This window comes from Salvia miltiorrhiza, chromosome 1 (genome assembly GCF_028751815.1).
Source record: "Salvia miltiorrhiza cultivar Shanhuang (shh) chromosome 1, IMPLAD_Smil_shh, whole genome shotgun sequence".
Classification (NCBI taxonomy): Eukaryota; Viridiplantae; Streptophyta; class Magnoliopsida; order Lamiales; family Lamiaceae; genus Salvia; species Salvia miltiorrhiza.
In genome coordinates, this window is record NC_080387.1 from 21,767,390 (window position 1) to 21,873,400 (window position 106,011).

The 106,011-nt window shown below is 36.8% G+C and overlaps 2 protein-coding genes and 3 long non-coding RNA genes across 7 annotated transcripts; 4 read left to right on the plus strand and 1 right to left on the minus strand.

Moving 5' to 3' along the window:
• Positions 1–5,132: 5,132 nt before the first annotated feature.
• Positions 5,133–73,050, plus strand: LOC131006994 (uncharacterized). Of its 3 annotated transcripts, none has more exons than XR_009095850.1 (2): positions 5,133–5,329; positions 72,774–73,050. It is a non-coding gene; the product is annotated as an uncharacterized LOC131006994 (long non-coding RNA). The 3 variants fall into 3 exon arrangements; XR_009095852.1 differs by lacking the exon at positions 72,774–73,050 and adding an exon at positions 5,947–6,209; XR_009095851.1 differs by lacking the exon at positions 5,133–5,329 and adding an exon at positions 69,979–70,247.
• LOC131006993 (ABC transporter G family member 8-like) lies at positions 59,892–62,004 on the plus strand. The gene has a single exon (XM_057934143.1). The coding sequence runs from the start codon at positions 60,168–60,170 to the stop codon at positions 61,920–61,922; it is 1,755 nt and encodes a 584-aa protein (XP_057790126.1). The 5' UTR covers positions 59,892–60,167; the 3' UTR covers positions 61,923–62,004.
• Positions 73,051–79,881: 6,831 nt separating the features above from the next.
• On the plus strand, positions 79,882–82,799 carry LOC131006995 (uncharacterized). The gene is made up of 2 exons (XR_009095853.1): positions 79,882–80,002; positions 82,529–82,799. It is a non-coding gene; the product is annotated as an uncharacterized LOC131006995 (long non-coding RNA).
• A 1,659-nt stretch (positions 82,800–84,458) lies between these two features.
• Positions 84,459–93,681, plus strand: LOC131006996 (noroxomaritidine synthase-like). Its single transcript, XM_057934144.1, has 3 exons — positions 84,459–84,685; positions 89,104–89,924; positions 93,233–93,681. Exons 1-3 carry the CDS (start codon positions 84,459–84,461, stop codon positions 93,679–93,681), a joined length of 1,497 nt encoding a protein of 498 aa, XP_057790127.1.
• Positions 87,267–88,241, minus strand: LOC131006997 (uncharacterized). Its single transcript, XR_009095854.1, has 2 exons — positions 87,961–88,241; positions 87,267–87,501 (listed from the first exon to the last, which is right to left on the minus strand). It is a non-coding gene; the product is annotated as an uncharacterized LOC131006997 (long non-coding RNA).
• Positions 93,682–106,011: the final 12,330 nt, after the last annotated feature.

The window sequence follows — 106,011 nt, forward strand, 5'->3', positions numbered from 1 at the left end:
AATAAATTTGCCCGCTGGTAAGGGATGCATCTATCCATGTCAGGTCGATTGTGCATCATTAAGTCGGTTGTTCAAAGTTCGCTTACTCATTAGATGATGGTTTACCGGTGGCCTCGATCTTTTATCAAGGATCTGGACACTAAGTGCAGGAACTTTCTCTGGACAAGTGACACTCAAAGCCATGCTTCTTGCACTGTCAGTTGGGATCACATTTGTGCTTTTCGAGATGAAGGTGGGCTTGGAATTCATTCGTTTGACATAATGAACAAGAACTTTCTCATGAAGCTCGCGTGGAAAGTTATAAGGGGCACCGAATTCGGCTATGATTTGATTCATGATCGATACCTTACTACACATAGCCGCATTCGCTTCTGTACTGCCACTTCTTCTATATGGCCTAGCATTCGAGATGAAATTGAGGATATTGTTGATCATACTTACAATCACGTCAGCTCTGGTCACTTGACCATTTTTTGGTTAGATGATTGGCTTGGCTACACGATTGCTGACAAGTGTGGCGTTTCTCACTATTTACGACTTTCGTAATCGGTGCTAAATTATTATTTTGATGGTGTTTGGCATTTAACCCAAGATTTTATCAACAATTATCCTGAGATCATGTGTGATATTTTACTTGCGCCTATTGGGGACGAGACGGACATCAGGTACTGGAAGCCGGCTCTTCATGGTGAGGTGACGGCTAAACTGGCTGCCAATTATCACGGTCATAGACATCCAAAAGCGCTTTGGGGTAAATGGTTTTGGGAGCCCTAAACTGTAACAGAAGACACAGTAATTCATCATGATTAGACCTTATCTAATTAGACGGTCGAAAGTAGGAAGACGATTCTGAATAATACACCAACAGATAATGGAACGTCTTGCAACAAGCGTATCTTTGATAATGTGACGTGGAATATCAAGCACATTCTACATACGATGCGCGTCACGTTTCTTGAGATTGAGGCGAACTTTAACAAGGTGGGTCATATTAATAACACGTGGAGTGATTATACTATTACTAGAGCTATTGGTATCTCGTCCAGGGCTGCCCCTCCTCCGGAGATCATTAATGTACATTGGTGGCCGCCCTCTTCTCATTGGATGAAAGTGAACACAGATGGTTCGGCTTTTGGTGCTCCTGGCAAGTTAGCTGCCGGCGGTGTGTTTCGTGATAAGTGGGCTTGGGTTCGTGGCTATTTCCATGTGAAAGGTGATATTTGTTATGCTTTTGAGGCCGAGCTTCTTGCTGTTATTTATGCCATTCAAATTGCTCACCGACGTGGCTGGTTGTATCTTTGACTCGAATCGGATTCGACCTACATTGTTAACATCTTGTCGGCCCGTTCATGCAACGTTCCTTGGAGGTTTGTTGTTGCTTGGCGTAAAATCTTTACTCTCCTCTCGGATTTCCACTTGCAAATTACCCATATCTTTCGAGAAGGTAATAAAGTTGCTGATATCATGGAAAATGATAGCCGTGAAGAAGGTTGGTGGCCCCATGAAATTGATGTTATTAGAAATGTTGTGCGCTCGGATATGGCGATTCATAGTCATTTGCGATTCAAGCGTTAGAAGGGGTGTCGTGTGCTGGCAAATCTCGGCGTTTTGGAGCTTCGTGATGTTTGGTATAGCATGTGGGGGTTCTGTATTTTTCTTTATTGTTTAATGCTTGTGTTAATTTGGGACATTTCGTCGAGCAGATGGAGGGTTTGGGCTGGCAGCTGGCGTGGTTGGTGTTGTCGTCAGCGGGCCTGGAGAGTCACGGTGCTCACTTATTGTAACACCCCGTTTCCCCGAGCTAAATTTAGAATAATTTTGAACTTAGAAAGTAAGATGATTTGCGCCGGATAAAGAAAATGAATTTATTTTAATTCCAACAAAAATGATTTACAAAAAACTTTTGTATATTTAGTTGTTAAGTTTATATGCATTGCATATTTATTTAATTTAGCATTCAAGCATTTTTCACGAGCTTTTAATTAGCAAACCCTGAAGAATTTCTACAGTTTCGATAATTTTATCCTGAGGAATTTTATATGTCAAATCCACACTCAACTCACTTGCACTCATCTCTCCCATCAGCCACCCTACACCTATTCAAGCTGCCCAAAATTCAGGCTTTATGCCATGCTTGGCAGAGGCAATCAAATGCCCCAAACTTCTCTGCCAATTCAACTACTCCCAATTCAATCAAGACCTTTCTTCACCACTCCACACAACTCATTTCGTGAAAGGGAGCTGAAACAGAGAGCAACCATTCCCCTCACCAATCCAGCAGCAACACACCTCAAATGTCAGCAAACTCAAACCAAAAACTCTTGAAGACCACACGAAGCTTTCAGCTTGAGGGCTTTCCCCACTAAACATTCAAAGGTTTCATCTTTTAATTCCTGCTTATTTTCATTTCACAGTTTGATTAAGAATCACACACATACTTTCATCTCATAATTTCGGTGCATATGCATACACTATCATACATATATACAAAGCATGACTGTTGTTAAAAGAAAAGAAGAGTAGAAAATGTTTTGAAGCATGTTGATAAAAATGGAGTCTTGAGTCATTTTGGCTTTTGTGGAGTAATTGCTGTTTTCCGGTATGTGTCGAGTCGGTGGTGGAGGCTGGCTGAGGAGGATGAGAGAGAATCGAGGGAGGCAGCGGTGGCTCATCTGCTGCTGTCCGTCCGGTGGTGGTGGTGGTTCGCCACCGTCACAGAGAGAGAGAGATGGGTTGGGGCGGTGGTTGAGTTTTCACAGAGGGAGGCCAGGGCGCCGCGGCCCTGCCGCTGTTGTCCGGCCATGGACGGAGGAAGAGCAGAGTAGAGAGGGAGGGAGCGGCGATCTCGCCGTCTCCAAGGAGGAAGACGACTCGGACGGAGTGAGGTGTGGGTTTCAATTTTGAGAGAGAGAGCCGAAGGAAAATCGGCGGCAGCCTGCTTCATCTGCTGCTGTCGGCCGGAGATCTGAGGGAGAGGCGGCGAGGCAAGGGCCTTGTCGTCGCTCTGAGCCGGGTTTGGGTAGAAATAAAGGCGGTGTCCTTCATCGACTAGAGGCGTGATCGCCGGAGACCGATAGAGAAGGAGATCGGAGAAAGTTTCGAGGGAGATAAGAGACGGCGGTGGCTGTCGTTGCAGTCGTTGAAAAAGGGTGAAGTGAGTTGGAGCCCGTCGCCGCTTGCTCCGGCGAGCTCCAGCGGCCGTGAGTTCGAGCTGTCGAGAGGGAGACGAGCAGTGAGGGACAGTGAGAGACTGATGATGTGTGTGTGTGCGTGACTGATGGAGATAGGAAGGAGAAAAGGGTTTGGGTGTTGGGCTAAGTTTGAGTTTTTGTGTTGGGCCGATTTTGTTTAATTTTTTTTTATCAGTTGGGCCTTTACCTTATTAAATCAGTTGGGCTAATTGGTTGATTTTCAGTTGGGCCCTTATTTAAATATCCTTTGGGTCAGTTTTATTTTAAAACTTTGGGCTGTCTTGATTAATTAAATTAATTGGGCTGCCCTATTTTAATTAATTGAACTATTAATTAGTTTAATTAAGGGTTAATTACGCGAAAAATCATGAAGTTTGGGCCGATTTCCAACTTTTCCATGAACTTCAATTTTTACCTTCAATTCCCTGAACTTAATCGTCTGAACAATTTTTCCTTAACTTTTTCCTCCGGTGAAGCTCCGGGCTGACATGGCAATTTGTAGGCTATACGAGCTGATATGGCGCTTACGTGGACCAAAAATTGCCACATGGAAAATAATATATAAAAAAAACAAAAAAAGCAATTCTCTCTCATCTCTCTCGTCTCTCTCTCGTCTCTCCTCTGGTCCCTCTCTGTGTTCCCTCGTCTCTCTCTCGGTTCACGCCAGAACCCACCCCTTCACCATTGAAAATCCGCTGCCACCGAAGCTCGCCGGAGCAACAACGACAGCCACTGATACCCCCGGTTCTCCCTTCTCTTTCTCGAAACCCACCTCCCCCTCACTTGCCCTCTGTCTCACCGAACCCGGCGAAAACAACCTCCACGCCGCCTCCGCCTTCCTCCTCCTTGGCGACAGCGAGGCGCCGCCGCCTCCCTCTATCTCTCTTCCTCCGATTGACAGCAACCCAACCGCCACCGGAGTCCTGCCTCCCTCTGCTCTCTCAACTCTCCCCTAATCTCTGCATACACCGGCGACAACCGCCCTAGATCCCCAAATAACTCTTCTCCCCTATTGAAATTTCGGCGACCACAGCGGCTCATCGCCGCCGTTGCGCCTCTCCCTCTTACTACGACCCAGATCTACAACATTGTCTCCCTCTACTCTCTCCATAATCCGGCGACAAACGGCGAGGTCGCCGCCAACAGCAACAACCACCGTCTTCCCCCAATCACCCACATCAAGAAGCGCAGCGTCCGCCGCTACCTTCGTCGGCCTGTTCCTCGGCGGCGCCAACCGGCTCCTGCCGATCACCGACTCTGAATTCCTGAAATTAGGGCTCAGAAAATCGGGCTCCCTCCAGCCATTACAGTCGCCACCTCCGATTCCAAGCCACAGTCCCCAGCCCCAGCCCCAATCCCCAGCCCGCATGCCTCGATTCCCCAGCCCCAATCCCCAGCCCGCATGCCCCAATCCCCAATCCCCACCTCCTATTAAGAGGCGGCGACCTTCGTCGGGAACTGAGGAGGTAGCGTCTGGGTTGAGAGAGAGACTAAACGACGTCGTTTTATCCCCAACTAAACGACGTCGTTTTATTAATTCTCCGGCAATTCCATATCATATTTCCGTCAACTGAAAAAGTGCCATGTCAGCTCTAATTTGGGGATTTAAGAAAAGTGTGGAAAAATTGAACAAGTGCTTAAATTCAGGGAATTGAAGGTAAAAATTGAAGTTCATGGAAAAGTTGGAAATCGGCCCAAACTTCATGAGTTTTAACGTAATTACCCCTTTAATTAATTTATTCAAAGACTAGTTTCCATAATAATATTAAATTATTATTATGTGCATATTTTAAGTAATTACTTATTATATGCTAAGCATGACATGAAATTGCACTTTTACTTGCAATAAAAGTATTTAATTGGTTTTATTTATAATTCCAATTACAAAAGAAAGATGAGTAAGAATATTGTTGGTGTTCTTAACTCAAGAGAAATGTTTTCAATTATTTTATTCATTAAATTTTGAAAACCCGGCTAAGTGAATCATAGAATATTAAGCACTACACCATGACTTAAGATTAGTTTCATGAGACCTATTAAGGATAGAATTTCTTGTAGGCTTTGTGGACCAAAGGGATTAGCACTGCTTTCCCAAGATGAGTTTATGTGATTATGATCTTCAGGCTTTGCCTATCCAGGTTGGCTTACTTTCCAAATGTATAAATTATGATTGAGTTATTAAGCTCTAAATGTTTCAATGAAATGCAAATTATTTATTCAATGAAATGCAAACTGTTTATCCAATAAAATGTTTATGTGCACTCTGCTCTGTTTAAGGCTCGCCACAACGAATCAATTGAGGTTCTCTTATGGCCTAACACGTTATTTGAGAATTGTGTACACTCATTAGCTGACTCGGTGGGTTGATCTCCACCGGGCACTAACTAAGAGGCGTTATAAGGGTGCTTGCTGGATGTGTTCCGAAGCATGTAATGTAAGGGCCTGCCTGAGTAGCGTCCCGAGGTCAAAGTAAACTTATCTGGGTTACGCCCTCAGTTCAAGTAAATGGGAGAAATGGATCCGTCGGTGGCTAAAAGGTACGGGATCACAGCGAGTAACAGAAAGGGAGTGTGACATGTGCGCACAAATGAAAAATGTTTTAACATGCTTAGAAGTTCTTTCAATTTAAAACCTTCTAAGTTATGTCAAGTATGATTGGATAAACTGTCTTTACGAAAATATGAAATGTTTATGAAAATGCATGCCCACTGAGTACATTAGTACTTAGCCCAAAAATACTTTCAAATGTTTTCAGGTTGGCTGGCCGGTGCTGACGGGACTGAGATGAGGCTAGGGTTCAAATTCTATATAGACTTCCGCTGTAGTAATAACTCTTATACATCTTTTGTTTTCTTAACTTAAGATGACTTCATGTCGAGCTTCAATTTAAAATTTCTAGTTTTATGTTAATGAACGTCGGTTGTCAGAAACATGAAACAAAACTTGTGATCCAAAGGGGCCTAGCCCGACTTGTTATCTTATTATTCGGGTTTTAACAAGGTTGTTCCTTGTTTATTTTTATGAATTATTCACACCTCGATTATATTTATTCCTTCAAGAATTGGGGTGTGACACTTATGGTTGGAGTTGTCGCGCTCATTCTTTGACTTTGAGGACTGGTTTCATGTCTATGTTGTTAGAAGACAATGATATTCAGCCTGCTATTCACTTCGAGGTACGCCTTGGCTTCAACATTTTATCGAACGCTTGGTGCGCTCAGGCTTTTAACAAGTTTGGTTATGTTGAGCAGCTATGAGGGTGTTGGGTGATGCTTTATGCATCTTATCAGAGGTCTCCCTTGGAGCTGTGTTTGGACTCACGAGGTGTTAGCGTTGGTGTTGGTTCAGTGGAACTTTTCTCATCTTGCGTTCTTTGAGATAGAAGGCTCCTGCCGGGTGGTTTTTGGGGCGTCTCTCCAGTCTTTTTTACAGCCTTTGGGTGAGCTCGAGGTTAGGGTTGGAGAGGTTGAGCCTCGTTTGTGGATCCGCAATGGAGATTTATCTCTGGAGTCTTCATTGGCGTTGATTTTTTCGGACATCAAGTATTGGTCAGTGATGCGCTATGTCCGGCTCTCTATTGAGCTTGTTTCTTCCTTGGCTTTGTGTTATGTTTTTTGCTAGATTTGGGAGTTACATTGGTTTCCTACTTGTTTAGTTTGCATTCGCATGGTGTTGTTCGAGTCTTGTTCTTTGGGCTTGTTTCTTGGGTACGGGGGCTGCTGAATTTTCTTGGGAGCGATGGTTAGGCCGGAGCTTCCGAAGATTATTCACTCCCTTGTTGTCTGTTTGTTTTTCTTTCCGTTTCTAGACGAGTACTCTTTTTCCTTTTTAAGGGTTTTTTCCTTTGGGTTTTTCTTAAGAATGTTTTAATGAGGCTCGGCCCTTAGTCTACTTCTATGTGCTTTCACGGGTTTAGGTTCTTTTTTCTTTTTCTTTTTTATACATATATATATATATATATATATATATATATATAGTGAAAATAGCTCATGTTTTACACAATATATACCTAAACACATTTGAAAATGTGGATCCATGTCTTTAATGGATGAATTTATAGTCTAGTGCTCGAATCTTATAGATAACGATTTTTATTTTATTTTTTTGTTTAATTATTTTTTGCAACGAATCGATAATATTTCATACCGATCGAATTCATTGTGAACTTATTTTACATAAGTTCCAAACAAAAAGTAATTTTTTCTTACCCGTGCATGTTACTTTTTACATATTTGAAGTTGATAAATCTATGTGCCAATATTCATTTTGTAGGTAGCCTATGAATAAAATGTTCTAGTAGAAAAATCAAATAAATGTCGTAGATTTAGTAGTTTTACAACAAACAAATTTATAAATTAATGTATTATAGGCCTGAAATAATTCATAGTTTTACACAATCTCCCTCTTCATTCCATCTAAATTAAAATATCAAAATCAATTGGTTTAATTAAAATAATAGATATAGTATTATACATCTCAATCCTTTTTTTGTCAGTGATTATGTGAGGTAATATTTTCATTTTAAACATTACAATAAAACAGCCAAAACTAAATTCATTTCTTTTCTGTAGAAAATAAAAATGAGAATTCTTGGTAAAAAAACAACAAAGGAGTAAAAATAGGCAACAACAAAAAATCACTGGAAACCCACAAAATAATTGTTGTCTTTTATCAAATTCATTTATTTTTCAATCTCAATAACAAAATCACTTTTGCCAATAATAAAAATAATAAATAAATTTAAATAAAAAGATGAAATCTGTTGTGACATATGTAAGAAGAATTATATTACAAAAAATAATGTTGCACTACTACATGTACATGGCTCATCGAGCATCACATATTTTATTGGATGTGGAAAACAATGACTTCCAAGATATTTATAAACTACATATCATTTACCCATGAACTTGATACTTGCAACCGAGATACTGGGATCATCAATCAATCACATAAATAGCCTTTGTGCCAATATTTAATCATATATATGATAACATAGAGTAGATGCATGTATAAAAAAAAATTAAAGAGTAACATGTCTCTTTTCTACCGACATTATATGATATTACAATATTATTATGATAAATCTTGATAGGCAGCACATGATTATACCATAATATACCCCCAAGTTTAATAAGATGAATATTAGTATAAGTTTACTCACCCGTTGGCGTGGACAAGTGATTCGGTATTTTTTTCTTTTGAAAAATTGAATTAGTTGAATTGAGGGTGGATGAGATGGGCATATGGAAATAAAGATTTAGGGTGGATGAGAAATGAGGAAAAGAACATCTGATAGCGGTGATTGATGGCTGGAAGAATTAACAAAACAAGATTGAAGCATTGATGGAAATCGGACATTTGTAGAAAAACTCATAATTGTGTAACCAGAAAAACATTCTTTTAGAATATGCAAATCCAATGCCCTATATACTATAAGTATTCTGAATTTTTCTCAAATTATCGCTCAAAATTTTATTTAAAATTAATTTATGATTTGAAACTACCTTATATATCTATAATTGATATAGACTTTCCAAATTTTCATGTATCTTATATAAATGCACATTTATTTTAATGTAACGGTTAAATATATAAGAAAAATAATTGACTATATATATATATATATATATATATAATAAAAAATTGGTTAGAAACAATTATTTAAGTTATAATTATAGATTTCCATAAATGAAATAATTAAAAGAATAGAAATCTGAGGTTCCTATTTACGATGATTCGATTTCATTATTATATATCATATAAATTTTGTGCTTTAATAAAATTTAATATACACAATTAGGTAATTTTTGGTGCAGAGATTGAAAAGTTTAATGTCGATGGAATCGAATGAAAAGAAGTGAAAAAAAAAGAACAACAAAACAATTTTGATTGAATTAAATGGAAGATTTCAGAAAAGGGTTAATTGTAGTTTATGGTTCAAACTTTGGAGTTATTTGTAAATATGGCCCGAACTTTAAAAAATACAAAAAAATAGCCTAAATTTTGAAATTATTTGTAAAAATGGCCTGAACTTTGAAAAATACAAAAAAATAGCCTAAACTTTGAAATTGTTTTACAAATGACTACAAAGTTCATGTCATTTTTCTGTATTTTTTAAAGTCTGGGCCATTTTAACAAATGAATTCAAAGTTTAGGTTATTTTTTTATATTTTTTTTAAGTTCGGGCCATATTTACAAATGGCTCAAAAGTTTGGGCCATAAACTACAATTAACCCTTTCAGAAAATGTGGAATCAGAAGTTATTTAGCAAAGCTATAGTTGACGCAAGGGAATCATTTTCTTAAATAATGAACTATATTATAAAGAGTAAAATTTTGAAGTAGCCAAAATGAAGCATAAAACACAATTTATGGCCACACATTGAAAAAACACAAATTTTGGCCATTTTTATTGATTTAGACGTTTTTACCCTTAATGAGGCGGACCGGGTAGGATCAGACACGCGGGTCGCGTGCCGGGTCGGGTTAGGCACTTATGGCACTATTAGTGCCATAAGTGCCAAGATTTTACTTTTGTTTTATTTTGGATTTTCGTTGGCACTTATGGCACTATTAGTGCCATAAGTGCCAACGGAAATTCAAAATAAAACCAAGTAAAATAATCATTTTGGGCACTTATGGCACTAATAGTGCCATAAGTGCCATTCTTGCAGCACAAATACAAAAACAATAACATCATTTAAACTATAAATGGATAATCTAAACCCTAAATGGAACATCTAAACCTCAAATGGATAATCTAAACCCTAAATGGAATATCTAAACCCTAGGGGGAAGTGTGCACTTATGGCACTTATGGCACTAATAGTGCCATACGTGCAGCACACAGATCAGATCAGATCTGCCATGGCTGAAATCGAAGGAGGCGGAGCTGCACAGATCAGATCAGATCTGCCATGGCTGAAATCGAAAGAGGTGGAGATCAGATCTGCCGATGGAGGAGGCGGCGCAACGATCAGATCAGATCCACCGCCGCCGCCTCATCAGACCAGATCTGCCGCCGCCGCCTCATCCTCTACTCCGATGAATTCTGCCCAGGCGGCGCGCTGGAGAGAGAGAGAGGGAGATGAGAAAGAGAGAGGAGAGAGCGGCAGCCGCTGGAGAGAGAGAGAGAGAGAGAGAGAGAGAGAGAGAGAGAGAGAGAGAGAGGGAGGATCTCCTCCACCACCGCCGCGAGAGCTCCGACGAATTCTCCAAGCTCGGCGCTGCTGCCGCGCAGCCGCTGGAGAGAGAGAGGGAGATGAGAAAGAGAGAGGAGAGAGAGAGAAGGGTCGAATAGTCATGACATACAAAAAATGGCCAAAATTTATGTTTTTTCAAATGGTGGATAAAATTTGATGTTGTATGTTGAATAGGGTCATTCGCCCTATTGTTTCTATTATAAATATGAATCCTTAGTTGGGCTAAGATTTATATTACTCCCTCCGTCCACGAAAAACATGCCACTTTGCTTTCGGCACGGGTTTTAAGAAAATGTGAGTAAAGTTGGTAGTGGAGTAAGGGTCCCACTTTAAATGTGAGTGGAGTTGTGTGGACCCTACTACTAAAAATGGAAGTGGCATATTTTTTGTGGACGGACGAAAAAGGAAATTGTGGCATATTTTTGGTGGACGGAGGGAGTATTTCTTTGTTTGGCCCATGAAGCAAGTGATGACTAGGTTTTGTTTATTAAAAGGCTTCGACGTGCACTAGAGATGGGCGGCTGAAGCTTCTGGACTTGAGAGATTAGTTTAGGAAATTGGACATTACTTTGATATATGAGAGTTCGGCGGCAGTAGGGACACACACAGATTCTGGCGGCTGGATATTGGAGCTTGACGGCTGAACGAGAGCAGAGACTACGTTTGGAGTTTTTTCTATCATTATTTGATAGTTTGTACTTTTGTTTTGATTGGGAGATTTTGGTGACAAATTTTATTTAATTTAATTCTTTAGATTTTAAATTATGTTTTCATTTTTTAATTTTATTGTATTTTATTTCAATAGTATGAATAGTTAATTTTCTTGATCATCATAGGTTAATTCAGATTAGTGTCAATTAGTTCTTCCAATTCGTAATTGTTGGAATCGAGCTAATTAGTGACGTAGCTATAGTATCGGTAGTAGGGAATAAATTGGTAGACGAATTATTACTTACGTTGGCGTCTACCGCTAACTAGTGTGGATTTATTTGAACCGAGTCCGTTTTATTTTTGATTTATCACGTATTTGCTATTTTACTTATTTTTCTTAGTTTTTATTCAATATCTCTCATATTTAAGGTGTGGTGGTTATACCAAACTTGATCTCTAGAAAATTGAGTGCATTTACCCGTTCTCCATGGTTCGACCCTACTTAATGTTATACTCATTTAATTCTGGGTAAGATTGCAGGAATTATTTGGTGGTAGACGACGACCACCAGAAAAGAAAGTAATCCTTACAAATTGAAAGTGTAAAATCCGTTTCAAATGCATAAGAAATTGAAATAATTCATGAACAAATGTGTTTCCTCATATTCCTGCTTCATAAAAATGAAAGGAGTAATGTAGAATTTGAAAAGTTGGTTTTAAACTGTCAAAAACTTTTTTTGAAAGGCAAAATTTCGTCAGAGTTTGAATAGTAATCGTCTCAATTAGTCTGGTTGGTAGTGTGCCGCGGCTCACGTTGCACAACTTGTTAGATTTCTACACTCTCTTTTGAATCATTGTGAATTTACTTCAAGATCTCAAAACGTTTTAACGTCAAATTCACACCTATGGTGGATGGAGGGTGGTGAAGCATCACACCAACACTTAAACTAAACATTGGAAAAGATATCGGAGATCACCTGTGTTGTTAAGACGATTCCAGAAAACTTGTAAAACTTGTAAACTCAAGAACTTCAGAATACTTTTTGCTATTTCATTCAACTTAACTTGTGAAAAAGGTTACAAGGAGTATATATAGGAGATTACAAGGGCAAAGGGTACATCGGACTTTACAATATAATTCACGTACTCTGCATGCTATGGTACGAACGAGGGTCACTATCTGAAGAATATTCTCTAATAACTAACTTGCAGCTTTTATAGATGCTACGTGTTCCTTCGGGCAGCGCAGACTAGTATCATGCCCGCCTGCGCAGGCGTCATCTTTCTTTATCTTCTCCTGACTTGTGTTTGGAGCCCATAATGTGTCCTCCGGCTACTAGAAATATTGTATGGTAGTCTGCGCAGGCGATTCCTTGATGAGGCTAGATTACTTCGACTCCACGGCTGCGCAGGCGCTTCCTCGGTACAGCTTGATTACTTCTAATGTAGGACTGCACAGGCACTTCTTTGGTGTGGCTTGATTATTTGGCCCTAAGGTTGCGCAGGCGCTTTATTTCCATGACCTCCATGCCTTGGCTATTGACCCATGGTTACTATAGTCCTGCATTTGTTAGTTTAATCACATAAACTTACATATTTTCGTATGTTTTGCGCTGATGAGATCCTCACTCCTCATCAGAAGGAGTAGTAAATTTTAAAAGTAACAAAGTTTGTTTTCGATATTTTACAAGTTAAATATTTAAATTCAAACTCATATATCATAAATTTAATTATTCATATTTAATCTAACAAATTTATCTATAAAAAATAATAGTAAATAAATAAATAAATACATAAATAAAATTGGCAAGAGCGTACGGTGGTGGTCGACATCGGTAGGGCAGAGCGCCGGTAAGACTGAGATGAGAGGCTAAGAGAGAAAGAGAGACTTACCTGTTGGTCGAGGGTGGTGCGGCGGTGGTGGCGCAGTGGCTGGAAAAAAAGGGTGGCGGGTCATACGGGGTCAGAGAGAGAGAGACAAAAGGGAGGGAATGAGACTTACCTTTGGACGGCGGCGGCGATCGGCGAGCGGTGGCAATCAGTGAACAGATAGAGGTAGGCGGCGGAAATGTGCCCTAATTGCTGGTTCTGCCCGTTTTGAGTACCAAAATTACTGACGGCAGGTGCGTGCCGTTGGTATTATCCGACCCGTTCCAAGTATACCGACGGCGACGACGTTTGATTATTAAAATAATAATTCATAATAAATTTATATCCACCGACGTTGCCCGCCGTCGGTAAATGTGCTATATCCGACCCGCCATTCATGTCGTCGGTAAGTAGTCCGTGATTACTGATGGCAAACTTACCCTCGATAACTTCTCTCGGTATTTGGCGAGTTTTTTGTAGTGACTTCTCCATTTCAATTATATAAGTTTATTTTCATTTTTCAAATATCTTAAATGTATAGATTGGTTTTCATGATAGATAATATGTTTTTAGTTTATTTATTAATAAAATTCTTTTTAATTTTTTAATTGAGTTTGGCATTAATGAATTGTTAAAAAAGTAAGCATGGATATATTGAGATGGGTGGATTTTGAAAATAGCCACTTTGGAATAGTAAATTTAAAAATTGGCCACTAAGATAAAAAAATTTAAAAATTGGCCACACTTACCATTTTACCCTTACATTTAAAAAATTTAAAAATTATCTGCGCATTCACACCCAGTCGAATTCACAACCAACATTCATTTTAGTTGTGAATTTAAGTAGTCTTGAATTTGAGTTTAAAGTTTGAATTCATAACTAAAAATAGTGTTAGTCGTGAATTCAAGTTTTAAAATGTGAATTCACAACTAAAAAATGTTTTAGTCGTGAATTCAAGCTTCAAAATTCGAATTCACAACTACTTGAAGTCACAACTAACAATAGAGTTGGTCGTGAATTCGAGCTTTAATACTTGAATTCACAACTAAAAATAGCAATTTAGTTGTGAATTCATCAAATTGGTTGTGAATTCAAATTTAAAACTCGAATTCACAACCAAAATAATTAATTGTGAATTCGAGCTTTAAAACTCAAATTCACGACTACTTGAATTCATAACTAGCAATAGAGTTGGTCGTGAATTTGAGTTTTAATTCACAACTAACACACTAGCAATTCAGTTGTGAATTCACCAAATGAGTTGTGAATTCTAGTTTTAAAACTCGAATTCACAACCAACACTAACGATTTGGTTGTGAATTCATCGAAATGGCTGTGAGTTCTAGTTTTGATTGTGAATTCATAGATGTGAATTCAAGAACATTAAGTTATGAATTCATAGAATTGGTTGAAAATTCAAGAACACTAATCAATTATCCAATTTTTTTTCTCTTTCTATTGAATAAATCTCTCCAATAAAATTCACAAACCATCACTGAAAAAATAATAAGGCTGCGGTATCTTTGGTTGTAAATTTATCTTGGGAAAAGAAAGGATAAACAAAATTTCACCCTTTAAATCCTTCATTTCTTTTCCCACATTTCCTACTTGACCCTTACCCATTCCTCATTTACACTGCAAATGAGGGATAATATTATCACACTATTTTTGGAGGGATAATATTATCTCTCATTTGTAGTGTAAATGAGGAATGAGTAAGGGTCAAGTAGGAAATGTGGAAAAAGAAATGAAGAATTTAAAGGCTGAAATTTTATTTATCCTTCATTTTTTCATGATAAATTTACAACCAAAGAGAACGCACCCTAAAAAGAAATGGAGAAATGAGATGGCAAAATGGAAATTATATGAAGCTACATCAAAATGGACGGAGTCTCTCTCCCTCATAACTGTCTTTTCGCCAAACACCCACATAAATTCGAGCCATATTCCCCCTTTCATGCAAAATCACCGCCACCGTCACTGGAAGGCCGGCGAGCGGCCGCCGTTCCATGCATCATGTTCCATCTCTTCTCTCAATTTCTCACTCTTTCTTCAAATCTCTTGAAGGTCCACAAAAGTGAAAAGCGCTAAATTTCACTTTTTTTAAACTGTCGCGGCTATGCTCGAATCCGGCATGGATGAAGGTATTGCCGGTGGCTGATACGAAACTAATAGAGAATTTTGACTAATCTAGTTGTGAGAAGAGCAGATCTAAAACTTCAGTTGTCAAAAGTTTCTCGAAACTAGTTGTGAAAGGAGCATATCTAAAACTTTAGTGCTTGATTTGGCCGAAGCTAATAGAAAATTTGGATTCAATATTTTAATTGTGTTTTTGCATAATGTCAAAGTGGTTGTGGTTTCATTCAGAAGCCGTATTCTTGTTTTATGTTTTGAGTATTTTTTTTTTCATGTGATGTTGTTCAGCGATCTTTCTACAAGAAGGAAGAAGGGTAATTAAGAGTTTTTAAATAAAAACTGGTTAAATTTTAAATTTTTTATTTGTGTGAACAAATTTTAAATTTACTATAATAAAATGGGTAATTTCATATTTTATTTGTATATTTTCTTTTTCAATACTTTTTTTTTAAAAAAATTTGTTTCAACATTCACACTCAATCAACTTATGAAGAATTTAGCCCCTCCACCCCCCACTGAAGTAAAAAGTATTGGGTACAATCGGGTGTACTATATAATCGGATTGACCCGTACCTAGGTTTTAACTCCCATTCTAATTTGAACTTGTATTTTGATCCAAATCGTGTAAATGATATTATTCGGTTATACAAATGACATTACCTGCAATTGACATTATTCTGTTATACAAATGACACTGCGTATAAATGATACTATAACATTATAAATGATATTATGTATTATTGACACTATTCAGAAATATAAATGACATTTCCTATAATGACACTATAAGATTGAAAATGACGCTATAATATTTTAAAATGTTATAGTGTCATTTATATAATCGAATAATGTCAATTATATACAGTGTCATTTATATAATTAAATAGTATTATTTACATGATTTGAATCAGAATGTGTGTTCAAATTAGAATATGGATCAAGGTCTGAGTGCCGATTAACCCAATTGTACAGTATATCTGATTATACCCAATTTTTTGTGAAAAAGAATTATAAACACAGAAAAATAAACTACTCTATACGTTATGACTTCGATAAATCATGGAGCCCACCAAATTCGGTGCTGCCTCAGACTTAGGTGGCGAACCTCAAGACTGGCCATTATTAAATGAATCGGTCTTTTGATTTAAACTTTAATGTATTCTTTATGAAATGGACTTTCTTCTTTTTTAAAACAAATGAACAAAATCATGGAGTTGGCAAAATACGTAGGTAAATTAGAAATATACGAACTTTACTTATTTTTTAGTATTTAACATGAATTTTAAATTTTAATTATAAATATATAAATTTTATTTGCTTTTGGTATTTAACATGAACTTTAAAACATAGTTATAAATACATGAATTTTAAATTTATTCAATTTTTGATTCGTTTTTCATTTTTTTTTTCAAATTAAAACTGGCTTGAAATGCCTGAATCTTGACGTGGACAATTCGGCGCTAATATACGACAACATCGTTTTTAGAGGAAAATAATCCAAAATTCAAATATGAAAATGAATGATAAAAAATTGTCTACAGATTTCATAAATTCAGAAAAAGCCAATTTTGTCTTTAATTTTTTGAAAATTTCAGAAAGTCAAATTCAGAAATTCAAAATATAAGAAACTTGTCAAATCTACTTTAATTTGAAAAAAATATGAAAAACGAGTAAATAATTTAATAAGTTTAATGTTCATGTATTTATGACTATATTTTAACGTTCATGTTAAATACCTAAATTGAATAAAGTTCATATATTTATAAATAGAATTTAAAATCTGTGTCAAATACCAAAAACAGTAAAATTAATGTATTTATATACCAATTATCCAAATATGCACGAAGCAATCATAAAAACTCCTTAAATTTGGCATTTTTTTAATATAAAAAATTGAAATAAATTTGATTTTCTTTTTCATTCGACTAATTCAGCAAGAGATCGGCTGAAAGAAGTCAATTTTAACTTTTGCTTTCGGAAGGAACTTCTCAACTTTATTTAGCTTAAACGGGTATGAAAAATCATTTAAGTTACGAATTAATGCAATTATGTGCTGTTATCACCTACAAAAATTCCTTAAATTTGGCCTTTTTTAATACGCAAATGTAAAATAGAAAATACAATTTAATACTGTAAGTTTGTAACAATTATTCAGCTTTTTATAATGAAATGTTCCATTATAAATATCTTATTCTTTTTTGACTATATTCTCTCATTATATAATATTTAAACAATTTCCAACAGTTCACTTACCAAATTGCATTTCGTATTTCTTATGACTAATTCAGCAAGCAACGTCCATCGTTTTCTTTTAATCTTTGAACAAGTCTAAATTCGTAGTATTATATCAAGAAAATAATTATAAATCTGCCAGTTTTTCTCATCGTCTTTGACTTCGAGAATGAAAATTACACAAAACGAAAAAAACGGGATATGACTTAAGATCCATCAATGGGCCAAATTCGATCAACCACAATCGAATGGGTGGATTTCGTATGAACAAACAATTTCAATACTAGTTATCACAATTTTTTATGATTCATCATTTTCAACAAAGAAAATGTCAAAATCCTGAAATCAATCGAATAAGACTTCCAAAATATAGCAGATTCTTTTAATCCACAAATAAAATTACGCTAGAAATAATAATAAAAGATCCAACAAAATTTCATGTTAAAAAAAATAATCTGCTTAATTAATTGCTCAACAATCAAGCAATAGTATAAAGAATGAAGTCAGTAGTGTCAATCCGCGCGAAACCCTTCGATCCCATCGCAGACGACGCATCTCTGCCAGAGGCGGCGGCACCTCCGCCGTGGTGGTGGCCGGAATCTTCGTGGCCGGCGGGAGGGTGGTAGTACAAGCGGGCAGTTTGGGGGCAGTGAGAGTGAAATCTGCAAGCCATCCTCACGCCGGCATCCAATAGCTCCAAGTACTTCACCATCTCTCTTTCTCTCTCTAAGATTTTTGCCCTAATTTTTTCTCCCTCTGAAAATTTCAACGAGAAAGGTTGGAAGAAAAAGAAAGGGAAAGAATTGCGGAAAAGGGTGTGCGATTCTTGCAAATCAAAACACGTCCCAACCCATGAAATGTAGAAATCTTAGTGTTTGATTGAGAGAAATTTGGAGAGCGAATGGCGGTTTATATAATGGGTTTTGCTGAGCTCTTTCTTTGCCATTTCCTTACGCACCGGCCGAAAATTGAGGATCAAGGAATTTGCTCTCATACCCCTCTACTTTTTACTATTTTCCTTTTTTTTTCTTTATGTTTATTTGGAATAATTATTTGGATTCTTATTTTGTGCCACTTCGAGAAGGATATGTAATTGCTTATAATTTAAGCAATAATATTAGTATTATTTTGTAAATATTATTTTATTTGTAATAATATATTAAACCAATAACTATTTGAAATATGATAACATTAAACTATATGTTTAAATTATTTTCTCAATATTTAATTATACATCAATGGATAAATAAATCATTAGCTATAGATCTATTATATAAGTAAGAATATCACCAATTTTAAGTCATTACTTGATTAGAAAGATGCATGATATGGATCATAATATTTGCATAGGCCTATAAATAATATATGGATACTTTTTCATATTATTATTCAATATTTATACCTAATAATATGTTATGTTGCATAGGTACAGGGGTGCGGATGCGGGGGCGATACGATACGAGTACAGGGATACGGGTTTTTAAAAATTATATGGTGCGATTCGGCAATGATACATCTAATTATTAAAATTTTATGATATATAATACTTATAAAATATATACAATTTGAATTTTCTTAAATTAATTATATGTAATTTACATTTTATTTTACCCAAAAGTTAAGCATTTTCAATTATATAAGTTAATTGAGCAACAATATAACGATTCAAATATTATTAATCCAATATATAAGCATAACTGAAAATAAAATTATCAAAATAACCTTGTGTAGGTCTTTCGTGCACGAGATACGTGAATTTCGCCTATGGAATTTGCGAATTCAGTTTATTTTTATAAATTAATTTAAAAAATACGCCACGTGGCGAATCGGGTGCGAATCTGAGAGAATCGCACCCTAAAAGAATCTGATTCGCCGTACATGCGAATTTTTGAAGAATCCGTGCATCATAGATAATATGTATTAAAATAAGAACCTAATATTGAATGTAGCAACAATAAAAAGAATTGAGCATGAGGAAAAAAGTGAAGAGAAGAGAAAGAAATGTGCCGGAAAATAAATTTCTGTTATAAGTTAGAAGTTAGAACTGTGATTTTATATTATATATATAATATATTGATTTCGTAATTTTGATATAAAGTTAAGAAAATAAAATTGAATAGAGCAAGGGAAAACAAAACAAATTGATTCAAACTAAAATAGAAAAGAATATGTAGAAAATAAACAAAAATTAAGTAAAACCAAAAGATGAGAGATGACAAGCAAAATTAATAAAAGTGAGATTTTTATGTTTCTAACTTCTATAAATTCTTATTTTAAATTCATTTTTAATATATATATATATATATATATATATATATATATTAAAGCACTTTTTAACACTAATAATTTTTTTTTTTTTCTGAGAACGAAGAAGAGCTATATTAATTCAAATCGGAAAGAGCAATATTCGAAAGCCAAGTAGGGAAACCTGACTTCCAAATCATTACATCAGATAAAGACAAAGCTAGTCTAGCAAGTTCATGAGCGGCTCTATTAGCCTCCCTACGAACATGTAAAAAATCCAACACCACCGTCTCACGAGCATGAACGAAAGCCCCATGCAAATCGTCACATAAAGAATCAAATCCAACACTATTAAATTAAAAGCTCTTGTTATGATTTTTAGTTCGCTAATTCTTGGGTGCGACCGTCGCACAGGTGTGCGACGGGTCGACCCGGATCCAAACCCGCCCTCCTGACCCGGAACCCTGACCCGCGTGGGTTTGACCCATACTCCTAATTATTACATTTGTTTATAACAATTGTTACTTTTAATAAACATAATATATACATTTGTTCATATAAATGTATATTGATATGTATAATGTTTTATATTGAATGAAGGTAAATATTTATATTAATATAAGTATACATTTGTGCGATCAAATGTATATCTTATGCTTATTAAAAGTAAATTATACTCCTATTAGGGTTTAGTGTTCAGGCTTAGGGTTTAGTTTTCACCTATTAGGGTTTAGTGATTCTTATTTTGTGCCACTTCGAGAAGGATATGTAATTGCTTATAATTTAAGCAATAATATTAGTATTATTTTGTAAATATTATTTTATTTGTAATAATATATTAAACCAATAACTATTTGAAATATGATAACATTAAACTATATGTTTAAATTATTTTCTCAATATTTAATTATACATCAATGGATAAATAAATCATTAGCTATAGATCTATTATATAAGTAAGAATATCACCAATTTTAAGTCATTACTTGATTAGAAAGATGTATGATATGGATCATAATATTTGCATAGGCCTATAAATAATATATGGATACTTTTTCATATTATTATTCAATATTTATACCTAATAATATGTTATGTTGCATAGGTACAGGGGTGCGGATGCGGGGGCGATACGATACGAGTACAGGGATACGGGTTTTTAAAAATTATATGGTGCGATTCGGCAATGATACATCTAATTATTAAAATTTTATGATACATAATACTTATAAAATATATACAATTTAAATTTTCTTAAATTAATTATATGTAATTTACATTTTATTTTACCCAAAAGTTAAGCATTTTCAATTATATAAGTTAATTGAGCAACAATATAACGATTCAAATATTATTAATCCAATATATAAGCATAACTGAAAATAAAATTATCAAAATAACCTTGTGTAGGTCTTTCGTGCACGAGATACGTGAATTTCGCCTATGAAATTTGCGAATTCAGTTTATTTTTATAAATTAATTTAAAAGATACGCCACGTGGCGAATCGGGTGCGAATCTGAGAGAATCGCACCCTAAAAGAATCTGATTCGCCGTACATGCGAATTTTTGAAGAATCCGTGCATCATAGATAATATGTATTAAAATAAGAACCTAATATTGAATGTAGCAACAATAAAAAGAATTGAGCATGAGGAAAAAAGTGAAGAGAAGAGAAAGAAATGTGCCGGAAAATAAATTTCTGTTATAAGTTAGAAGTTAGAACTGTGATTTTATATTATATATATGATATATTGATTTCGTAATTTTGATATAAAGTTAAGAAAATAAAATTGAATAGAGCAAGGGAAAACAAAACAAATTGATTCAAACTAAAATAGAAAAGAATATGTAGAAAATAAACAAAAATTAAGTAAAACCAAAAGATGAGAGATGACAAGCAAAATTAATAAAAGAGAGATTTTTATGTTTCTAACTTCTATAAATTCTTATTTTAAATTCATTTTTAATATATATATATATATATATATATATATATATATATATATATTAAAGCACTTTTTAACACTATTAAATTTTTTTTTTTCTGAGAACGAAGAAGAGCTATATTAATTCAAATCGGAAAGAGCAATATTCGAAAGCCAAGTAGGGAAACCTGACTTCCAAATCATTACATCAGATAAAGACAAAGCTAGTCTAGCAAGTTCATGAGCGGCTCTATTAGCCTCCCTACGAACATGTAAAAAATCCAACACCACCGTCTCACGAGCATGAACGAAAGCCCCATGCAAATCGTCACATAAAGAATCAAATCCAACACTATTAAATTAAAAGCTCTTGTTATGATTTTTAGTTCGCTAATTCTTGGGTGCGACCGTCGCACAGGTGTGCGACGGGTCGACCCGGATCCAAACCCGCCCTCCTGACCCGGAACCCTGACCCGCGTGGGTTTGACCCATACTCCTAATTATTACATTTGTTTATAACAATTGTTACTTTTAATAAACATAATATATACATTTGTTCATATAAATGTATATTGATATGTATAATGTTTTATATTGAATGAAGGTAAATATTTATATTAATATAAGTATACATTTGTGCGATCAAATGTATATCTTATGCTTATTAAAAGTAAATTATACTCCTATTAGGGTTTAGTGTTCAGGCTTAGGGTTTAGTTTTCACCTATTAGGGTTTAGTGTTCACGCTTAGGGTTTAGTTTACAGGATTTAGGGTTTAGTTTATAGAATTTAGGGTTTAGAAAATATAATACTGTATATTAAATGAAGGAAAATACCTATATTTATATAAGTATACATTTGTTCGCACAAATGTATATTTCATGCTTACTAAAACTAATAATTATTATAAACAAATGTAATAATTTAGAATTTAGGATTTCGGGTCTGGAATGCGGGCCGGGTCGGGCGCGGGTCGGGGCGGACCCATCGCACACTGTGCGACGGTCGCACCCAAGACCAGCCCTTTTTAGTTTGATATGTATTTTATCATTAGTCAAATTACTCAATTTTTAGAAAGAAAAAATAGAAAAGGAAAAATAAATAAGAAAAGAGCAAAAAGCAAATAGAGCAAGGGTTGGAGATTTTAGTGGAAGATCTAGAACGTTAGTTAACACATAGAGAGAAGACTTAAACACAGTCAGCGAAAAATTAGGTATTCTTAGAGAGGAAAGGGCAAAAAAAAAAACTGAATTTGTGGTAGAAAAATTGAGCGGAACGATAATGCAGTTGAAAAATAAAAAATTAGTAGTAATTTTTTTTTACAAAATAGCAAAAAAAGTAAAATTAAAACTGTATTTTTATATTATATAGATTTAAGACTCACCATATATGATTTACTACGAAAATTATACTCTTCCGTCTCATTACAAATATCTCATTATTTTTTGGCACATAGATTAATAAATGAGTAGAAAGTAGATAAAGTGCGTTGGTGAAAATTATTTAAATGTTAGGTATAGAAATAGAATATATTGTTAAAAAAGAAATTAGACATTTGTAATGTAACATTCTATTATGGAAAGTGAGACATTTGTAACGGGACGGAGAGAGTATATGTTTATATTTTATTCTTCAGAAAAAGTATGATTTTAATTTCCAAGACTCTTTTAATTTTAAATAAATTTGTATGCCCACCTTATGATACTCCTTCTGTCCCAATTAGTTTGATCATTTTTTTTTTCAGTACGAGTTTTAAAAATTTAATTTTTAATGTGTTGAGTGTGGTAGGTCAAAAAGTAAAAACGTGAATAAAGAAAAAAAAAATACTGATTGGAACGAGAGAGTATTAGATTTCACGAATAATTTATGTATCTTGCAGTAGTTCCGTTTTGCAGTATGAAACTGAACAATTCCATCAAGAGTACGAATTCTTCTCGTGAGGTCAAGAATTAAAGGAGACAGAATTAAAATTACTAATTGTAATTCTAAAGGCATATTTTCCTGTCAAAACAGAAACGAAAAAGAGAAAAAAGAAAATTTTAGAAATACATAAAAATACAAGGGCTATCCTGCAATAACGACAAATCTTCCCACTAGGGTTAGCAGAATTGATTCAACGGATGCGTGCCAAAAGCCGCGTCAAGTTTCCGCAAGATTCTAAGCGTGGAATATTGTGCTCGAATTTGTTAATTTACTTTAATACCCTTCAATTTGCATAACTACTAACTTGACTTTGGAAAAGCAACTTCGTCAATTTTTTTTAGCGTTACATAGATTCGTCATCAATAGCTATATACTTGCCGCTTTCTAAATTTCGAGTACTTAATTTTATAATTAAAAGAAGGGTCAGAAGGGTTATTAGTGCCTAAATACGTTAATTTTGAGAATAGTTTGATTTTACACATTAATTTTAAAATGTGTAAAAATACATGAATTTTAATGTTTTAGAAATTTTATCACAAATTCAAATATTAGATATTCAAACTCTATAAAAATCTTATGATTTACAAATTTAGAGATGTTGTATACGATATCTTTTAGAGATGCCCTATATGATGTCACAAATTCAATCTTTGCTCAAATTAAAGCTGACGTGGTAAGTTGAAATATCGACGCGTATTAATCGGACGTTTTAAAAAATGACATCGTATAGGACATATTTAAAAGATATCGTATAAGACATCTCTAAATCCGTAAATCGTAAGATTTTTATGGAGTTTGAATATTTAATATTTAAATTTGTGATAAAATTGATACAACACTAAAGTTCATGTATTTTTTTTACACCTTTTAAAGTTCATGTGCAAAATCAAACTATCCTCAAAGTTGGTGTATTTAGGCGCCAATAACCCTTAAAAGAACCAAGTATTTTTTTAGACAAATATTAAATTAATCACTTTGCTTATATAAAAATTAATTCTAATCGTAAAAATAAAAATATAATAACGATAAACACCATTATCCAAAATCCCAGTCTAAAGTAGAACTGGTAAAATGAGCGGGTTGGGCCGGCCCGGCCGACCCGCCGGGCTTATGGGACTGAGCGAGTCAGGCCGGCTTGGCCTGGAATTCGACCGAGTTGCAATTTTTTAAACTTGTCCAAGCCTCATTCGGGCCACCTGGCGGTCGAGCCAAACCGAGCAATGATCATTTTTCTACTATTAAATCTTGTTTTTATTTTTACACAAATTTAAATAGATTAGAATCAATTCAAATAATAATTATAAACAAAATAAAAGGTACTCATCATGCTACAATCAACACTAACCAATTCGGTTGCAAAAAAAAAAAAAAAAATTGATTCGGTTACTGTAGTGGGTAAAATTTGTATAGCCTATTTTTATAAACATCTGCGGCCCAAATACCTAGCCCATTACGAGAACTGAATTAATCTCAATTAATTCAGCCCATGCATTAAGTCATCAGGGCCCATCGACTCAAACCTTAAAAAGGGCAACGACTTGGGGAGGAAGGCAAGAAGAGAGGGTGAACGTCAATCCCACGAATATCGGAACAACTAGGGTTTAAGGAGACGTGCCAACAAAATCCTAACCGTCAGACTACCACAGTATAAATAAACATCAACTAGGTCAATAGTCCATCTATTCATTCGTACTATCAGCAACTCCACTTACTCACGTTCTCTATTTTCTTCACGCACTTGCTCAATCTCTCCGCCTCCACGCTCTCACGTTCTGGATTGGGGTTGCTCTGATCAGTCAGACAGACCAGCCAGACAAACCAATCCGACCGATGAGATTCACTATCTCACCTTTACTCTACCGTTCAATTATCTTTACGATTACATGCGTTGTTTCTATCAATTCATTCGAATTGTTTGAATGACTTGAGCGTCGGAGGCCCTTCCATCCACACCCCACCGGTGCTCCTAAGAGGGCTCGAACGTGTTTGTGGTTTCAGGTTGCTAGTGCCCGTCGACCTGGACGTACTTGACGTCCTATTTCGTGATTGTTGGATCCATTCCCAACAATTTGGCGCCCACCATGGGGCCCTAGCAATCAAGCGAATCAACGCACTTTCCGTAGATCTCAATGAGCATCAATCATGTCTAATGGTCGTGACGGATCTGAAACTCGACACACCCCACTTGACTGCTCAGGCCGACCTAGCCGCCCAGATCGCCGCCCTGACTGAACAGATGAATCAAGAGCGAGAGAAATGCAAGAAGTTGGAAAAGGAGAACGACAACTTGTATGACCGTCTCGAAGCTATGGAGCCTATCGAGATCATCGAACCTTCCGGCTTCCGAGCCCAAGTGTCTTCCATGCAGCCTCTAAGAGAAACACTGATCACTCGCAAAGACGGATCCAACCATCTCATGACGGATCCGTCATCTTTGGTAAGAAATCGCAATGTGATTGGTAAACAGACTGACCCTGGTCGTGCGACTTTGAATGTAGGTATTATCATGACAACATCCGCGTTGGAGCAAGCACGAGAACTTGGTCAATTCAACCCGGACACCAGAGCCGCAGGAACACTCCGACAGGATAGAATAACCATAACCGGAGGACAACATGCTCGAACAATCTTCACCACCCCGGGCATAGCAATGAGCAATGCCGCTATTGGAGGCACGCAAGCTACCATACTGGGGCTCAATCAGACGGTCACGCCTACCCAAGTTAACCAACAGGCTGACGGACACCGTCCAAGGGAGTTCACCCAGGACCAGTTGTTTACCAATGAATTCACCCAACCAGCCACAACTGCCCGTATGCAATCAGAGATGAAGACTTGGCGAGAAAGTTGGCGGAAATAGAGGCCTTGATCCAGCGAATTCCTGGTGTCCCGGCACCCATCCACAAAAGTTCATAGAACTTCTACGCCGACTCACCATTCGTGGATGGAATTTCCCTAGTGAAAATGCCCATCAAGTTTAGCTTTTCGAGCATGCGAATGTTCGACGGCACGACGGATCCGACCGACCACATCGCTCAGTACAAGCAAAGGATGTTTACCGCCGCAATTTCTCATGAATTGAGGTAGGCCTGCATGTGTAAGAGGTTCGGTTCTAGTCTGACAGGATCGGCCCTCCAGTAGTACACTAACCTTCCAAATTATTCTATTTCAAGTTTAGCTCAACTAACAAATTTATTTGTGCAGCAATATCCTAGTAACAGAAAACTTGAAAAGATATCGGAGGATCTTTACATCGTGGTGCAACAGCGTGGTGAGTCTCTTCGAGACTATATTAGTCGATTCAACAAAAAGAAGGTGTCCATCACCAACTGCAACACCCAAACATCGGTCACCGCCTTCCGAAAGGGTCTCCTGCCCGACTTAGACCTCTACAAAGATCTTACCAAATACCCTTGTAGAACAATGGAGGACGTTCTTGCCAATGCAAGGGCACAAATCAAGTGGGAGGAAGATTAATACAGCCACCACCGATCTTCACCAAACAGAAACACTAGAAGAGACTCTAGGGTGGATAGGAAGACGAGTGACAGGCGGTCTGAGCCTTACCCACCTCCACGACAAGAATACAGAAGGAGACAATATGACCAACCTTACAAGACGCGACCACGTGAAAAGGCCAAGATACTAGAGTACAACTTATCTATCTCGCTAGCCGAGGCGGTCTTAGCTATCAAGAATCTAGGCAACAAAGTCAAATGGCCGGAAAAGATGAGGGCACCAGCCGACCGGATAGATAGATCCAAATGGTGCGAGTTCTATGCCGACCATGGACACCGAATAGAGGATTGCATTGCACTACGATTGGAAGTGGCACATTTACTCAAAGAATGTCACCTCACCGAGTTTCTAACAGATAAAGGCCAACACACCTTAAAGCAAGGAAGGGACAGACGAGATGAGCACAGAGAAGTCACCCCACCTAACCCACCAAACCATGAGAGAATAGTTAATGTAATTTCTGGCGGATCAGAAGTCAGCGGGATTACACACTCTGCTGCAAAGAGACATACCAGGCAAGCCAGGTCTAGCAGAACGGGATAAAATGTGACTGGTCAAGCCAGGGCAGACCAGCCAACCCAGACAATCAACTTTCAAACTACAAAATCTGACAAGCTTCTTAACCCTCATCATGATGCTTTAGTTATTTCTATTTATATTGCCAATTGTTTAACAAAACGGGTGTTTATCGATAACGGCAGCTCTGCCAATATCATGTTTATTAATTCTTTCATAGAGATGGGTTTGGACGAGTCCAACATAACTAGGAAGACTGCTGTCCTCATAGGCTTCAGCGGTGAGAGCAAGACAATCGTTGGAGAGATCGACCTTCCCGTCTATGCTGAAGTGGTCAATTTGTCAACGAGATTCTTGGTGATTGATGTCCCCTCCGCATTCAACGTCATCATCGATCGCCCATAGATCCACGACATGGAGGCAGTCCCTTCCACCTTTCATCAAGTGGCGAAGTTTCTGACCAAGTAGGGAGTCAAGGAGATTATGGGAGGACAAAAGGACTCCAGATCCTGCTACCAAACCACCATGAAGATAAAATAGGCTTTGTAGCAATTCCAGGAAGATGGTTTATCCAACCCCAAGACGGACCTGTTCGCTATTTTATTTAACACGCCGCAAGTGTACGGGTGCAATTGTGTACAGTAGCAAGCAAGGTCGTATTCCACAGAGACTGAATTAACCAATTCCTATCCTAAATTATTTTACTCTATCTGGACAAACGAAATTTAGAGTTTTAATTTTTGAAAATAAATTAAATAAATAAACACTAAAAAGAAAATAAATCAAACTATGAAAACGCGGAGTAACAGATAAGAGAAGATTTCCCAAGGTAAAGGTTTCAACGGATTATCCTAACTAACATGTTCAATTCAATTAATAAGATGATTCCTAAGGCAATCTCTAAACTAGTTCATACCCACTCCCGTGGCATACAAACCGTTGATTACATGCAAGGCTACCATCCCTGGATCACACTTCTAACATGTAACTCCTAAAAGTTCCTAGGATTAATGCTTTCACAATTATCAATTCCCTTTAGAATTAAAATAAATGTGTTCTATGTTCTTAGTTCAGGTAATAATCATCATCTCCCGATCTCAAATTAAAACCTATGATTATGCTAAATTGGTGATCAAGCAATAAAACAAACAATTATAACAAGAACATAAAAATGAATAACAATCTTATTAATTTAATCAAACAGTCAGAAATTCAAATCAAGTCTACTCCCTAAACCCTGGGAAAAAGAGATTCTAGCCACACATAGACATATGAACTAGAATACAAATCTCAATAAACAAATAAACATTCAACAAGAAAAACCGTAGTAAAATCGAGAATCTTCAGTCTTGCTCTTGCTCCGTTATCCGTCTCTCACAGCTCTCAGGAAAAGTAAAATATGATGAAAGACTGATAAAAGGTTCAGAGAATAAGTTCTTGGGAAGTATTTATATGCCCTAGGTCTTCTAGCTCTCAAAAATATCCAAAATCACTAAAAAATAGAATTTTTGGGCGGAAATACAGCGACTCGCGCGGCCGCATGGCTGGCCCGCATGACGAAACAGAACTCTTGACAGCTTTGCGCATCAATTTTGTTTTGGTTCGTTCTCCCTCTTCCAAACTCCAATTTACAATCCGTTTGCGCTCACGAACTCCTCTCGAGACGAACTACAACTTGTATTTCAGCCAATTCTTCCAAATTCTGCTTCATTATTTCTGAAAATTCGTTCAAACAACAAGAAAGTGACAAGTTCTTGACCATAAACCAATATAAGCTCAAATAAATCATCAAACACACAAAATCCTCATAACTAAACATCAAATATGACACACCAAGAGGTAAAAATGCATGTTTATCAGGACCAGTCACCACAACTAGAGCACCATGTGCAGCATGATCGACGAGACCAACCTGACAAACCCGACAATCGAAAGTGGTCTGCCAGCTTTTTTGAAGAAGAAGCTGTGGAGATAGACGAAGTCCAAATCAATATAGACTATCCAGATCACAAAGTTCGGATAGGGGCACAACTCGATCCCAAACTCAGAGAGAAGCTCATTTTATTTCTTACTGAGCATTATGATTGTTTTGCTTGGTCCCATGAGGACATGACAGGGATTGATCTGAATATTATTGTTCACAGCTTACAGGTAGACCCGAGTTACCCACCAAGAAAATAAACACGGAGAAAGTTTGCTCCCGAAAGAAATCAAGTCATCAACGAAGAAGTTACAAAGCTCTTGCTCAACAGACTTATCCGGGAGGCCCATTACCCTGAATGGCTTGCTAATGTGGTAGTAGTGAAGACGAAGAATGGTAAATGGCGGGTGTGCATCGACTTCACGGACCTCAACAAGGCATGCCCAAACGACTCATTCCTGCTATCGCACATCGACATGTTGGTAGATGCGACAGTAGGACATGAGCTACTAAGCTTCATAGATGCATACTCGGGATACCACCAAATTCGAGTGCACCCTGATGAAGAGGATAAGACAATATTCCTGACAAGCCTTGGACTTTATTGCTACATCTTCATGCCATTCGGGTTAAAAAATGCAGGGGCAACATACCAACGCCTAGTCAACAAGATGTTCAGGAGTTTAATTGGGCATACGATGTAGGTCTACATCGATGACATGCTCGTCAAGTCCATCTAGGCGAAGGATCATATTGATCATCTCAAACAAACATTCAACATCATAAGGGAGTACAATATGAAATTAAACCCTACTAAGTGTTCATTTGGTGTAACTACAGGAAAATTCCTAGGCTACATGGTGACACAGAGAGGCATAGAGGCCAACCCTGCTCAAATTGATTCGATCCAGAGGATCTCTTCACCGACGTGTGTGAAGGATGTCCAAAAGTTGACTGGGAGGATAACCGCACTTAGTCATTTTATATCAAAGTCATCCGAAATGTGCAACCCATTCTTCAACACCTTACGAAAATTCAAATCGTTCGAGTGGACAGAGGAGTGCGAATCCGCCCTACAGGAACTCAAGCGGTATCTAACCAGCCCACCTCTTCTAGCCAAACCAAAGGATCATGAAGCCTTGCTGGTCTACTTGGCTGTGTCCGATACAGCCGTGAGTGCGGTGTTGGTTAGGGAGGACGACGGAAATCAATCTCAATTTACTATGTGAGCAAGTCTCTTTTGGATGCAGAAACACGGTATAGCCAATTGGAGAAACTAGCTCTCGCTTTGGTACACGCTGCGAGAAAGCTACGCCCTTATATTCAGTGCCATCCGATCCAAGTTATAACCACCTATCCAGTCAAGGCCATTCTCCACAAACCAGAACTCTCAGGCCGACTGACCAAGTAGGCTGTGGAGTTAAGCAAGCATGACATAACATTCAAATCACGCACGGCTCTTAAGTCTCAGGTATTCGCAGATTTCTTAGTTGATTTTACTCTTAACCTTACCATGCAGGCCGACAAGGAACTCGGTTGCATGACCAAGCAACCCAACCAAGTCGGAGCTTGGAGACTATATGTAGATGGGTCCAATAGTATACGAGGAAGTAGACTAGGTCTTGTCCTCATTTCACCACTAGGCGATGTGGTAGAGCAGTCGATCCGCTGTGAGTTCAAAGCCACCAACAATGAAGCAGAGTCCGAAGTCATGCTAATCGAACTCGGATTGGCAAAGAAAATTGGAGTCAAGCGAATCAGCGTGTTCAGTGACTCTCAGCTAGTGGTCAACCAAATATAAGGCGCTTACCAAGCCAAGGATGCCAAGATGATTGCCTACCTAGGCAAAATCAAAGAACTTCAGTCTAGCTTCGAGGAGTTCACTATAACCTAAGTCCTAAGAGGAGACAACGGCCACTCAGATGCCCTCGCCAATCTTGGGTCATCTATCTAAGCCACAGAGCCCATGATAATCCCGATCATCTGCCTCAAATGGTCTTCTATTCAGAAGGATAAGGAGGACCAGGTGGTGGAGGTATCACCCGAACAAACATGGATGACCCCTATAGTGGAGTACTTGGAGCACGACAAGCGACCAGACGATAGGAATGAAGCTCGCCGACTTAGGGCTCAGGTTGCCCGATTCTCCATTATTCGAGGTAAGTTATACAAATATTTTTTTACTGATCCATACTTAAAATGCATTAACCCTGCAGAGGCAAGGTACGTCTTGTTCGAGTTGCATGAAGAAGAGTGTGGAAACCACTTAGGTGGGAGAAGCTTAGTCCACCGAGCTATAACCAACGGATATTATTGGCCTACCATAAAGGCTGACTCAGCCAGTTACGTCAAGAGATGCGACAAATGTTAACGGTTTGCTCAAATGTCGCACCTATCCCCAGAACCACTAACCGCCATTATATCACCATGGCCGATTCTCCAACACAAGTGTCACACCTATCCCCAGAACCACTAACGGTTTGCTCAAGTGTCGCACCTATCTTCCCTTTCCCAATTTTCTCAGATATCAGATTCATCTCAAACGTCCTCAACGATCCAATGAGTTCTTCAAGCTTCATATCACTGACATCTCTTGCTTCATCTATGGCATTGAGTTTGTAGTCAAATCTTTCAGGTAGAACACGCATCACTTTTCGGACAAGCTTCTCTTCTGGAATTCTCTCTCCAAGAGAGAAACTTTCATTAGCAAGGGCAAGAAGTTTGCCATGAAAAATGCTAATAGTCTCATTCTCGTCCATCTTTAGTTCTTCAAATCTGGTGGCTAATTGCTGAAGACGCTGTTTTTTAACTTTAGAATTGCCTTCATACATACTCATCAGTACATCCCACGCCTCTTTTGCATTAACATACATGGATATAAGAGCAAACACCTCTATGGTAACTGCATTCTGGATTGAATTTAGTGTTTTTTTATTAGCGTTGGAAGCAGCCAATTCAATCGTCGTCCACTTGTTCTTGGGCTTGGGTTTTTCTTTCTCATCACATGGGGCAGTCCATCCTTCTTCAATCGAGGTCTAGGCCTTCTCATCAACAGCCCGAATGAAGGACATCATTCGCATCTTCCAGTAGATATAGTTGCTTCCATCAAGTAGAGGTGTGATGCGTCTTCGACTTTTGGGCCATTTGGCCCTATTTTTTCTCTTTTGTTTGTGTCAGTTCAGGTTTTTTCGGGAAGAAACCAAGTCGTAATGGGAAAGCAGCCCAGTAGAGCGGAAATGAAGAAAATGTGGTCGGAATGGGCATTACCAGCCCAGATTGCAATGTCATGTTTACCAGCATGGAGCCTAGGCGCAGTACCTCTCAAGTTTAACTTGGAGTATGGGAACCTGAAGCAACCCACCTGGTATGGATCAAACTGAAAGAAGCAATCCGTCTGACCACTACCAGCAGAAGAAGCCAGCCATTGCCAGATTGTGCAGTGAATTACAAGGATGAGAAGGATGATCGTGGAGAGAAGGAAGAAGAAGGTAGAAGGATCCAGAAGGCGGAGGAGTTGACCTAATCTACTGCGGAAGGAAAGAATCAGTCGAATCTTCAATCAAATCATTCACAATGGAGCCAAAAAAGGAAAGAAGATCATGCTGAAGATTTGAAGATAGGCGCAACTAGGGTTAGCCCTCCACTAGACGGCAGTATATAAGGAGTAGCAGTCGCAACTTTTAGAAGCTCTTGGCCCGCTAAACTTTTTGCTTTTACAGAGTTTAGTACTTTTAATTCCTGCCGATTTGTGGCATCTAAACAATTTATATTTCAGTACTTTATTGCTTTCATTTTGATTCACGCAAGAAACAAGATCAAGGCACGTGGCCTTTGGTACTCTTTTATTAATTCAAGTATTTCCCTTTTGTTATATGTTGTGTTTACATCATATTGCGTTTATGTTTACTGCTATGTGTGAGTAGTCCTATTGGTGAGGTTTGAGGGGTGGAAATAATTGTTGTCAATATGTAAGCATTCGTGAGGCATTTGTTCTTTCGGATGAGTCTCGTGGTTCCAGACGGATCTGTGCCAAGCCATCGACAGTAGGGGCCTAATGGGTGATCTCCGTTCGGTAAAACGTTGTCCGTGTTAAGAAAAAGCCAGGGTATACCAGGGCGTGACAACTGGTATACCCACGACCGAGTAGTTGAGCAGCGTCAACAAAAGGCGTTGTAGATTCGGAAAGTGGGAAATGGATTGATGGGATACACTGTCCTTTCTCAGTTTTGGGCTTCTCTAGCGATTACCCATCAACTGTGACGAGGCATAAAGCAATGGTTGCCAAACGAGGAAATCAACTACTACGCCGTAGCATGTCTATGACTGGTCGACTAACTAGCCAGAAATGGTTGTGTCCAGGAGGCATGTGTCACTCAAAGTGCGGAGTTGGGGACCTCGGGAGAGAAGGTTGGTGAGGGTCATACTTGGTGAGTAACGGGTATGACTACTATCTAATGAGAAGTGAAGCACTGCCTTGTGACCGGGGAATGTGCGATCTTCGGACCAAGCGATTACAATGGACTTAACCATCCTAAGTGTGAAGTATAACCTCTTGAAACGCCCCAATGTCTTTGGGTCACGCATTGAGTTTATGTGGATCATGGACGGATCATCAGTATGCCTATGACCGAAATAAATATTGACAACAGTTATGACCTAACCGTAAACCTTACCCATTTATTATTATTGATCTTTGTTTAGTTTCTTGTGCAGAGTATACAGATTGATACTTGTGGCACCTCAGTTTATCGTTGGAGAATAAAGTGGTTCCTCACTCCCTGTGGGATTCGACCCTATACTTACTACTAAGACTTATTTCTAGTTGCGAGAAGTAAGAGCGTGTACTGTCCGTCTGGGGCATACACAGGTATTTTGATCGTAACGCACGACGGGTGCGTGTCAAGGTGGTTTCACAACGGATCCACCTTCTCTTTGCAACGCCATAAGCACACGAGCACAGCAGTGGAAAAAACAGGATAGATAAACCAGGGATCAACACCGATAGATTAGGTGTCCCTGCTCTGCTACCAATTGAAAAAGTACCTATCCAATGTTCATATGTCTCGTACACACACAAAGTCAGATCAAGCAGAGACACTTAATTAAAATCGTGCAGAAAATAAAGAACATAAGAACACCAACAATGGTTACCCAGTTCGGTGATAACACACCTACGTCTGGGGGGCCACGCCCAGTATAAACCGTTCACTAGTGATGATAAGATATACAAAGGACTTACACGCGAAGAACCAATCTCCCTAGCCTCTATATCTTCCCAAACCGTGACCTACGTGAACAAAACGAAAGCAAGATAGCAACTTACTCCCTAAGGCGTGATTGCTACTCAATCCACGCTTAACACCAACCAACAATATTACTCCAACAGGCTAGAGCAATCGAGAACTCAAAAGAACAAAGTAACCCACGACCCACGCTTACAAAAGAATAAGCAACGAACTAGAGCACGCTCAACACAAACTGTATGCTCTCCAATCTGCACGAAAATACTCTCACAATTAATCAGAGTGACAATAAATGCAGAAGCCGCCTCTAATCTTCATGAACTCAATTTATACGTAAACCCTTGAAGCGATGGATAAAGCCCATGGCCCGCCAGTCAGAGAAGCAAGGTGTAACACCCTAATCCAATTAAGGAGTTAAATAAAACTTTTAAATAAATATTTAATGCGGAAGTCTTTAAAAAATTTAAAATCAATTTTTAAAAATAAATATTATGGGGAAAACAATTTAAGGAAAAATAAATCCTTAAATGAAATAAACTTTTAAAACGATTTAAAAGAAATCAACCTTTTAATAATATATTCAAATACTACCTTTGATTTAAAATCGACAATCAACATCCTGTCCCAAAGCATGACATATAGATGTCATGAAAATATTTAACTATAATTAAAACTTTAAATATTTGAATCAACTATTTTCAAAATGACTTGAGGCGGCCATTCGACTTTCCACGCGTCTCCAGCTGCAATAACCTGAAATGTTAATAATGAGATGAGCATACAAAGTATACTCAGTGTGGGATATCATGCAATAATTGTCCAAGATAATAACACAGTAACACATACAGTCACTTCATATATATCCTCAATATTCGCACTGTGGCAACCCAAGGACTGTGAAGTCCTGGACCCTATTTACGGGCCCCTGGCGACATCCTCAAAATAAACCTCAAATCGCATTGTGGCAATCTAAGGACGGTGAAGTCCTGGACCCTATTTACGGGCCCTTTAGCGATATCCTCAAAATATACGTCATAACAAATATGGTAAACACATTATTAAAATGGACAATAAATAACCACGGCGTGTATTTAAAGAAATCTCACACCTGAAAATTTAACTTGAACGTCAACTTCAACTTGAATGCTAACTTGAGTAATTCAATTAAAATTCATATCCTAGTCGCGCCGCACTTAGTCAGATAAATTCAAATAATAAAACGTAAGGGCCTAAATGTGCTTAGAAATAATTTAAAACTTGAGAATTTCTTTTATAAAATCATTAAAATCCTTAGTCCAAAATAAATAAAGATATTTTCTTTTAAATATTTAGCTTTATTAGATTTAAAAACTAAGCTCAAATTAAAATCTTATCTCAGATCCAAAATTTAATTAAAAACTGAAGCCCAAAGATCTAGTTATATTAAAAGCAAACTTCAGCCCAGCCATAGAATTAAAGTTGAAACCCAAACTTAAAGCCCAATACCTTCCCTCTTCCTCTCTCTTGAAACACGCACAACACCCTCATTCCTTGCTTCTTCTTCTTCTTCTCCACCCTTTCTCTTTCAACCCCTCGCCCCCTCTCTTTGAATCCGACGCTGCCGCCGCCACCTCCGGCGAATCCGCCGTCGTCGTCTCATCTCTCGCCTCTAACCTCTCACCTCTCGGCCCTCCCTATCTCTCCTTCACAGAACACGCACACCAACACATGTCCAAACCCTTCTCCCTCTCTCTTCCTCCTCTCGCCTACACCGCCTACCACGCTCCGGCGGGCAGCCACGACGATTGCTGCCGTCACGCCTGCCGCCTCCTGCTCCAGCCCGGCGTCGCTCCTCATCTCCTCTCTCCCCTGTTCCCAAGGCTGGACAACGTCAGCGGTAGCGCTGCCGTGACAGCAGCGGCTTCGCCGACCACCATCATATAGCCGCTGCAACTCCTTATTTTCTTCTCCTAGCTTACCCCCTGGTTCAGCCCCTCAATTCCCAATCAATAAAAATGTTTTCTTTTCTGTAACATAGTCTTATTCTACTTCTTCTTGCTTCTAATTTGTTTTTAATTTCGATGAGTTTAAACAAATGAAATTGTTGAGGGCATCAGATTATGTATGGGCGTGTGTATTTTCTTTAACAGAAGTTTGGTGTTTGATTTGAGAATAAAAATGATCTGTGAGAGGCATATTGTTGGTGTTGTGGAATTGCTTGGAAAGATAATCAACGCAGCAAGAACAGAAAAGAAATGAACGCAAACGCAATTTACGTGGTTCGGATTTTTCAATCCTACATCCACGGAGAAGAAACAATCAACTCTATTTCACTATGAACACTCAAGAACTTTACAATTACAATTACAATTGAGAACTCTCAACACTAGAAGAAGTGTATAGCCTACAAATCTATCAAGATTGCTATAATTCCTCACTCTCAACTAGTTTTACAGTAATGGAAATACTTCAGCTAAATTAAACATTTAAACAAGAGAATACAACAACAGAGAAGGTTGAGTAATGGAAATACTTAAGCTAAATTAAATATTTAAACAAGAGAATACAACAACAGAGAAGGTTGAGCTGCGAACTGAATTTTTTGAATGAAGGAACAGATCCGTTGGATTTTTTTTAACTACTTTTATCAACCTTTAAAAGAACTCTCTTAACTCTTACTAATTGCTAACTGACCCCTCAGCTATAAACTAATTGTATGCAGATACTTTACTCACAATTCTCCACCTTATCTAATACAATTAGAATACACCGAGTTACCTGCATGTACCTGCATAGATTAGATAAACAACTTGCTCTCCTCAAGAGAGCTCATACCAATCAAAGAACAACACTTTTGGAACTTAGCAGTTGGTAAAGATTTAGTAAGCATATGTGAAGCATTATCATCAGTTGACACTTTCTCTATCACAACTTCACCTTTTTCAACTAAATCCCTAACAAAATGAAATCTAACATCTATATGTTTAGACCTCTCATGAAAAGATTGATGTTTAACAAGGTGAATGGCACTTTGATTATCACAAAGAATAGAGACTACATGTTGATTAACACCTAACTCAGATAGCATACCTCTCAGCCATATGCCTTCTTTCACTGCTTCTGTGACAGCCATGAATTCGGCTTCTGTGGTGGAAAGAGCTACCATAGATTGTAATGTAGATTTCCAGCTCACTGCCGTTCCATAAAGAGTAAATACATATCCAGATTGGGACTTCCTTGTATCTATACTTCCTGCATAATCAGAATCAGTAAAGCCAACTAGAGCTTGACTTAAATCAGTAGCTCCACCTTGAAATACAATTCCTTTATTCATAGTAGCTTTAAGGTATCTTAAAACTCCTTTTAATGCAAGCCAATGTGGTTTTCCTGGATTTGCCATAAATCTACTTACAAGACTAACAGCATGAGCCAAATCAGGCCGAGTACAAAGCATAGAATACATGATGCTTCCTACCACATTTGCATAAGAAATAACACTCATGTCTTTAAGCTCTTCACTAGTAACAGGACATTGACTACTAGACAACTTAACATGTTGAGCTATAGGGACCTGAGCAACTTTTGCTTCATTCATATTGAATTTTAACAATACTTTCTTCAAGTAATCAGTTTGACAAGCATAAGTTTCATATTTTTCCTATCTCTCTTTATATCCATACCAAGAATTCTTCTAGCAACCCCTAGATCTTTCATATCAAATTCAGCACTCAGTGATTGCTTTACTTTATCAATTTCAGTACTAGAACTACTAGCAATAAGCATATCATCAACATACAAGAGTAAGTAAACAACCACAGACTTAGCAACTTCTTTCAAGTATACACATCTATCATGCAATGTTCTCTTGAAACCTATACTTATCATGAATTCATCAAACCTTTTATTCCACTGTCTTGGACTCTATTTCAGTCCATATAAGGATTTTTTCAAGAGACATACCTGACCTTCACAGCCAGCTACCTCAAAACCCTCTGGTTGATTCATGTAAATAGTTTCCTCTAACTCACCATTTAGAAAAGCTGTTTTAACATCCATCTGTTGCAATTCTAAATCTAGGTGTGCAATTGGAGCAAGTATAAGTCTAATAGAACAGTGTTTAACAACAGGAGAAAAGATTTCATTAAAATCTATACCTTCTTGCTGAGAACAACCTCTAGCAACTAACCTGGCTTTATACTTGATGATCTCTGCACCATTATGAACCTCCACATTTTTCTTGTATAACCATCTACATGTTACACATTTCTAGTTCTTAGGTTTGTCCACCAAGATCCAAGTCTTATTTTTCAATAAAGACTCTATTTCCTCCTCCATAGCTTTGATCCATTGCTTGCTTTCAGAGCACTGAATTGCTTCTTTATAGGACTTAGGCTCTTTGTAATTTACCTCTTCAGCTACTAAGAAAGCAAAGCTAACTTGATCTGTTTCAGAGTATCTGGCTGGAGGTCTGGTAACTCTCCTAGCTCTGTCACAAGCTAGATGATAATCACTGAGATCCTCAGTATTATCCTTTTGTTGATCATCTTCCTCCTGTTTTATACCTGTCACTTCTGATACTCTAGACATTTCATCATTAATAGGTGTGTTATCACTAGTTTTATCAGTGTTTACTTCAACTCCTTTACTAGTATACTCAGTAGTAGATTGCTCTTTGAGAGGCATTATGTTTTCTTTAAACACTACATCTCTGCTGACTAGGAGTTTTCCCTTTCCAGATTCTATGCACCAGAGTCTGTACCCTTTAACCCCTGTTGGATAACCCACCATAACACATCTCATTGCTCGGGGTTCCAACTTATCCTGCCTAACATGCATATATGCTAAGCATCCAAATTTTCTCAAGTTTGAGTAATCAGCAGCCCTACCGGTCCACAGTTCTTCAGGAGTTTTAAAATCAATAGCACTAGAAGGGCATCTATTTATAAGATAAGCAGCAGTGGTGACTGCTTCTCCCCAAAATTTTGGTGGCAAACCTGAGCTAGAGAGCATACACCTAACTCTCTCAAGGAGAGTTCTATTCATTCTCTCTACAATCCCATTCTGTTAGGGATTTCCAGGTACTGATTTATGTCTTTTTATTCCCCTTTCTTTACAATATTCTTGAAATTTTTCAGAGGTGAATTCTAAGCCATTGTCAGTCCTTAAACATTTCAACTTACATCCCTTTTCATTCTCAACAGCACTACACCACTCAACAAATTTATCAAAGGCATCAGACTTGTGTTTTAAAATGTAAACCCAGACTTTCCTAGAGAAACCATCTATTAGAGACATGAAATATACTCCTCCACATATAGTGGTGGTTTTGGATGGGCCCCACAGATCACAATGAACATATTGAAGTGGTACAGATGAGACATGTTAACCAACAGGATATGGAAGTTTCTTGCTTTTACTTAATTCACATGCATCACAATTGTTTAGTGTTGCATCAGCAGATAAACTCAACATACCCTGTTTCTTTAGTTCAATTAATCATTTTTCACTAACATGCCCAAGTCTTTCATGCCACAATTCAATATCACAAGTGGAGGCAATTTTAGACTCACCAACAATAGTTTCAGCAACTAAATGATACAAAGTCTGTTTTCTGGTTCCTTTCAAAACAATTTTATCTTCTTTTAAGACATATATATCATTAACACATGATTTAAACTCATATATATCAAATTCCTTTTTAGACTAGGAATATATCTAACTTCGGTTAGGAGCCTTACAGAATTATCATGTAGCTTTAACTTGATTGCACCAATGCCTTTGACAGGGCAGACTTGGTTGTTTCCCAAAACTACAGATCCCAGGTCCTTCATTTGCAAATCAACAAACCAATTCAAGTTAGGACACATATGGAAGGAACACCCTGAATCTAATATCCAATTATTTTCAGTTTTAGAAGATGTGATGTTTAAAGCTTCAGCTTCTTGGAAATTTTCAGCAAGGTCTGCAGTGTCTGATGAGCCTTTTTGAGCTTGTTTTCTTTTCCAGCTGTAGCAGTCTTTCTTGATATGCCCTGGCTTCTTGCAATAGTGTCATTTCTTGTTTTCTTTCTCATCATCCTCCTTCTTCCCTGATCCTCCCTTCTTTTCTTTGAAAGGCTTCTTGAATTTTCCTTTGTTGGACTTTGCTTTGACATTAAGGCTTTCACTTGTGGTTTCTTGCCTGCCATCAGATGCCTTTTGCAGCTCCCTAGATTTCAAAGCATTCATGACTTCGTCAAGAGAGATAGCAGTCTCCCTACCATACAGCATGGCATCCCTCATGTTGTCATAGGATTTGGGCAGGGCACTAAGGAGCTGGATTGCCTTGTCTTCATCTTCTAGCTTTACATCAATATCAGCCAAATCATCAACGACTTTATTGAATTCATCCAGTTGATCAGATAGATTCTTCTCCTTTGAAACTCTAAAAGAGTACAGCCTCTTCTTCAAGAAGAGCAGATTTGCCAGAGACCTAGTCATGTAGAGGCTCTCCAGTTTAGCCCATACTGCAGTTGCAGTGTCTTCTTTTGACACCTCTCTCAGTACTTTATCTCCCAGATGCAGGATGATAGTGCTATGAGCCTTCTTTTGCATTTCAGCGAACTTCACCTTCCCATCTCCTTCTTTAGGTGCCTTCTCTTGGGTCAGAACATCATCTAGGCCCTGTTGAATGAGAACGACCCTCATCTTCATTCTGAAGGAATATTAAACTGAATTAACGTTCCGCTTTGCCCGATGATCATTTCTTGGTTATTATTAATTTATCATACAACGATTAATCCTAACATGCTCCTATGAATTTAACAGCTGCACGTTGGAGTTCAGAAATACCTGAAGAATTTAGAAGAATTCGCAGATTCGTATCTGAACAGACCAGTCAGCTTCAAGCCTTCGTTTGAAGCCTCAAACGTCCTTAAATCGTATTTCGCCCAGAAATACGACTTCTTCGTCTTCGAGAGAGCTTTCCGTGGCCGCCTGATTCGTCTGAATCGGAGTTCTGTGGAGGAAGTTATGGTCGTTTTACGGAGACTGCCAGAACTTGGTTTCCTGCGAAAATCTGACTCCAGCTCAGATCTTCTGAACTGTATCCCGCTCAGCTTTCACCGTTGGATGGACAACGATCTATGAAAGTCCCAAGAGAGAATGTTCCACACATTTTCCTGCGCCTCCCACAGCTCTCAAAACACTAATTTTTATCAGTCTGTTTTCCTGAGAGCCGACAGCTGTATTTAATTAAAATTAAATACGTGTGGGACGCTTGGAATCTGTAATAGGCGTTCCTTCTCTCCTTCTAGGGCTAGGAGACTTTGGGCCAGTCCAGGGACCAGATACAAGGAATAAAGATGGGCCTCAAATAAATTAATTTATCTATGGTCAGCCCAGACCATAATTAATTTATAAATATCAGTTCATTCCACTAGAGAACCGATACTGACTTACCCCTTTATTGCCGGTGATGAGTCGGGGGCTTGTATTTAGACTTATTAAATCTCCGTATTTAAAATATCCGACATCCATTAATTAATTAGAGCTCTGACAGCTTAAATTAATTAATCTCTTTATAAATCCTTAAGTAGTACCACTCAAACTTTATTATTGCGCCTGAACTTAATCAACCTGCAGGGTTTAGCGCAATAAACCATATTGAGCTCCTTAAGGGGATGTCATTATCCTATACCGGATACGGGTACTAATACAGATAATCAAATATCATATATTAACCGCTATCACCCAAGATACAGAGTACTCGAGTTAGTATATAACTTTCACCCATAGTAAGTCAAAGTGATATACGAATTAACATATATATCTGAATACTTATTAGTATTAAGATCTTATAAGTCACCGAGATCTTGATTCTTCACTTAAGTCAGATAGAAGAATACATCTCAACTGTGGTCCTATCAATACGTAATGACGTACCAGTATAGACAAGTAGCCAAGACAAACTACTTCCATCTATACTGCAGCCTAAACCAATAACTTGTCCTAGAGTTATTTCGGCTGTGATCATATTATATCTCTTAAGGTTATTCCAATTATATGGTCTTCTGTGATCTACAACACACCATATAATCTACTTATATAGAGATAAAGAACATACATATGCAATCATGAACACAATCAGATAGGAGATTAGATAGTGAACTTAGGAAACATTGTATACAAGCCTAAAACGTTCTTGCTTTCAGTATACAAATCCAACACATTCTCCACAGGGAGAAATCATTCTTCCCTGTGAATTTCTCGGTGTCGAATTTAGCAATCGACATTTGGTTGATCTCCAGTCTTGAGATTCAGCACGATGTAGCAGTGAAGAGATTGACGATTCCTCTACTGATCAAGAACTCCTCTGATTCAGATTTCCTCCGATTCAAATCTCAAACAGTTGGTGTGCGTCGATCTTCATATTCCCACAGACGGTGCCACTTGTTGTGGAATTGCTTGGAAAGATAATCAACGCAGCAAGAACAGAAAAGAAATGAACACAAACGCAATTTACGTGGTTCGGATTTTTCAATCCTACATCCACGGAGAAGAAACAATCAACTCTATTTCACTATGAACACTCAAGAACTTTACAATTACAATTGAGAACTCTCAACACTAGAAGAAGTGTATTGCCTACAAATCTATCAAGACTGCTATAATTCCTCACTCTCAACTAGTTTTACAGTAATGGAAATACTTAAGCAAAATGAAATATTTAAACAAGAGAATACAACAACAGAGAAGGTTGAGCTGCGAACTGAATTTTTTGAATGAAGGAACAGATCCGTTGGATTTGTTTTAACTACTTTTATCAACCTTTAAAAGAACTCTCTTAACCCTTACTAATTGCTAACTGACCCCTCAGCTATAAACTAATTGTATGCAGATACTTTACTCACAATTCTCCACCTTATCTAATACAATTAGAATACACCGAGTTACCTGCATGTACCTGCATAGATTAGATAAACAACTTGCTCTCCTCAAGAGAGCTCATACCAATCAAAGAACAACACTTTTGGAACTTAACAGTTGGTAAAGATTTAGTAAGCATATGTGAAGCATTATCATCAGTTGACACTTTCTCTATCACAACTTCACCTTTTTCAACTAAATCCCTAACAAAATGAAATCTAACATCTATATGTTTAGACCTCTCATGAAAAGATTGATGTTTAACAAGGTGAATGGCACTTTGATTATCACAAAGAATAGAGACTACCTGTTGATTAACACCTAACTCAGATAGCATACCTCTCAGCCATAGGCCTTCTGGACCCAGCGCTCGTGTCCAACGAAGCCAGCGCTCGCTGTGGCGCCGCGGCCGCTGGCTTCTTGGTTTGCGGTTTATGTTCATTTGCGTAAAAGATTCCTCTACTTCATTTAACAATTTCAGAGCTGAAATTTTGGAGTTATCTCAAACTCATTTATTGTGCCTCTATGCCACGCCAAGCGCAAATTAGGAAGTTGCGCCAACATTGACACGTGTATACCCCTATATTTATGAACATCAGTGATGTACACGCGTAGAAATGTGTGGGAATTTCTTTAGGGCAGACAAACCAGATTTTCTTCTCTCTCTCTATGGTCGCCGGAAAATGGAGAGATGCGGTGGTGGCCACGATTTAGGTGCCGGTGATCTGAGTTATGTTTCTGTTTTTTGTCAGAATTAATAAAAGATATAGTAATTGATTTGTATAAAATGCAAATCTGATTTTTCTGCAACATGATGGTTGGTCTTGAAGATGACTATGGAATTTTGTATCGTGTATATGCGGAGAAAGAATTCTTCAACCATCTCAATCTTCTCGTGAGATTTCAATCTTTTCTTCTTTAGAGGAATTTGACGTTGAATCTGTAGGTTTATGATTTAGGAAGTGAGAATGGGTTATAAATCATCACTTGCTTGTAAATCAATATCTTCTTGTGTAATTTTGCACAGTCAACTTAAGGGGGGGGGAAGAAAGAGGAGAGAGAAACGAAGAGGAGTGGAGGAGAGAGAAGCAGTGAAGAAGAAATTTCAAGAAGCCAGCTATCGCTGGGCTTCAGCGAGCGCTGGGCCTCAAGCGCTCGCGGGGCCTGTAGTTCTCGCGAGGTCTCCACGCCCGCTGACTTTGTGGATTTCAACTCCGAGAAAATCACGACAAATTCTTGCCAATTCATTAAAAATCTGACCAAGAATCCATTCAAAATCATGAAGAATCCGTGAGAATTCTATAGACTTTTAAAATCCACGGACTTTAAAAATCTAGATAAGTCTTGAACTAATACACCCACTTAAGTATTTAAACAAGAGAATACATCAACAGAGAAGGTTGAGCTGCGAGCTGAATTTTTTGAATGAAGGAACAGATCCGATGGATCTGTTTTAACCACTTTTATCAACCTTTAAAAGAACTCCCTTAACTTTTACTAATTGCTAACTGACCCCTCAGCTATAAACTAATTGTATGCAGATACTTTACTCACAGTTGGGTTTCTGCATAAGCTATGAATGAGGTAGCTTGTGTGATGAAATAAAAGTTTATTGAAACAATGAAATTACCGATTTATATTTTGTAGAGGAAATTAGGTTGATGTTCTGCAGAGGAAACTGTGAGCTGAATGACGAGATATTTTGCTGAGCAAATTTTCACAAATGAAATGGTTTATGTTGGAGAAGGAATTACATGGTGAATCACTTGATGAGAGACGTGGCTGAATTAGGAATAGGTGGCTGGAGTAGAACACTAAGACCATTTCCAATGGTACACCAAATCCCATTTTGGTGTACCAAAACCTCTCCAATGGTACACTAAACTCAAACCCATAATGGGTTTGGGGCCACCATTTGAATAGTATTACACTAAATTTGGTGTAACACTATTCACTACACTAAAACACTTTATAGAATTTTAAGAATTGCAAACTAACCCCTCTTCTTGCTAGATATTGTTTTGTTAATTTAGTAGGTTTAAATGATTAGAATGAAAGTTAATTTTTTTTTTGTTAATTTCGTAGGTTTATAAGAAAGGAATGAAAGTTATAATAATAATAATAATAATAATAATAATAATAATAATAATAATAATAATAATAATAATAATAATAATAATAATAATAATAATAATAATAATAATAATAATAATAATAATAATAATAATAATAATAATAATAATAATTTGGTTGAGAATAATTTAGTTGAAAATAGAGTTTTAATTTGCAACAATAAAATAGATTAGTTTTTAATTACATGACATATTAAAATGTATAATACTAGAATATTTAAAATAATATCAATAATATAAATACCACATCACATAAAAACAACATAATTAAAATTACACAACATAATTCGAAAATCAAGCAGACGCAAATAAATAAACTACACGAGAAATACGAAATTAATCTAATAATTCTAAATGGGCTACCCTTGTGCAAACAATTAAAGAGCCTCGTACTCAAAAATTGAAACATTTTGCAATGAAACAAGAAGCATGCAGAAAAGACGTAGAACGTGCATTTGGAGTTCTCCAAGCACGTTTTGCAATTGTAGCTGGATCAGTGCGTTATTGGGATAAAGAAGTACTACGTGCTATAATGACCACTTGTATAATATTGCATAACATGATAGTTGAAGATGAACATGACCTTACTACTCCAATTCAAGTTGCTAGAGATGCACCACTACCGGAGGTTGAGATGGCGACAGATGAAAATGCTCGATTTCAAGAATTTCTATCTCGCTATAGAGCCATAAGAAATAGAGATGCTCACTTCGACCTTCGGAATGAGTTAATTGAACATTTGTGGGAAGAATATACTAATTCTGTGTCTTGAATTTTATGTGGATGTTGGTTTATTTGTTGTATTTTATTTTCAAGTTATGCAATATTTAATTAATTTTATTTTAAAGTTTAGTTTTTTTTGTTGCTTATTTAATATAATAATAATAATAATAATAATAATAATAATAATAATAATAATAATAATAATAATAATAAAATTAATTTCCGTATAATATTTATTTTAATATGAAATTATTAATTAAAAAATTGGGGCAAATGTATAATTTAAAAGAAATACATAGGTATGATTGAAGAAGTATAAAAAGTAAGTGGAAAGATTCAAAAAATATTATTTTGGGTTTGAGTTTGGTGTAAATGGTTTGAGAAGAATTACTGTTGGATGTGACATATACTGTAAAATGGGTTTGGGTTTGGTGTAAATGGTTGGAGATGGTCTAACACGTAAACTCCCTCTTTAAAACATAACTAGTATACGTCCATTCGTGCGATACACGACGGGCATCGAAATCAAACGATAAATTTAAATAAATAAATAATTATAAATAATAAAAAAACTAAAATATAAAAAAATACAACATATGTTTCAAAAATATAATATAATAATTCAGATCAATTACTCAATAAAATCATGAATTTAAAAATATAAATTTTCAATTTATACAAAGTGCAATGATAATTATAATTATTAAATAAATTTAAAAATTATTCGATAATGAAAATTTGCATTATGCATAATATTATATAGAAACAATCCACCCAAATGGCCATAATGAAGAATGAAAATCAAATTTTGTCCACCATTTGAAAAAACACAAATTTTGGCCATTTTTATTGATTTGGACGCTTTTGCCCTTAATGAGGCGGACTGGGTAGGATCAGACACGCGGGTCGCGTGCCGGGTCGGGTTAGGCACTTATGGCACTATTAGTGCCATAAGTGCCAAGATGGCACTTATGGCACTAATAGTGCCATAAGTGCCATAAGTGCACACTTCCCCCTAGGGTTTAGATATTCCATTTAGGGTTTAGATTATTCATTTGGGGTTTAAATGTTCCATTTAGGGTTTAGATTATCCATTTAGGGTTTAGATGTTCCATTTAGGGTTTAAATGATGTTGTTGTTTCTGTATTTGTGCTGATGACCATTTTACTTAGTTTTATTTTGAATTTCGTTGGCACTTATGGCACTAATAGTGCCATAAGTGCCAAAATGACTATTTTACTTGGTTTTATTTTGGATTTTCGATGGCACTTATGGCACTATTAGTGCCATAAGTGCCATCTTGGCACTTATGGCACTAATAGTGCCATAAGTGCCTAACCCGACCCGGCACGCGACCCGCGTGTCTGACCCTACCCAGTCCGCCCAATTAAGGGCAAAAGCGTCCCAAAGCTATAAAAATGGCCAAAATTTGTGTTTTTTCAATGTGTGGCCATAAATTGTGTTTTATGCTTCATTTTGGCTACTTCAAAATTTTACTCTATTATATATTATTACACATCATAATAAATATTTTCATACACAAACATCAATAAAAAGTTGTAATTTTTAAATGAAGAGATAGAAAATAAAATATTTTATACTTTTCATAACTTATTCGTTTTAAATTCATTTTTGATGATTTTTATACTATATTGAATTTAAGATCCATATGATTATTTTTTCATGAATCAAATTTGATGATGTTTTAGAAAATAAATAAAATATAATAACATAAAAAGAAAAAAAGTGAAAAATTGGTGGAAAAAGAGAGAGAAAAAAAAAGAGAGGGAACACATGGAAGGGAAAAACTCCTCTTTTATTACTCCGTACTATATAGACTGTCAATTCTGAATCTAATATTAAATTTAATTAAGACATAATAATAACAAATATGTTAATATAAATAAATATAAAAATTCATACAAAATTTTAACAAATCTAAACAATATTGGAAATTCTTTTTTTAAGATTTAATTAATTAATTATCTATAAATTTATATTAATATAAATTACAACTTTTAAAATTTATTTTTAAGCTAAAGAGTTCTACAATGAACAAATATAAGTCTAATCTTTTTAGTTACAATAAATTGTTATAGCAAAAAAATAGAAATAGAAAATATTAAAAATGATGTCTAACAAAAATATAAAAAATAAAATAAAATAAATATTAGAAAAAGAGCGAAATAGGGAAAAAAGAAAAAAGAAAAAAAAATGAACGTGATATTCAAAGAAAGGAGGTAGGATAGATGAGAGAGAAAAAAAATTAATTTTGTGACTTTAAATTATAATAATTTATTTATTTTAAATTTACTTTTTATAATTTTTACACCAAATTAAAGATCTTATCATTATCTTTAATTTAACATCCATATCAAATATTTTTTTATAAATAAAAGTTCATGATTTCTAAAAAAGAATCAAAACAAAGTGAAAAGAGAATTTTTTGTAGAAAAAATTCACGCATGTATATATATATATATAGATTAACTAATAGATGTGTAATGAGTAAATTGTGGGATTGATTGTGGGAGAGAGAATATAGTTTTTTATGGGAAAGAGAAAAGATGGTGGTAAAATTTTACCGTTAAACTGCTGTTTTAAATTATATATAGATTTAATTATAAATGGGCTGGTAGGATCAAGTTGGGCATTTCAATTTATAAGGCCCAAAATTAAAACTATGAATATATTTTATTAAAAAATCTAACATATAGATATAATAGAAATAATACTTTATTCACTGATCACATTAAATGTAAGGCCCAAAATAATAAATTTATATAAATATTTATTTATAGTCTAAAATTGACTTAGATGCTTGAAAATATAAGACTGTATTTTCTAAGACATGATCTTCAAATTTATTTGTCTAACTAGGGACGCGATTAGATAGTTCATAAGTTTGACGTATAATAAAATTCTCCATGACTTCACATTTAAATACTTCAAAATAATTAAAAATCTAAAATAAATAATTTTGGATAAAAGATTTAATCTCAGGCTGTCACACAAGGGCCCAAGTAGGTTTACATTAGGCAGCTCATACTAGGGTTCAAAGAGACCCTATTAAAACGAACTCCCAAGCCAACAAAAGATCCGGTAGATATCTATCCATAAATATAACAAAGACAATCTCCACCAAAAACCCACAAGTAAAGGCTTTAGGAACTTGCAACTGTTAAAAGCAACTCAACAAGAAACAGATAGTGAAACTCCTTAAGACACTCCATTTGATCTACACAATGACAACTAAACTTAGAGTAAAGAAATACTCTAACAGTAAACATCCTAACCTGAGCATTGAACACATGATCTTTAGAGACTGTTCTCCATTGTAATAGTGTGTTCACTTAGTTGGATCAACTCCCCCCTCCCCCCCCCCTCTTAGTAACCTCTCACCAAGTTGTAAAGATGAAGTGAAGAAGTAAGGAGAATTAAACGAGTAAGCTTCAAGTGAAGTCTGAAAGTAGGCGAAATAATGGGATCGCAACCGTACAAATTGCCAAGAACGGTATTGCAACTGCATAAATTGCTGACAGACTGCAATTGTGGAAATTGCTAAATATAGGATTGTAATCGTGGAAATTGCTAAGTAACAGTATTCAAATGTGGAAATTGCTAAGTCAAGGTTAAGGGATTGCCCTGAGTGTCAGGGTCGTGGATGTAGGAGTTAGACATGGCCAAAAAAATAGGAACCGGGAACTGAACCGTGAAACCGAACCGTCCGGGACGGTTCTGGAACCGGAACCGTGTCATACGGTTCCGAACCGGAACCGAAACCGTGCTTGGCCGGTTCGGTTCTGGTTCTAATTTCTTCAAACCGCCGGTTCTCGGTTTCGAACCGGAACCGAACCGTGGAACCAGAAACCGTGCTAGAACCGGGCTGGAACCGTGAATCGATGGTTCCACGGTTAGAATCGGGAACCGTGGAACCGTCTGCAGAACCGTGAAACCGTCTGAGAACGCTTATAAGTAAGGAAGTATATAAGTATAACCACTTATTTACTTTATTATCAAATACATTTAAAATATTAATTTCTTAAATTTTATGTTAAAAAGAAGTTGATCAATTTAAGACGGAACGAAGGGAGTTTATATCAGTAGCTCCATAGTATTTATTATTTTGGGAACCGAGTTGTTTTGGTTACAAATGGAGGATCATGCGTGAGTTGTAAAAATATTTATGTCGTTAGTTGTTGATTAGTGGTATATAGGTTAATAGTTATCAGTTAATTGGTTTTAAAAAAAATAGTTATCCGTTAATTAATCCATAGTGGACTTTGATACTTTCGGGATACGTAGGCAACTCAATTATAACTTAAATGTTATAATTAAGCTCAAGTCCTATTTTCTTTATTTCTTTTTTTCCCCAATTACAAGTTGTAAACTAAGTTGCCTTAATTTTATTTTAGCATTCAAAAGTTGTACTCCCTCCATCCGCCAAGATTATGTCACAATTACTATATCGGGCGTCCGCCAAGATTATGTCACTTTCCTTTTAAGGCAATGGTCCCACCATCCTCTTTAATATTTTATCCTTACTAACACTCTTTATTTACAAAAAAACCCACCCAAAATTCAATCTCAACCACACATCTTATAAAGTGGTGGGACCCTTTCTCCACTACATCAAAATCATCACCAATTTTATTAAATCTCGTGCCCAACCAATTTGACATAATCTTGGCGGACGGAGGGAGTAATTTGTAAATTGTATTATAAGAGTTGTAAGGTGTAACTTCGAATTATAAGTTCAATTTAGAAAATAAAGTATATGAAATTTATATTTTCTTGTGTCTTTTATTTTATTAAAACAAATTTCATTAAATTTTACACAACAATACATATAAAACAATACAAATTGCATAAAAAAAAAAAAAAAACAAATGGACGGTTCTAACGGTTCGAACCGGAACCGCGGGTTCACGGTTCGGAACCGAAACCGTGAGGGTTATTTTCCGGTTCGGTTCCGGTTCCAGTTTTTGGAACCGAGAACCAGCGGTTTCGGTTCCGGTTCGAACCGGAAACCGAACCGTGGCCACCTCTAGGAGGAGTTGCTCCGAACCACGTTAAAATATTTGTGTGTTGCACTTAAGTTTTCTTTTATTGTCTTGTTGGTTCCATACTTAGACTTACTGTGGTCAAGCCAACAAGGGTTTAGTAAAAGAAAATTGATTATGGTTTTACAATTTGTATTTAAGTTCTATCTTACTTTATCTATCAAACCTTTCAGCAAGCATGCCTCATGCATCACAAATTGTGCAAGTATAAACTCTTTATTAAAACCACATCAGCTTGACTCAAGTCATAGATGTGACGATTACTCAATTTTTTTTTCATAAATATGAGTCTCATAGCACACCGAATTCTGCATGATATATTGGACAGAAAACTCATGTTTGTCTGCTAATAGCTTACTTGCGTGATGTATCAGTAAGACGACTATCAGTCAGAAGACATATCTTTAACTTGTTGACTCATTATCAGTAAGTTGATCAATACTTTAAGAAAATGAGCTGAAATAGAAATTTTATTAAAAAGGAAAAAAGATTGTATAGAGGCCAAACAAAATCAGGCGAAAACACCCGCAAGAAACCACGGGTAACAAACCAAGACTAAGAGAAAATATTTAGAGGGTCGTCCTCGTCCAACACATCTTCCCATCTTTTAGAAACCACAGCCGACATAGATCGAGCAACGTCGGAAGAAAAATGGATCACAAAATTTTGCAGAATCGCGCCTTTAGCTTGAGTATGTTGCACTTTATTGAAGAACTCCACCGACGCGAAGTGTCAAGAACTGTGCATGTGCCCTGCACGACACCAACAACACGGCTCTTACTCATATCTAAAGACATACCATTCTTGATTATACGCCAGAGCCGGCGCTTTATAGAGGAATCAAAAACCCTCCACTTCTTGGTAGCACCCTTCGGACGCCCATGGCCGCGAGTTATGGGGGGATCCTCCATCATCGCCTTTCCTAGCGTCACCATCAAAGCCAGATCTGGACTGCTACAGTGCGTCGGGGTGACATCAGGCACAGAGTCTGAATGATCAACCGCCGGAGGAGGCATCCCATCCGATGACTCATGCCGACTCGGTTCAGAAGCAGCCGACGATTGCGGGACCTGATGCAGAGTCGCCGCAGAAGAGGGAGACCTGGGTCGGGCATCAGGGACAGGCTGCCCTCTAGAACCCGTCGAATGTGGCTGCCGAGGTGAGAGGGACGCAGATGGGGAAGCTTGATGCTTAATCGGCCCCTTAGGCAAAGGTTGCGTGCCATGCCGCTCAGGAACAATATCCAAATCATCTCCCAGTGAAGGATCAACAATACTCAAATCATCTAAAACCGCGAAAGGATTTCAATGGGTGATATCATCATGAGCGTGGGTGTCCCTCTGCAACGGGAGAGAAACACGAGGTTGGGTATCCTTATCATGAGGAGCGTGAGTGCCCCCTCATTCGTGGTGTGGGCGGTGACAATCACCGCCTTATGTTGCCCAACCTGTCTCCAATTTGACTTCGGATTTCTGTTATCCAAAAACCCCTAGCTTTGCTCTGGGCCTGGCCCCGCGTTATCTTTGTCAGATTTAGATCACCATGCAATTGTTAGTAGCATGTTCAACAACATTGCAAGTATGACAAAAGTATGGGAGATCCTCATAACCAAATTTAATATAAAAAACACGGCCACCACATTGCACATCCATAAAATCAGGAATGGCACCAGAAACATCCATCTCAACCAAAACTCTAGGAAAATGACCAACAGAGGCATGCGCAGATAAACCATCAACAATAATAGGGGTACCAACTTGCCTAGGAATGCCGGAGAGCACCTCCGGGTGCCAATATTTATGAGGGAGATTGAATATACGAATTCAAACCTGGGATAGGGAGAAGGCAGCCCTGTATGGATCGAAATTAGGGACCCAAGCCTATAAGTGAAGGATACATGTTCGTAATCGCCACGTTGTTTTAGCAAAAGCAATCGCTAAATCCTCGGGCGAAGAGAATTTGAAGGTGAAGTACCCCTTCCCGAGGGGGATGATCTGCCAATTCAGGTTCGGCCGCCAAACAAGGTAGAGCTCAGCATGAAGATTAGCGGTGAATCTAGGATGATCCCATTTGTGAAGTATAATTCTCTCATGAAACGCGTGGTTGAACAATCGCACCTGCCGTTGATGGAAAGCTTCTGACACAAGGAGGCAGGGCTTGTCATTAATGATCGTCGGCTTGAAACTGTAAAATCGTGAGCTGAGACGTCTGCCGGACGGCCAGCCTTAGTCTTGACTGTATCGACGAAGAACTGTTTAACATTAGAATACTTCAGCGGAACTGGGATCTCTGGGAAAAGCATCCCGGTTTCATTGAGTCTTGGTGTCTCCAAGATTCTCAACCGGAAGCTCATGATCGGCACGGTGGCCAGCAAACATCATCTGGAAGGTCTTGATGAGAACCCTAACCGCACTAGGGTTGGCTGCAGTCGAAGCAGTCGGTTGCATGAACTTAAGCAGCGTCCGCCGAAGGGTGGCAGACGAGGTGGTGGCTGCGGCAACGGGACCAAGAACCCCAACTTGAGCGTCAAAAACCCTAGCAGCACTAGGGTTTACAGAATCTGAAGATGGCGGTTGCTGTATTGCAGCAGGAGAACCCTTCGATCCAAGGGCGACGGTCGGAGGGAGGGCGTCGACAGGGACGAGGGTAGCCCCAGCCGCCTGGTGTTGAAACGGCGGAGAGATTTCCGCGGAAACCCTAGTTTCAAGCGGCGGCGGCGCTGAAGCCCTAGAAGGAGAGAGTGGCGCTGCCAAAGCCGTTTCTGGGAAGAGGGCTGAGATGTCGTCGGCTATAAAGGGGCCGGTGACGGAGGCGGCGGCCATGCTAGACACCGACAGAGGGAGACTTGGTGTTTGAGAGTGACGACTGGAAGAATCAAAATTGCACGAAATAACGGGAAGATACGGAACAGTTGCCAACGCCGTTCCAGAGAATGCCATAGCCAGACAGCGGCGGTGAGATGTGGCCGACAAACTAGCAAGTTAGATGAAGGAGTCTAGAATCAAGAAAGAGAGAGCCATCTCCCGTCTCCACTATAAGAAAATGAGCAAACAACAAAAAGCTGCTAACTAGTGTATTTCCCCCTCACCATACACCAGTATATACTCGTCCGGGACAAACACAATTAATTATCATTATTAATACTACCTTTTAAGTGGGACCCTTTCGCTACTCACAATTACCTCAATTGTTTTTATTAAAATTTGTGACATTCTCTTTTATGACTATCTTTTGTGAGCGGAGGGAGTAAAAAATAATTATGTACTCTAATCGAATGAAATAAATCCTAATTAATAATCACAAAATTAAACTTGATGGAAAAATATAAAAGAGGTCTCAAAAAGAAAAAAAAAAGAAAAAAAGATGAAAAAATATGCAAGAAAACTAAAGAAAAAATAAATGTAGAATATAAAATGAAACTCCATTAATATGGTACACTGAATCTCAATTGCTTATCTGAACACTTTATTGTGGAGGAATTGCGACCCTACCAATGAATATATACATGTTATTTTCTTTTATGTCCCATTTTCAATTATGTTTATTTTCTTATATATCTTTTCTCTAATTTCAACTTTGTATGCTTTAATTTAATTTTTTTTTATTATCAAATAGGGTTTATTCCATCTAATTAAAAATTTTAATTTTCTGAAATAAAAGTTAAGTATAATTCATAGCATCACAATAAATTTTATTTTTATAAAAACTATTATTAAAATACTAATTATAAGAATCGGGCATAGTGGTACACATAAAATTGTGGGACACTGAATCTCATCCCATTATGTATATATATATATATAGGGGTGGGCTACCGTGAGAGCACATCTTAAAATAAGAAATAGGAGCAATTTTTAATGTATGAATTTTATGTAGAACACGCATGAATTCGCTGTATAAAGGTATGAATTGTGAAAAATAAATTTTTCCTACCTTTGAGATTCGAACTCAGGACCATAAATCCATCCAACAGGATTACGAATCAACTGTAGATTTTGATGATCTAAGGGCTAAAAATTATTCTTATTTTATATCCTAAGAAATGCTCTTATTTTAGCCCTTCCATATATATATATAGGGTTAGGTTTTATTGAGAAGCTCAAATGTGTTGAGAAGTTGAGAAGCAATCTAATAGATGAACATGTCAATTAGTTTTTATGAACACTAGTTTGATTTGAGGTTCGATCCTTGGCGGTGACGTATTTTTTAACAAATTAAATAGATTCGTATGTTCGTCAGTTATATTTGGTTCAAAGAATTTATTGATCTAGGGTCTAATTGACATGTTCATCAAAATGTACTAACATGTTCATCTATTAGATTGTTTTTCAACTTCTCAACACATGTTCATATATAGTATATGTTTAGAATCTATTACATATCAATAATTTTGATGAACATACCAATAATTTTATTGAATAAGCATTTTAGTTTGGGGTTCGAATCCTGTAGTGAGAGATTTTCAACAAATACGTCTTTGCAACAGATACGTCCGTTCATCAAAATTATTAAAATGTTCATCAAAATTTGGACACTGGATTTAGAATTGATCATATACTGTTAGATTATGTTAATTGAGTGGATGAGATTGTTTTTTCTTTCTAACAACATTTATATTTCTCCATTGAACATTTTCCTATATATATATATATATATATATAGGGGTGGGCTACCGTGAGAGCACATCTTAAAATAAGAAATAAGAGCAATTTTTAATGTATGAATTTTATGTAGAACATATATGAATTCGCTGTATAAAGGTATGAATTGTGAAAAATAAATTTTTGCTATCTATGGGATTCGAACTCAGGACCATAAATCCATCCAAGAGGATTACGAATCAACCGTAGATCTTGATGATCTAAGGGCTGAAAACGATTCTTATTTTATATCTTAAGAAATGCTCTTATTTTAGCCCTTCCCTATATATATATATATATATATATATATATATATATATATATATATATATATATATATATGAAACTATCCATTTTGCTATAGTAAAAATAAAAAATATTCAGTCACATAAAAAAATTTAAAAATTAGTCACTTTTTGTGCAAAAATACATATACACCTCTGCCATAAATTTGAATTTATGAGCTTGAAATTCTTATTCATGACTTCCCCTCAGATTTTACAAAACAAAATCTGATATCTCTTCTCTCTCTCTCACTCTCTCTCTCTCTCTCTCTATCTTCATGTGATCTATTTCTTTCCTCTATTCTCTATCTATCTCTCTTCCCTTCCTCTCTCTTCCTGCTCTACTATCTTATATCTTTCTTCACTATAAAAAATCAGCCGATTAGCGATGGAATTTTTCATCGCTAAAAATAAAAATTCCGTCGCTAAAAAAATTAACGATGATATAGTGATTGATTTTTTTTTAATATAAATTCAAGATTGCTAGTAAAAATAACGACGAAAAAATAGTCTGTTACTAGATCTAACGAAGGAACATTACAGCGCTAGGTAAGTTGTCGTCATTTGGTTGTGTATATTTAACTTCGGACAAGCGACGAAATTTTCTGTGGCTAACAGTGATGAAATTTATTCTGTCGCAGTTTAAAGGCAGACTAACGACGAAAATTTCTGTCGCTAGACACGTAGTTGTAGTTTGGTTGTGTATATTTCACTACGGAGTAGCAACAAAAATTATTATCGCTGATTTTATTCTGTTGCAATTTTAGTTCAAAATTTTTGTCGTTATTTTGTCGTTGAAAGAAATAGATTCTGTAAATATTTTTTTTCTTTTACTTATATAAAAGTATGTAACCTATTAACACAATATTAACCAACATACAACAAAATATAAACTACAAAGAGTCTAATATCACATTAATTAATAGAAATCTAACAAAAGACCATATGTTCAGTCTCCAACATAACAACAATATTTATAAAAAAAGTTAAAATCCAATTGTTCAAATTAGTTCCCTACCAATATCCAGAAACAACGGGAATCAAGAGCAAGATGGTGCATGTCTTCTATCTCTATCTAGCTTAGATAGAAGTCGCTCAAGAGCCTTCTATTAGGTTCGTAGCTGAGCCTGAATCTGCGCATGTGCCTCATCTCGCGCCCTCAGCTCAGCTCACATTCTCTCCTTGTTTTGTTGGCGCTCCTGTGTTGTGAATTCGAGTTTTAAAGCTTGAATTCACAACTAGAAAACTTTAAAACTCAAATTCACAACTGAATAACTAGTGTTGGTTATTAATTCAAGCTTTAAAACTTGAATTCATAACAAACACTATTGCTAGTTGTGAATTCAAATTTTAAAGTTTGAATTCACAACTAGAAATAGTTTTAGTCGTGAATTCGAGTTTTAAACCTTGAATTCACGACTAACATTATTTCTAGTTGTGAATTCAAGCTTTAAAACTTGAATCCACGACTAACACTATTTCTAGTTGTGAATTCAAGCTTTAACCTCGAATTCACAACCAACACTAGCTATTCAGTTGTGAATTTGGGTTCAGTGGATAATTTTTAAACTTTTTATGTGAAGGATAAAATGGCAAGTGTGGCCAATTTTTTAATTTTTTTTTATCTTAGTGGATAATTTTTAATTTTACTATTTCAAAGTGGTCATTTTTAAAGTCCACTAAAAAAAGTAAGGAATCACGAACAACTCAACCCCCACCGCCCTACCCTCCCCCTACCTTCAAATCCATTTTCCCCCAAATTTCCTTCTGTAATTACACTATTGGAGGTTATATACATTCTTCTCTTCGCTTCGTGCTCAAGCTCCTCCACCGCTGTCTTTTTCTCTCACTCTCTCACCACCACTGGAGGATTCTCCACCGAATTAGTTACATAATTCTTCACTGTTATTTTCGAAAATGGCATGATTAATTGCACCATAAAAAAAGATGGATATAAAAATTGATGATACAATTGGCTGGTGTCGACGGCGGTAGTGATGCAGGCAACGTGAGCTCAGTGTAGCAGAGGGGGGCGGGGGAATTGGATTGACAACGGTGAAGGATTAGGTGGTGGAGAGGCGACGTGAATTTTTCTTTTGTGGCGGGTAGGGATGTCAATCGGGCCAGCCCATCGAGTTTTCGGGCTAGCCCTATCGGGTTCCGAGTTAATCGCGTGCGGGCTAATCGGGTTGAAGATTTTTTCGGGTTGTAAATCTTCAACCCTAACCCTAAACATTCGGGTTTCGGGCTAGCCCATCGGGCTAATCAGGTTAAAGGCGTAAAAATAAAATTATCATTTGTATTTTATTATTCTCAATGATCTAATGTATAATGTATAAAATATGCATAGATATTAAAGATATAAATTATATAGCAAAGCATGAAATGCAAAAATATAAGATATTCAAGATTACATAACATATAAAATAAGTTCATAATAATAAAATGTTCAACTTGTTAAAAAATTAAAAATAAAATATTCAACAATAATTTAAAATTAAAGAAACAAAGCATCTCAAAAATAAATATAAAGTCTAAACATTTGACTAACAATCTTCTTCAATATTGATAATATTTGGTGCTTCAACTTGATTCCCCTATTTACACTAAATTATATAGCAACTAGCAAGCATGAAATGCAAAAATATAAAATATTGAAGAAGGAAAAAAATCAAGATTACATAATATATAAAATAAGTTGGTAACAATAAAATGTTCAACTTTGTTAAAGAAAAAACAATAAAATATTCAACAATAGTTTGAACTCATAAAATCAAAGCATCTCAAAAATACAGAAAAACGAAATTATGAGACTTTATAATATTTTATCATTTTTTAATTTTTATATCTAAATAATTTATGTTATGTATTCAGGTTTTCGGGCTAGCCCATCGGGTTCGCCGGGCCAACCCTATCGGGTGTCCGATTATTCGGTTACGGGTTAATCGGGTTGAAAATTTTTAACCCTAACCCTCTCGAATTAACGGGTTAATCGGACCAGTCCACGGGTTTCGGGCTGGATTGACATCCCTAGTGGCGGGGCAGGGGGAGGTGGAGGGGGAGGTGGAGGTGGAGGTAGAGGTGGAGGCGGAGAGGGTGGGGATTTGGGGCGGTTGAGGATTTTTTGAAACTTTTTGACTTTTTTTTTGAAATTTCAGTTTTTATAATTTAATAATTAATTATTTAAATTCTTTATAATTTTAAAAATGAAATAATAATAAATGATATTTTGGTATGAATGTTTATTATTAATATAGTATTATTTTTGTGGCTACAATTAACTTTTAATTAGTTAAGTAAAATAATTAATATTTTAATATTTGTCTTTTTTTTTTCTTTCAGATATCCTAATTATATTTTCTTTTAATTTTATTTTTCCTTTTATAATAATGTCATTAAGGATAAAGTAGTATATTTACATTAAAAAATGATTAGAATTAATATATTTTTATTTTTTGTGATTAATATTAACTTTTTGTTAAACAAAAATGGTTATTTAGAGATATTAACCATATAATATAAACCAACTATAATATAAACCAAGCTAATTAAATGGATTCTATATACTATAGATTCGAGGATTACAATTATTTTGTCGCACAAAGAGAAAGCTGAGAAGGGGGGCTGGTGGAGGCAGCCACCAGTCACTAGTATCTAAAAGCAAGGCATCCCCGTGACTGTACAGCTTTAATCATTAATCATAAATTCAAAAACAAGAAAAAATCATTCTAATTAATCACAACAAGACAAGCAATCACGGACTCAAGATCACTTTGCTGTTTGTTTCCTTGTCATTCTTCTCATTATGAATTGAGAAGTATAGCAAAGCACACTTTCACTGCCACCTTCACTCCCTTTGCCACTCCATGGAACCACCGCCGCCGCCGCCACTTTCCCATACAACCTACACCCTCACGGCCTCCACAATCTCCTACGCCAAACCCGCACCCACCTTCCTCTTCAAGCCCTGCAGCTCCACGCCACCCACAAACATCCTCAACAACGTCTCCCTCACCGCCCACCCCTCCGAAATCCTCGCCATCGTCGGCCCCAGCGGCGCCGGCAAATCCACCCTCCTAGACATCCTCGCCGCCCGAACGGCGGCCACGACCGGCGCCCTCCTCCTCAACTCCGCCCCCCTCAACCCCTCCGCCTACCGCAAGCTCTCCGCCTACGTCCCCCAGCACGACGCATGCCTCCCCCTCCTCACCGTCGCCGAGACCTTCGCCTTCTCCGCCGCCCTCCTCAACCCCAAAAGCGCCAACATCCCCGCCATCGTCTCCGCCCTCCTCGACGACCTCCGCCTCACGCACCTCGCGCAGGTCCGCCTCGCCCACGGCCTCTCCGGCGGCGAGCGCCGCCGCGTCTCGATCGGTCTCAGCCTACTCCACGACCCCGCCGTCCTCCTCCTCGACGAGCCCACCTCCGGCCTCGACAGCCGATCCGCCCTGAGCATAATGCAAACCCTGAGATCGGTGACCGAGACGCGCCGCCGCACCGTGGTCCTCTCGATCCACCAGCCAAGCTTCAAAATCCTCTCCACCATCGACAGAATCCTCCTCCTCGCACAAGGCAGCGTCGTCCACCACGGCACCCTCTCCTCCCTAGAAGACTTCCTCCTCTCCAACGGCTTCACAGTCCCCCCGCAGCTCAATCCCCTCGAATACGCCATGGAAATACTAAACCAGCTCCAATCTCCACCTCCACCTCCACCTCCTCCGCCGCCGCCGATTGAAAGCGGAATCGGCGATACGATGAGATCTAGATACAGAAGCTCTCGAATCCACGAGATCACACTCCTATACTTGCGATTCTGGAAAATAATTTACAGAACGAAGCAATTACTGGTAACCAACACGCTGCAAGCATTAGGAGTGGGAATCATTCTGGGCACAATCTACATAAACATTGGATTAGACAAATCAGGGATGGAGAAGAGATTCGGGCTGTTCGCCTTCACCCTGACATTCCTCCTCTCCTCGACGACGGAGACGCTCCCGATCTTCATCAACGAGCGCCCCATCCTCCTTCGAGAAGCTTCGAGCGGCGTGTACCGCCTCTCCTCTCACCTGATCGCCAACACCCTGGTGTTCCTCCCGTACCTCCTGGCCATCGCCGTCGTCTACTCCGTGTCCGTCTACTTCCTAGTAGGGCTGTGCATGACGTGGCAGGCGTTCACGTACTTCGTGGTCGTGATATGGTCGATCGTGCTCATGGCCAACTCCTTCGTGCTGTTTCTGAGCTCCGTGGCGCCAAATTTCATCGCCGGGACGTCGCTTCTGACGCTGCTGCTGGCCGGATTCTTCCTCTTCTCCGGCTACTTCATCTCGAGGGACAGGCTGCCCAAGTTCTGGCTCTTCATGCATTACATCTCCATGTACAAGTACGCCTTGGATGCGCTGCTTATCAACGAGTACTCGTGCCTGCTTTCCACGTGCCTCGTCTGGTACGACAAGGGGAGCAACGCCTGCATGATCAACGGCCGTGATTTCTTGGAGAGGAGAGGCCTGCATGAGCGCCAGCGCTGGACTAATGTTTATGTTATGATCGGATTCTTCCTGCTTTATCGCCTTCTCTGCTTCATGGTTCTCATCAGAAGGGTTTCCAGATCCAAGAAATGAATCTTCTTTTTTCTTTTCTTTTTTGCTGTTACATTTTTGTTGTTACGTGTTTGTCCAGAATAACAATAATTTGTTTTTTTTTTTTTTCTTTTTTTTTTACTGTATATGGGAAACATAATTTAACTGCACAGTCTGCACTAGCTAGCTAGTCGCATGCATGCATCGCTTGGTTAGTTGCAGAATTTATTTTAAATTTGCGCTACTAATTATCACAATTATTTCATGATCACGAAAAAAATTGTGTAGTTTTATATTTGGATAAGGTTTTACGCCAACTTTGGACGTAAGTTTGAGGGGTTTATCTAAGTCGCTATCGTTGAATTCATTAATGTTGAACGTGATAAGTCCAACTCACGAGGTATTTATAGATATACAAATGGAATATTATTAAACACAACAAATGTGTATCTTTCAATCGGGATATTATCAGATAGAATCCCATGTCCACAATTTAGGGGGTGTATTCGTTGTGGATTTCCACAGACTTTAAAAAGTTCATGGAATTTAAATTCCATGGAATTCACATAAATTCCAGACAACTTTCAAAGAATTCGTGGTTGGATTTCACCCCGATTTTCATTGATTTTCGAAGACTTTACGGGATAATTTTGGAATTAAATTCCATGAAACCAGCGCCCGCGGAGAACCAGCGCCCACTAGAAGAGACCCAGCGCCCGCGCAGACCCAACACCCGCTGGAAACCCAGCGATCGCTGAGTTCCAACGAGCGCTGGAAACCATATATGCTTGATTCGAAATTCCGGAGACAAAGATCTGCATTGCTCAAATTCTTTAATATGGTCGCATCCCCCAATGCAAAGATTTTTTATTAATTTAGGTGCTCGATTGAGATGAGAATAATTAGTCTGTACATTAAAATAGTTATTTGAATCTCTGCATGCAAGTCAAGTTTGTGGACTCTCCACGTGTTCTTCATCTTTGCATGCTAGGTACAAGTTTGTGGAGCTTGTTGTAGTTTTCCATAATCTTTGATCATTCATTAAACTTTTCTGATCAAGTCCCAGCGCCCGCTCAAATCCAGCGCTCGCTGGCTTCTCAACGATTGCTGAGTTCCAGCGCTCGCTGGCTTCTTGGCCGCGGGCGCTGAAACTCAGCGCTCGCTTAAAACTTCATGGATTTCAATTCTCGTGATTCTTGGTCGGATTTCGTCGTGTGTATTTTTTGGATGAAATCCATGAAAATCATTCCGGATTTTAAGTCAATGGAATAACGAATACACCTAGATTTGTATGAATTTTAAAAAGTCTGAAACGAATACATCCAAATTTATATGGACTTTTAAAAGTCTTGAACGAATACACCCAGATTTCTGCAGACTTTTAAAAGTCTTGAACGAATACACCCAGACTTTTAAAATCCACAGAAATCCATCAAATTTCAGAACCAATACACCCCCTAGTGTGTATCATTTTTAATTAATTTATCTATTTTATAATTATTTGTTATAAAAATAAAAAATATTATTATATTATAAAGGATTAATGGCCGGAAAATACACGAAGTTTCACCAAATTTGCATTTTGCACATAACCTTCAAAAATAGCCTCACAATACATGAACTATTGATTTAATTGCAAATTGCACACGGCGAAGTTCCGATTAAAATTCATTTTTTTTGACCGGCGATGACGTGGACAATATTTAATATTACATGGCATGACACATGGTTTTTTTTTTATACACTGGCACGACACATTGGCAAAACGACATCGTTTTGAATAGAAATTAAGTTGTCTTCTCTTTTGATAATTTGAAAAATTTCCTTAAAAAAGAAATTGAAGAACTCCTCCACCAACACTAAAAGAAAACCTTCCCAATTCTCGAATCTGGTCTTCCCTGGCACAAACCAACTGCCGCTTGTATCTCAAGCGGTGGCGCCGCCTCCCCATTTTCCCAAACCCTAGATCCCCAATTCCAGTCACCACTACTTCGATTCTCCCTCCCCTCTCCTCTGTCTCTCTCTATTTCTTGTTCATGGCCAGAGAGCAAGAAAGCCAAAGAGCTGGAATGATTAGCGTTGAACGTGATAAGTCCAACCCACCAGGTATTTATAGATATACAAAAAAAAAGATATACAAATGGAATATTATTAAACACAACAAATGTGTATCTTTCAATCGGGATATTATCAGATAGAATCTCATGTCCATAATTTAGTGTGTATCATTTTTAATTAATTTATCTATTTTATAATTATTTATTATAAAAATAAAAAATATTACTATATTATAAACTCTAATTAATATTTATTACTAAAAAATGAAATTTAAATAAATATATACTTTAACTTTAAATTAATTAACCCAAATAATCAATCATTAATTCAAATAAATAATCTCTTTGTCCCGCGAAGCTTGAGCATTATTCTTTTTCGAATTGTCCCACGAAGCTTGAGCACTTTCTTTATATGACAAAAGTTTTTCCCTTCATTCACCTTTTCAATTTTTCACCTATCACATTTAACACACAAAATACTAACTCCTTAAAACTCGTGCCGAAAAAAAATGTCTCAAACTTCGCAGGACGGAGGGAGTAAATAAAAATAATTATAAACCTTAATTGGATGAGTGAACCCTTGTTAATTATCTTTTAATTATATTAAAACATAACAAATTAAAATTGAAGTAAATATAATTAAAAACTATACAAATTAAGAGTGGTACACGGTGATACACATTAAATTGTGGGACAAAGGATCCCATGTGGGATACTAGAAGTTGGATTTGTGTGTAGATATATAAAAAGTATATATATAGAGAAATGATTCACTGAATGGCTAAATATGGTGATAAATGAGAATGAATTTGGGATTTGAGATATTCAAATTATATTCCTCATATTTATTCGAATTAATTATGTGAAATGACAATAACGAATAGCTAATATAAATGTACGACTAAGCTGCTTGTAATGTATGAGTAGTCATTCAAACCTGAGTTCGAATATTGGTGGGAACAAAAATTTTACCACATTAACAAAATACGGCTACTCTTACATTACAACCAGCTTATTTGTAGATTTATATTGAGTTATTTATTATTCTTATTTCTTATTGACAATATATATATATATATATATGGAGTGGGCTAAAATAAGAACAATTTTAAGTGTATAAAATAGGATAAATCATGTCCATTAGATTTTGGTTGATCTTGTGGCTTGAAATTTGCCTAATCAGAACATAATTCGTAACAAAAGAACTTTAGATTCATGCATAGAATATAATTCGTAACAAAAGTACTTTCAATTCGTAATAAGAAAAACGTACGAATTGCAAGGAAACAGTTACGAATTTTGGATCTCCATATAATTTGATTTGGGCCATTAATTTATTATGATCTAATGGACAAGATTTGTTCATATTTTATACACTTAAAAGTGTTTTCATGGTAGCCCACCCCCTATAAAATAAAAACATCTTCTAGAATATAAAATAAGAACTGTTTTTAGCCCTTAGATCATCAAGATTTACGGTCGATTCATAAATAACAAAAAATTTATTTTTCGCAATTCATACATTTACACAACGAATTCATACGTGTTCTACATAAAATTAATATATTTTAGCTAGTTCGTATTTTATATATTAAGAAGTGTTTATACTGTAGCCATATGTGTGTATATATATATATATATATATATATATATATATATATATATATATATATGGGGGGGGGGGGAATCCGGTGATAAAGGGGGGGAAAGTTTCATTTATTTCGAGTGTAATAATTTTATACGTCAAATATAGTGTTATCACATTCTCATAAATATGAGGCCCGATGATTTTCTGTTCTCTTGACTTGTATTCTTTTTTCTCCTTTTTTCCCATCAATAAAATTGTATTTTAATAACATTCTCATAATAAATGATTTTTTTTAATAATAAATGTAATTTTTATAATAACTATTTTTTATTAAAATTTGAATATAGGTGTTGCATTCATCCATCAAAATAATATATATATTTCAAATTTTTATAATCAAAGATTGAGAGTAATTCACAATAATTTATTATTCTCATTTAAACCCTGTCATGTATATGTATACTGTGGGCGATTTGGTTCGTGCTCTGCGTCGTCATTAATTAAATATCCTTAAAATCTAATCTGACGATATCACTACTCAACTCAGAATTGTGTATATCAGTATACCAACTCATGTTGTATGCTTGAGAACCCAAATATATATCACAAATTTTCTACATGGGTAGATATCAATTACTGTATATCACATTCCTCCACATGATCCGAACTGAACAACAAAGGCTCTCATCCACCAAAACTTCCACATGCGCATATCACGGATCTCTGTCTCTCTCTGGAACGGATGTCGTGGTTGTATGAATGAAAATGATTGTAGGAACATTGGGGCATGAGAGAGAAAGAGAGAAACAGTGGCTGAATGACTCAGAAATGTTGTTGTCTTTTTGTACAGAATCAGTGCTAATTGGTTCACGGGTTAATTTCGACTCCCACATGTGATGAGGTGGAATATGGCGTTGGCTTTGCTCCTTCAATTCCCGCTATATTTAATTCACAAATTTGCTCTGCCATTCCTAGTAATTTCGTAGCTGCGGCCTGCAGCAACTTAGTAGTATAAAATAAAATAAGAGTTGCTTTCGAGGCGAGTATATTTTCATGTACTCCCTCCGTCTCTCCGTCTTAATAATCTTGTCTCACTTTCCTTTTTGGTTTGTCTCAATAATTTTGTCTCACTTCTTTTTAAAAAAAATTTAAGACTTGATTAGTTAATTAAACATCATCCTAATTAACCCACTAAAACAAATCCACCCCTCATCCTACTCTCTCACCCTCTCTATTTCTCACACACACCATCACAGACGGGAAGAGAAGAATTAAGCCGCCGCCGTGGCTCCTCTGCTCCTCTTTCTGACGACGCCAGCGCCTCTCACCTGATACCACTTCCCCCACCTGTCACTCCTCTTGCGCCATAGCCGCCGCCCTCCCGCTTCCGCCCGTCGGCTGCCTCCCCTCCTCTCCTCTATTTTTTTTTTCAGAAATCAGGGCTCGCCGGAAATTAGGGCTTTTTTTTCTTCATCCCTCTCCTTTATTTCTCTCAACAATTAAAAGATTCTATTTTTTGATTTTTTGTTGTTGTTATTTAAGGATCTCTGTGTTTCTTGGTGTGTTTTATCTTTGGTGGGCTCGAACGAAGGGAAGAAGTAGATTGAAGATTTGAGGCTCGGCGGCGGCGGCGGCCTTCTGGTCGTGCGGTCGCCGAATTTCGGGCATGGGAGATTTGGGGTGTTAGGGCTCCAATTTAAGGCTACTCTTTTGCCGTTTAGAATTGGTGCAAGAGAGTGAGGGGTTTTCAGATTCGGCTAGAGAGATAGGGGTGATAGTGGCATCTAGCTGCTGTCGACTAGAGATTCAGAAAGAATCGGTGGCGCTCTCCGCCGTCGAAGGGAGAAAAGAGGGAGACGGGAGGCGATGTCTGGTTCGGTGGGATCATGCATCCGAGGTCGAGTCAGAGAGTGAGGGAGACAGAGGGTGAATGGTGAATGGTGGACGGATGGAGAGAGGCGGCGATGCGGCTGGTGGCCGTCCGACACCGGGGAAGGAGACGACACAAGTGTGGCTCCGCTTATTATTGCCGTCGCGGGGGTGATAAGGAAGAAACAAGGATAATTAAGCTATACTTAATTTCTTCTTAAAATATGGGGCCTTCTAGTTTACAACACTAATTTCACACTCCTTCTAGTTTATAAAATAGTGATCAGTTTGGAATTATATTTGGAATCAAAATCTTTTTAAAGCTTTGATTATTATTATTGTTGTTCATTTTTATTTAAATAAATATTATTTTTTTCTTTTATTTATATTTATATTTATTTTATTTTATTATTTTTTAAAATATAAATACTCCATTTATAATATATATATATATATATATATATATATTTATATATCGAATCGAATATTGTAATTCTCGAATCGTATTTGATAACTAAACGAATCAAAATAATAAAATATTTTTATTCGTATTCGAATCATAAAATTTCGTATCGAATATAAAAAATTCAAATCAAATATCGAATGAAATCAAAATTATTTGATTCATTTTCATCCCTACACACCAGGGATTACTACTCTAGCCTTTATCAATTTTTTGATTTATCTCATTACCTTTCTTTTTTCTTTTTCTTTTTTATCATAAAATACATGAATTTAAGATTGATTTTGAATCGTCTCACGATTGACAATTTTGCCCAAATTCAATCTAAATAATCCACTAATTAGGGGATTTAAGCAAAGCCGTAGACCAATAATATGATGGAATTGGACAATTTCACCCAAATTCAATCTAAATAGTCTCACTATTTGCAATTTCTCATTGAACCATTAGATCGGATTTGGGCGAAATCATTTGTCGTATATGATTCAGAATCAATCTTAAACCATGTATTTTCTGACAAAAAAAATGATATAAACCAAAATATTGACAAACTTTGAGTAATTTCTGACAATAACCCCCCTTTTAGCTATTAGGGATTTATAAATTAAACTACCCACTTTTTGAAATGTGTCTACCAAATATACCAAAATTTTCTATGATCTACATCTCATACCCATTTCTTTATTTTATTTTATTTTTTAGGAAAAAGCCAATAACTTATATTACGAAATATCAGCGGAAACAAGGTCCCCAAGTCATTTGGGGAAATCATGAGTCCAATAAACGGACTCAGTGCGCAACCAAATTAGCTTCTCGATACACATGTTTAACATTAGAAAGGAAACTATGTCGAGCCGTGTGAAGGATATCAACAATATCTTGTGGGCAGGCCTGTACCTGAGGACATGCTCAACCAGGGATGGCAATCGGGTACGACGGACATGGATAGTAGATATTCATACCCATACCCACGAACTAAATGGATAGTGGATTTTAACCACGAAATTATCCGTGGATATCAAATGGTACCCAAATCACCATCCGCGGATACCCGCTACCCGTCGGGTATCCGTTAACCCGCTACCCGTCGGATATTCGCCATCCGCTATTCGTTGGATACCTTAATACAAACAATAAAAAATAAAAAAATAACCACCAGAAATCACATAGTTCAAATCCACATATTTCATTCATGTTCAAATTCTACAAATGACAAAGTTTAAATCCAAAAGTTAATATCCAAATTCATCAACTAAAATATGGAGTAAAATTTAATAAAGTTATATTATTGCTTAATACTAGTAGAAATAGAGACCTCTTCATTGAACTCTTCTTCTTCGTCTTTAAGACATGTTCAAAAACTTTCATTCTTTCCTTGACATATGTTGGCCCATATCTGATATGTATATCCAAAGCCCATATTTTAAGAACATTTCGTGGGTATTTTATGAGTATTTCACAGGTAATTCGCGGATATTTTTCGCGGGTAAACGGGTTTCGCGGGTATGGATAGTAAGTATCTGTAATACCCGGGCTTTTGATGACGTGTTTAATTGCTTGAGTTTGAGTAATTAGGGTTTAGATCCCTTGTTTGATTTACTTTGTAAATAGATGAGGAGTTATATGAAGTTTTCTTGTTATTTTTTTTTAAGATGTTGAGATGTTCTTTTGATGATGTGAGGATGATGTGTGATTTTATATCCGTAATTGAGTTTGAGTATTTGAATAATTCGAGATAATTATTTGAATGAGAACGGTGAACTCGGAAGTGAGATCTGAGTCCGTTAAGACGTTTTTGAAAATTTTGACTTTTTGATGATGAATAGTAAAATACTGCTATTTCGTCTTTTTGTCGACTTTCAAAATCTTACGTGCACGTCGTCGAGAAATATTCTTAGTTTTTCGATACAAGTCCAATAATGAAAGTTTTTATTTTTGGACGACGAGTGAATAGTAAATCGGGATTTCTCGATAAACGAACCGAGCTCGTTTATCAGAATTTTGAGAACGAGCTTGCGTTTTCTATATTTATATAGAATTACGAGTGCAATGAAAGTTAGTAGAGGTTGAGAGGGCGAGTAACAAAGAGTATGGGTTGTTAGTTGTTAAAACGAGACGAGACGAGATATTTAACGACTAACGGGTTAATATCCTAAATATCTAACCTACCCTACCCCTAACCACCCCCAAACCTCCCAAAACCCCTTTCCCCTCACTAACTCACGCTATATCAGCCCACACCACACACACAACTCACATATTCACACACACAACACCTAAAACACACACTACACACGCCATTTTCCATTTAAGCTTGGACGGAGCTTTTGACCTCCGATTTGAGCACCGAGACGAGCGCCGATCATCTTTTCGATCACGTATCTAAGTAGGTAAGATCTTTACCTACGTTTTGATGGTTTTATTTTCGATTTTTGTCGACGTCGAAAAACGTCGATTCTCGACTTTATTTTGAAACGACGTCGGATCGTCGTGAAATTTTAGTATGTTGTTCTTGGGTAAATGTTGAGCATGTTTAATGAAGGGAGTAAGAACGGAACGAACCGTAGCTATGAAACCCATGAGGGCAGCCCCGTTTTTCACATATTAGCTTGTCTTTCGATTTTTGTTTGATCGTTTTGACTTGATATTTGTGCTTAGGGGTATGCTAGAATCGATATATATTAAATTCGTATTTTTCCAAGCACGAAAATTGTATAAATTTTTAGAGTATGATTATTTAAATTCGTGAAGTTTGAGACGTTGCATAATGAATATTATTGCGTATATGTGTTCTACGATATCACATGAGCATGCTAATTGATTTACAATTTATGGATGATAATTGTTGAACGAAATTAAAACTGGAATTCTGTCAAAATTTTACAGCAGTTTCAAGCTTATGTTTCGATGAGTTTTCATTGCTTGATGGCTCTGAAATTTTAGTATGTTTATCTATGATATGTGTATTTCGTTTCTGCAAAATTTCATGTCTTTTGGATGATGTTTGCTATTTTAAAGATATTTTGAAAAATCCTTGACAGAATCTGTCAACTATTGGTAGACTTCACAAAAACGTTTATATCTATTAATCCATGAATGATTTTGCATCACCGTTTTTTTTTAAACGAAACTAGACTTCAATACTTTTCTAAAAACATAAGATTTCGATTTTTATGACCTCTGAAACAGAGCAGTTTATTATTTCAAAAATGCCCTGTTCTGCTGTCATATTTGTCCAACAGTAAAAGTGTATGAGTTTCATTGTTTATTTGGCAGATCATATGAACGTTTTCTCTTGTGAAATTTTAACCAAATCTTCAAGGATACCTTTAGTTTTGGATGATTAAATTTGATGGAATTTTATTAAGGTTTGCCTTGGTTTCTAATGGCCTAAACAAAATTGGCAGAAACTGTCAATCTTTGACAGCCTGCACTAAAAGAGCAATATCTCCAAAAATCTTTAACCTTTTTGGTTAACTACCATTTTTAGAGTGAACTACACTTCATGAAGTTTTTGAGATCAATTGGTATGAGAGTTTATGATGATTGAGTTGGTTGTTATGAATTTTTAAAGATGACACAAAAACAACAAAACTTTCTAGAAAACAACTTGATTATATTTGTTTTGATGGATGATACGATATGACTAAATGGTGTGAGTTGTGAGAGTTATGATTAACGCGCATAAATGTTGGTATCTGACACTCGAACAATTGGTGTCGAGTATAAATGATAGTTTACTGATAAAGAGTTTTGATGATTTTGAATTGTTTGGTTTGCGTTGAAAAGATGTCAAGATGTTAAGTTTTGAGTCGAGAGACGAGTTCACGTAGTGAGATTCACGCGTTGAAATCTCGTGGCTGACATTATATATGAATAGGTCATGCCGAAATTTTTAGTGAAATTAGAATTTGAGCATAGTCAATTCTTGTTGACCCGTGACTCAAATACATGCCTAATGGAAAGTTTAACTTTCTAATCGGTTAATTAGACGAGATGAGAGCGAATAGATCTGCTAAGAAAGTGGACTTTTCGATGTGTTAAATATTTCTTTTAATTGAAGCGCTGTTAATTATAACATAAGGATGTTATAATTAATGAGTAATGACGAGAGATAATAATTGTTATATTGATTAACAATCAAGAGAGATGAACATTAGAGATACTAATGTTTCATAAAAGAGATTAGATTATTAATCGAGGTTTCTTTTATAACTTCTCACCAATTCTTCATAACGATGAAGGTCCTTTTGGGAAGTAATGACTTGAGGGAGAGAGTGACGTTACTCATTGATACAGAGACACAACGAGGTGGGCATTACTTTTACTATACGTATATAGAGATCCCCTGCGTGTCGTAGGCCTCTTATACGAATGAATGCATGAGATGATTTAACTGTTAATTTTAGTTTTATATATATCTATCAAATGAGTTTAATGTTACATTTGAGCAAGTTATTTCGTTACAAAATATTTGAGTTAAAGTTATTTCAAGTATTGTCTTGCCATAAAATGTTTAAATTTTAGTATGATATCTATCTGCTTTGGCTTTGCCAATGATGCAATCGAATTCGGGTCCTGAGCAGTTGATAGCTATCCTGCCAGGGCTAGTGTACACCAGTGACCGTGAGTCATCTAGCGGGTTGGCCGGTCAAGTGACCGTGAGAGGTGGCCACCTCTCCGGCACACAGTTTCAGATATGATAGATTACAAAAGAACTTAGTCTGATCAGACGAACTTTAAGAATCACAAATGAACTTAGTAAGCTTGGGCCTTTTTAGCGAAAAACTCCCTTGCTGTACTGATTATGATGGCATGACAATTTATAGTTTTGAAGCATGTATTTTTATACCTAGGCATACGTGCCCACTGAGTGCTTTTGTACTCAGCCCTGCATATGTTTTCTAAATGTGCAGGTTGAGCTGATGTGATGATGGTGCTGCAATGAGCGGAGTCTCCAGGGTTGTTAATAAATAGTTAACCTGTCTAGAATATGTCTTCATACATATGTCTAGCTACTTTCCGCTGCAAGATGTTGTTGATGTTATAGTATGTTATGTCATACTTTGAGTCTTAAGAGAATGGTTGCATATGATGTATAACTTGATTAATGATATTAATTAACTTTTATGCAGTCTTTCATAGACTGTTTTCAATTGAGTATTAATGAATAAAAATGACGAGTTTAATTAAGATGAGTAAGTTTTACGGCTATAAATGACGCCCCTTTTCTTCCCCTTCTTCTTTAACCCCATCCCTAGTCGTGGATCACTCGGCCTAACTATCCCTAGTTAGGGCGGGCTGTGACAGAGTGGTATCAGAGCGAAGGAAAGCTCTGAATTAGAAGTCTTGAGTTTAGTCTAGAATGAGTCACTAGACTAATAGTTATTAACAACCGTGAGCTCAGCGCACCATCACACCAGGCTCAACGAGGTATGTAAAATTTCAAAGTTTGTTTGACGTTAAATTTTGAAGAGCATGTTGTTGAGGTTATATGATGAGTTATGATGTTATACTTTGAAGATGCATAGTTTGAGTTTGAGGATTACAACATGATTAATAATGAGTTATTATGTTGTAAGAGCATATGTTGACGTTATATGATGAATCATGAGAGCGTTTATATCATATGATGTTATATGATTGAGGATGCATAATTATGAGTTATGATGTGATGTATTTGAGATGTTTTGTGATGAGAATTGTTTGAGCAGTTGTGATAAGTCACGATGATTTAGATGAAGGAATCTAATGTCATTGTTAAGAGAGATTTTCTTTACTAAGTAGAAGGATGAAATGAGAACTTAGAGCTAAAGCTTGAGAGAATTAGCAATTGCTTTAAGTACTTGTTGGTTTGAGTTATGAGTTTGAGTTATGAGCTTGAGTATAATAGCATGATTAATGATGAGTTATTAGCATGCTGCAATGAGATATTGTACGATATGTTGAGTTGTTTTGTGACGCGAGTTTTGCTCACGCAACCTTAATGGTACTTGAGAAGGTATCATGAGCCATAGTCTTTGGAGATGGCTTTGAGAGAGAATTGTTGAGTTGTCTTACTGAGTCACGATGATTTAGATTAAGGGATCTAATATCATTGTTTAGAGAGATTCCCTACTGAGTAAAGATGGGACGAGATGAGAATTTAGATGTTTTGAGCTTGAGTTTTAAGATAACAGTACTACTTAATAGGAGTTTTGCTAAGTTATGTTTTGTTTATTTCTGTTGCTGGAGCCAAGTAGAGTTAGTTCCTAGAGTCACCTTTAAGTTCTCCTTATAGGTTGGCCAGGACTGTTGGCACTGCACGAAAGTGGACTGTTGTGAGATCGAACTCAGGAAAGATCGGATACGAGGACGAGGCGTACAGTATGTGGTACAGAGATACCCTAGCAGATTTTCAAACACATGTTCATAGACTATGAAAGGATTAAAGTCTTATGGTTGTTACTAGACTGGATGGCATCGTGCACCTAGTCCCCGTGCTACCAATCGAGTGGTAGGATTGAGCAAGGAAGAAAGCCACTCAATATGATGGGACATGTTGTCTTGAGCATTGGACCCACAGGAGATGAGATTTGTTACAGATACCCAGATTTTCTATGCGGATCTACTGACCGGATGCTTGTTTTCTACCAGGGACTCTAGAAGAGTGTAGTAGATATCGAGTCGATCCTTGAGTATCAGTTACCAACGATGATAAAATGATAAACGATAATGAGGATGAGAAGTAGCCGAGGAGGGCTAGAGTTGATGAGGATGAGAAGAGAAGTCGATGTAGGCTAGAGCTAAGGATGATCTTGAGAGTATGCGCGGTACACCCTCGTTTTTGATTAGTTGCAATTACATTGCGATGTATATAACTTACTTAGGAGATACTGGTACTTGAGATTTTGACATGATGATAGATAAGCATGCGAATATAGTACCCTACTGATGTTAAGTAGATGGATGTTCCTAGTGTGCTAAAGTAGCAACTAGATGAGTTAACTGGTAGCAATTACCGTAGGAGGTCCAGACCGAGACATAGTACTATTAATGGTGTCGGTTTAGAAGGGACATTACGATAGATACTATGGTTTTTGTAGGGTTTAAATAACCCCTTTATGTAAGTCCTCTAAAAAGAGGCATTCTACTGATGGATATATTAGGTAGACCAGAGTGGTCTTTTTGTTAGCATTTCGTGAGTGCTTATTGCCTTATAGATGAATGTTAAGGTGACCGTGAGGGTTTCCTTAAAGTTGAGTTAGTAAATTGAACTTGAGTTTCGAGGATGCATAGAGCGTTGGTCGAGTTGAGTTTTCCTTTTGTGATTTCAAAAATGCCTCAAAGATATCATCAAGAGTGTGATGTGAAGGATAGGCGGGATAATAATCCGCCACCACCACCGCAACATGAGAGGAGAGTCGAAAAATATTGAACTTTCGAAACAAGAGTTTAGAACATAGGACCCTGAGTTTAAGCTTTTAGCTTGCTGGTGTGAACTTAAGTTTTGTTATGTATAGTATGTTGAGGATTTAGAAGACACAGAATTTCCAAGTTCGGGATAGTATATCCCGTGTGACTGGGGAGTGATTATGTTGGACCTGGCCAGTCCGCATGATCCAAATCTCAGTAGACGTGTTTTGGGTTTATAAACCCATGTGTTTCAACTTTCGGTTGAAAAGCCAGATGGGTTCTTACTCTAGGTCATTTTTGTTCGACCTGGTAGTTACTTCATTCTACCCTCTGGTCATTCATTTGAGTCTCTTGAACAATTTGTTTTGATGTCATTCTAGGGTTGAACCCTTACAACTTTTGAGTTATCCTAGTAGATTCTTTTGATGTATAAGACTAGTGAGAGGCACGTCAGAGGACTTTAACACCTGAGCAACTGGAAAACTACACTTGAGAACAATTGAAGACTACTCTTGAGAAGTATGTACAGAGGAGTACAGTAAGCAGCGAGAGGCTGATTATCGAAGTTTGATGCAAGGAAAGAAATCGATTGTAGAGTATAATCGAGAATTATGTGAGCTAACACGTTCGCTCATCAGAAGATGGATACTGATGAAGAGATGTCTGAGTTTTAAGTGCCGGTTTAAGGCAGGACTTTAAGGTAGTATGGGCAAGTTATTGGATGCACCAGTTAGAATCCTGTTTAATACAGGAGCCTCGCATTCTTTAATTGGTTGAAGCATGTTACCTTCAAACTCGAACCAAAACAAGCTAGTCCCGAGTTGAGAGTAATCACTCCTGTAGGAAGAGCTACTACAGTTTCTCACATGATTTCTAACTTAGAGCTTGAGTTATGATCACTAAAGATGAAAACAAGAACCTTGCACTTAATGCCTATGTGGAACGTAGACATTATTCTAAGGATGGACTGGTTAGAAGAGAACTTTGCCCCGATTGATTGTAAGAAGAGACAGATAACTTTCCAACCACCTGGGAAGGAACAGACATGTTTTCACGGCATTGATAGAAAGAAGAGAGTTCCAATCGTTTCGGCACTTCAGGCGTCGAAATTGGTAAAGAAGAAAGGAGCACAAGCTTACCTAGTTTACTTGAATGATGAAGGAGAATCAAGTAAAAAAAAAAAAACTTTGAGGATGTAGCAGTGGTAAGGGAACATAGAGATGTATTTCCCGAGGTCTTACCAGGATTGCCACCAACAAGATAGTTGGAGTTCACTATCGACCTAGAACCTGGATCAGCACCAGTGTCGAAGGCACCCTATAGAATGGCGCCTAAGGAGCTACAAGAGCTGAAGATTCAGCTACAAGAATTTCTCGAGTTAGGTTTTATTATACCTAGTGTATCCCCGTGGGGAGCACCAGTCCTTTTTGTCAAAAAGAAGGATGACACGTTGAGAAGGTAAAAAAATTATCGAGAACTGAATAAATTGACACTCAAGAACAAATATCCTTTACCGAGGATAGATGACTTGTTTGATCAATTAAGAGGAGCGAGCTTTTTCTCGAAAGTTGACATGAGATCAGATTACCACCAGTTGAAATTTTGACAGAAGAATATACGTAAGACAGCTTTTCAAATGAGGTATGAGCACTATGAGTTCATAGTTATGCCATTCGGTTTGGCGAAGGCACCAATAGTTTTCATGGATCACATGATCGAGTGTTCCATCAATAACCGGATAAATTTGTCCTAGTTTTCATAGATGATATTCTCATCTATTCGAAGAATGAGCAGGAGCGCCAAAACATTTGAGAACGATGTTGGAAACGCTAAGAGTTGAGAAGTTTTTGCCAAATTCACCAAGTGCGAGTTTTGGTTGAACGAAGTAACTTTTCTAGGACATATTATTTCATCCGAATGAATTAAAGTTGACCCTGCCAAGGTACAAGCTGTACATGAGTGGAGATCACCAACTACGCCTAACGAGATTTGCAGCTTTTTAGGCTTAGCAGGATACTATCAGAGGTTTATTGAAGGATTTTCCACGATAACAAGACCGATGACACAATTACTTAGAAAAGAAGCTAAGTACAATTGGAAAAATGAGTGTGAAGAGAGTTTTTAAGAGCTTAAAGGAAATTGACTACAGCACCAGTGCCGCTAGTCCCGGAAATGGATAAAGAGTATACCATCTACACAGATGCGTTAGAGAATGGGCTAGGATGTGTTTTGATGCAAGAAGGAAGAGTTACAGTCTATGCATAACGATAACTTAGACCCCACGAGATAAATTATCCAACGCATGATTTAGAGCTTGCAGCCGTTGTGCATGCCCTGAAAATTTGGAGACATCATCTCTACGGAGTTAGATGTGAGATTTTCACGAACCACAAAACTTTGAAATACTTTTTCGAGCATAAGGATATTAACATGAGGCAAAGGAGATGGCTCGAATTAGTAAAGGATGTTAACTGCGACATTAATTATCACCCTGGCAAGGCCAATGTAGTAGCCGATGCATTGAGCCGAAAGGTCTCGTCAAAGTTAGGATGTCTTCTCACGAGAGAGGATGAGCTTATAAAGGACTTTGACAAGATGAGGATAGAGATGATAAAACCACCAGGGACGATAGCGAGTATTGTTGCGACGATGCCTAGTTTGAGGAAAATGGTGATTGAAACACAAGGAAAGATGAGACAATGAACAAGTTACGAGAAAGGATAAGAGCATGAGATCTCAAGAGTTACCAAAAAGCATCAGACAATGCTATCTTATTTGAGGGGAGAATATGCATTCCTCGCGATGATGAACTTAAGAATACGATCATGAGTGAAACTCATGACACGCCTTACACCGCCCACCCAGGAGGCACAAAGATGTATCAGGTTGTGAAAAATAGATTTTTGTGGGACGGAATGAAATGAGACATAGCTTCGTTTGTAGAGCGATGCTTAGCTTGTCAGCAAGTGAAAGCATTACACCAACGACCCTATGGGAAGTTAAAACCGTTGGAGATTCCCGAGTGGAAATGGGATCACATAGCGATGGATTTTGTGACAGCTTTACCCAAAAGTCAAAGAGGAAATACAGCAATTTGGGTGATTGTAGATCGACTAACAAAATCTGCACATTTCATACCGATCCTAATCGCGTATGGACCAGATAAGTTAGCACAATTGTACGTTCGTGAGATTATAAGATTTCATTGAGTACCGGTGTAGATCACCTGAGAGAGAAAAAAAAATTATTACATCACGTTTTTGGATGAGTTACAGAAAGAGTTGGGTACAAGGATGAATTTTAGCATAGCAGACGATAGAAGATATGATAAGAACTACTATCCTTGATAGAGGAGTACATCGGGAGAATGTGTTGCCACTAATTGAGTTTGCCTATAAGATGTGAGACAAAGTTTCGAGATAGGAGACAAAGTTTTCTTGAAGGTTTCACCCTCAAAGGGGATGAATAGATTTGGAGTTAAAGGACAGCTTAGACCCAGAGTTATAAGTCCTTACGAGATATTGCAAAAGATAGGTCCAATAGCGTATAGGTTGGCTTTGCCACCTAGCTTTGGAAATGTGCATAACGTGTTTCACGTGTCACAATTGAGAGGATATATATTTTCGACCCAAACCATGTGGTTTACTAAGAAGAAATGATCTTAGAACCAGACTTGAGTTATGAAGAGAGACCTCAGATGATGCTAGATCATAAAATTCGGCAATTGAGTAATAAGTCGATTGCATTGGATAAGGTCCAATGGAGATATGATAGTTAGAAAGAAGTGGAAAGAGAGCTTGAGGATAAGATGTGAGAGAAGTACCTGAAACATTTACAAGAGGTACAAATTTCGGGACGAAATTTATTTTAAGGGGGAGGGTATGTAATACCCGGGCTTTTGATGACGTGTTTAATTGCTTGAGTTTGAGTAATTAGGGTTTAGATCCCTTGTTTGATTTACTTTGTAAATAGATGAGGAGTTATATGAAGTTTTCTTGTTATTTTTTTTAAGATGTTGAGATGTTCTTTTGATGATGTGAGGATGATGTGTGATTTTATATCCGTAATTGAGTTTGAGTATTTGAATAATTCGAGATAATTATTTGAATGAGAACGGTGAACTCGGAAGTGAGATCTGAGTCCGTTAAGACGTTTTTGAAAATTTTGACTTTTTGATGATGAATAGTAAAATACTGCTATTTCGTCTTTTTGTCGACTTTCAAAATCTTACGTGCACGTCGTCGAGAAATATTCTTAGTTTTTCGATACAAGTCCAATAATGAAAGGTTTTATTTTTGGACGACGAGTGAATAGTAAATCGGGATTTCTCGATAAACGAACCGAGCTCGTTTATCAGAATTTTGAGAACGAGCTTGCGTTTTCTATATTTATATAGAATTACGAGTGCAATGAAAGTTAGTAGAGGTTGAGAGGGCGAGTAACAAAGAGTATGGGTTGTTAGTTGTTAAAACGAGACGAGACGAGATATTTAACGACTAACGGGTTAATATCCTAAATATCTAACCTACCCTACCCCTAACCACCCCCAAACCTCCCAAAACCCCTTTCCCCTCACTAACTCACGCTATATCAGCCCACACCGCACACACAACTCACATATTCACACACACAACACCTAAAACACACACTACACACGCCATTTTCCATTTAAGCTTGGACGGAGCTTTTGACCTCCGATTTGAGCACCGAGACGAGCGCCGATCATCTTTTCGATCACGTATCTAAGTAGGTAAGATCTTTACCTACGTTTTGATGGTTTTATTTTCGATTTTCGTCGACGTCGAAAAACGTCGATTCTCGACTTTATTTTGAAACGACGTCGGATCGTCGTGAAATTTTAGTATGTTGTTCTTGGGTAAATGTTGAGCATGTTTAATGAAGGGAGTAAGAACGGAACGAACCGTAGCTATGAAACCCATGAGGGCAGCCCCGTTTTTCACATATTAGCTTGTCTTTCGATTTTTGTTTGATCGTTTTGACTTGATATTTGTGCTTAGGGGTATGCTAGAATCGATATATATTAAATTCGTATTTTTCCAAGCACGAAAATTGTATAAATTTTTAGAGTATGATTATTTAAATTCGTGAAGTTTGAGACGTTGCATAATGAATATTATTGCGTATATGTGTTCTACGATATCACATGAGCATGCTAATTGATTTACAATTTATGGATGATAATTGTTGAACGAAATTAAAACTGGAATTCTGTCAAAATTTTACAGCAGTTTCAAGCTTATGTTTCGATGAGTTTTCATTGCTTGATGGCTCTGAAATTTTAGTATGTTTATCTATGATATGTGTATTTCGTTTCTGCAAAATTTCATGTCTTTTGGATGATGTTTGCTATTTTAAAGATATTTTGAAAAATCCTTGACAGAATCTGTCAACTATTGGTAGACTTCACAAAAACGTTTATATCTATTAATCCATGAATGATTTTGCATCACCGTTTTTTTTTAAACGAAACTAGACTTCAATACTTTTCTAAAAACATAAGATTTCGATTTTTATGACCTCTGAAACAGAGCAGTTTATTATTTCAAAAATGCCCTGTTCTGCTGTCATATTTGTCCAACAGTAAAAGTGTATGAGTTTCATTGTTTATTTGGCAGATCATATGAACGTTTTCTCTTGTGAAATTTTAACCAAATCTTCAAGGATACCTTTAGTTTTGGATGATTAAATTTGATGGAATTTTATTAAGGTTTGCCTTGGTTTCTAATGGCCTAAACAAAATTGGCAGAAACTGTCAATCTTTGACAGCCTGCACTAAAAGAGCAATATCTCCAAAAATCTTTAACCTTTTTGGTTAACTACCATTTTTAGAGTGAACTACACGTCATGAAGTTTTTGAGATCAATTGGTATGAGAGTTTATGATGATTGAGTTGGTTGTTATGAATTTTTAAAGATGACACAAAAACAGCAAAACTTTCTAGAAAACAACTTGATTATATTTGTTTTGATGGATGATACGATATGACTAAATGGTGTGAGTTGTGAGAGTTATGATTAACGCGCATAAATGTTGGTATCTGACACTCGAACAATTGGTGTCGAGTATAAATGATAGTTTACTGATAAAGAGTTTTGATGATTTTGAATTGTTTGGTTTGCGTTGAAAAGATGTCAAGATGTTAAGTTTTGAGTCGAGAGACGAGTTCACGTAGTGAGATTCACGCGTTGAAATCTCGTGGCTGACATTATATATGAATAGGTCATGCCGAAATTTTTAGTGAAATTAGAATTTGAGCATAGTCAATTCTTGTTGACCCGTGACTCAAATACATGCCTAATGGAAAGTTTAACTTTCTAATCGGTTAATTAGACGAGATGAGAGCGAATAGATCTGCTAAGAAAGTGGACTTTTCGATGTGTTAAATATTTCTTTTAATTGAAGCGCTGTTAATTATAACATAAGGATGTTATAATTAATGAGTAATGACGAGAGATAATAATTGTTATATTGATTAACAATCAAGAGAGATGAACATTAGAGATACTAATGTTTCATAAAAGAGATTAGATTATTAATCGAGGTTTCTTTTATAACTTCTCACCAATTCTTCATAACGATGAAGGTCCTTTTGGGAAGTAACGACTTGAGGGAGAGAGTGACGTTACTCATTGATACAGAGACACAACGAGGTGGGCATTACTTTTACTATACGTATATAGAGATCCCCTGCGTGTCGTAGGCCTCTTATACGAATGAATGCATGAGATGATTTAACTGTTAATTTTAGTTTTATATATATCTATCAAATGAGTTTAATGTTACATTTGAGCAAGTTATTTCGTTACAAAATATTTGAGTTAAAGTTATTTCAAGTATTGTCTTGCCATAAAATGTTTAAATTTTAGTATGATATCTATCTGCTTTGGCTTTGCCAATGATGCAATCGAATTCGGGTCCTGAGCAGTTGATAGCTATCCTGCCAGGGCTAGTGTACACCAGTGACCGTGAGTCATCTAGCGGGTTGGCCGGTCAAGTGACCGTGAGAGGTGGCCACCTCTCCGGCACACAGTTTCAGATATGATAGATTACAAAAGAACTTAGTCTGATCAGACGAACTTTAAGAATCACAAATGAACTTAGTAAGCTTGGGCCTTTTTAGCGAAAAACTCCCTTGCTGTACTGATTATGATGGCATGACAATTTATAGTTTTGAAGCATGTATTTTTATACCTAGGCATACGTGCCCACTGAGTGCTTTTGTACTCAGCCCTGCATATGTTTTCTAAATGTGCAGGTTGAGCTGATGTGATGATGGTGCTGCAATGAGCGGAGTCTCCAGGGTTGTTAATAAATAGTTAACCTGTCTAGAATATGTCTTCATACATATGTCTAGCTACTTTCCGCTGCAAGATGTTGTTGATGTTATAGTATGTTATGTCATACTTTGTGTCTTAAGAGAATGGTTGCATATGATGTATAACTTGATTAATGATATTAATTAACTTTTATGCAGTCTTTCATAGACTGTTTTCAATTGAGTATTAATGAATAAAAATGACGAGTTTAATTAAGATGAGTAAGTTTTACGGCTATAAATGACGCCCCTTTTCTTCCCCTTCTTCTTTAACCCCATCCCTAGTCGTGGATCACTCGGCCTAACTATCCCTAGTTAGGGCGGGCTGTGACAGTATCCAAACTCATATCCACGAACTAAATGGATAGTGAATTGTACCCACGAAACTATCCGTGGATATCAAATGCCCCTCAAACCCGCCCTAGCTATTAGGGTCGGGTTTTCGTGGTTATCCGTTACCCGCGGGTAAATTGCCATCCCTATGCTCAACATGCTCCCACATAGGGCCCCAAATTTTTGGGGGCCCAATTATATATATATATATATATATATATATATATATATATATATATATATATATATATATAGGGGGCCGCTCCAATGAAACCCCCTAATTTTAGTGAGATCTAGGACACGATCTGGTGCGTTTATTTTATCAATCCTATGGCTGATATTGTATCTGGAAGGTGATTTTTTTTCGCAGGGTTCGAATCCTGGAGGGAGCAGAATATTTTAAATTTTGTTATTCATCAGTATATACTGAATTGTTCATCAGTATATACGGCCCTGTTCATCAGTATATATGTCTTATTCATTACGAATTTTTAAAATTTTATTTTTCATCAGTATATACATCTTGTTCATTAGATATACGTTTTGTTCATTAGTATTATATGTCTTATTCATTGTACTCATGTTACACGAAAAATAGGGGGTCTCACTGGAGCGCGCCCCTATATATATATATATATATATATATATATATATTATTTTGGTTAGATATTGTGGGGACATATATTGCGTTCAATACTGCTGATATGGTGAACCATATCATAAGGTATTTATTTACAGAGTTTTATCTTATGAAAGTTCTTTTCGTTATTTAGATCATAACGTTAATGTTGAATTCTTAGTAACTTATCTTTTCTTCTCTTTTGGTTAAAAATTCTTTTGAATAGTTGGTTGAAAAAGTTTATGTTAATATATTATTATTGTTTCGTCGATATATAAAAAAAATTATAAGGGCCAATTTTATAATTTTTTCTTAGGAATTCTGCACTGGTGACTACTCGAAAGAAACTTTTAGGTTAATTGTGTTTGACTTAGAGCACTACTAAGATGGGTGATCCACTGAGAAATTTGTCAAATCGTATGTAATAAAAGTCAAAATACATTACAAATATCAAAATACTTGTGGGATGCAAAAATTTAAAAAAAAAATCGAAAAAAATATATTATCATTTACTTATATTTTGAGCTACTTATAAATTATATTTTATAATATATAAGTTTAGTTAAGATGTCATTTAATTATTACGATGATAATCGTGAAATATTTATAGGTGGTCTGGTTAACCTCTCACGCTCCCGATGTTTGTTTAAAAGAAGAAAGTCTTATTCCATTATACTTGTTTAGTTAAAATGATCATTTAATTATGATGATGATGGTACAATGGTGCGGGTGAACGTGGTATAGTTCTGAAATTAATTAAATAAGTATATAGTTCAACCATCAAGTCTATCTTCCATTTATATCTACATCCCATTCCCAGGCCTCAAACCAAAAACCATTATATATATTCCCAGTGGAGGCCAACATTACACAAACACATGCATAAAGATATTGAGAGAGCATTATTAATTGTGTGAGATGGCCACATACGAGTTTGTGTTGATGATAGCTCCAGTGCTTCTTGTGTGGTACTTTGCAATTAGAAGAGGCAAGAAACCCTCGGAGCCGACGACGTGGCCTGTGCTGGGGATGTTGCCGGCGGTTCTCCTTAATCTCCACCGGGTACACGACTACGCGACGGAGGTCTTAACCGAATGCGGCGGCACGTATAGGGTGGTGGGGCCGCGGATGGACATGCTCTTCACGTGCGACCAGGGGCGGAGCCAGACTTTTGATCCAGGGGGTCCAATTTTTTTTAAATAAAAGTAATAATTAAATTAAAATTAAATTAAATTAAAAATAAATAATAATCATTAATATAATAATAAATATTATTTAAATTACAAAAATACATTTCGAACAAATTTTCAAGTTCATACAAAACAACTTTAAAAAATCAAGATAGATAAAACTTGGGATTTTCGATTATCGAATTGTTTGACTTTGGAGTTTATGTCATTATGTGGATTAATTCTCCACGTAATGTTCATTTTATGATATAGTTTGCAATAAAATTACTAGATATTGAAAATTATGGTGCAAATACTAGATACATCCCTTTCTAATTTGAAGATTTTTTTAATTAAAATTGTACGAAACGACGTCGTTTGGGCCTCACAAAAACGACGACGTCTGTGCTAATCCACATAAGCTCCAATTCTAACGCTTACATATCGATTACAGTATAAAATAACTCAAAACAATAATGATGAAGATAAAATCATACTCCCTCCGTCCACGAAATGAGTACCCATATTTCTTTTTTGGTCCGTCCACCAAATGAGTACCCATTTCCTTGTTTGGTAAGTGTACCCAACACATCCCTCTCACAATAAAAGTGGGTCCCTTATTCCACTCACAGATACTTAATCAATTTCTTAAAACCCGTGTCACCCCCAAATGGGTACTCATTTCGTGGACAGAGGGAGTATTTTTTTATTTTTAATATAAAATTACGAAAATATACCTACTATTTTTTAAAATCCTAGGGGTCCCAGTGACCCCCCTGCCCCACCTAGGGATGTCAATGCAGCCCGAAACCCGTGGGCCGACCCGAATAACCCGACAAAATTAGAGGGTTAGGGTTGAAAAATCGCAACCCGAAAAAACCTCCAGCCCGATTAGCCCGCACCCGACTAACCCGGAACCCGATAGGGCTAGCCCGTAAACCCGATGGGCTGCCCCGGTGGGCTGACGGAATTGTGACTGATGCATCCAGTTACAACTTCTGCTATGTTTAGATCTATGTATATATATATATATATATATATATATAGGCAAAGGTTCAATGAAAAAGGCCTAAATATAAGAGAGAAGAGAGAAGAATTCCCATCCCTTGGATTTCCATCAACGGACGATCAGGATTAATTTTCTTGTTGAAGTTGATATTATGATCGAAGGGGTATATATGTATTTCATTATTTAATGTAACCGATGCTTTCCACAAAATCAGGGACGTGTAGCTTCATATCTTTGGCATTATGTTCGAGTATTCCTTTTTAATGCATTATCAATAATAGTTATTTATTATTTTATGTTATCCAAATGTCAAGTAACGTTTATCACCCAATATGTTCGAGTATTCCTTTCTTTTTCCTCATAATTCATCGATTTATGATACAATTAATGAATTTATTTGATATACGACCAATATAATTGAGTAACTACTTAGTTATTCCGATGAACATAATGAGTGTTAGTTGAACTTTTTTAATATAAGATAAAATGGTTGTAGTAATACGTTGGTATTTAATGCATGTCGTTATGTATATTATAATTTTGTATGAATATTATTGTAATTACGATGAACATGTCGTAAATCTACGTATATTCACAATTGTTTTACCATATTTACGCTAATCAAGATCTTTTTTATCTAAGGTAGATATTATACAAATCATTCATTTACGTATAGATTTAGAAAACTAATAATCTAATGCTGCTTTGAAACCCAATTCACTCATATTAAACACTTTATTTCAAAAAATCTCATATTTCATTAAGAAAATCAATGGATTATATTGTGCGTTCGTTATATTTTTTAATATGTTCGTCATAATTATATATTGAACACGATTGTATATTGTTTCGAACATAACGAATGTCATCTGATTTTTATTGAACACGATTGTATATTGTTTCGAACATAACGAATGTCATCTGATTTTTATTGAACACGATTGATTTTCAGAATTATATATTGGACACGATTGTTTATTGAACACGATTGTATATTGTTTCGAACATAATGAATGTCATCTTATTTTTATTGAACGCGATTGTATATTGCTTCGAACATAATATTTAAACATAACATTTTCCTGCATTGAAATTTCACAATTTGGATGAATCTCATCACCAATGGGTGTGCTCTCATCAATATCATCACTCCTTCCATGAGTCTCTCTATGATGATGTGATTTGTGTTTCATTGATTCATTGCCTTCCTTGGCCTTTTCAACAAGGTTTGGTGGCGTATTCCCCTTTGTTTATGCCAATATTGGAGCATAATCATTAAACAATCTGAATCAGGTTTCATGTTCGTCGGAAATGTTATCTGATTTTTATTGAACGTGTATCACAAAGTAACGAACAACTCACTTTGTTCGTTATATTTTTTTAATACGTTCTTTAAAATTATATAATGAACATTATCTGATTTTTATTGAACTATATCACACTATTTAACGAACTTTATTAATGAACATATTATATATTTACGTTGAACTTAATTTCACTGTTTGATGAATCTTCAACTTAGAATATTTAGAATGATACAACATAATAGATCTACCAATTTTCTTTTCATATTCATCACATTCTTTTAGTATTTATTCATAAAAAAAAGTACAGTGTTCACTAAATTACATTAATAAGTGCAACGCAAATTCTAAATAACAAATATGCACTTCACATTCATCTCTCTTAACACTCCCAATCTTCAGATCACCTTGCACTATGCACCGGCTACAAAGGGCTTGTACTGCTGTGGCTCATCAAATCTCCTAACCAACAACCAAACCTAAAACAAAAAAATATAATTATTCATATTTGCTTCAATTTCGATATGAAATTATATTAGATGAACACAACAATCTCATTCTGTCTTTAACGGATTCAAATAACATTATAAGAAGCCAAGAAAATCAAATCCTTAAATTTGAAAACAAAACAAACACCATATCTCTCTGTCTAAAGATTTGAGCTTTTCGCCTATAAATTATAATCAGATCTAGTTGACATGTGTTTTACATTTTCAAACTAAAATCCCAACAAAAAAAAAACAAGAGGTCAAACATAATTTTTCAAATTTTATTCATGTGCTCTATTTTTGTAATTTACTTTGATTTTAAGCTTTAATTCGCAACAACCTCAATTCATATGCATGATTTCCATTTGTTTCAGGAAATTTCGTTAATTCAATTCGTAAATTGCCTGCTTTTGCACTAATGTTTCAAGAAGACAGATCTTCATCTGTTACCTCATCTCCGCTGCAAATGTTTCCGACGATGTCGTCATCGTCTCCGCCTAGCTTGATGTCACCTTAATCATGGCTCAAGGATCTCAAGCCTGAAGAGAGAGGATTATACCTAATCCCGCATCCCTGCGATCCATGGCGTAATAATTCGTCGAAGAGCAGATGTGAAACAAAAAAAAAATTGCAAGTAAATATGAGGAATGGTAAGATAGGAATTCGTTGAAATCTCAATCTGATGGCCATCTATAATGTTGGTGCGAAAAATAAGGGATTTGATGAAATTTACCATAATCTTAACAAACCCAATTTGACACATATGACCTTTTCGATTCAAAAATCAATTTACAGCACAATTTTAATATCTTAAATTTAATAAGCCATTAAATCTGAACGGTTGGATCTATTAGAATAAATGGACTAGATTACTTCTTACTTCTTACTCTAAGGGGGCTTTTCTATAGAAGCTGACCCTATATATATATATATATATATATATATATATATATATATATATATATATATATATATGTAACCTCATTAAAAAAAGTGAAATTAATTGGTTAGAATATATGTGTGTGTGTGTGTGCAATCTCATTAAAAAAAAGTGAAATTAATTATGGATTTTTTGTAGAAATTGATTATTAGTATCTCATTAGTTAAAAATTAATTATTAGTATCTCATTTTAAAGTGATACCAATTTTTTTTTTTTTTCTGTCAATGAGACTGCATGGCAAATCCACTAATTATTCAGTAATAATCTAGATTGATTCTAGTGCATTGATACATGTTAAATTTTACTATCTCATTTTAATATAATTTTATTTATGTAAACTTGAATATCTTATATTTTTGCATTTCATGCTTTGCTATATAATTTATATATTTAATATCTATGTATATTTCATATTATACATTAGATCATTAGAAATAATAAAATACAAATGATAATTTTATTTTTACGTCTTTAACCTGATTAGCCCGATGGGCTAGCCCGAAACCCGAAAGTTTAGGGTTAGGGTTGAAGATTTACAACCCGAAAAAATCTTCAACCCGATTAGCCCGCACCCGACTAACCCGAAACCCGATAGGGCTAGCCCGAAAACCCGGTGGGCTGGCCCGATTGACATCCCTAGCCCCACCCCTAGCTCCGCCCCTGCGTGCGACCCCGCCAACATCCATCATGTTTTCAGCAGAAACTTCTCCAACTATTCCAAGGGCCCCGAATTCCACAAGATCTTCGACATCTTCAGCGACGACATCTTCCGCGCCTATTTCGAGCTATGGGAGATTCACCGGAAGACGACGCTCGCGCAGCTCATGCATGGGGATTTCAACGCCAACCTGCAGAGGAACGTTTGGCACAAGGTGGACACCGGCCTCTTCCCTGTTCTCGACCATTTTAGCGGCGCCAGAACCGATCTGGATTTGCAGGATATTTTCCAGAGGTTGGCTTTTGATAATATCTGCAAATTCGTGCTGGACTACGACCCATGCAGTTTGCGCCCCGATTTGCCTTTTCTTCCTTGCGAGAAGGCTTTCAGCGCGGTAATGGAGGCTCTGCTGCACCGGCATGTATTCCCCGAGTGGATGTGGAAGCTGCAGAAGTGGCTCAACGTTAGCGACGAGAGGAACTTAGCTAAGGCGGCAGTAGCCTTCGATGATTTCATCTACCCGAGAATCATTTCCGGTGTGAATGTTTTGAAAGCGTTCGAGAAGGTGTACAGAGAGAGAAACATGGCTTCCTCAAATGGAAGTCTGAGAGATTTCCTCAAGGACACGTCGCTGAACTTGATGTTCGCCGGTAGAGACTTGACCAGCACGTGCCTCACGTGGCTCTTCTGGCTCGTCTCTCAGAACCCGGCATCGGAAACCAAGATTCTAGAAGAAATGGAAGCGGAGCTCCGTCTCAAGGAAGACAAAAAATTCAGATTCTTCAGTGCACAAGAGTCGCACAAGCTAGTTGAAAGTTTCGCCTATCCATAAACATATAAACTCGCACACATAGAAGTTAAAACTGACAGAGAGATTGATGCAGCAACTCGTGCAAAAGTTATAACTCACAGAGAGACACTAACTAAAGCTTGTGTAGAAAATATGAAGAACACAAGAACACCAACAATGATTACCCAGTTCGGTGATAACACACTTACGTCTGGGGGGCCACGCCCAGGGTAAATTATCCACTAGTGATGATAAGATATACAAAGGAATTACACGCGAAGACTCGTTCTCCCTAGCCTCTATATCTTCCAGAACCTCTACCAAGATGAATAATTAAGAGCAAATTAACAACTCACTCCGTAAGCTTGAATGCTACACATTCAACGCTTAAACCCAACAAATAAACTTACTCCAACAGGTTGGTGCAAGGAATCAAAGTACTAAACCAACCCACAACGCTTACAAGATTAAATGAGCCACAAACTAGAACACACTTACATGAAACATGTGCCCTGAATAATACCCACGAAAATACTCTCAATAAGCAGTAGAATTGCACGAAAATCAGCAGCCAATTCGAAATCTCTTCATCACCAATATATAGCCAAACCCTAGAAGAAGTTTGGGCTCTTGGAAGTTTGGGCTCTTGGCGGGCTATAGGCTCTAGGAGGCGACCCATAAAAAAGGAAACCCTAGGAATGAGAACTCCCTTTCAAACGCAGCAGCAGTAGATATATGTCCATAAGAAGGCTCATGTATATCTCCCAAAATATCTCCAAAATCCCGCAAATATAGAAAGCTCATATGTCTTCAGAAAGTTGAGACTGCAGAAGCAACTCATGTAGAAACGACATAAAGAACTCCAGAAGACACTCATGCTAGTTTACACAATGACAATAAAACATAGAGTATAAAAATACTCTAACAATCTCCCCATTTGTCATTGGTATAGACAAAACAAAATTATGCTCAACACATGAATACACAAGCATAAACGAAATTGAGTTATCAATAAAACTCCCCCTCAATATGATCAGCTCCCCCTCAAAACAATAATCCATATACTTCCCATTTTTGTCATACATCAAGGACAACTCTCCCTCAACAAGAGATAGATGTGTTCTTATGAAAGAACATTTTGAAGAACATACTTCGGAGTAGAGCCTTCATAGCAGGATCAAGTGACTTATGAACAATGGCGGGAGCGTCTTCTGTAACAGCTGTTGGACCAACGAAAAGAGCAACTTCTGTAGCAGTTTCATTCATAGCAGGAGCATCAACAATAAATTTGCTTGGATAACCCATAACATCAATAGGAACACTCTCTGTTTTAACATTTGCAGAGATTTCTGTTTTAACATTCTCAGAAACTGAAGAAGAAACTCGTACTCATTTCTGCACCCATTTCTTTCGAATTTTTCTTCTTTTCTTCTTCTGGTTATCCTCAAGGTATGATCTGCAATTAGGTTTAATATGACCTGGTTTATCACAATAGTGGCAGATAGGACGCCAAGCACTTGCAGATGATCTATTCGAATGAGGTTGACCAATCTTTCTTCTGAAAAAACCAATGCCTTCTTTGCCGCGTTTTTCAGTAATATGAGCTTTACTTGCCTGATAAGTTCTTGAATCCACCATCTTCCTTCTATCATCAAGATAAAATCTGCATCGAGGTTTGATGTGTCCACGATGATTGCAATAATGACAAATAGGAACAAAAGATTGAGAATTGTTCCTTTTTGGTGGAAGATTCCTGTACGCAGCAGGTTTGTGAACATTCTAAGGTATATTCCGATTTTTCTCCTTTGATGGATTGACATCTGGCTTGATAACATCGGCTTTGGGAATCCCTCATTTTTCTTCGAAACCTATTCCCGCTTTGTTGTTAGAATTCTGACCACTCTCCAGAATTTCTTCAAGCTTGTCAGTACTTGTGTTCATCATTTTGACAAGTTTCTGATGATGTTCCAGTTCGCCAATCTTCAATTCCATATCTTGTTGGAGAACGGCAATATCTTTCTTGAGACTTTCAGAAAGATCCTTAAACTCGTCACGTTCTTTGGAGACATCACTAAGTCGCGATGAGAGAGATTTGTTCAATTCAAGCATTGCTAGGCATTTTTTATACAACATCTCATAATTGTTAGCCAAGTAGTTCTCATCAAATTCCTCATCATCATTGTCAGTATCCTCATCAGTCGTAACATTGAAAGCAACAGAATTTTGAACATCTTTGATCTTGGCAGAGTAAGCAACAACATCAAAATCAGTACCTATATCTCCGGCAGTTGAAACATCGGCAGAGATACGTTTGGAAGCATACTGTCCTTCTCTGTGGGTAGCCATCAAACGCAGCGATAGGATAGGCGGCGGAAGCACAGGATCAACACCGATAACTTGGGTCACCCGCTCTGATGCCAATTGAAAGTTTCGCCTATCCATAAACATATAAACTCGCACACACAGAAGTTAAAACTAACAGAGATACTGATGCAACAACTCGTGCAGAAGTTATAACTCACAGAGAGACTCTAACTAAAGCTCGTGTAGAAAATATGAAGAACACAAAAACACCAGCAATGATTACCCAGTTCGGTGATAACACACCTACGTCTGGGGGGCCACGCCCAGGGTAAATTATCCACTAGTGATGATAAGATATACAAAGGACTTACACGCGAAGACTCGTTCTCCCTAGCCTCTATATCTTCCAAAACATCCACCAAGATGAATAATTGAGAGCAAATTAACAACTCACTCCCTAAGCTTGAATGCTACACATTCAACGCTTAAACCCAACAAATAAACTTACTCCAACAGGCTGGAGCAAGGAATCAAAGTACTAAACCAACCCACAACGCTTACAAGATGAAATCAGCCACAAACTAGAACACACTTACATGAAACGTGTGCCTTGAATAATACCCACGAAAATACTCTCAATAAGCAGTAGAATTGCACGAAAATCAACAGCCAATTCGAAATCTCTTCATCACCAATATATAGCCAAACCCTAGAAGAAGTTTGGGCTCTTGGAAGTTTGGGCTCTTGGCGGGCTATAGGATCTAGGAGGCGACCCATAAAAAAGGAAACCCTAGGAATGAGAACTCTCTTTCAAATGCAGCAGCAGTAGATATATGTCCATAAGAAGGCTCATGTATATCTCCAAAAATATCTCCAAAATCCCGCAAGTATAGACTGCTCATATTTCTTCAGAAAGTTGAGACTGTAGAAGCAACTCATGTAGAAACGACATAAAGAACTCCAGAAGACACTCATGCTAGTTTACACAAAGACAATAAAACATAGAGTATAAAAATACTCTAACACTAGTGTACCTGCATGGAGCTCTGTGTGAGTCGCTGAGGCTATTCCCGCCGGTGGCGCTGGAGCACAAGGCCCCAGTCCGCCCAGATATTCTTTCGAGCGGCCATCACCTCCACGGTGACAAAAAGCTCATAATATCATTCTATTCTGTGGGGCGAATGGAGAGCGTGTGGGGGAAGGACTACTTGGAGTTTAAGCCGGAGAGGTGGATTTCTCCGAGCGGGAAGATCAAATACGAGCCGTCGTATAAGTTTCCGGCATTCAGCGCGGGGCGGCCGAGGACATGCTTGGGGAAGGAGATGGCGTTCGTGCAGATGAAGACGGTGGCAGCGGCGATACTGTATAGGTACATGGTGAGACTGGTGGAGGGCCACCGGGTATCTCCTCGGGTCTTGATCACACTGCAAGCTAGGGATGGATTGAAGGTGTTGTTGTCTAAGAGAAATTGGATATGAACCGTTTCATTAGAAGATGCCGATAAGCACACCACTCCAAGGATTACTACTTTAGCCTTTATCAATTTTTTGATTTATATCATTTTCTTTTTTTTAATTAAAATATACATGAATTTAAGATTGATTATGAATAGTCTCCATTTGATAATTTTGCCCAAATTCAATCTGAATAATCCACTAATTAGGGAATTTAAGCAAAGTCGTAAACCAATAATATGATGGAATTGAACAATTTCACCCAAATTCAATCTAGTTAATAGTGTCACTATTTGCAATTTTTCACTGTGTCATTAGATCAGATTAGGGACGAAATTATCCGTCGTAGATGATTCAGAATCAGTTTTAAATTCATGTATTTTCTCACAAAAAAAAGAGTCATGATATAAGTCAGAATATTGGCAAACTTTCAGGATTTTTCTAACAATAACCCCTTTTAGCTATGAGGAATTTGTAAATTAAACTACCCACTTTTTGAAATGTGTCTACTATATATACCAAAATTTTCAATTATCTACATCTCATACCCATTACTTTACTCTTTTTTTTTTTTTTTTTTTTTTGAGGAAAAGCCAAGAACTTATATTACAAGCGGAAACAAGGTCTCCAAGTCAACTAGGGAAATCATGATGGGGAAATCATGAGTCTAATAAACGGACTCAGTACGAGTTCTAGCAAATTGAGCAAGCCTATGCGCAATCAAATTGGCTTCTCGATACACATATTTAACATTAAAAAGGAAATTATGTCGAGCGGTCGAGCCGTGTGAAGGATATCAACAATATCTTGTGGGAGTTCATCTTCTCTTTCCTTCCTCATAGCGCGGGCAGCCAGCACCGAGTCATTCCACCTTGTGCTCCACGCACACCATGATACCATGCACAATTGCCATAATCTCCACCATCATCACGATTGAGATCAGCCTTAGCTTCTTTGCTCACCACCACTCCTTTTTGTATCTCGCACCCATACTCCCCTTTATCCGTGTCGAACAAAGCATCCACATCAACTCTGAAACACCCATGTCGTGGCCTGCTCCACTTCTTTTACCCCACCTGAATTACCTAACCCATTCTCCTCCTTATAACTATTCTTGGCGTCCATGTATGAGTCGAGTAAAGCTTTACACATTTCCTCGCTCGGTCATTTCTTTACTTTAATATTTATTTGCCTCAACATGTCATAGTCGAAAATATATGTGTCAATACCTGATTTGGACTGATGTCGGCAACAATAATTTGCATTGAGAATCTAAATTATTTATATTGGTGCAGACCCTGAAATGAAACTATTATGTGCTCCTTTCAATTTATGCACTCTTTTCTCTTCTCTTCTACAAAAAATTAACGTTTTACTAACGGAAATTTCCGTTGGTAAATAGATAATTCCCCTCCATAATCTAAGAGATCTAAGAGACCACCGGTTAAACGAGGCTGTCGTTAATTTCGATGTCAATAAAAATATTACCGAGGAAAAATTCACTCGGTAATTTTACCGAGGAAAGTCGCCCTGCTAACTGTCCCTCGGTAAAGTGACTAATTGCACCGAGAGGTTATTATCACTTTGTCATTTTTGGATATTTTATAAAAAAAATCGAGGTATTTATTCCCTCAGTAATCCCTCGGTAGTACCTATTTTTTTTATTAATTTCTATTGAACTGTGATGCATTTATCTAGAATATTCTAGGTGAGGATAAGCTATGAATATTCTAGAGAATTCACCACTAGCTAGATTAATCTAGATTATTCTAAATGATACCTAGGAGAAGTATGAGCATTCTAGAGATTAGATATTTAAAATAGATCAGTATCTAGAGAATTCCTTAAGTGGATACTAGTAGAGAATTCTAGATACAAACTAATGTAGTGGGATCTAGAGAGATCTTCCACACCTATAAATAGAGCTCTTGTGAGCCATTTGTAACCAATCTCAAACATCTCAAAAACATCACTCTATCTAATATTATCTAAGTTCTTTGGAGACAAGAGCTCCACTCTAAAATCATTATCTCTATCTTCTACACACACTACACTCACAATATTCTCTACACCACTTCACTACAATCACTCACCACACTCAAACCACTATATAATCACCTCCATTTTCTAACAAGTGGCATCAGAGCTTGTTCGATCATAAGCGGGCGTTATGGCGTCGTCAAGTCTCTCCATCACGACTCCAATATTCAATGGAGAAAACTATGACTATTGGAGTGTTCGTATGAAGACTTGCCTTGAATCCCATGATCTTTGGGATGTCATTGAAGAAGGAATCACCATGCCGGGAGAAGATATCGACAAGACATCCTCATCCGAGGTACGTAAGAAATTAAAGCAACAAAATGCTAAAGCTCTTTATCTTCTCCAACAATCTGTTAGTGATTCTATCATGGCAAGAATTATTCGAGCCACTACTGCAAAAGAAGCTTGGGATATCCTTAAGGAGGAGTTCCAAGGAAATGTTAAAGTTCGAACCATTAAACTGCAAAGTTTAAGGCGAGAACTAGAGAATCTTAAAATGAAAGATTCAGAAGCCGCAAAAGATTATTTCTCAAGAATAATGGAAATAATCAATCAAATGCGGTCATACGGAGATAACGTCTCCGATGAAAGGATCGTACAGAAGGTCTTAATCAGCCTTACCGAGAAGTATGATCCAGTAGTGGCGGCGATTGAAGAATCAAAAGATTTGTCAAAAATGTCTGTCGCGGAGCTGATGGGTTCCTTGGAAGCACACGAGAAACGATTGAGTAGTCGACATGAAAGTTCACTAGAGAGTGCCTTTCAGTCCAAGCTCAACGTTAGAGGCAATAAGTCAAGAAGCGGCAGAAATTTTAAAACCAATCACAAGGAAGGAAGCTCCAGCAACAAGGAGAGTAAGGCAAACTTTCCACCATGTGGAATTTGCAAGAAGACAAATCACTTAGAGAAGGACTGCTATCATCGAGGAAAGCCACAGTGCAAAAACTGCAAAAGGTTCGGGCATGTGGAAAAAGATTGCAGAGATAGAAGAAATCATCAAGCCAACTATTCAGAAAATCAAAATGAGAAGGAGTATATGTTCTATGCATGTCACTCGGCAACAGAAGCACGAGAAGAAGAATGGTACATCGATAGCGGATGCAGCAACCACATGACATCCAACGAGACCATCTTCCGTGAGTTAGATACTCCAATCAAGACGAAGGTGAAGATGGGCAATGGAGAACTGGTGGAGACGAAAGGGAAAGGTACCATTGCCATAGAAACTAACAAAGGTACGCGATTTATTAGAAATGTTCTCCTAGTACCTCGTCTTGCACAAAGTCTATTAAGTGTTGGCCAAATGATGGAAAGTGGATATGCCCTTTACGACAAGAAAAATATGATGAGAGACATGCCTCTTCTAAATGAAAGAGAAGGTGTATGCGAAGGATGCATGATCGGAAAGCAACACAGACAACCATTTCCAACGGAGAAAACATGGCGAGCCAAGGAGATACTAGAGCTTGTCCACACCGACGTTTGCGGTCCAATGCGCACACCTTCAATAAACCAAAACAGGTACTTCATCCTCTTTATTGATGACTACTCTAGAATGACTTGGGTATATTTCCTCCAAGAAAAATCAGAAGTCTTTAGAATCTTTAAGAGATTTAAGAACTTTGTGGAGAACCAAAGTGGTCGCAAAATAAAGAAACTGAGAAGCGATCGAGGTACCGAATACAACTCAAAAGAGTTCGACAAGTTCTGTGAAGATGAAGGTGTGGAGCATCAACTAACGGTAGCCTACACTCCACAATAAAATGGCGTGTCGGAAAGAAAGAATCGAACAGTCATGGAGATGGCAAGATCCATGCTGGCGGAGAAAGGATTGCCAAAGAAGTTTTGGGCAGAGGCAGTGTATACATCAGTCTACCTACTAAACCAATGTCCAACAAAGGTCGTGCTAAACAAGACGCCGATCGAAGCTTGGTCAGGACAAAAGCCTTCAGCCAAACATTTGAGGATCTTTGGAAGTATCTGCTACATCCACATTCCCTCAGTAAAAAGACGCAAACTGGAGGATAAGACGGAGAAGGGAATCTTCCTCGGCTATAGCTCTAAATCCAAGGGGTATAGAATCTACAATCTTGAGACCAAGAAGCTGGTGACAAGTCGAGACGTGGAATTTGACGAACAAGCCTCCTGGAATTGAGAGACAGAAAGTGTTGAAAGGCGGACAACAACTACACTCCTAAAAGAAGTCACAGAACATGGAGAACAAGATCAACAAAGCCCACCAAGGTCTTCTTCAGAAGCCAATACCTCAAGTGGATCCGACTCAGACTCCTCACCAGACTTTCCACCTTTTCGGGTAAGAACTCTAGCAGATTTATATGAATCCACTGATATATATGATACATGCAACTTTTGTTCTTTGGAGCCAAATAACTATGCAGAAGCATCCAAAGAGAAAGTTTGGATTAAAGCAATGGAGGAGGAGATAAAAATGATAGAAAAGAATGATACTTGGGAGTTGGTGGATCTTCCAAGTGACAAGGAAGTCATTGGAGTCAAATGGGTGTTCAAGACAAAGCTGAATCCTGATGGTTCGATCCAGAAGCATAAGGCAAGACTTGTCGCAAAAGGATATGCTCAAGTACCAGGAGTCGACTACACAGAAACGTTTGCTCCAGTAGCCCGGATGGACATAATTCGAGCACTCATAGCTCTGGTGGCTCAAAAGAGATGGAAAATCTATCAACTTGATGTTAAGTCGGCATTTCTCAATGGAGATCTAATAGACAAGATATATGTGGAGCAGCCAGAAGGATTCACAAAACAAGAAGGCAAAGTTCTTCGTCTCAAGAAAGCACTCTATGGGCTCAAACAAGCGCCACGAGCCTGGTACAGCAAAATAGACGGATATTTCACCGGTCAAGGGTTCATGAGGAGCAAGAATGAAGCCACTCTATACATCAAAACTCTAGGTATGGACATCTTGATTGTCTCTCTTTATGTTGATGATTTAATTGTCACAGGAAATAACACAAAATTGATCGAGGATTTCAAGAAAGACATGATGAGCACCTTTGAGATGACAGACTTAGGATTAATGCACTATTTTCTCGGAATGGAGATAAGTCAAGAGGAAGAAGGCATCTTCCTATCACAAAAGAAGTATATTGAAGATATGCTCAAGAAGTTCAAGATGCAAGACTGCAAGCCAGTGGTTACACCTCTCATTCCAAATGAGAAGTTGAAGAAAGAAGATGGGTCAAAACCGACGGATTCTACAAACTATCGAAGTTTGATTGAGAGTCTACTATATTTGACGGCAACAAGGCCTGACATCAAGTATGCAATTCATGGAAAGTCCGAAGGAGACCCACTATGGAGCAGCAAAGAGACTTCTCAGATACCTCCAAGGTACGCTCAACCATGGTATCTGGTACAAACCAAAGTCTGACTCACAGATCAGTGGATATAGCGATAGCGATTGGGCTGGATCTCAAGATGACATGAAAAGCACCTCAGGCTATGCTTTCAAGCTTGGCTCAGGAATTTTTTCTTGGGGATCAAAGAAGCAAGACTCAGTTGCACTATCAACAGCAGAAGTTGAGTATGTTGCAGCAGCCGAAGCAGCATGTCAAGCTATATGGCTTAGAAGAATACTAGCAGATATGGGCGAACCGCAAGACTCATCGACAGAGATCTACTGCGATAACAAGTCAGCTATAGCAATGGCTAAGAATCCAGTTCAGCACAATCGCACCAAGCACATCGACATCAAGTATCACTTCTTGAGAGATGTTGAAGCAAAGAAACTTATTAAGATGAAGTATTGTCCAACAGAAGAGCAGTTGGCGGACATCTTCACAAAAGCACTACCAAGGGACAGATTCCAGTTTCTACGAAGAATGCTTGGAGTAACCGATAAATACATCAAGGAGGAGTATTGAACTGTGATGCATTTATCTAGAATATTCTAGGTGAGAATAAGCTATGAATATTCTAGAGAATTCACCACTAGCTAGATTAATCTAGAGTATTCTAAATGATACCTAGGAGAAGTATGAGCATTCTAGAGATTAGATATTTAAAATAGAGTATCTAGAGAATTCCTTAAGTAGATACTAGTAGAGAATTCTAGATACAAACTAATGTAGTGGGATCTAGAGAGATCTTCCACACCTATAAATAGAGCTCTTGAGCCATTTGTAACCAATCTCAAACATCTCAAAAACATCACTCTATCTAATATTATCTAAGTTCTTTGGAGACAAGAGCTCCACTCTAAAATCATTATCTCTATCTTCTACACACACTACACTCACAATATTCTCTACACCACTTCACTACAATCACTCACCACACTCAAACCACTATATAATCACCTCCATTTGCTAACAATTTCTATTTATATTTTTTTACGTACCTAGTTATGACAACCTATTTATCAATAAATCCAACAACAAATACAATTTTTCATAATCTAAATATAATTTATCATTCAATATTTTTAATATCCAACAATATGTCCATAATTATATATCATAATAATGTATCAAAAGTTCGTAAATAAAATACATCATGGCTGAGAGTTGTCGCCTGAATGTGGTAAGTCGGATCCTCCTGAGCCACTGCCTCTCGACTGTTGGGACCTGAGGAATTGCATCTGATTTGTTACCCGAAGTGACTCCTCCAATCGGAGTCTATGCTCGCGCTCGTTGCAGCTTAACATATGAGAGGAGCTACCAGCTTGCAGCCACTCTTTTCAGTGAAGAAGGCAAGGCTTGAGTTTCCTGTATTCCATCAAAGGATTGTACTTTATAACAAGGGTGTAATATTAGTCAGACACTTGAATGAAACGGTTTAGTTGACCAAATTTTGTGAACCATGTGAATAATAGATGGACCACATTTCTGACAACTATTGGAGTTATACTAATGCATCCATATAATACATTAGTGTTTAAACTACTTGCACCTTCCGTCCACGATGTTAGCAAGACCTACTAATTAAATGCTGATAATCATACATGAGTTAAAGGACAGATATCAAATATTCCAGCTTTCTAGGAATATCTAATATATATTGATTTCACACCAGCAGAAACTACAGCAACAGGTGTCCTTCTCAACTCCACGAGATCAGTGGTACAACAGATTGCTTTAGCATTTATTTGTCTTACCTAACAAGCTCGACAACAAGAATACTACTGAACCTGTTAAAATAATTTTGTACAAAAATCGTAAAGAAATAGGCCTTTTCTTTATGTGGTTTGTAAGAGTGTTTTTTTTTTTTTTTTTGTGGACTTTTCTTTTTATATTGTATACTTGTTTTTATGAAATGATATCACTAAGCCTAACATATATGTTGTGCTATCTTTTTCCATTTTCTTGAGTTGGCCCTCAAAATACCTATAAGAAGCAAATTTTATTGGCATTTGACAGATTCTCTTTTGTAATAGGAAGATGTCTGTTAAATAATACCCTTGGTAAGAGGTACTAAAACATCACCAACTTCGTGTTACATATTTTACATTAAAAGTAAGTTCCAAATATGTATAAACATAAGGGTTAATTCCCGCGAAATTTAATAGCAGTACAATCTAGATTCTAATGTATGTTAAGAATTTAACATACGTACCTTGAATAGAGGTCTATAATGAGAAAACCAATCAATGTTTTTTTTTATGAATCGAACATGGATTGAAATTCAGTGTATCATATTTGATGTTCCACTTTATGTTTTCAATTTTAATTTTGTATGCTTTAATTTAATTTTGTGATTATTAATTAGAGCTTATTCCATTTAATTAGGTTATATAATTATTTTTTATTATTTAATTTCACTTTTATTAGCTAATAATAATTTTTTTTTTAATTTAATAATAATAGGTTTATAAATTCAAAGATATGAGAACGGGGGTCTACGGCGGTGCGAAGAAGGAGCTGAGGGTGGTGGACGACGACGGAAGCTTTCAATTTGGGGGGAAAGGTTGTGATGAGGCATGGCCCTCAGTTTGTGTTTCTGTGCTCTTGATGGGTTCTTTTTTAGGCTTTCTTTTATGTTAATAAAATTTTATTTGAGCAGCTGAAAAATAATCGTTCAATTTTCCGTAAAGTTTTTTCTCTCTCAATTTTTCAGAAATCAAATCCATCATCCCTGCAAAAAAAGAAAACAACCAACCTCTCTACAAAACACTGAACAACTAGAACTTAAGTTTTCAAATCGGATTATATAAATAAACCTTCTTATTAAACAAAACAAAACAAAAATTAAAATTCATCAACCCACAAATAGGTAAATTTTGAATATCAGATAATTCAAAAATTGTGGATGGAAAAGAAGGAGAAGAAAATAAGGGATATTTGAAGTCCTAATTGAGTTATTTGGTTGTAGTTGTGAAAGTCGGACGAAAGCACCAAGAAGGTTAGAGAGACAGACTTCTGGAGGCTTGCAGCACTGTTGCTTATTTTACATGTTGTGGTTGTTCACAGAGAAGATGGTTAGGGTCGATCCTTGCGGTTGCAAGGCAAAGAAAGTGAGGAAAAATAGGGACGTATCGTACTACAACTGCTGTCGGAGAAGGCAGGGTGGGGAGGTCCGTGCAGCGGCGAGTGAGAGGTGAGAGAGATGCAAGGCTACGAGAATGGCAAAAAGTTTGCTTATACTAATATAAAGATATATATTTATGAAGTATTAGGCATAGTAATAAAATTATTTTTATTATTTTCAATTATGTAATAAATTAGTTTATAGTAATACTTCATCCGTCCTGTAAAAATAGTTATATTTTTTTTTTATGGTGTCCACAAAAAATATTCATATTTTATTTATGGACATTACCCCACAACATATTACCCTTCATATATTAACTTTTTTTTACCTATTCTACCATGTGGTGAGACCCTTATTCCACTCACAATATAATTAATTATCATTATTAGCACTATCATTAAGTTGACATCCTTTCTCTATTCATAATACACTTAATCAATTTTATTAAAATACGTGTTACTCCTTCCTAATAAGACTATTTTAACAAGAGCGAAGGCCAATTATAAAGAAGCTTAGACTCAACATCTAAGTTAGATTCAAATACTAATTTGTTTCGTCAAGTACATACACCAAAATTCTTGAAGAAATTCAGGGATATCAAATCTTGAAAAATATTTGAAGGTATAAGAACCCAGTTATGTTATTGAGAAATATCAATTATATTTGTATCCATATTGTGGAAGCACAACTTTTTACTACACAAAATGCAAAACAAATAGTTTTAATTGCAAGAATGTTATTGACACTAAGGGGGAGTGACGTTTACTTTGCATGATTGATAAAATGGATGATTGATTATTTTTATCCTTAATGGTAGGATTACTCCAATCGTACCCTTTTGATGGGATAAGAATCAAATAAAACTAGCTTAAATGATAAAAATAATCAAGGACTTGGGATATGGCCCAAAGTTTCAATCCAACAAAGTAAACAAGGGATTAGCCTTATTATTTTTATATATCAAGTCAAATCCTTCAATGTGAACGCCCCCTAACAGGTCTGAGATTGCCTTATAAGTATAAGCATCACCAATTTTCTTTATTGTCCCTTATACAATGACGATCAACAAAAGTCAAGGTCAATCGCTTTCTCATAAATTTTTATTCCAGTTAAAATTAATTTTTACACATGATCAATTGTCTGTCACTGTAGTGGGAGTATGATAAAAATTTTGATTTCTAAGGATGATAAAAATAAGGAGAAGTAGCAAAGAGCCCCCTATATATCATACCACTCCCTAAGACATTTACCTCCCTATCTTTTACTTGTGAGCGGTTAGCCCCCCAACATCTCATAAAGAGTGCAAAGTCTCCCTTGTTCTTGACAGACACTTAACACCATTAAATATATTTTTTTTCTTATTTTTTTATTTCACTATAATATTTGTTAAGCAAAATACACTCGTACAAATATTTCTACGCAAACCTCAACCCTAATTAATAATTTACAACTATCATTAAATATAAATTCGCATTTTTTGGAACAATCGGCGAATACCCAAAAGTTAAAATATATATGCTCATGCAATTGCTTCTATTTATTTCTCCAAGAAACAAGATCCATTGACCATGATATCCAAGTGGTATGATAGAGAAAAATACGTGAAAGCTTATGAGTACCCAATTTTACATATTTTAATCTTTGCGTACGTGTCAATCGTTCCCAAAAAATGCGAATTTATATTTAATGATAGTTGTTAATTATTAATTAAGGTTGAGGTTTGCGTAGAAATATTTGTAGCAATGTATTTTGTTTAACAAATATTATAGTGAAATAAGAAATAATTTTTTTTTAAATATTTAACGATGTTAAGTGTCCGTTAGGAACATGGGGATTTTTGCACTCTTTATGAGATGTTGAGGGGCTAAGATCAGTTCCCAATTAAGAGATATGGAGGTAAATGTGTTAGGGGGTTGAATAATAGGGGGCTATTTGCTACTTCTCCCTAAAAATAATAGTATTGTACCACAAATGTTGTATATGGGGAAGTTTTTCATAATGTGTAATAGTATGTGGATTTTTTACATTTACTTATGTTTTGAGCTTCTTATAAATTATAGTTTATAATATATTTATTTAGTTTAAAAAAAAACACAAGTAAATTGGTACTTTTGGTACAAATGACAATATTAGTGCCAAAATTAAGTACAAACAGAAAGCAAAAAAAAAAAACTAAGTAAATTTGTACTTTTGGCACAAATGACAGTATTAGTGTCAAAAGTACCAACATAAATTATAAAAATATCAAGTAAATTGGTACTTTTGGTACAAATGGTAATATTAGTGCCAAAAGTATCATTCGATGATTAAAGCCTAAATGGAGAATCTAAAATTCATATGGGGAAGTGTTCAAAATGGTCATATGACTGCACTCATCTATATAAGACAAAGCAATGTATCAGTACGAGTATATGATACTATTGGCACTAATATGGTCACTAGTATCATTCGTGCAGCACAAATAAGCGTGACCGACGGGTAAAAGGGTAATTTGGGCAAAACGCATAAAATATGATCAAATTTTGTGTTTTTCAAATCAGCGGCCAAAATTTGTGTTTCCTTCTTTAAAATGGTCATGCAGATGTATTTTTTCTATTAATAATGTACGACATGTTAAATAATTTATTTAACATTTTATCCGTACAAGTTTGTACAAATAAGAGATTAAATCTAAAGATTTCTTGAGCTAATTCAATTGAGAACCGACTGAAGTTGTACCTATTGTTAGCACTTTTTCTATTTTTGAAAAGCTATAATGGATGGGTTAAATTAAATACTTAATGCGACACCTAATTAATCACCCTATGATCAAACATTCACGTCTAGTCATTCATCGTTTCTAGATATGGGATGTTTTTGATAAGTGACTTAAAGAAATAAATAATATCTATAGCTTGGATGCCAGGCATGTACTACCCAGAACAATATATCTTCATGAACATATACTAATTTCTCAATAATGATACTAGCTAGGTTTCTCAACATATATTACATTTTTATAATAATATATATTAATAATTTATGACATGTTAAATAATTTAATTATTAAATTGGTGTTCGGTTATTTAGACAAAATAATAATGAGACACAATATTGGATAAATCAAGATTGAATCTTGACTAAAGAAATGTTGTTCGGTTGATTTGATAATTTTTATATAATTAAAAACATATTTGATTTATAAAATTATAAAATATTAAATTATTGCAAATTACTGACTTACCCTAAGAATACACCTTCCAAAATAAAAAGTGAAGGATAGAAAAGTAATCATTGCCTATGATAATTGTTGTCGCAGGGGGAGAGGGTGTGATTCAAAATCAAGAGATTACTCATCTATGATTGTATCTTGAATTGAGTTGCGGTAGTAATATTAAGAACCGAACAAATGGAGTTCTTCTGTTTAACCGAACGTTAAAAGAAGATTTCTTGAGCTTCAATTGAGAACCAGCTGACTTTGTACCTATTCTTAGCATTTTCCTATGTTTGGGAAGCATAATGGATGGGTTAAATTATATACTTGATGTGACACCTAACCACCCTATGATCAAACATTCACATCAATTCATTCATCGTTTCTAGTCATGGAATTTTTTTTTGATAAGTCACGACTTAAAGAAAGACAATATATCTATAGCTAGTTCATACAATGCAAGACAACAATTTTATTGACGTGCTAAAAAAAAAACACGTGATACAGTTTTCCTATTAGTAAAAAATTGCACAAAAGTGTATTTTGTTACGGGAAATATTGTAGAAACATTTTATAAATTTATCTAACACCAAAATTGAGTCAAAATTAGT

What these genes read in the sequence shown, in the direction of transcription:
- LOC131006996 (XM_057934144.1), top strand. Translation starts at nt 84,459, where the DNA reads ATGGCCACATACGAGTTTGTGTTGATGATAGCTCCAGTGCTTCTTGTG. An exon ending in CGGATGGACATGCTCTTCAC is followed by an intron (nt 84,686 to 89,103) that starts GTGCGACCAGGG and finishes CCCCACCCCTAG; the next exon opens with CTCCGCCCCTGCGTGCGACC. An exon ending in GTCGCACAAGCTAGTTGAAA is followed by an intron (nt 89,925 to 93,232) that starts GTTTCGCCTATC and finishes CTCTAACACTAG; the next exon opens with TGTACCTGCATGGAGCTCTG.
- LOC131006993 (XM_057934143.1), top strand. Translation starts at nt 60,168, where the DNA reads ATGGAACCACCGCCGCCGCCGCCACTTTCCCATACAACCTACACCCTC.